This window comes from Cupressus sempervirens, chromosome 6 (genome assembly GCF_028749045.1).
Source record: "Cupressus sempervirens isolate cs-2001-9-10 chromosome 6, ASM2874904v1, whole genome shotgun sequence".
Taxonomy (NCBI): Eukaryota; Viridiplantae; Streptophyta; class Pinopsida; order Cupressales; family Cupressaceae; genus Cupressus; species Cupressus sempervirens.
Window position 1 is genome coordinate 272,608,546 of NC_143123.1, and position 144,179 is coordinate 272,752,724.

Consider the following 144,179-nt stretch of genomic DNA (forward strand, 5'->3'; position numbering starts at 1 on the left):
AAAACATCAAAAGAGATCAATGGTTCCATCATTGCCTGGTATGGAAGCAACCATTTTGAACTTGATGGAGTCTCTGAGATCCCACATCCTTGTTGCCACACCTATAGAGAAGAAGAAGAAATGATGTTAGTCACATGAAATGACTAAGCTTGGGAAATAAAACATAACAAAAAAATGTTATCTACTCTCCTTAAACAAATCAACATACATTAATTAGTGTATAGTGGTAATAGAAGTAGAATCATCCAATAAAAAAGCACCGAAAAACTCACGACATCCATTATAAAGAAGTTTTCATAGTCATGACTTGAACAAATATAGGTAACATCCAACATGAATAGTAGTAAAACTACATGAAAAGTTATAATAGAATAGAGTTTCATGTACAACATGGTCAACATCCATTTGAAACATACAAGTGCCAAGGAAGTATATGTGTAACAACAAATTGGTAACTAATGATTAGTTATTTTATATTCTTTCTTAATTGTTAATGCTATACATTTTATAGGACTACCAATACTACACAACCAATTAAATTGATTATGACAAAGACAATGAAGTGAGACAAATTTACAAAGTGAATATGAATCAAAATTTGAAGATTTCAATTGGAATAGAAGGGTCATGGAATGGAAAAAAATGTACAGAGGCCTTAATACAATATTGTATTAAAGGAAAAATGCCATCAAACGACACACCCCATTCATGGTTCTATTAAAATTTATAGTGCCAAGCATTAACAATTAACTGGGCAGAGGTTTCTCCCTACAAGATGTGACAAAACATTGAAAAAATCCATTTTCAAACTTTGTTCATAGAGTGCGAGTGATATTCATTCGCTATAGAGAAATAAAAGACAAATCGTGGCCACATCAAGGAAAGGGGCTAATCACAGCCAAGATAGAAAAGATAATTGATAGGGTAGAATTTGTTGGAAACTACAATTAAAATAATTTTTATATTATCATTGATGTAAAACCTATTATTGAGAAAATTTTCCATTTGATCTTAGTGTCATATCTATTTGATTGATGAAGAGGATTTGAAATTGTTCATTACAAAAGTATCTAGAGAAAAGGATAAGTTGTGAAGAGGAAACTATAAATGGAAACTTGATTAGTTGGAATTCGAAAAGATAATGTGATTGTTTAAATCATGTTGTAAGTGGAGAAGATAGTAATGCTCAAATCTTGAAGGTGTGATCACAGATAGATCAAATGCATAGGCTTGACCAAGCAACAGAACAAAAGATAAAATAATTTGAAATATATGTCTAGTGATGCTAGTGTTGACTGAGCACCAAATCAAGACGAGAAAAATTAGTGCTGATCGAGCATCAATATCGACCAAGTGATAGTTTATGTGTTGAGAAAAAAATTTAGTAATGACCAAGTAAACCAGTGATGACTGAATGCCGGAACACAGTATTAGCTGAGGAATAATATTTTAATAGTTTATGAGAAATTATAATTTCCACCTGACAAGTTGATTTCTTGGAATATGGAAAGCATGTTGAAGATAAGGATCAATGAGTTGGATCATTTAATCCCAAAAGAGGATTAGGTAAACAATCTAAGCAATGGACTCCAAGAGAAGTTTCAAGAAAGGAAGAAGATAAACAAGATGATGATCAGATTCATTGTATGTGATGAATCTAATCATAAACCATAATATCTATGGTGATGTTTAAGAAAAAAAAATTAGAATTACCTATTTAAGGAGGTATGAGGGTGAACTTTTAGTATGCTCAGAGAGTTTTCAAAAATTGGAGAAGTTATCAATGTTATTAACTGAAAAATCTAAGTAGAAGGCTAAGAAGAGTTGAAAAAAAGTGAAGGGTGATTTCTTGAAGGGTTCCCAAGTGAATCACACTCTAAGAAGACAATGAAGGCTGGATAGCGAATTAACTTACAAGTAGAATTGAGATCTCTATAGGCAAAGTGAGTTGTATTTAATAGATCAAAATCTATCATTTTTTATTAAGTAAAATAGGTTTTATAGGGATCCTGAAACCCAAAAGTTTTTACAACATATCTAAAATATAAATATAAAGAAAAGTCCAGCTACAATGCATCTGCTTATCAAAAGCCAAACCAAAATGACATGCCCACAGCCAGGAAACAAAAAACCAGCTATACTAGAAAAAGAAAAACCAGCAAAACTAGTAAAAGACAAGACAAAAAGGAAGCACTAACTATTAGTTCTCCCTATCTAGAACTTGTAGGGCCTCTATAGCTTCATTGGTTTTCTGGTTGTCTACGTCCTCCTGGTCCTGGTTTTGAGCATCTACTAGATCCTTGGTTTCTTCCAAAACATCCTCAGCCTACCAATGTCCAACCTGGCCTTCTCCATCTTTTCCCTGCCAAATCCAACACTAATCAGTGATTCACCTAGACTGTTAATATTCTCATTTAGGGCATTCACTGTGGCAATCACCTGACTAGCTAGGTTCTAATGGGAGAAATCCATCCTTTTGACTCTTTGTTCAACCTTGGCTATTTTATCCTCCTGCTCAACATTGTGTCCCTAGATGTTGTAGTTCCATTGGCTTCCATCCTAGCTTCTCTTCTCTTTATTGTGCTCCTAGTCACTATTGATACTTTGGCTTCCTTCCTAGCTTGTTTTTCCCTTAAGGTCTTCAATGTCATGGAACAACCATTTGATAGACAAAAATTGTCTATCATGTTTTTCTTAGCATTGTTCAAAAGATTAAGCCCAATTTCCCTCACATTATCAGATATAACAACTAGTGCAAGGTCAATAAGTTCATCAAAGTGGGCTTTTCCATCATTGTCTTCCATCACTTAGAGGCTTGTCGGCTCTCTGACTATCCCCAATTTCACAGTATTCGTGTTAAAATTCCTCTAAGACCTCCTCCTATTTTTTTTATCACCTCCCCACTCTCTTTCCTCAAAATTTCTACCTTCTCCTCAAACAGAAAAATAGAGGGGCCAGGGCATGGAGTCTCAAGAATCTGGTCATTAGTTTCCTATGATAAAGCCTCATTTGCTTTCCTTTTCTTAGGATTCCCTGATATGTCAGCTAAATCCTCCTCCTCCTTTTCACTTTCCCTCCCCTTCTCCTCCTCCTTCTCATCATCCTCCCCCTTCTTCTATTCCTTTGATTCTATATCCTCTTCTTCATCATTGTCCTCCTCCTCCTCCTGAGGCTCAGACTTAGGGGGAATGGAAGGTAAGGCTTTGGGACTCTTTTTGTAGGGAATGTGGGTAGAAGGAGTAACTTTCCTTTCTTCCTTAGGGGTTTTACCTTTAGAAGAAGCATTGTCCTCTTCTTTTGATTTTATGCTATGCACATCCTTAGAATCCAAACTCCCAGTTTCCTTAGAAGCACACCCAGTATCACCGAGGGATTTTCCCCTAGTTTGAGTCTTTAGATACTCATAGACTAGGAGGAGTAATCTCTCATGAAGGGTTGGTTTAGCAGTAGGTTTCCTCTTAAAACCCTTGATACCCTTTCTCATGGAGGTGAAACGATAAAAAGGAAAAGATATTTTGATTCCATGCCTAAAGTGGTTAAGCAAAACAAAATGATGCATTTTGATTCTATCAAATCTAGGATCTAGGGAAATATATTTAATGATAATCCTTAAGACATATCTCCAAAGATTTTTAATTGACTTCATCTTGTAATACATCTCTACCTTGATGAGTTTGTTCATCTTAACTTCATCCTTTGCAAAAACTTTGACTGAATTAGTCGATAATTTCTTGTCTCTGAAGAAGTTACTTTCTTCCAGAGGGATCTTCGTAACCTAGGCAATCAACTCCGCATTGACATAGTGGGTGACCCCATCTATTTTGACTCTCCCATTTTTCCAAGAATCCACCATAATCTTGGTGATCCCCACATCAAATCCATGGAGCTTCTCTAGGAATCTTGTGATACTACCCTTTTCCAACTTATGTTAAACCTTTGATTTCTTCTTCCAGTTCTCCACCTCCCCCGATGGCTCTCTCCTACTTCTCTCCCCAACCATGGTTTTCTCAAGTTTAGTATGCCTCCAATTGCTCACAGTTCTCTTATAGACTTCAGCCTCTTTCAAAATGCAAAACTTGAAAACATTTTTGGAATGATCAATTTTAATGGTTGTATACCAAACAACCTATAAAGCGTGCCAAATGTATATGCTATCATGGTTTGAAAAGAGCTTTGCATGATTTTCATTAACTCCCAATCTGATGTGCAATTTGGAAAATCTTCCCATAATTAATTTTGGATTGTTTTAGTACTTCCCTGGATGTGGTCCAACAGCATTAAATCATTCACTACCGCTAGAAATTTTTCATTGACATGCCACATCATCACTGAATTTTTGGTGACCGCTTCATTTGTGAACTAGTCAATAGCAGAATTGGCCTCCCTATACACATGGCTGATATGGGTCTTGTTGAATTTAACCAAGTTAGACTTTAACTCCTCAGTCACATTCACAATGGTTGAAGAAGGCACAGAGTGACCATTTAGACAATTTATGATATTTAAAGAATCCCCCTCTAGCCAAAGGTTCTCAATCCTAGAAGCCAGGGTTAGTTTAACAATGTGTCTAGCCACACTGGCTTCTGAAAAATGATTCATCTGATGTCCAAGTGTGTAGGAAAAAGCTACAAAACCTCCTCCATAATTTTTTTTGATGATGCCTCCACTGCCAACAAGGCCAAGGTTCCCTTTGGCAGCCCCATCAAAATTGGCTTTGTACCAATTTTTAGGGGGAAAAACCACCCGACCTCTTGTCTTTTCCTGTCCCTATCCTTTTTCCTTTCTTTGTTGTTCCCACCTTATTCAATATTTGCTTCCTTTATGATGGTGAAGTTCTCCTTCATTAATCCTTCAATTTTCTTAGCAATAAAAAACTTAGGGGATTCCCTGTCTCTGAATATTAGGTTATTTCGCTCTTTCTGAATTCTCCAACAGAAGTGTGGAAGGGTCCAAGAGAAATTTAACTAGGTTATCATACCAAAGTGTGAGCTCTTCCATTGGTTGAAGAATTCTTGGATGTTAGCTGGGGGACACCAACTGACCCCAAAGTCCTTGGTCAAAAGGCTCTAAACTTTGGAGGAATAGGGACAATGAATAAATAAGTGATTGACCTTCTCCAAGTTGTGCTTACATAAACTGCACCTATTGGGGATAATCTAACCTCTCTTAGCTAAGTTATCCAAAGTAAGGATTTTGTCTTGGAGCAGAAGCTAGAAGAAGATGTTAATTTTTGGGGTAATGCAAAGAGTTTAGGCCTTAGCCCAAATGGGTTTCTCCATTCTATCCCATAATGAAAAATACCTAGAGGTGATAGAGTATTGCCCATTCGAGTTATCTCACCAAATGACTTCATCCTGTAGACACCTAAATCTGATTACATCACTTAAATAATCCTATTTAGTCATATCCTAAGGCATCATTAATTAAGTATTTAATATTTAATTAATCTATTGTCATCTCCTAGTTAATTAGTTAATTTAATTAACTATAGTCCAATTGATAAAATTAAAAGATCACCCAAAATTAATTTATCAATTAAATCCCTCTTCCCCTATTAAATTGAATAAATCCTCAAATCTATTCAATTTAATTCTATATCCCCATTTTATTAAATAAATCATTTAATAAAATATCTAAAATCCTAAGAGCCTTCCTAAACCCTATCCTAACCCCTAGTCCAACCCATTCACACATACTAACCTCACTTAGCCACCTAACTAACCCATCCCATCAAATCTAAGCCACTTACCCCCTAATCCCCCTCTAATCCAAGCCTAATCCTCTTCTAATAATGTGCACAATCATAAACATGGGTTAAGACTTGCTAACCCAAGCCAAAGTCAACAATCTCATTCTCCCCCAACCATCTCTATTTATGACCCAACCATCCCCATTTATGGCTCAATCTCCCTCATTACTCCTTTGACCAACCCATATCCTACCCTCTCACATCCAATCACCCTGTGACATGTGTCACCTCCTAATTGGCTTCAAACAAGCACAATCCATGTGATCCCCTTTGAGTGCATCCTAGCCCTCCCTCACCATCTTGCCATCCTTGCATCTTGACCATCCATCACTCTACCCCTTGGCCTATAAATAGAAGCCTCTCCCTTCACAAGCATCATCAACTTTTCAAGAAAACTTATAATTCTATTTTGAGAGCCTAAAAACTACCAGAACTATTATAATGTTGAAATACTTTCATGCATCCATTGTTGAAACCTAGCTTCATCCACTCCACCCATCCATCTAAAACTTGAGCGTACATGTGAGCATACGTATCTTAATTAGGGACAAATCCTTCATATCATGTTTTATGCCATTAGGAGCTTACCATTCTTGGTTTGCTTCCTTTTGTGGTGATAACCCTCGGTCCTATATTGAGTGTTAGCTTACTTAGTATTGTTAATGCTTTCATTTAATAGTTAGTATTCATTTTACTCTACTAAATTATGTGATACACATCCCTCTTATTATTAATGAATATAGCATTCAAGCTAATCATCAAAGGCTTAAGGTTTGGGGATATCATAGACAAGTCTTGTCATCCATTACCAGTTCTATAATCACTGACTTTCAGACCATATCTTCTTATGCATGGCTCGGCCCATCTTCCATAATTAGGGTGGTTAATAAGAGGTCCCTGGCTCGTCCAGTTGTCCTACCAAAATAATATATTTTCACCTTTTCCAACTTTACATTTAGCCTTGGACTAAGCTAGGAATTTTTCCTTTAGGATCCCATTCCATATGTAAGATCCTTGAGGAATCTCAATCTCATGAAGCAAAAAACTGAGAGACTGCCTTCGCAGGTATTTCTCAATCATGACTTCCCTCCATTCTCTAGTGCTCTAATAAATGCACTAGATCTATTTGGCTAAAAGGGCATTATTGAGGTGTCTAATTTTTCTAATACCAAGGGCCCCATAACATTTGGGAAGACAAAGATGGTCTCAAGGAACAAGATGATATCTCTTGTGCTCTTCAACCCTTATCTAGAGAAAGTTCCTCTAAATCTTCTCTATTCTGTCAGCTTGCTCAACCAGGATCCTAAATAGACTTAAGGCATAAGTGGAGAGATTTTGGAATATAGATTTCACCAAAGTACATTTTCCTACCTGGTTAAGGGTAGCGCCTTTCCAGCCAGCTAATTTCTTGTTGAATCTATCAATGATGTCATTCCAAAAAGATTACGGGGGTTCGGACCCTAAAGGGAAACCAATATAACTTGCTGGAAGGGTACCAATACCACTTCCTAGGATACAAGAAATTTTCCTCTATCTCTCCAGTGGAGTATTGATGAAGTAGACCAAGCTCTTATCCTAATTGATAGCCTGGCTAGAACTCCTAGTGTAAGTATTTAGCAAGCCCTTAAACACTTTGGCCTCCTTGACTGAAGCATCTCCCCCCAAAAGAGTATCATCCAAAAATTATTGGTGGGTGAAGGAAGAATGAAAAAATGGAGGCTTGAGACCTTGCAGACTCTGGTCTTGTCTTTTTCTCATAATTAGCTTTCCCAAACATTCTGCCAAAATGATGAAGAGAATAGGGGATAGGGGGTCACCCTGTCTCAACCCTCTTGATGGGAAAAAGAAATTTGAGGGGGAACCATTAACCAAAAAAAACAAAGAAGGGGAAGAGACAAGTTGAAGGATAAGATTACAAACTTGGGTGTCAAAACCAAAATTCTGGAGGATAGCCTTCAAGAAATTCCAATCAACCCTATCATAAGCTTTAGACATATCTAGCTTGAGTAGAAAACCTTCCTTCTTACCAGCTTCAAGAGAGTGAATCACCTCATGAACCATGATAATAGAGTCTAGAATATGTCTCCCCAGGAAAAAACCAATTTTCTGTGGGGAGATAATAAGGTGAAGAACACTGAGTAGCCTTTTTGTTAGGACTTTGGATATGATTTTGTAGAAAGAGTTGCAAAGACTGATGGGCCTGAACTTATCCATCGAATTTTCCCTCGGGATTTTTGGTATGAGAACCAAAAAAGTGCCATTGAGTTCCTTTAAAAGGTTTTTGGCCTTGAAGAATTCTTGCATAGCCTTCACAATGTCCCCTTTGACCACCTCCCAATAGACTTGGAAAAAGAAGGTCAGGAAACCATCTTGGCTAGGGGCCTTATCACCTAAAAGGGAATTGATAGCTTGAAAATTTTCCTTCGGGTATGGGATAACTTTCAACATTGAGTTGTGGTGGGCTTGCAGTAGTGAACGAATAGCAGACAAAATTTCCTATTGATCAGGTGCTAAGAGAGAGGGGTCCTTGGTGAGAAGAGAAGAGAAAAATTGCACTCCTTCATCTGCTATCTCATCATCCTTAGATAACAAAGTCTTTCCTTTCTTGATGCTAGAAATCTTGTTATTGGCCCGGCATTTTAAAGTAGATAAGTGGAAGAACCTGGTGTTTTTGTCCCCTTCTTTAAGCCAATTAACCCTTGATCTCTATTTCCAAAAATGTTCTTCCCTGGAGATGATGTTGTGGAGGTCAGAAAGAATAGACCTTTCCTCCAACCAATTCTAATCATTATATCCAACTTGCTGAATCTCTTCCTGAACTATATGGAGTTGATCGGTCTTGTCATCCTTTCCCTGGAAAATGTGGCCAAAATTAAATTTTTTCTAGACTTTAATATTTCTTTTCACATTCTTCAAATTTTGGGCTACCCTGAACATTGCAGTACCTTCCACCTCAATGTTCCACCATGAAGAAATCTTGGTTTCCAAGGCCGAGTGGGAAATCCACATTTTCTGGAATTGAAAAGAGAAAGTCCTTTTGATCATTAAAGGGAAAATAGAGAGAAATATGGGGGAGTGGTCTAATCCCACTCTAGGGAGAAGGGAGAGTATGCAGAAGTGGGTTTACAACCAATGAGAGGAAATAAGGGCTTTGTCAAGACAGACTTGGATGCATTCCCCCCCAACTCTCCTATTAGACCAAGTGAATATGCCCCCCAGGAGATCAACATCCATAAAATCCAGGTTGTTAATGAAGTTTGAAAGTTCTAACTTACTTTCCTAATCTAGGGCAAGCCCTCCACATTTATCATCATCAAAGAGGGGGGGATTGAAATCCCCCATTATAATCCCTTTATTTATGTTATTAATGCTAATAACCTCTAAAATCTTAGCCCAAAAGACCTTACTCTCCCTTTTAGAATTGGGAGTATAAAGATTTAAGATGAACCAAGAATCATCACTATGAATATGGGACACCTTGCATAGGAGGGAATTACCTACAGTATAGATAATAGATATCTAATAAGCCTTGTTATTATAGAAAATCAACAACCCTCCAGTAGCTCCCTCCGAGTCTGTGGCCTCACTACTCATGCTTTTGTTGAAAGAGAGTTTGCCTACCACATCTTTTCTCATTTTGATTTCTTGAATCAATAAAAAATTTGGTCTTTGATCTCTGATCATATTCCTAACTATCTCTTATTTGTGAGCCCCATTTAGGCCCCTTATATTCCAAGATATGATCTTCATTTCTTACTTCTAGAATATTCCTTGATGGTTCTCTAGCTCCCATCTGCCAAGTTTTTTCTAGTCTCTTCTTGCAATAACTGATTCTTTTTTTTCCTTCCTAGAGTCTTAGGTTTAACCTCAACATTAGCCTTAACCCTGCTTCTAGTTGTTGCTGGTGACAAAGGATGATGGTTACAATTAAAAAAAAAAAAAACAAACTCTAGCCATTTATACTATCTTGAGAGTAGCTGTCAATCTAATCTTCCCATTGTGATATTTGATTTGGAGAAGAACTATTAATAAGCTCTAAGATCTTTGTCCCTAGACCTTTGGATGCTGGCAAAATCATCAAAGGAGCAACAAGGCTTCCCACCTGACCAGGCCCATCACTGATAAATCTATCATTTAGAGTGTGATCCTCCACCCTCGGGAGATCAACAACACCATTATTTGGGGGTTCTGGGTTAGAGACCCTTGTAATCTCCAATCAGGGGGGTCTCCTACCTTCCTACATTTATCTCTTTCTCAATCAACATATTGTCTCCTACCTTAGCTATTGCATCAATAGTTGGGCCCTCCATTGTAGGCTCCTTTGACCTAAATCACTACTATGGACTCCATCCTACTTGATGGCATTCTTCTTAACCTCCCTTCCATATTGGTTCTTGGGTTGCATAGCAGATTTGTGTTTCTAGATCAATTTCTTCTTTCCCTTGATAGAAGTGCCAATGGGCTTAGATTTCTTCTTTGCTTTATCAGAGCTAATAGGAGCCTTACTTTTCTACTTCACAGCCCTTGGGCACTAATTTTCCTTGTGATTGACCTTCAAACAAAGGAAATAGGCAAAAGCACTGCTTCATAGATTAGTTTTTTAACATGCACTCCAAGTTTGGAGTGAAACGTCATAGTTTCAGGCATGTCTATGCCTTCCCTAACCCCTGTGCAGATGTGAGCATAGTTGAGACATCTTTTAGAGGCTATTATCATATCAATTGACAAAATTTCTCCAAAAGATCTAGCTAGCCTCACAAAAACATCTTCATTCCAGAATTCTAATGGTAGTTCAAGTAGTCTAAACCAAACATGGGCTTGAACAAAAAAAGTGGCATTCAGGTTCAACTTGGAAGACCACTTCTGGAGGACCAGAGTGGAGCAACCAATAGCCCACCGACCTTCATAGAGAATGTTAGAGAGGTCTTCCATGGAAGTGAATTCAAAAGATAGAAAACCCTTTGCCATGGTTGTGACTAAAACTTGGCCTTTAAAAGCCCATTTCTTCTTAATAAAAGACCTCACATAATCTATATTAGGTCTGGGCCCTAGAAATTTACCAATCAAGGTAGAAGCCATTGATCAAATCCTATGATCCACGATTTCATCTACGATGGAAATAGCACAAGATCCTTTCTTTGACTTAGGAAGAATCTTAATAGGCAAGAAAGATGAATTACTTGAGGGTTTGATCCCAAAAAGAGATGACCATTTGGTTGACTGACCCACTTTGGGAACTGAAGGAATTTTGATCACTTCCTTGGGGAGAGCATCTGGGTCCCCATCCACCTTCTCTAACTGATCCCCTATACAAGACCCTTGACCATCCCCCTTCTGCTACCCATGCTCCAGACCATGGTTCTGATTCCAACAGTCTAGAGGAATCCCACCCTACTTTGAATTCAAAATTTTGAATCCCTCCCCTACCTCCACTCACGCTCACCATGTATCTTTATTTTTGTTGATCAAAATCTATTGTTACTTTCTAACCATTGTACACAATATTTGAAATCCTTTAATCAATGTTGACCTAATATTAGCAAAGTGAAATTTAGTGGAATTTTCTAAATTCCTCTAACAAGTCCAATCCTAACAGGGTGATAAAATCCATTAACAAGGTCACATTTAACAATGTGTTTTGTAACCATTAACAAGGTTGGCTCCTAACATAGCTCACTTTAGAAGAGTGAAAATTAGTGACATGTTGTTGGTCATTTTTTTCAAATTGGGTTTCCATGTTAAATCCTAGTGTCACACTTGTGTGCATGTTATTTATGGTGTTTTTAATGTTTGCATTATGCAATTCTGTTATATTTAGGACAGTGGACAACTAGTTGATGTTACTAAAAGTTGATTGTAGAGATTGAGCTATGGAATGATGGGGTCTGAAGTTGTTTAAGTAATTGTTTGTTCAATTGGTACATATGGACCTTGGATAACTAATTCACTCCCCCCCCCCCCCCTCTCAATTATTCTAAATCTTCTAACAATTGGTATCAGAGCATTGGTGCTTATAGAGAGAAGTTTGAAGTTATTCAAAACTAAAGATCATGATGTACAAAAAGGAGGATGATGAGGCTACATATAGTTAGTATTGGTGATGTTGCATTAGGTTTTCTAGACAATGCATATGTGAATATAAAAATAGTCCCTCTGAACACTCAACAACTGAACGAAAAGAAAGAACACAATCAGGCAATGTTGGAGATTACTTCAGTCCTAAGCTATGCTGACTTTGATGACATAAAATAATGCAAATGAAATGTGTGATAAAATGAAGACCATATATGGAGGAGATGATAATGTCATGAGAGTCAAATCATAAATCTTGAGAGGAAAATTTGATGAAATGAGAATGACAAAAGGTGAGAATATTGTTTACTACCACACAAGAATCAAAGAGGTTGTCAATTGATGCTATTAAAGGTGCAAATGGAAAGATTGAGGATGAAATAGTAATAAGAAAGGTATTGAGAACTCTACTTCCTATTTATGCTATTAGGGTTTATGTAATACAAGAACTGAAATGTACACTAGGTAATGACCTAACTCTAGAAGGTGTGATTGGTAGGCTTACTATTTTTGAGATGTCTAATTTTGATAATTACACTCCTGCTACTGTTGAATTTGCTTTTAAATCACAATCATTTCTTAGCAAGAAAGGAAAAGGTAAACATGTGAAAAGTGACAATGATATTTATCATGATGAACTTGAGGCACTAATGGCTAGAAGACTTGGACGAGGCAAAGGAAAATACAAAGGTAATATTCCTATAATCTATTTTTCATGTAACAAAGTTGGTCATATCACTACAAGATGTCCTAAAAAAGAAGACAAGGATGAGAGAAAGGAAACCAAGTACAAAGGAATAAGAGATGACTGAGATAATAAGAAGAAAAAAGACTACAAAGACAAAGGTAGAAATCTTGTTATATTTCTAAAGAAGAAATTGATACTGAATCTGAAAGTAATGATAAAGAAGTAGTCTATGTTGCTATGAAAGAAGATTCTAATGAAGATGACAAAATTGCATTATTCTCTTATGTGAATAAAAGTGATAGATAAATAATTGATAGTAGTCATTTTGATCACATGACTAGTGATATAAGTAAATTTGAGAATATTGGACCATACAAGGGTAGTTATGTTAAATTTGATAATGATGTTCCATGTCTTGTGAAAGGTAAATGATCAATACAACTGACTAATAAGATCAAGTGTGACAATGTTTATTGGGTTGAAGGACTTAACTATAATTTGTTGAGTGTTTCACAGTTAAAAAAATAAAGTTATAGTGTTGAATTCCATCACATAAAGGCCAAAATATTTGATGTTGATGGTAAACTGATTGGAAGTGGTGATCAAACAAGAGCTAGCTTGTTCTATCTAGATTTATCTGATGAGACATGTCTTTTTGCACAACATGAAGATATTTGGTTATGGCACAAGAGGTTATGTCATGTTAATTTTGACAATTTGATCAGTATTAGTAAAATGAAAAGAGTAAGAGGTTTTCCAAAATTAAAGAAACTCAATAATCCTATATGTAAACAATGTCAATTGGGAAAAATGATAAAGTCTAGTTTCAAGAGTAAGACATATTCATCTGATGATATTTTAGAATTGGTTTTACTAACTTATGTGGACCTATTGGTGTTCAAAGACATGTATTTCATCCTATTTGTTGATGACTACTCTAGAATGATGACTATGACATTTGTTAAAGAAAAAGCTGATGCTTTTCAATTATTTAAGTAGTATTTGGCTAGATTTGAAAAGGAGGGAGGGAAGAGTTTGAAGTGCTTGAGATCTAATAGAGGTGGTGAATTCATTTCCAATGAGTTCAACATATTCTACAATGACAGAGGAATCAAAAGACATATGTCAACACCCAAGACCCCTCCTCAAAATGGAATAGCTAAAAGAAGAAATATATCAATCATGGATTATGCTTGAACATTGATGATGGAGAAAAACATGTCACAAAAATACTAGAGAGAAGATGTAAGTACAATTATTTATACCCTGAATAGCGTACAATTCAAGAAAGGTACAAATACTACACCTTTTGAATTATGATATGGGCATGCACCAAATGTAAAGTATTTCAAAGTTTTTGGAAACAAATATTACATACTTAAAAATAATAGAAATAGAAAATTGATGCTACTAGTGATGAAGACGTATTCCTAACCTGTTATTCCACTAAGAGAAGAGCTTATAAGTGTTTGACCTCTAACACTAACAAAGTTTTGGAAAGTGCAAATGTAAAATTTGATGAGTATATAGAAAATAATTAAGTTAAATACAAGGAAGAGCCTAAAGACTACATTTCATTCATATATGTGAATGATAGTGCTCCTAGCACCCTAAACAAGAAAATAAAGCTGCAAATCCATAGCCAAACATCAAGAAGATAATACTGAGCATGTAGAACATGAACCATAACCTAAACTAGAAAGAGAGAATGAGCTTGAAATTATTTTTTAAGATGAACCTATTGAAGAAAAAAGAAGGAAATAACATGTGGTATCAAAATATGTGAGAAGACATCATGCACCTAAATAAATTATTAGAGATAAAGAATATGGTGTTATGAAAAGTAAAAAGACTCAGGAAGTGATACATCCTTACTTTATGAGTTTGAGCCCAAATCTGTGAAAGATGCTTTGGAAATTGAGGATTCGATACAAGAAATGAATGAATGATTGAGCAGATAGAAAAGAACAAAACATGGACACTCATACTTAGACCCAAAGATAAAAATGATATTGGAACAAAGTGCGTATCTAGGAACAAGCTAAATGAAAAAGGTGAGGTCACAAGGAACAAGGCTAGACTGGTATGCAAAGGATATGCACACAAAGAAGGTATTGATTATGAGGAAAATTTTTCCCCTAGAACAAGACTAGAAGGAGTTAGAAAAATACTTGCATATTATTCTTACAAAGGATTTAAGGTATATCAAATGGATGTCAAATCTGGATTTCTGAATGGGATACTTGAAGAAGAAGTATACATAGAGCAACTTGAAGGATTTTTGGATCCTAGCAAGAAAAATATGGTGTGCAAGTTGCATAATGCTTTATATGGTTTGAAATAAGCCCCTAGAGTATGTACAAAAGACTGCATAACTACTTGGTGAAGATTGGTTTTGCAAGAATAAATGATAACAACAAATAGTACTTGAAGACTGGAAACAACAATGCGGTATTGCTATACAAAATTTTTGTTGATGATATCAAATTTGGATGCAAGGAATCATTATGCAAATCATTTCCTGATGAAATGAAGAAGAAATTTGAAATGTCAATGTTTGGTCAGATCAAATTATTTGTTGTCTTACATGTATATCAAATGAAGCAAGGTATCTTCATTACTCAATCCAAATATATCAAGGAGATACTAATTTTTTTTGGAATGAAAGATTCAAGACTAGTTAGTAAACCTATGGTTACTCAACACAAATTATCCAAGAATGATGATTCTACTAATGTGAACTAGACATTATATAGTTCAATGATTATAAAATTGCAATATGTTGTTCATAGCAGACCTAATATTTCATTATAAGTTGGGATGGTTACAATATTTCTGCAAGTCCTAAGGAAAATCAATGATGGCAGTAAAAAGAATACTAAGATATCTAAAAGGAACAAAAGACTATGGATTTTATTACAAAAAGAATGAAAAATTTGAACTGAAGGTATTTACTAACTCTGATTGGGCAAGAAATGTTGACGATGGAAAGAGCACAAGTGGAGGTGCACTCTTTCTAGGAAAGAGACTAACTTCATGGACAAGCAAGAAACAAAATTGTATTTTCCAATCAACAGCTAAAGATGAGTATGTGGTAGTAGTAGAAAGTTGTTCAAATATCATATGGATCAAGAAATTATTGAAAGGTATGAAGGAAGAGATCACAAATCTAGTGGGTATCTATTGTGATAACACTAGTGTAATGCCTCACTAGGGAACCCAAAAGAAATTAACCTATAATACCACCAATTTTACCAAATTTTTTTTTTTTGAAAGATTAAAACAACAAGAGATATGGTGGAAGGAATAACACACATGCATACAAAGAAATACAATAATAGTTACCTCTCTTAAGGGTTCCATGACATTGAATCACATAAATAAGTTTTATTAAGTTTAAATTTGATACATAACCAAAATCCACATTATAGAATAATCATAAGTATGAATCAAAAGAAATAATATACAAATACATAAGATACCACATGGCATAACTAGAATGCATAATCATCCTCTATACAAGTCATAGGGTATGAAAAGCTAAAAGAATATACATCATGAAAAGATACAACATCTCATAAGATCTCCAATAATCACGTACAATACATCAGAGTATGACCAAAGATCATAATCACAAGATTAAAATAATGAAACAACTTCACAAGTACATCCAACAATGACATATAGCTATTGGATCTTAATGGTATAAGAAACAATACCACCCGACCTCATGGAACCTACATGGCCCACTCCCACTATGCCGAGGAGATAATCTAAAGTCCCATATAGATAACAATCTAATAGTCATAACCATCATCTAGGTCAAGGGTATTATGAAATCAATATATCTCAAAGGTACCAAGACACAAGTAACATTTAATCCCAGAGGCCACAAAGACATGTAGGAAACCTAATATGCATGTGGGCAAATGTCATCACATGAGCCAACTGTAAGGTTGCCTTGGCAACCTCTCTAGAATCTAGCCCCTTAGTGATTCTATGCACATCAATATCCTCTCTCATAGATAAGGCATACTAATGTGGCAAGGTCACAATCAAGCATCCTCTCTACTCCCATCCTATCTTGTACTAGCACTTGAGGCATGGGAAAGGTAAAACATTGACTTTTGTTAATTCATTTTAAACCCATTTAATGAAATGTTATCACTTATTAATATAACTTACAATGAGTTACCTAGGAAACCTCTTCAGGGCTTTGACCTCCATTAAAAGCCACTTCCCATTATATACATAGATAGCCTACCCTAAGCTGATAAAAGTATATCTTGATAATAGTACATTTTTTGGTGATATGTGACTAGGTGACCAAAAAATCTAGTCACACTACTAAAACTTTTAGTCAAGTGACTAAAATTGATCACATATCACTATTTGTTTGCAATAGATGATCAAACAAGTGACTAATTTGATCACATGTCACTATTTCTTTGCAATTTATAGCTATAGGTGATCAAATAAGTGACTAATTTGGTCACCTAATAAAACCACAAGGTTAAGTGCCTAAAGAATAAACTTTCAAATGGAACATGGTCAAATTTAACCTTCCATGATCAATGCTTATAATTGCATAGCTTTAATCAAATAGGTATTTATATAATATCTTTAGATGTAAAAGGTTTTAACATAGGTGTGTAATTAATGGGTACCTCCTATAAGAGATTATGCCTAATATAAACCTTTGTGTACAATGGGTATATTGTCTAGGAGGTGTGCAAGGTAGATTAAGAAAATTAATAGTTGACTCTATGTTGTAATGAATAAGATCATCTCATGATGTATTATGCACATGAAGAGTATGGAAGGTTATTTAGGCTAAAATTTTATTTAAAAAAAATAAATTTAATACATGAGATGAATAATTATTTGGTCAATTAACAAATGATATTATTTGTGAACAAAATTCTCAACGACAGTATATTGCTTAGTGGGTAGAGTAGTTAAAGTAGCAGGAGGAAGCATATTCTATTTATCTGCACTACATTTTGATTCAATCTTCAAGGTAATAAATATATTCTCTTTTCTTTCTCAAGACTAAATGATTCACAACATGCTTGTTAGGGATTTCATTCATCTTGATTCTTTTTGATTTAATCTTTAAGGTAATTTATGTGTTTCTATTTCTCTCTCAAAGAGTAGCTTTAGGTTCCTTTTCCTCTGTAAGATTAGATTAATATTGGTTTAAATGGTTTAAATTGATGCCCTATGTAGGGTATACTAGTAGAATTTTGGAAAATAAATGACTACGTGACTAAATTATTTAGTCATGAGACTAAACTATTTGATCCCATAACTAAAATTGATTCTAAATATGTTTTACAATTTATGAGTATAAGTGACTAAATAAATCATCAAATAGATGATTGAACAACTATTGCTAATAATTAGTCACCCAAATAAATGACTAAAAGAATGATTAATAATTTTTTTAAATCATTTTAATACATTTTTAAAATTTTGTTATAACTTGTATAACTTATTGATAAAGTTTTTGTTCTATCAATACAAACAATGTTCATATAATATTTACACATATGGCTCCTAGGGATTTGTTTGGAAAAAATTCAAAATTTATAAGGAAAAAATGCTCATGATCATTGAGTTATATGTAGGATTAGGTGTACTTGCACCTAATGATGAATCCCTACGCAAGATTACAATTAACAACTCAACTCACTAGTAAACTTGGTGCCTCATATTAGATAGTATACTACCACATGATTCCAAATTAGATGTAATAAGGTTTAGAAATATTAGTTATGCATGTTATAAATATTGATACCCTAAGGTTTCCTCAAAAGATATCTACTACAAAAGCATGTAAGTAGATTATTCTCGTTATAAAAATGTTACAAATTAATTCATCAAATTGATATTTTTAACCATGGTAAAAATTATAATGGAATATATATAAGGTGCATATTCTGTATGCACAATTTTCAAGGTCACGAAGTGTTTAAAAACTATGAATATATTACTATAAGGATTCAACTGTTTAAGTTTTTGAGTCAAACTCATTGACCAATCATATGTGTTTCATGAGTTGTGGTTCACATATTGAGTCTATCTAATCTCATCATAAGAACAAATTCCACTTAATTCACGCTAGTCATTTGATCTAAGTGTCAATACTCAGAGAACCTATGAAGTAGTGAGAATTTTTGGGAGGTAAATACCAATCCTGATAGAGCTAATCCAACTTAAAAAAAATAAATCAAAGTTTAAAATGTTTAAGACAAAATTAACACATTTTAATAAGAACCTAAATTATTATTAAATAATTTAATATCAAAAAACTATTTTAATTTTCTTTAAAAATAAAAAATAAAAAATTTGATATTTATAATTATCAATTGATCAAGAATAAAAATTTGATTAATTTAAAATTAAAGGAAAAAATATAAGATTTCTAATTACTAATAAAATGCTAATCATTCCACTTTATGTGTCCTATCATAATAACAGATAAATTAATTGATAAAAAAAATCATTGACCCATTTGAAGCCCACATATAACAAAGAGAAAATTTAGTTTTATTCTCTCCCATTGATGCAGAGGATAGAATATTGATGAAATTATTTGATCCATTGGCGGTAGGGAAAAATTGAGGTTAAAGAAATAAGAAGAATAGTGATTGCAAATATTTGCTCCATTAATGACATAGAAAAAATGAGATTGAAGAAACTCCTAGAACAATGATCATAGGTAAGGGTTTTCAATTGAGAATGATCAGGGATTCTTATACTTTTTTTAATGGAAAGAAATCATGAAATACTTTCCTTTCTTATCTATATATGCTCTCGATTAACAAATGACTTTTATAAGTGTTCTCTCTTTTGATGAAACATTATGGAGTTGTGTGGGCATAAGGAGTTATATGGTAGGCATGCTAGCACAAATACCACAATTATTCCCATTCATCACAATTTTTTTTGATAATATCTTAGCAAATTAAATTAAACAAAAAGAAAACAACTAAAAACTTTCTTCATTTCTTCAAAAAATTTACACAGAGGACAATATATGATTAATGATGGAGGTAATCCTAGACAAAAAGGATGCACATTGTTTATTATCAGTTTAGCATGATTGGTGATAAGAAAGGAAAATTGTATTGTGCTGATTTGAGCATGTCATTTCACAAAATGCTAATATCTTTGTTAACAATGGGGTCTTCTTCTAGCTGTGCTTGATATGTCCTAAGTGCCACTTCAAAGTCCTTTAATGATCACTTTGAATGTGCATTTGCAATAGCCTTCATGGCATCCAATTCCACTCCCATGTAGTTCAACCCTACTTTTGAAGAAATGAGGCCCACAACCAGAGAAATTTTCAATGGCAACCATTTTCCAATCAGTTGTTATAATACTACAAAAAAATCAAGAGGAAACCAAGAGTATTTTCCAAAAGTAAATGAAGGGTTGCCTCAATCTATCAAGCAATGCTCTTTTCATTGAGGGAGGTAATGAATTCATCAATATGTTATATAAATAAATATGGTCTTAAGAAAACTAAAAAATGCTCCTCTACCTGCAGCATCATCTGCCTAGTTAACCATGATCTTACACAGAAGCATATACTTCAAACTAGACACTGTAGGAGGATCCTCAAGTTCATTAAATGCCTCAAATGCCTCAAAAAAGTAACTAAAATTTGTTTGTTAATCCTTCTCCTCAGCATGAATAATTCCACTTTGGAGATCAATAGTCCCTTGTTGTGTAGGAGGAATGTAAATAGCATTGGCAGTTGTCTATGTTGTTGTTAAGGTAGCCTTGGCCTTCAAAAGATTTCTCAAAGAAAAATGAAGCTTTCTTTCCAATAAGTCAATATCTACAAGAAAAATCTTGTCATCCAACCTCTTGGCCTCCTTTACAAGACTAGAAAGGAGGGCCAAAGCATCCTAGTACTCTTTGATTTCCATCAACAAAGAAACCAATCTTGCTTCAACCTTCTGCCTCAAGACTGTACGCTTCTCTACACGAGTCCACTCAACCATTTCCTTGCAAAGGGAAATCCAAGTTGTGAATTCCATTGAATTTTTTCAATTGCTTTGACTATACCTCATAATTTTTTTAGTTTTGGCTTTTGGATTCTACAGAAAGAAAGGTCGTAGAACTATGAGGAGGCTCTCAAGTTCTTTACCCCTCTTCTCTTGGTAAGTTGTTGCAACAAAAGACAACTATCAAGGAGAAGAAATACAAACATTGAAAAAGTTGTACATCAAAGAGAGAAATTTTGATTAAAGATATCATATATCACATGTAATATTTCAAATTTGTTCCTACAGTATATCTCAAGTTACATCTAAAATATAAAAAAGACAAAAATAACATTGAAGTGATATTTTATTTTGAAAATTCCTAGAAGTGTAAAAAATAGTGACTAATGATTTTATTTATATTTCATTAGTAACCAATAGTTCAAAGCCTACTTTTCATGACAGTAAGAGGACTTTGTGCCTTGCAATTGCAACAAATTGTAATCTCTTAATGGGGAGAATAATCTCACCTAACATCTTAGATTAGTTAACAAATGCCATCTATAATACATTGGAATGAAAAGGAATTTGAGGCTATTAGGAGGATAAGTGGCTAAATTTTCTAGTTAGGATGGTTGAATCTAAAATTAAAAAGTCAATTCCTTCTTTTAGGTTGGTTAACATTATTCAACTTGTAAGGCATCAATCCTTGCAGTTTCTAGCCAGTTATCTACCTAAGAGAGAGGATCACACATAACTTTGCTGAGTTCTGTGACTATTTGGGGAATCACAACCTAGGATGGTAGATTGCATTTTTAAAAGAGTGTAATTAGCTCTAGGAGAAAATGAAAATAATACTTTAGAAGATTTAGAAAGACAAAACTCAAATTTTGATGTTATTCTAGCAGCTTTAACACTTGTGTCAAAAACCTATGGTGTGTCTAATTATTCTTGTGGAGATGAAAAAACATTAGAAAATCAAAGTAGTAGAGTGGTTGCATTATTTTTCAAAGGAAGGTGATAAAAGGGTTGTGTAGCATATCTAGAATCACCAAAACATGCAATTCTCATGTTGTAGATTGCTTAAGGACTTCAAAGAAACTCATTTTTGTGCTAAGTACACACACTGAGTTGTATTAGACCAGCAATGTCATTTTCTATTTATTTTATATGTAATAACAAATTTCCTATATTGATAAGTAGGAGATATTTTCCACATAGATGTAATTGTGATATTCCTATCAATATTCAATTGCATAGTTTTGAGTCAGACTCATTGACCCAGGTTTCATGAGTAGTGGTTGATTAGATTTCCCGTCTCATTAGAATACATGAATTACTTGTATTCATTGCATCCAGGTGACTCTCCCAAAGGTGACACATTAGCCCTTTTGAGTGATCACCCATCCCAACACTACTCCAACTTGAGAGCTTTTTCTCCATGGTTAAGTCTACTTAGCTTGTTACCCCATTTTCAAAACTTTCACCAAGTATTGTGTGGTGTTCTTGATGAACCATCCATTATAGAGTCCCTTTATTTCATCAATTATGATAGTACTATAGCTTACAAATATAACAATTTCTTAAAATCCATATATATTATAGATTTTGATGCAAATTCAATATAATATTAATAGAATTTTAAGTTATAATAACATACAACACAACTTTTATGTGTGGGGGAAAAAATTTTTAGGAGAAAAAATCCACACTCCAAAACATAACTCAATGTATTTATCAACGAATTGGAGTTTATGTTACAATTGCAAAGTTATGCTCTTGCAGGACTCTTCACACTACCATATGATTTTGGAGTAATTCCAACAGGATAAGAATACCTATGAATGCAACATGATACTATTCCAAAATCAAGTCTACAATATATAGGAGTTAACAATGTATACATCGGATGTTTCAAAAATTGTACAACCTAGAATATCACATGTTGTCATTCTTCTTCATTGCATCCATGCAAGATTTAAGATGAACATGCTTAGTGCCCATCTCAACTTTCACACACAAAATTATAGTTTTCTAATTGTAAATACTAACAACACATGTAATATGTCCACTTAACATGCTAGACATGTGCATGTATGAAAACTTAAATGTTGCATGGGAAATGCCTTCCATTCTTCCTTGTTGGTAAGATATGGCCAGATCATGATTCTTGTTAGTATTAACTTTTCATTCACACCTTTTGGTGTGATAAAAAATGGAAATGTGTAAACTATTCTTTGAACTAGTAGGGGAGGCTCCCTTTGACTCAAAATTTAAAAATATTTTCAACTATGCTAGATATTTAAAAATTTGAGAGTTAAACTTGTGAAAACTTTCCCAGTGAGAGTTATGATAGTGATTTGATATAATAATTCTTCTTTCAAGTCTATAATTGTAGGTCCTTTCAATTTTCAAATTCATTCTCTCTGCTCTCAATTTTGACCCATTCTTTCTATAAGCTTATCTGACCAATTAAATGTTCTTTAAGTTCCTTCACCTACTTTAATATGGTAAAACATATTCACCACCATGCATCTTTTCAAAAGCTAACTCCTTGAAGAGTGTGAATGCATTCATAAAGATTATTATAATTATTTTCTTTATTATTGCTTGGTAAGTTATGAAGAGATATTATTAATGGAATTAATGGAATCTATTTTATTAAACTACACAATCTCGTTTGATCATTACCTATTCTTATATTTTAACCAATAAGGATATTATTTGGATGAAGCTTAACCTTAATCATCACGTCATCACAAAAAATGGTCTAATAGAGAAGTTTCTCTTGCCTATGCACCCAAAATGCTAGCAAGTTGCTTACATGAATGGTTCTTGGAGCAACCCATCTATTATGTGACCTACCATGGAGCTGCTATGGTGGGATTTTTCTTATCCATGCAAACTATTGGAGAAGCATGCCACCAAGCACCTAGCTTCAGACCTGCTTCAGACATGCATATGCTTGCTATGAATTATTACCTACAAATTATTGCCTTGTATGGATATATGAGGGATGCGTAAGGTATATTTTTACCACACTCACATTTACAGGAGAAGAATTGAGGGAAGATCTCCTAACAAATAAATTTTGAACTTTTTTAGTGTCCTTGGTCTTTGAATTTATTCTTTCTAACTTTGGTTGCTTTAGTGCTTGTAGACAATAAAGTATAAACAATAGTAATACATGTGTGGTTTTGACCTAAAATATCGCATGGTTCTCTTCGTGTTTCTGCATTCATTATTCATCTTTGTGTTCAAGTGAATGATATCTCAAAATGGTAGATGGAATAAATGGATTACTCGACAAAAATAGAAAGGAAAAACACACAGATCTCTACTCTTCTTTGTAACAACAAATGCAAAATAGCAGACAATTGCAATGCCTTTCACAAGACTTCTAAACTCAACTAATTCCAATCTTTAGTGTAAGTTGTGGAGGTAGTTTCTTATATTTATATCCTTTCCAATATTCAACTAATATTTTTTTCCATAGATTTTTAGTCATCTCCCAACCATTAGGTCAAACAAGAATGACAACTTTAATTAAAATGTTATTATCATCAATAATCTTAAGTTCATAAAAAAAATTTCTTGTTAAGGAAAATTATAGTCCTGGATTGGGGATATTTCATATATGTGGGTCTTGTGATCCTTAAAGCACCTTTTCTCTATGTTTCCTTCTACCATAACTATTTGGAATTATTTTGTGCATTTTTGTGCAAAACGGGTCGGGGCTCAACCCATATCTTGGTGGGATGTTTTGTTTGGTTGCTTTGATAACTATCATTAAGAAAAGTAATTAGTTCAGGAATTATTGGTTCCCATCTACAAAAATGTTATCATTTTTATGGCCTAATAGGAAAATGTAGGTTTTCTAGGTAAAGGATTGGGAAGTTGTTGATTTCTACGATGGATATGAATTGACAGACATCAATGTCCCTAAAGATTGGGTAAAAATTAACCTAAAGGATAATATTAAAATAAAATATATATCCTTCTTTCTTGAGAAATTGGTTTGAATCCAAACTCCAATCTATAGACATTCCATAAGCTACTTGTAGGTGGATTTATGTTGTGTGACACCAAGTGTGCCATTATTTATCATTTGGTCCACAAAGGTGAATTTAAAGGGACTGGTGTAGTTGTGGCAGGTTCTGATGGTGTGGTAGACATATATGATCTTGATAATTTGGATAAGTTCATTGTGTTCAATTCCAAAATGTTGGGTCAGTAATTGCCCCAAGTACATTGCAGTCATCACTTAGAAAATTCATACAATCATTAAAGTCAAGGAATTGGAAAAGAAACATAAGAAGGAAAATCCATCCAATATGTTTTCTTTCTTCCAAGTGTAAACTTATGTATTGCAATATTTTTTCTTTAATTGGTTTGCTATCTATGTTGATAATTTATAAAAACATGCATATTTTTCACTCTTGAATTTTTCATGTTATAGGTTTCAATATTGTTGGCTATTGTCCACATGTTGTTAGCATTGGGTGGGCTATGCTATGTACTTGAGGATTAACAATATTTCTAGAAGTTACTGGTTTGAATATTTTCATTAGGCTTCTCTTGGAACAACATTAAATGATGAGCACCTTACTATTTTGGACATAAATCTTGCATCACAAGATTATGATAGATCAGTTAATGGAAGTTGGAAACAACTAAGGTGTCTTTCTAATTGATCATAAATTATTTTTAGTCATTAAAATAAATAAATGATAACAACTATCTTCCAAAAACATGAAGTCTTCCAAAGAATCCTAAAAGCCCATTAGGACCTATCACTTGCCAAACACATGATGGTCTCTTTCAACTATAGGTCCCTCACTCTAGGCCATTGGGAGGATATGTTATAGTTAGGTGAATGAAGTACATATATATCAACAGGTCCACAAAATAAGCCTTTCTACATTTTTCTCACCTTCCAAACCCCAACCTACCTCTTAGTAACAACATAAATATAATCCTTGGAAAGAACAATGCCAATCTTGTTATAGCATTTCGTTCAAAATCTAAGATAAATCATGCTAAAGAACTAGTATAACAACAAAATAGGGCATTTGTTGCTATATCCAACACACAGTTTTCATGTAAGAACATCTCAACCTTTTTCACATTCCTCTTCATATAGTTTTCATAATCTCTTGACAATCTGTATCTTTTTCATTTTTTATGCTACATAATCAACAATTTTAGATAGCCATAAATGGATTAGAGAACAACTTACCTATGTTTTGGGCACCTAGGGAAGCTCTAGTAATGGAGGAAACTCAAGTGGCTCCACCAAAATCTTTGGAAGTTTGCATCAAAATTATATGCATTTCTTTGTGTCACACTGATGTCTATTTTTGGAGTAATAAACAAGTTGCTACTTTTTCATTTCTCAATTCTCATTTACTTTCAACACACCTCGGTAATTGCTAAGTATGAATTTGTGATGGAATTGCCAGGATCACACAAGGCATCCTCAAATTTTTGGCCATGAGGTAGTTGGGTATGTTGTTCTCTTTAAACTTTATGTAGCATTAGGTGGGCTATGTTACATTTCTAAGGATTATAAGAGAAATTATTCTAGAAGTCACTAGTCTAAATATTTTCATCAGGCTTCTCTTGGAACAACATTACATGATGAGAACCTTACTATTTTGGACATAAAAGATTGCATCACAAGATTCTGATAGATCAGTTGATTGAAGTTGGAAACAAATGAGGTGTCTTTCTAATTTATCACAAAATATTTTTAATCATTAAAATAAAAAAATGATAACAACTATCTTCCAAAAACATGAAGTCTTACAAAGAATCCTAAAGTCCCAATAGGACCTATCACTTACCAAACACATGATGGTCTCTTTAAACTATAGGTCCCTCACTCTAGGCCATTGGGAGGATATGTTATGATTGGGTGAATGAAGTACATATATACCAACATGTCCTTGATCAAAGACAACCAAAAAATAAGCCTTTCTATATTTTGCTCACCTTCCAAACCCCAACCTACCTCTTAATAATAACATAAATATAATCCCTAGAAAGAACAAAGTTAATCTTGTTATATCATTTCATTCAAAATCTAAGATAAATCATGTTGAAGAACTAGTCTAACAACAAAAATAGGGCATTTGTTACTATATCCAACACACAATTTTCATATAAGAACACCTTGACCTTTTTAGCATTCCTTTTCATATAGTTTTCACATTTTCTTGACAATATATATCTTTTACATTGTTTATGCTACACAATTAGCAATATTAGACAACCATGAATGGATCAGTTGGCAGCTCCAAGGCACTTGTAGAGGGAAGTTGTTCTCTAATGTGATTTTTTCAGGGTTGAATTATAATCTTACATCCAAAAATTGAGATTTTGAAAGAGAATTATGTTGAATGGTGGATTTGTTGAAGCTATTGTGTGTTGGGCACCTGGAGAAGCTTTGGTAATGAAGGAAACTTAAGTGGCTCCACCGTAGGTTCTGGAAGTTCGCATTAGAATCATATGCACTGCTTTGTGTTACAATGATGTCTATTTTTGGAGTAATAAATAGGTTGTTACTTTTTCATTTCTTATTTCTCATTTTCTTTCAACACACCTCAATAATTGCTAAGTATCATGAATTTGTGATGTGGAATTATCAGGATCACACAAGGTATCCTCAAAGTTTTGGCCACGGGGAAGTTGGGTATGTTACATTCTCTTTAAATTTCATGATTTTGTGTCAAATAACACTATTTTTTGTCAAATAATCACATTTTGAGTTTGTATGGTGCAGAAGAGTGGAAAGTATGGGGGGAAATGTGAAAGATGTTGAGGGAGATCTTATAATACCTGTGTTCATGCTACATTGCACTGAGTGTGTGGGTTGCAAGTCAACCAAAAGCAATATATGTTTTAGACTAGAGAGTAAAATTGTAGGAACCATGTAAATGATAATGGTACAAGATTCAACATCAATAGAAAGCCTATGTACCATTTTTTGGGTGTTTCCAGCTTCATCGAATACACTATTTTAGAAGTTGATGTTGTTGTCAAGATAGATCCAATGACTACCCCTGATAAAGTTTGTCTTTTTAGCTATGGGGTCACAATGGGTAAAGATACTACATTTTTTATTTAGTGGATAGCTTGTTTCAATTGGATGATAGCTACAATGTTTAAGACAATTGTAATTGTCAAATGTCATAGAATAACTACAATGTTTAAGACAATTGTAATTGTCAAATGTCATAGAATAAGTCCTTACCAGTAGTATTTGACTCAAGAATGAGAACACCCCCATTGCTATACAAGTATAGTGTGTTATGAAAATTGAAATTTTGCAATTGTTTTGAAGAACTAATTACCTTTTTGTTGGTGTTTTTCAAGGTTAGGTGGGATTTGGAAGGTAGGTAATGTAGAAAAAGGCTCCACCACTTGTACAAAAACAACAATATATTACTCAATAAACTACTAAAAATTGTAGATATGTGACTAATTTTGATCACATGACCAATGGTAGTTTATTGCCAAACATTTATCTCCCAACCAAATCTATCACTAAACTTTTTTAATCATTGATTAGGTCATTGATTTAGTCATTTATTGTTGTTACTTGGTAGTTTATTTGGTAATTTTGGTAGTTTATCTGGTAGTATATTTGGTAGTTTTTTGGATTGTATATATGGTCTTATATTTGGCAATATATTTGGTAGTTGATTTGGTAGTATATATGGTAGTTTTATGGGTAGTATATATGGTAGTTTATTTGGCAGTATATTTGGTAGTATATAGTAGTATATTTGGTAATATATTTGGTAGTTTATTTAATCATTAATTTAGTCATATTACGGAATGATGGAATTGAACCACCATCCTCCTACTTATAAAGCAGGCACTCTCCTATTGAGCTAGTACCCTTTAAAGAATAATGCAAACAATTGAAAAAATTGTCTTCCCAACATTAGATCTACCATGATCATGGTCACTGTAACATGATATACTCTTCTCAAAGAATACAAATTTTAGTTATTATAAAAAACAATAATCTAAATATTTATCAATAACAATTTTAAATTTTCCTATTCAAGCATTTTAAAATCATATTTGTTGTCAATTACACTTCTCTAAATTATTGTAGTGATAGACTCTTATAAAATATAAATTGGAGCACTTTAGCCACACACAAGTATTGTTTCTTGCACTAACTTCTTAGAAAAAGGATACAAATGATTATGAAATTTATGTCAAGAAAATAAACCTTTGCATTAAATAAAAAACATCAAACCCCATTAAAAAATCACATCTATTAAAAACTATGAAACACAATCAATTGAAATACTCACTTTTTAACATATGGAGGTGCCATAGGATCAAATATTGCTTCTTCCTTATGCTTGGGTGGGTGCTAAAAGTGCATTACACTTAATGTCAACATTTATTGAACCTTAGTCTACAAACAACATAAAAATAAGAATTTGATAAAAATAAGGCACATGAAAAGAAATTTTTTATCAATGATTTATAATTAAGTTATTCCTAGTAATAGGGAAAGTGGTGTCAATTCATAAATGTAACAAAGAACTAAATAATATGTTCATAATAAATTTCTTAAAAAAACCTATAACAAAAGGATATAATAGACTAGTAAGTTTGGTAGGCAATGACTATGCTTCACCTATTGATAACCCCAATTATAGGATAAGCCCCAAAACCACACATTGATGGACCCTAAGATAGTTGATCATGATCATAAACATCAGATCCTTGACCATAATGTAATGTCCCCTTTTCAGAGCTAGATTTGAATGATAATAGAGCCTAAATACAAAGTTAAACAAAAAAATAAATTAAATATAATCATAATCATAATAATAATCATGTTAATCAAATAAATAATAATACACTATGAAATATTATTATTCCAATTTTTATAATAAAGAAAGAAAATATTGTTAATAATCTTACATAATATAATTTATTATTACAAATATGATTAAGAAGTAACATGTAACATAATATTATAAATCATCTATTTTAAGATGATGAATAGAATATAACTAAAATAAAATATTAAATTATGATTAAAATATTATCCCAAGTCAATATTTTAATATTACAGATATAATAAAAAATATAAAAAATATAACATATCATTATAAATAAACTAATACCAAACATCAAATATGATAATGCTACATGTACTTAGTCACGATGCTTCAGAGGGATATGTGTGTGTGTGTGTGTGTGTGTGTGTGTGTGTGTGTGTGTGTGTGTGTGTGTGTGTGATAAGTAGCTTACATTGCTATAACAATTGGGCACTTCCCAACTGTCATCTGCATCCACAAAAAATAACAACTATTGGATTCAAAATCTGACAATTTTGGGGAAAAAACCAAGGTTTTTAGAGAATGCTCAACTATATTTCCATATCTATATCACATTCAAGATAGCACACTTAACATAAAATGTTCAACTACATAAACAAAAAGGAAAAATGAAGTACAAAATATTCAAAGTGCAAATCAAATTACCCCTTCCATCTAGAATGTATTATCGATGTGGCAGAGTAATATTAATATTACTAGTGCATCCTAGAACATCCTATTCTTTAGAAAATTGTAAAGTCAACTTGTGTATGCATTATAAGAGAAATGGAAATTGTTCAAATGGTTTGAAATGTAAGTTTTATCATGGATAGAAAGAGGTCATACCTATATCAAGTCGTATGAAGAAATTGCCTGATAAGATATTGACTTTCAGAGACAGACATGGATTCCAGCTCTTAGGTTAGATTAAAATGGATTATGATGGGCATAGATAATTTTATTCAAAGCCCTTGCAAATCTTGTGGGAATTAAAAGTAAAATTATTGTGGGTCTGTAGCCATTATGATAAGGCAATTCCAAATGGTTTCTCATAATGTAGCTAAAGAAAAGCCATTGCCAAACATTGCACTTCTAGTTTGAGGCCAAAGCATCCTTTATTGAGGACTCATCTATGTTGAGTGGGTGCAGATAGTCATTTGGAGAAGATGGGGATTCTATGAGTGCATCAAGTCATGACTAGTCTTTGAACATCAATTGAACAAACACTTTGCATCACTATGTGGAGAATTCTATAAGACCATACCTTAAAAATAATAGTTCAATTCTTATTGATTTCCATTTCCAAGATTGTTCCTTTCTTGAGAAATCGTTGGATGCTGATCAAATCCCTTTTCTTACTAATGAGCCCATTAAGCACACTACACCTATGTGCAATACTCCACCAAAGAGAGGAAACGGGAAGTATCACACATATTATGAACATACTTTGTTATCATGGAAATATCAACATCCATATACAAGCATGTTTGCAGTTCTTTTTTTAAAAAATGTACACATATGTGTGCATTTGTGATATGCATGATGAATATGAAGACTAGCAACTCGAAATTTTGACAAATATCTACTTGAATCCTATCTTGGGTTATCCTAGTAAAGTCCAAGAGAGGAATTGGGACAATGATAATGATGAATTTTGTGATAGAGATTATGATGTATTAGGCTATCAAAAATGGAGAATAAATTACTTAAAGTTTTTGTAATGACATGATTGAGAGTGAAGGTGTTAGAGAGGTCAATCGAGCTAATGGAAGAGGTGATGAGGATGTCTTTTTGAGGATGAGTCCCCAAAGGTACTATCTTTTCTCTACATGGCCAAATACTCGATAGAAAGAAATAATGTTTACAAATTTTCACTAGTTTTCATGTGAAGATAAGGATTCCAAGAAAATGTCAACACAACTAAACATCATGATGAGCCCAACTACCAGTGGAAATAGTAGTGGAAGTGACAATAAGGTTGTGGTAGGGGAAGTTGAGGAGTTAATTCCATTCATTTTATGTGGTTTTTAGTTGTCCACCAAAATAGCCACCAAAAGCATGTGAAAAACTAAGTTGCTTAAAAAAGAGAGTATTATCTCTATACTAACCTTGAAGCTTGGGGTAGGAGAAATATACATAGTTATAACATTTCTCAGAAGTTGAACAATGTCTTTCACAATCTTCTATGAGACTCAAATATAACTTCATCTTGAGTTGATATATAATGTGTTGATCCAAGCATGGAATTAGCTCATAAATCCTATCATCATATAGCTGAAAGAAACATATCATATAGAATATTAATCCCAGAAAAGAGAGATATCTCTAAGAATGCAAAGAAATATAATGAATTTCATCTACATGCAATTGAATGCTCAACATGGTGAGATATTAGTTAAATAGAGAATATCCTTTTGGATATAATCTGTTAAGCTCCATCCAAATTCAAAATTTGCATGGGAAGCTCTAACCCAAAGCTATATGGATTACACATATCAGAGCATATGGGCCATACTTTGCCTCTGATAAATATTTTGGTGATAAAACCATGGTAGATTTTGAAGTTCCCAAAAAAGATGGGGAACATCTAAACATGCACATTGCTTGCCAAGCAGATAAACAATCTACTATGTCCATAGTGAACATGTTGAAATCTTTTCGAATGGAAATTGATCATGTTGTCTTCAAATATTTTGGATATTTTCAAATGTGGACCCACTATTCAGAGATGAACAAAAGACATCAAGTATGCCTTACTTTAGAAAGTAGGCTATTTAGGCAACAATGAATAGAAAGTATAAGCATGAACAACCATGAATTCATCTTCCCAGGGAAAGAATTTTGAAACTAATCTTTTGGTGAATCTCAATCCTATTCTACTCATTAGAATAACTTTTTCTCAAACATGTCATTGAGACCCAATAGAGATTAAATAGAGCTATAGTATTTTAGGAATATGAAAGAGCTTTGCATTGTGTTTCATCTCATACACTTATGTGGTTTCATTATCATTGCAAATTAGTCTTTTTCAAAAAATATGTTATAATAAAAAATATTGATCCTAAAAAAACACATCCAGACAACAAATCTAGCTACCATAAACATACAAAATAATTTTTCTCTTAAAGTATCTTTTAGAAAATAATTTACTTACTTGATATGATAATATTAGATTTTATATGCAAAAAATGCCAAGCCATGAATTCTGGGAATATTTATAGTGTGTAGCTTTGGTTCTATCTTTGGAGCATATCATTTATAGATTTGGTGCCATCTTTGGTGATCAAGGGGTGATAGAGAAAGGAAACAGTATTCAATATGGCTTCTGAAATGATTAGAAAGGTCTTCTATACTTATTTTTTTAATACTCTAATTTCTAAAAGAAATATCAAAGCACTCATATTTAGAAAGTTAATGAACAACAATATAACATAACATCACAGAGGGATGAGCTTGCATAAAAATGTGTATAGAGTCCTGTAGTTGTATCTTAGACAACTCCAAAATGCTGCTCTATCCAAAGGAGCATTACTTAGGATATGTTGGCAAACCAAGAATATTAAATAATGTAAATCAATTACTTGGAAGAAAACTCTTCAGAGTGTTTCGATGATATGGACAGCTGGGGACGTGTATTCAAAATGACAGTCCTGGAGCACCTTTTGGTGTGTTTATGTATGTATTATGTATACGTGGGTGTGCATATACTCACATACACACACTAAAATTTATAAAGTTAATAAGCCAAAATATAACATAACAATGTCAGAATGATGTTGAATGATGTCTACAACACCCTTGTCAATAAATATGCCACATGGTTGTTAAATCACCAAAATTTACAACAATATAATAGAACACTCCTAATATAGTGTTGGATGATGTCTGCAAAATATAGATGTTAAATTACCAACATTTACTACGTTTGATAAAAGAAACAGGTCTTGTTTTGCATAGAAGTTTGATGCTTGGGTACATTACATTTTAGGAAGCTTCATGCTAGTCTTTGGTTGATCCTACCAATGCCAAGCAAGAACATGGAGGATGAGGTTCAAATCAGTATAAGGTTTCATATTCTCAACACCAAGGATGTATAAAGTTTTCCACATTATTCATTAATGGCGGGGTAAATGTTGCCTCTATTCTTTCAACCAACTTCTACTAGTTGTGCAAACCCCCATTTTGAATTGGAAAGGGTTAGTTAAACAAATGATGAATGTATTTTTGGAAGTGTATTTCTCAATGCCTTCCTATAATGCTTGTTCTAAATTTTCTCTATGAAACTCAGTGAGGCAAGATACTGACAAAGGTCATGAAATTTGGCTTTATACGTGCCAATTGAATTTCCTTGAGAGTTTCTAAAGTCTTTAACAGAAAATAAAAAATTCATCTGGTGTATCTCCTACAACCATTGCAGCCGATGAAATGACATCTCTTTGAGGCATTCTATCAAATAATGCACACCTTTTCTATATTTCCATGTTTTGTGCATATGTCTGCAAGAGCATTTCCAACTGTAATATATGATAAAAATCCCTCTTCCACTCTGTTTTTTTCCCAAAATCCCATTTTGACACGGGCAGGGAGGATAACAAAAAATATTGTTCAAAGTGGCTTTACACCTACCAAATGCATTTTCTTGAAAGTTTTAGCAGCCTTTTTAATAAATCCATTTTGTGCATACCCCACTATCATAGAATTCAATGAGATAGCATCTCTTTCAGGCATTCTATCAAATAGTTCATGAGCCTTGTCTATTATTCCAAATGAAATCTCTGTTTCAATTATGTTTCCATGGATTTACATGCCTTGTTCCAAAGTTCTCACTTTGGCACAAGTAGGGAGGACGCTAAAAAAGGTTATGGCATTTGGCTTTAGACCTAGCGATTGTGAAACCCTTTTCAGCAAATCCATTTGGGTATATCCTGCTATAATTGCAGTCCATGTGATCACATTTTTTTGAAACATATTGTCAAACAGTTCAAATGCATTATCTATTTTTTCCATTTTGTATAAATGCCTATCAGTGTAGTTGTAACTATGTTTTCATGAATATCCATCTGAAAAGTTAGATTAGTTGATGGCAGAAACTTCTTGGCAGAATTTACTTTTCACAATAATGATTACGTTAACACGCATGTTGTTCAACACTACATCAATGAACCAGAGCTACAAAAATTGCTCTCACATTATTTCACCAATACCTAGATTAAAGCTTTTGAGCTCTGTCCCCTTCTCCTAAAATGTACCCACCACGCTAAGATGAGTTACTAATCCATTCAAGATGTTATAGGCCTCATGTCAAAATCTCCAGATTTAGTTTTTTAGACTCAAGAATGCCATCACATTAACTCAGATTGCTAGTTTCTCAACTGTATGATGAAGTAGAGCACAATAAAAATTTAATGAGGATTTTTCATTTTAGAGATAATGTTTACCTATTTACCCTCTTCAACAAGTGGGAATGCATTTGGAGAAAAATTATAGTAAGATTGAACAAAGATTGAATAAGATTATAGAGTAGGGCTATCTTTGTTTGCACAACATTAACAGAGCAAGGGAATTGTGTCTTCATCAAATATGCCATTAACCTTCCAAATCTATGTACACACTTTTCTCATTTGATTAATTTTCAGATTTTTTTTATACTTGGAGTTTAATTTTTGCGCTTGATTCCTATACTCCTTAGGAAACAAATCTGTATCTTACATGTTCATGAATATCCATACCCTATTACATAGCTCCCATTTTGGGACAAGTAGAAGCAACCAATTTCACAATTTTAAATCCCCCAAAAAAATTAGAAACAGAGCCTTGATATTTTTGCCATCTTCAAAGTTGAAGTCAAAATTATTGACATGACTAACCTGAAGAGACGAGCTCTACTAATATGGTGACAAGGTGTGGTTTTTCCAAACCTGGCAAAAGTGAAAAGCTAGATGCCTTAAAGATTTTCCATCGCAATTTTCTTCCACATTTTCCCTATTCATCACGCCTTAAATGTCTTTTGTGTATAGGGGAGGGTTCAGTTATTTTAATTTGAGTATAATTTCTTCTATATTTTGAACTTTAATGCAAAAGAATCTGTTTGTGGAAATGGAGCGCTTTAAAAAAAATAAAATTGTTTCAAAATTTGTTTTAATTAATTTAAATTATTTTCTATTTAATTTTCAAAATGTAACAAGTGGCTAGTACTTGCCATTGTTTAATATAAATATTTATTATCAATAACATATAATTATACATAAGATTTATGAGTTGAAAAGAATTTAAACAAATGTTAGTTAATTTTTTTTTTAAATTATTGAATAATGATTCAAATGAATAATTATCTTAAATAAAATATTTTGAACTATATAATTAAGTATATAAATATTTATAAGTTATAGCATTTAAATTTTATTTGAATTTATTGATGTGAGTTTTGAGAGTAATTTAAACTAATCTTAGAAAAATTTAAAAGAAAAAATATTCAATAGTGATCTAAATTAATAATTATCTCAGATAAAATGATTTGAACTATTTAATTAGCCATATAGAAATATAAACAATCATAACTATAGCAATATAATTTTAACTAATTATTGACTATGGTATAATGTCGTAAAGAATAGAAAATAGAGACTTCTAGATGAAATGGAGAAAATAAAAAAGAAAATATAGTACAAATAAAATCTAATTAAAATATTAATAAAAATGTGACGAATCATTTGTAAAAAAAACATTAAATTTATTTTTTCAATTGTTAGTTTTCTTATAATTTTAGAGTATGAAATAACAAGTATGAAAAACCTAAAATAAATAGAAATATTATTTTATATATTTATAAATAAATTAGAAAGATTTTATGTATCCAAAAAGTAAAAAATATTCTAAATATATCTAGATAGTTGGAGAAGACAAGGTTGAAACACTAGGTAATGATGGGACTCACAGCCAAATAGGTTGGGTAGATACACCTACACCTCTAGCACAAGGTTAAGGTGCAACTAAAATCATAGAGGCAGAAAAGTACAAGTCTAAAGAGACAAGTTTGACACCCAAGCTGAAGGAGTTAGTAGCAATAAAAGCACTGGTGACATTAGCAGAATCTGGTACTCCTTCTAGTCAAACTCTTCAGAAGTCGAGCATAGATGCTATACCATTACAATTCTTGGTGTTGAGTCCTAGCTCGCCTAGGGCACAAGAGGAAATTACTTATAGAGATATTAGCCTAGACGAAGAGATTGCACTGTCAAAATTTGATTTTGCAGCAATAACAATTGAGCAGATGGGTATACTACAGGAAGCCCTAGAAAAGAAGAAACATCAAGAACTACTTAAAAGGGAGCATAGGAAGAAGTAAGCTTTGATTGAGATCAAAAGAACTTTCTTAGATGCAGTCAGTCTGCCTAGTCCAAATGAAACAAAGCCTATCATTGAACAATTGACAAATATAGTGGAAAGAGTAAGTGACACAAACCTAGATACTAATGTCAAACTATTAGAATGGTCTGAAAAGAAGTTTCAAAACAAGGTGAATAAGAAGATATTTAGTGATATTGCACTAATAAAGGTTATGTTGACAACTAAGATAGATGGTGTGAAGAAGGTACTAAAGAACATTTTCTCTTTGTACACCAAATAAAAAATAGAGACTTCTAGATGAAATGGAGAAAATAAAAAAGAAAATATAGTACAAATAAAATCTAATTAAAATATTAATAAAAATGTGACGAATCATTTGTAAAAAAAACATTAAATTTATTTTTTCAATTGTTAGTTTTCTTATAATTTTAGAGTATGAAATAACAAGTATGAAAAACCTAAAATAAATAGAAATATTATTTTATATATTTATAAATAAATTAGAAAGATTTTATGTATCCAAAAAGTAAAAAATATTCTAAATATATCTAGATAGTTGGAGAAGACAAGGTTGAAACACTAGGTAATGATGGGACTCACAGCCAAATAGGTTGGGTAGATACACCTACACCTCTAGCACAAGGTTAAGGTGCAACTAAAATCATAGAGGCAGAAAAGGACAAGTCTAAAGAGACAAGTTTGACACCCAAGCTGAAGGAGTTAGTAGCAATAAAAGCACTGGTGACATTAGCAGAATCTGGTACTCCTTCTAGTCAAACTCTTCAGAAGTCGAGCATAGATGCTATACCATTACAATTCTTGGTGTTGAGTCCTAGCTCGCCTAGGGCACAAGAGGAAATTAGTTATAGAGATATTAGCCTAGACGAAGAGATTGTACTGTCAAAATTTGATTTTGCAGCAATAACAATTGAGTAGATGGGTATACTACAGGAAGCCCTAGAAAAGAAGAAACATCAAGAACTGCTTAAAAGGGAGCATAGGAAGAAGTAAGCTTTGATTGAGATCAAAAGAACTTTCTTAGATGCAGTCAATCTGCCTAGTCCAAATGAAACAAAGCCTCTCATTGAACAATTGACAAATATAGTGGAAAGAGTAAGTGACACAAACCTAGATACTAATGTCAAACTATTAGAATGGTCTTAAAAGAAGTTTCAAAACAAGGTGAATAAGAAGATATCTAGTGATATTGCACTAATAAAGGTTATGTTGACAACTAAGATAGATGGTGTGAAGAAGGTACTAAAGAACATTTTCTCTTTGTACACCAAACTGTGTAATCTTACTATAATGTCCCCTTTTAGGACATTAATTGAATTTTCTTCAACATTTAAAGAATTCATTCGATTTTCCTCTGGTTTGCTTCTTTATTCCCAAAAGCTTTCATGATAATTCATATATGTTGTCCTTTTACGATTGATGTTCTCATATATATATATATATATATATATATATATATCCAACACTTCATAGGGTTGTGTCTTTTCATTAATATTAATATATTTAATAAGGTAGTTATTATATTATTATAATAGTTATATATAATTATATATTAATAATATATATTAATATTAATAATATATATTAATATTAATAATATATATTAATATTAATAATATATGATTATATATTACAATAATAATATATGACTATATATTATATATTATTATACTATATATGATTATATGTTATATATGAATCATAATTAAATATTACTTTAATATATAGCAAAGATATAATATCATATAACAAGGTGGACTTATACTTGTACTTATAAATCACAAAACCTTACTAGAATTTGATCACCTTTAGTCATGTGACTACAAATTTTAGTCTCGTGACTAAATTTTTTAGTCACATAGTCATTTATTTGCCAAAATTCTACTAGTGCACTATGGTTGTTTTTGGTCTAGGGACTATTGGAATGGTTGCAATTCACTTACTCTTCTTACACTTGATCTCAATATCTTCATCCAACGAGAAATAAAAAGGATTCCATTTACATATTTTGTAGCTATTTCATATGTTTTTTTTTTGACTTGTACAATTGTAGGTTGCAGAAGGTGTAAGTATCAGAGGTGCATCTAGAATCATTGATGTCGATTTGAAGCCTGAAAAGTTTGACATTGGTACAGTGATGGATTTGAACACCTTTCATGTGAATTTTGATAAAAATAGATTATTTTTATTACATCATTGGAGAACCAATCTATGGACTAACTTATAGTCAAATTCATGACAAATTCTATAGCTTACGTGTTGTTAACTCCCAAGCTATACCCTCTACCTTATAGTTGAGATTGTAGTTTTAGTAACTTATATTTATAATTATTAATTATCTAGAGGAGAACTAGTAGTAACCAAATTCGTTACCTGATGAGATCTATTGATGGTAATGAGTTCTGATGGATACCGCAATTTCTCTTAGAGCCTTGGAGAGGCAATTAGCTTTCCATAGGAGGATCCTAGGGCAGCGGTTGAAGGAATTATTCAACATGCCAAATTTTGGGGGGATGGAAGTCATCAAGGGTATCCCTGTTGAAGCCTTCCTTTTCTCTTGATATTGCTGGGATGACCAACTAAGAGCACAAGACTTATGTGGAAATCCTTTTGGGGAAAAAATCACAGAGAATGATTGTGTGGATCTTCTGTTTGAATCCAACCACAACAAAAATAGAATGTTCTTACAATATTTGTATGCCCCAACCAATTGGAGACACCAATTCCCACTTATAGAATTCACAGGCACCAACCTAGCTCCTACACCAATACCCACTTCTAAAATTCATAGGTACCAACCTACTGGAGACAATGATATTTAAAAGTGAGCTCCAACTTAGGAAGAGACACCAACTTTTTCTTTTAGGAGACACCAACATTTTATGCAAAAGTTTACCTTGTAGAAGTTGCCTCTTCAATGCATTATGGACATATTTTTCTACACTCCATTCTTAACAAAATCTCAGCTCCAACTTAGGAAGAGACACCAACTTGTTCTTTTAGGAGACACCAACATTATCTGCAAAAGTTTACCTTCTAGAGGTTGCCTCTTTCTACAATCCATGCTTAACAAAATCTCCTCTACTTTGATTCAAATGATAAATAATTTCTCACTCTATACTTCCAAAGTAACTTCACTATTCTATACCCTAGTTGGTGACAAAATTAATTGCATAAAACACATGAGTCAATGCTTCAATAGTAAATCATAATAACAAAATTCCTTGGATGGGCCTCTCGTTACACCTCTTTCAAAATAATAAAATTCCATGAATTGGCATTCAACCACCTCTTTCAAAATGATAGGATTTCACAAATTGGCTTGCAATTAAAGCCAATATAATAAATAATATCTTAAACTTTGACATCCACAACCATTTAGAGATGCTAAATTTCCATAGTTCATGTTAATATGCTTGAAGTATCTTGCACTAAACTATGTTTATCCTCTCTTTTGCACTATCATGATGATGGATCACAGAGTATGATCCAAGACAAAGATTCAAAAATATAAATATAGTTAAAGTCAAGAAGCCTTCCAACATATCAATAACCTTTGTCATTAATAACAATATTTCCAACAACCTCGCTATGATATCAATGACCATATTTACAACAATCTTCCTACTTGAACAAAGTACACTTTGAAACCAAGAACACATCTCCAATAGTTACATCTGAGATGTGTAGTTAGACTTGAGGAATCTCATAATTTTATTGAAACAAATTGAATAAACGGTGAGTGATATAAATATGATTAAACCAATCCACAATTAAGAGTGATTCCAAGAAAGTGTAGTCATGGTTGACAATTGCATTGTGGTAATAATTGTAAAATGGTATAAGGCATGCACGAAGTATTGTAGCTTTGGTTCTATCTTTGAATCCTTATAAACACTAATGTCGTGGAGTTTCTCACAAAATTTAATTAGATCATTTTACAATGTCATGTTCAACAGTAGTACCTTTTAAAATTAGTCTTTAATTTTTAGAGCAATTTATTCTAATGTTTTTGGTTTAACAATTAGTTTTCATTAATATTTTTTTGAATCTCTAGATAATATGTATTATATCACCTCATTTGTGACATTTTTGCAGTCTTCAAGGTAGAGCACAGGTGCAACAGATGCTACACTATGTTGTAGTTGTAGAAGGGCCATCAAAAGAAGCAAACAATAGACAAAAATTTAAGTAAATTGTAATATCCTCTATTGTTTTGTGTTTTTCTTCTACCATGAAGTATGCTTAGTGCCCTATACTTACTTGATAGAAAATATATTAATTTTAATATATATTATCTTTATTTAAGTAATTTTTTGTTATTCATTTGCATGTTCCCATTCATTGCTTGTGAAATATTTAGTTGTGAGATTGATGTTATACTGAAGACTCTTGTAGAGGATGAGGAGGTTGGTTTATCTTTGTGTTTTTGGATACATTCTCTTACGATCTTGTTGCTACACAATATGAGAAAGATGACATGGTTTAGATCAAATATTTCATTATTATATTATAATACTATTTGAACTTTGAAGAAGTGACAAAGGATCTATGAAATCAAATGTCAAAGTTATTTAAAAATATTTAACATAAAATTTTATATTTTAGCTCTTCCCTTATATTTTTTTTTTGCAAAATAATATAGGTAGTTTTAACTATGAAAAAATGTTGATGCCATGCTTAAGTGATTTCTCCTATGAGAAGATTTTTCCTATAGTTTGTTGTTATTTCCTGATTATAGAATGTCATTGTGAGATACTAAATAACTTATTAGTTAGGTTTAAAATTTGATCTTGGCTATCTTATGAATATGATTATTCATGTTATAGGAATTAGCCTATGCTTCTTTCCCAAATAATCCAAAGAAGAAAAGTATTTCAATAATATTTTAAACAATGTGCAGAGCACATGTTTGCCCAAGCTAGTCTTTACTTGCAAACCTTAATGCAACACAAAATATGCACTCAATGTTAGCACTTGATATTACCCTCACAAAAATGGTTAATAGAGATAAGATATACATGCTTTATGGCTTACCATTTTCTCAGTTGATAAGAAATCATAATTAACTCATAACTAACTCTTCACCTTACAATTTTCATCATACCACAAGTTTGCCAAAAAAGTTTTTGCAACCCTCTTTCTTCTGCAACATCTTTTGCATGTGCCTAATGCATTGTGTCTTATAGGAATTAGAAAAGTAATATAAGCATGACCATCCTCCTTATTGATATTTTCATCTATCGAGGCATCATTTATCTCATGAAATTGTGGCTTAAGAGTGGCATTGAAAATGTCCTTGTTTTCCTAATCTTGGAAGCTATTTTATTTTGCATTTGGGGGTCATGTCTATTATGTGGCTTCCTAGAGCCAAGTCCAACTAATTGCAAAATTTTGAGTAAGATTAACATAGGAAAAGCCTAGGACCACAAATAGAGAACAACTAAACCTAAAAGTTGGAACACAACAACCTAAATGACAAAAAAAATAGGTCTCACAAGCAGAGAGACAAGTAACAATGAAAAAAAACTAAAAATGCTTTTGGCTAGAGCATGGAACCCAAAGAAGCCCACAAGTTTTGAGGAACAAAAAAGGCTAACAATAGACTCTCGAGTGGTTCTGAAACTCATCAACATCCAAGGCATCTAGATACAGGGAGGGTAGGGATTCAAAGTTGTTACAAACTCAGTCAAAGCACTCTCAAGGACATCTACAAGTTTTATCTTTGACCTTACAAGGGGATTCTTTTCTCACATCAACCTTAACAAAGTAGACTCCACAATTAGATTGCCAGGGGAAGTTTTACTACTTGTTTGAACTTTTCCATCATTTAGAAATGAAAATTGCCTGAAACTCCAACAAAGGGTTTTGTTGGTATTGTATAGTAGTAAATTTAGTAGTGTTATAAATGAGTGGATATTAACTACTATTAGTCATGTGACTGATTTTAGGCACATATATACAAATTTTAGAGGTTTGTTTAGTCACATATTGTCATTTTTTAACTAATGCTCATAATACCACAATATTCACCTCAGTCCTATATAAGAAATTGGAAAGCACCAAAAGATAATTGATCAAAACCTATAGGTTACACCAAGAAAATCACAATATTCACCTCAGTCCTATACAATCAATTGGAAAGCTCTAGCAAATAACTGATCAAACCTCATCATAGAATTATGTGAATGCATCAAAATGGTTGGGAATAAAAATTGTGACCAAATAATAAACATAACATCATCGTAGATCAAACACCTCCCAAGCCTTTGGTATACATACCTAAACTGGTCAATGTACCAAGTTAAACGCAACAACAAAACATAAATAAATCATTAATCTCATCAAGTATTTAACATGTGTAGTTTAATAGTTCATTTGGTTTGAAATCATAAAAGTTCAACTTATAAACGGGTTCAAGTTTTCATTTTCAAAGTGTCATATTTGATACAGTTTTCGAGTTCACAAATATTTCAAATGACTCAAGAGTCCACTAAAATCACCTTAGTATAAAACCCATTTTCATATAAAATGAACTACCATTTAAACAAAATCTGAATTTCATTAAAATTCTCTTAATTAAAAAAAATTGAAATTACAATTATCAATTATATTTATATATAGTAATAATAAACCAATTTAAAAAAATCTTTAATTAAACATTATTAAGATCTAGTAAAAATTATTAAATCATTAATAAACAATAATTATTAAATTATTAATATAGAATAATACTAATTAAATATTAATAATATTAATAAAAAAATAATTTTTTAAAAGCTCGATGGGCTATCATGCATAGCATGAGGTTGTAAGGCAGCGCTCACTGCTACTTACAACATTCGTAGTTGCCACAGTAATGTGAGTTGCTGCTTGCAACACTCATGGCTACCACAATAGCATGAGCTGCTACTTGCAACACTCATGACTACCACAATAGTATGAGGTGTTGCTTGCAACACTCATGTCTATTGTGTGCAGCATAAGGCACGCTGCGGTGGCCAGGAGGTAGGAAAAAAGGGGGGTTAGGGTACATGGCTCGATTCCCAAACACCCCAAACAAATATTTTTTAAAATATATTTTAAAAAACAATAAATAATAAAAAAATTATACTCTTCTCTGTGAAATGGCGAAAACAACAAAATTCCAATTAAAAAGTAGATGCCCCAAATCGAACTTCAATGCATACCTATGAAAGACAAGCTTGCAGCCTCCTCTAATGACCCATAATAAATTTGATGCCCTTTCATAGTGAGCTTATGAACAAGGCCATGCTCGAGATGAGTATAAGAGTAAATTTGAGACTTTTGTTCAGCAACACACCAGATGAAACAAGGAGATTCATGATAATCTGTTCCACAAAAAAGAAGATGGATGGCAGACGGTGCATAAAAGGAAAAAAAGATCACAATTCAGGCATGATCAAAATGGAATGGAAGGAAATATTCAAAAATAGAAAAACTTTTACAATAAGACATGATATGTGACGGGTCCTGAGGCTAAATCAAACCCTAAACTGGAAATGTCCAAAAAGCCTCAAACAATTTTAGAGCCCAATGCAATCCCCTTGGGAAGAACCTAGGAAATCGGATCTAAAATCAAAAACCCCTTGGCACTGTCGAAGGAAAATTATGAGCGCAATTCATGGTTTAGAACCCCTTCTAAGAAGAAAGCAGTATACATCCTACCACATCGAAAAGGATATCAAATTGCTTTTAAATAGAATAAGGAAAGGCAATCAAAGCCTAATTTCATGCAGAGGAATAAAAAAAGTGAAGAAATCAACATCAACAATTCCTACAGTGAAGGGCGATGGAAGGGTTGTGAAAACAAGGGTATCTATATGTATTGGAATGGTCCGTCTAGGAAAAGAACCAAGTTGGTGTGTATTATCACAAAGATTTGGGGCAACAAGGTAAGTAGCTTCAATTTGTTCGCTAAAAATGTCTGGTTTATTTTATGCTGAAATTCACAGAATAAAGAGGAAATATTGAAATCCAATCATGTTTTCTACAAGGGCCATGTTGTGGTGTCCACAACACACGCCCCATTCCTCACTAGGAATGGGGACCCCGTATTTTTTTCAACTCCTAGACTCATAGTTTGGGAGTCAGCAGAAGAAGAGTTTTATTAGACCTTAGAATTTTAGAGTCAAATAGTTGAAGAAATCACAAAAAAAATTGAGAAATTGAAAAACACAAAAAATTAAAAAATTTTGAAAGACACAAAAAATTAAAATTTTTGAAAAAAATAACAAAAAAACAAAAAATTTAAAAATTTTAAAAAATAAAATAAAAAATTAAAGATTTTGTGCCACGCGCGCCTCTCATGGAGGTGCGTGCGCGCATGCCTCTCATGGAGGCGCCACGCGTGCCTCCCATGGGGGGCATCGCGTGCACATCCTCCATGGGGGCGCTACGCATGCACCCTCCATGAAGGTGTGTTGTGCGTGCCCTCCATGAAGGCGTGTTGTGCGTGCCCTCCATGAAGGCACACTGCACGTGCATCTTGGTGTGCGCTCCGAAAGCACCATGTGCCCTTGCCAAGCTGCCCTTTCACCTCCAATTTTGTTTGAATAGCCATAAGAGGGGTTTAAAATATATCGTTTAAGTATAAGTTGACGTATATTCCTTATACTTAAGATATATTTTAATATATGCAATGAATCTTTTGAGATAGGTTTCAGACCTCCCCGAGATAAGGTAAAGATTTTAGGAAATTTTAGGGCTTCAGAAATCCAAACTTAGCCAAATTTCAAGGCTTCAGGATTTCAGACTTAGCTAGCCTTATACTTAAGATATATTTTAATATATGTGACGAATCTTTTGAGATAGGTTTCAGACCTCCCCGAGATAAAGTAAAGATTTTAGGAAATTTTAGGGCTTCAGAATTCCAAACTTAGCCAAATTTTAGGGCTTCAGGATTTCAAACTTAGCCAGATTTTAGGATTCACCTCTAGTTTTGTTTGAGTAGCTAGTGCATCTTTACTATGCATTGTTAACTCTATGGACTAATGTTTGCTTCTTTTGTAGGTAAAAATGGCATCCTCAACTTGTTAAGGTCATAACTTTTGACTTGGGCCTCAGAATTCAGAACCACTTACACCGTTGGAAAGAAGAATTGAAGATCTAATTTCACTCCCTAAAATAGTGAGCCTTCGGTTGTCCAATTTTAGGGACTGACAAAGGTTCCAACATGAAATTTTGAGCAAAAGACCTCCAAAAAGGTCATTTAAAAATGCCTAAGAAAATTTGCGAAAAAATATGAAAAAGTTTCAAATATTTGATCGTATTGGATAATCTAGATCACTTCGTTTCTTTCTAGGAAGGATTGTACAAGTGGAAAGAAGACAAAGGTTAAAGATACAGAGGTTGGACACATAAAGAAAATTAGGTTTCTCATCTTATGCAGCTATTGGGGACAAGATTCAATGCAGGTGCCTTGAGATTTTCGATTGAAGAAGCAGAGGGAGTGCAAGTTTATGAAAGTAATTGGCTATAAAGAGGGTGTAAATCATCATAAAGGGTCATGGAGTGTATACAAAAAGTGATCTAAAACCTCAATTGAGCTCTGCAGCTCCGCAGGTATGCAGGTTCGCAGGTTTGCATTCTCATGTAGCTCTGCAATTCAGAGGTGCACCAATAGTTAACTGCCAGTTCCAAAAATAACACTTTCCATGCAATGGGAGCGTATTTTGACAGCAAGTTAACTCCAACACACATCTAGTGAAGGGCCAGCTTCTATTTTTGGTGTCTCCATGCACTTCCACTTTAACTGATGGCTTCCTCCTACTTTCTCTCTCATGCTTTCATTATTTTTGACATGTGAAGGGCTCATGCATCCAATTAATGAATAAAATATGGATGGAGTCCCTCTAAGCACCAGTTAGATTACCAGTTTGTATATATTTAGTTTGTTTTAATATTTTAAAAGCATTTTATTGCATCAAGATATCTCTCACTCTCAACACAAATTGAGGAGACGATTTCTTATAAATACCCCATTGTAAAATGTAAAAAAGGCCACTGTTGTTATGCAATAAAGTTATGCTTTTGGTGCTAGCATTCAGAGTGTAGTTATTCTTTCCTGAATGTTCATTGTTTTGTGGATTTTATTCATGAGATTGTGATTGAGGCAAAGGCTTATTGCGTTGTTTCTGGTTGTGCAATCTTTTAGTTCTAGTATTTGCTACAGATATATGAATTTCGTTGACGTAACGAGCTTGAGAAGAGAACACCCAATTGTGTCTACATAGCTTTTTGTCTCACATGAGTGCACTTTTTGTGGCCTTGTGATTTGATGAAGAGTGAAACATCATTTGATTTGTTAAAGATTCTCACCGACGATTGCATCAGTGGATTCTAGGAAGCACTGCTCCTATTTTCATTAGTTTCCTACCTATTTCTTTGAAGGTTTAACTTGCATCATGTTGTGTTCTATAGCTTATGTCCATTTAGGAATTTCAATTTCAAGTTATTTGATTTCATGTTATTTGCTTTCAGTTTCATTATTTGCTTTGCTAAACCCTTGTTAGAATAGGACCTCATAGTAGCTACATTGTTAGAATTGCATTAATTGAAAAAATAGAAAATACAAAAATATTGTTCTTTTGGTGTGATATTTTGAGACAACGAATAGATTTTACTTTGATTCCAAGACAAAAGAGTTTTTTTTTTAGAACCAGAAAAGGCCTTCTCGTGAACACTAACATTTATCTTCTACTAAGCGAATTTTGGTACATTGCAAGACAAATACTAAACCTTGGAGTGGATCCTTAAAAAGATTTGCTTTTCAAGAGAGGAATTACACTTTGGATTCCTACCATTGACCTTGTGCAAAATGAACGCCCAATAGAAGTGGCGCTAGAAGGAGGGCCTGATACAAAGAACCTACTATTGGAAACAAGAAAGATTTGATAAATTTTCGAAAGTTTTGCACCCTTACAATAATTTGCACTCCATAAAAGTTCAGAAATCAATTCTAAAATTTTCAAAAATTTAGGTCCGCAGGTACGCAGGTCTGCAGCTCCATGGATCCGTAGGTCCACAGCTCTGCAAGTCTGCAGATCCGCAGATCCGCAAAATTTTTGTGGTGCACTATTTTGAGAAAGTGTGTTTCTCCAGAGGTACACTTTTCCAAAATAAACACAAGTTCCTACAACTCAGTCACTTTCATAAGCATCATGATGATAAAGGGATACTAAGAACTCAACCCATTCACATTACACATTTCATCATCATCATTTGCTTTACATTCCACTTCACACATTTCCATCATTATACACCATGTCTTTCTTTAATGCCCAAAGTTCACCTTTGAACCTAATTGGACCATTACATGACTTGCCCAAAAATCCTAAAACTTTTTGTCCACGGTTCATCTATGGAGAATCATGAACAGTAGAAGATCATGTCAAAATCTTTAAAGAGATTTGTAATCGAAACCAGATTCAACATATGGATGTGGTATGCCACCTTTTTCCTTACACTTTGGGAGAAATGGCGTTCAATTGGTACCTCAATCTGCCACTAGCATCAATAATGGATTGGAACTCCTTTGAGAGCAAGTTTTTGGAACAATTCAAGATATATGTTGATCCAGCTCTTCTATATCATCAATTCATTTCAATTAAGAGGGATCCCCATGAGACTATTTCACAGTTTAATCATCGCTTCTACAAGATGTATCAAAGGATGGAGTTTCCATACACTGTACTGCAAGAGGCTATTATCCAAGTCTATTTTGGGACAATGGATTCATTAACTTCTATTTTTCTAAGAAGGCTCCCACCCAGAGACATTTATACCATTGAAAAGGTTTTCAAAGAGGCTATTACATTCACAAGTCAAGTTACTACTGCTCCAATGCCAACAATTACATATTCAATATATGGGTCTCAAAAGACCACTTTCTTTGAGCAGAAGGCAGTTGGATCCACTGAAGTAGAAAGCAATATGGCTAGAGAGCTTAAGGCCATGAAGGAGATGATGTCTCTTTTATCCAATGAACTCATCAAAATAAAGTTGAATTCCTCAAGAAACCAAGACAATCATCCAAGACAACTTTCTACCCAAAATAATTATTCTCAAAATTAGAGTGGAAATTTTGGCCTTTACAACAATGTCAACAATGAGAATAATCATATTACAGGAATGAGTCCAAGTAAAAATTAGTATGAACACAATGATGTGTCGGATCAGCCTCCCCAAATCATGGAGAAACAACCTTTGCAGTTTAGTGCAATGATGTGTCGGATCAGCCTCCCCAAATCATGGAGAAACAACCTTTGCAGTTTAGTGCAATGATGTTTGAATCATATGATGAATCTACAAGAGGACTAAATGATGAAGATGGTCAAGAGGAGTTTGCGTTCCCATTCAATAAAGAAATTCTTCCAAGTATTGATGTTGCAATAAGTGTAGATATGCCAAGAAATCTTAAGGGTGCAGGAAAGTTTGAAGTTCCAAAACTCCATAAAGTTGCAAAAAGTGATGGAAATGCAGAAGATCCCGAGGTTGGTGAGATTTTTGAATCACAAAGTCATCAAGAAGAAGATACCGGTTCTTCCTACTATGATATTGATTCCCCATTGGATAAAGATAAGATATCTCCCTCAAAACAAGATTTGTCATTAGAAGAGATGGATAGAGTGTTCAATTTGGTCTCAAGCTTGACTGAGGAAATTTCTATTTGCGGGTATTCCACACACATATCAAACCAAGCAATAACTAACTCATGTAGGATCCATCCATTTGGGTTCCATTCAGAAGAAAGTTGTTCGAATTTCTTGTTAGCTTGGGAGATTGTAATGGAGGGAAAATATGATTTTGAACAAGCTTCTTTGGGATATGAGGCAGAAAACATCTTGGTCGATGATAGTAATGAATCTTGTAATTCGGAAGGGAGGCTGGTAATTGAGTTTTCTAGTCCAAGGGAGCCTAGAGCAGAACCTAAAGTGTTTCCATGTGCACGTGAAGTGGTGTACCATGAGATGAGACCACCAAAAGGAGAAATTACAATGTGTGAGTGTACCCCTATGGTGGGGGACTTGCTAGATCAGGTGATATCTTTCCATCATCCCTCTCAATTTGATATTTTCAATTTGAATATGATGCTAAAGGTAAGAGAACTTGTTTGTGGATTAATCATGGCCATAAAGAGTTATCACAACTTCTAATTTTGTGTGATTTGTGCTCCGAATTTGAACCAAGATTGTCTAGCCTTTATTTTTCTAAGTACAAAGACAAGTCAACATTTTTGAGAACTATATGGGGTGGTTCATTACTATTGCACATAATGAGAAATCTACTAATAACTACCCCACATTCTTATTATTCAATTTTTTCTGTAAATAGGTTTTTGTTTTTGTTTTTCTTAGTCTTTTTAGTCTTTCTAGTTAGGTGTTGCATGTTTTCTTTCAGCCGTGTGTTCATTTTTTAAAAGTTATGTTAGTCCTAGGGGGTAAGGTGTACTTGAGATTTTTCTCAAGATTTTACTGACCACTCTTTGGTCCTGATTTTAGGAGGAGGTCTTTCTTTGTCAAAACATTTGGACAATTGTGTGTTTTATACCAACCAAGCAACAAACATTCCTTGTGGAATTAGGGGACTTTCAGTTTGGAAATCAGAAGCCTAGACCAACAAGCTCTCAACACTTTGAAAATTTTAAGATTTGACCATTTTGGGTGCTGTTGAATTCAAGTCGAAGATGATGAGAAATGATCCAAACTCTGACTAGTTCAAACAGGAGGGGTCTCCTCGAAAGGTTGCTAAGATCATTGTTTGGCATGAGAGTTTCCTAAAAAGTTTTAAAAGAGGAATGCAAGGGATGTTCATAAGAGATCGAATCCAAAAAATGACACTGATGTTTTGACTACATAGTCTAAGCATGGTCAGGATACAGAATTTAAAAAAAAAAAAAAAAAAAAGACAGTGTCAAATCTGAAGGATTCTAAAAGATCTGAAATGGCTAAAGATACATTGCAAAACAAAGTGTCTTGTATTCAAAAGCATTGTTTCATCAAAAGTAACGTGTTGAATGACATGGAGCAATTATGCAAAAGGCCAAAAATTAAAAGAACGTGACATCCCACCAAGAGCCCTCGAACTAATTCTCTCATCTCGTCAAGCAATTGATTGATAAAGAGCCTTCATGGAGATTTCGAATGAATAAGCTCGGAGTGGAAGATTGTTTTGAGTTGTCAAAAAACTCTGATTGATTGCAGTTTGACACATAAAAAATAATTAATACACAATGCACACACTGAGTTGGAAGGTTTTGAGTTTTGAGATTTTGACTGAGAAGTCATCCAAAAGATGCTTGGGATGTTTGAAGCTTGGTTGGTGTTTAACACATGTCAAAGGAATGTTTGCTGATGAAGAAATGCCTTGGTCATTTCTTCCTTTTTTCGGGGCTATTTGTTGTGGTGTCCACAACACACGCCCCATTCCTCACTAGGAATGGGGACCCCCTATTTTTTTCGACTCCCGGACTCATAGTTTGAGAGTCAGGAGAAGAAGAGTTTTATTAGACTTAGAATTTTAGAGTCAAATATTTGAAAAAATCACAAAAAAAATAAAAAATTTGAAAAACACAAAAAATTAAAAAATTTTGAAAAACACAAAAAATTAAAAAATTTGAAAAAAATAACAAAAAAGCAAAAAAATTAATTTTTTTTAAAAAAATAAAAAATAAAATTATAGATTTTGCATCACGCGCACCTCTCATGGAGGTGCGCATGCACACCTCTCGTGGAGATGCGCACGCACGCCTCTCATGGAGGCACCGCAGGCGTGCATCCTCCATGGGGGCGCCGCGCGCACCTCCCATGAGGTGCACGCGCGTGCATCCTCCATGGGGGCACCATGCGCGTGTCCTCCATGGGGGTGCGCTGCGTGTGCATCTGGGTGCGCACTCCCAAAGCACCATGTGCCCTTGCCAAGCTATCCTTTCACTTCCAATTTTGTCTGAATAGCCATAAGAGGGGTTTAAAATATATCGTTTAAGTATAAGTTGACGTAATTTCTTATACTTAAGATATATTTTAATATATGCGACGAATCTTTTGAGATAAGTTTTAGACCTCCCCGAGATAAGATAACGATTCTAGGAAATTTTAGGGCTTCAGAAATCTAGACTTAGCCAAATTTTAGGGCTTTAAGATTTCAGACTTAGCCAAATTTCAGGATTCACCTCCAGTTTTGTTTGAGTAGCTAGTGCATCTTTACTATGCATTGTTAACTCTATGGACTAATGTTTGCTTCTTTTGTAGGTAAAAATGGCATCCTCAACTTGTCAAGGTCATAACTTTTGACTTGGGCCTTAGAATTGAGAACCGCTTACACTGTTGGAAAGAAGAACTGAAGATCTAATTTCACTCCCTAAAACAGTGAGCCTTCGACTGTCCAATTTTAGGGACCGACGAAGGTTCCAACTTGAAATTTTGAGCAAAATACCTCCAAAAAGGTCATTTAAAAATGCCTAAGAAAATTTGCAAAAAAATATGAAAAAGTTTCAAACATTTGATCGTCTTGGATAATCTGGATCACTTCGTTTCTCACTGGGAAGGATTGTACAGGTGGAGAGAAGACAAAGGTTAAAGATACAGAGGTTGGACACATAAAGCAAATGAGGTTCCTCATCTTATGCAGCTATTAGGGACAAGATTCAATGCAGGTGCCTTGAGATTTTCGATTGAAGAAGTAGAGGGAGTGCAAGTTTATGGAAGTAATTGGCTATAAAGAGGGTGTAAATAATCAGAAAGGGGCATGGAGCATATACAAAAAGTGATCTAAAACCTCATTTGAGCAAAACCCAGAAACCGTTTTCAAAATTGAGAACTTTGATTTTTTAGCGAATTGAGCTCCGCAAGTCCGCAGGTACGCAGGTCCGTAGCTCCACAGGTATGTAGGTTCGTAGGTTCACATTTTCATGTAGCTTCACAATTTAGAGGTGCGCCGACAGTTAACTGCCAGTTCCAAAAATAACACTTTCCATGCAATGGGAGCGCATTTTGACGACAAGTTAACTTCGACACACATCAAGTGAAGGGCCAACTTCTATTTTTAGTGTCTCCATGCACTTCCACTTTGACTAATGGCTTCCTCCTACTTTCTCTCTCATGCTTTCATTTTTTTTGACATGTAAAGGGCTCATGCATCTAATTAATGAATAAAATATGGATGGAGTCCCTCTAAGCACCGGTTAGATTACCAGTTTGTATATATTTAGTTTGTTTTAATATTTTAAAAGCATTTTATTGCATCAAGATATCTCTCACTCTCAACACAAATTAAGGAGAAGATTTCTTATAAATACCCCATTGGAAAATGTAAAAAAGGCTACTATTATTATGCAATAAAGTTATGCTTTTGGTGTTAGCATTTGAAGTGTAGTTATTCTTGCCTGAATGTTTCATTGTTTTGTGAATTTTATTCATGAGATTGTGATTGAGCCAAAGGTTTATTGCATTTTTTTTGGTTGTACGATCTTTTAGTTCTAGTGTTTGCTACAGATATATGAATTCTGTTGACATAACAAGCTTGAGAAGAGATCACCCGATTGTGTCTACATAACTTTTTGTCTTGCATGAGCGCACTTTCTGTGGCCTTGTGATTTGATGAAGAGTGAAACATCATTCGATTTGTTAAAGATTCTCATTGATGATTGCATTTGTGGATTCTAGGAAGCGTTGCTCTTGTTTTCATTGGTTTCCTACCGATTTCTTCGAAGGTTTAACTCGCAACATGTTGTGTTCTGTAGCTTATGTCTATTTAGGAATTTCAATTTCAAGTTATTTGATTTCATGTTATTTTCTTTCAGTTTCATTATTTTCTTTGCTAACCCCCTGTTAGAATAGGACCTCATAGTAGATGCATTGTTAGAATTGCATTCATTGAAAAAATAGAAAATACAAAAATATTGTTCTTTTGGTGTGATATTTTGAGACTGCAAACAGATTTTACTTTGATTCCAAGACAAAAGAGTTTTTTTTTTTAAACTAGCAAAGGCCTCCTCGTAAACACTCACATTTATCTTCTACTGAGCGGATTTTGGTACGTCGCAAGACAAAAACTAAACCTTGGAGTGGATCCTTAAAAAGATTTTCTTTTTAAGAGAGTAATTACACTATGGATTCATGTTGTTGACCTCATGCAAAATGAACGCCCAACAGGCCATCACATTAAATTCATAGCTTGGCAACCAAATTTTCATAAAAAACTACATTGAAAATACTGAATCTATAAAATGGATGGAGAGCATAGAGATTCCAGTAGAATTAATGGAAGAATCGACCATTAAAAAAATTGGTAATTCATTAGGAACAGTAATAAGCTTCGAAGATAATATCAACAAAGTTAATAAAATTAGGGTTTTGGTCAAAACAAACCAAAATTCAGTGAATAGAAAAATCATTACTAATAGATCTATTTATAATTTAACCTTCAAAGAATTCTCCTTAGACATTAATAAAATTGTAGATTCAAACTTACCAAAAATATATATAAAATCACTTTAAAAAGAGGACTGGCAAAACATCCATAAGGATGGAAGATATAATCAGCGAAACTATAAGTTCTAGAGAATGTTTGGTTGAGGGACAAGTAGCAAATATTAACAAGGAAGGTATACCAGAAAGCAAGGAAGACGTGATAGACATTGGAGAGGTATCAAAGGAAATGTTGGAAGCTGACAAGAAGGAAAACATCAATTATCTGCACTCATTAAACAAATTCAAAAATTGTTTGGATTGTTAACTGGAAAAGGAAGTCATAGATGAAATGGACTTGAACATATTGAATTTAAATAAATTGTTGCATGAAGCTCTCTTAATCCAAATCGACCTAATAGATCAAAGTCTATTAGCGAAAGAACTTCATAGGGAGCATAAACGAAAGAAAATAAAAACTACTGAAATAGGAGAGACATCAGGAAGTGGTGATATTCAAATAGAAGATCAGAAGAATGAGAAAGAAATAAATCACGTCTGGCATTAAGAACTGTTAGTGTAATTTTTTATTTTTCCTATTTTGCTAGGTTTTTCCTACACTTTTAATAATCTCGCTTAGGTTAATAAAGCATGTCTTATTAGGTGAATGGTTGTGAGGTGTCACCTTCCTACATGTGAGCATCCATTAGCTATCTTGGGAAGATACTTTTCTATCTTTAGTCTGATAGATGGTTGCTCCTCATTGGTTGGTGTTGCCACCTCCTCCCTCTTCCTAGCCTATATAAGCATGCTACCTGGCTTGTATTTGCATCTCTTGTTTTGCATCCCCTTAATGCTATTTTGCTTCCAGCATTTGCATTACTCTCTTGGAGACTAACTCTATGATGCTATTTTGATTTTGTATCATTTGCATTCATAGTTTAGATATTTACTCTTTGCACTAGTTTTCTGGGTTATTAATCTTTTCAGATTCTAACAAGAACAAAGAGAACAAAAGAGAGTTGAGCAAAACACAGAAGTCCTCCAAGAAATTGTCTCTCATAGGGATAACATAAAGCAAGAAATTATCATACCATCAATAGATTCTGCTCAATGGAGTAATATAACAATTAGAAAAAAAGGGAAAAAGAAAAGGTATAAATTTTGGCAAACCTCTAGTAATGGGCAGGACATGTTTGCATTAGATTCAAGAGAAACTGACAAAGCTCTGAGAGAGACACTTCCCTCTATTGATATAGACAAAATCTGGTGGAATTTGACAGTAAGTAGTCCTATTAAAGAAAATAGAAATGCAGAGGTCAAAGAGTCAAGGAAAAACCAGAACATTAATGAAGAGGAACAACAAATTAGTAATCTATTGATCAAAGAAATCATCTCAGAATAAAACTAGGAAGGTAAGGAATCAACAACTGTAGAAAAGGTGGAAAAAGAGCAAAATCTTGAAAGAATAGGCATAACAGAGAATCGAGAAGGTTTGAAGACTCCCATGTGTGCTAAATCAAAGCAGAAAAGGGGAAGGAAATTGATAAAATAACTAAGACAGGCAACAACATAGGTAAAGGAGCAAACCGAGATTTTTTATCTATAACACAATGGGAAGGGGAAGTTCCTTCCCAAGGAGTAATGAAGATAACTAACTGGAATGCTAGGGGGTCTTAACACCCCTAGCAAAAAGCACTTGCTTAAGCGTAACCTCACCCTATTTGATTTTGATATTACATTATTACAAGAAACTAAACTTAATAAAGAAGAAGGATTGAAATTAATTCAAAAATTGCACAAATGGAAAGCTGAGTTACAACATTCTCAGGGAGCATCAGGAGGATTGAGAATCATATGGAATTCTTGGCAAATCAGTATAGAATTACTCTCCTCCCAGACAAATTGGATGGGAGCAATAATTGTCAGCACTGAAACGAATCTTCAAACTATCATAATTAATGTATATGGGCCTTCACTACCTACATGGAAGCTAGTAGTCTAGGAAGAAATCAATGCATTCCTAGAAACTATTATTATAGGAGGAGATTTTAATGCAGTTTTAATTAAGGAAGAAAAATAAGGAGGAAATAATCAAGTATGCAAATCTATGGAAGACTTCAAAAACTAGATTAAAAAAGATTCACTTATGGATATCAAAACAAAAAATGGTATCTATACTTGCACTAACAGAAGAAAAGGATTTTGTTATATAGCATAATGATTGGATAGATTTCTCCTCAAAGGAGAGCTCAGGTTGGAAAAGATGGTTAATGCAGAAATCCTTCCTATGGCTGGATCAGACCATTTCCCAATAAAATTGGAGATCAAAGAATAGAGCAAATTGGCAGGAATCCCTTCAAATGTGAGAAAATGTGGTTTCAGGACAAAGCTTTCATGGATCATGTCACAGAATGGTGGTAGGAGGAACAATTTGAAGGTTCTAAAATGTTTTGCCTGATCTCAAAACTAAAATATGTTAAAGAAAATATATTAAAATGGAATAATCATCATTTTAAAAATATATTTAAAGAAAAAGTAGAAATTGAAGAAAAAATTAGTAAGCTAAATAAAGAAATTATAAAAAAGGAATGAACAATGAATCCTTTCTTCTAGAAAAAGAATATTTAATAAAACATGAAGAAATTCTAGCTAAAGAAAAAAAATTCTGGAGATAGAAATCCAGAGAAAAATAGCTCCTAGGAGGGGACCGCAACACCAATTTTTATCACAATAGCACTATTTCTAACAGAAACTATATTAATATTTTAAAAATCAAGAATTTAGAGGGGGAGCAAATAAAAAACCCTATAGAAATTGCAGACATTTTCATCAAGTACTTCAGTAACACGCTTAATAATTACAATTCCTCAAACATAACAGCTTAAGAAGAAATGTTAAAACACATACCCAGGCTGATTATGAAAGAGGATAATAAATTCCTTTCTGAAGCTTTCTCTCTACAAGAGGTTAAAACTACACTCTTTAGTGTGAACCTAGACAAATCACCGGGTCCAGATGGCTTTCAAGCTTTCTTCTTTCAACAATGTTGGGACATTCTAGGAGAAGAGTTATGGAAAGCCTTGGAAGCCACACATAATGGAGGTTCTATCCTAACTGAAATAAACCACACATTTTTGACACTCATCCCCCAAAAAAATGAAGGCATGATGCCAGGGAACTTTAGGCCTATTGCATTATGTAACACTATTTACTGGATTTGTTCCTAGTAGATCTATCTTAGATGGAATTTTTATTATACAGGAAACTATTCACTCGGCTATTAAAAATAAGGAAGCCTATATGTTACTCAAATTGGACATTCAAAAAGCTTATGATAAGGTAGATTGGAGATTTCTTTGTAAAATGTTAGAGGCCTTTGGCTTCTCAAAACAATGGGTCAACATTATTTTTCAATGTATTTCAACTCTCAAAATTTCAATCCTCATTAATGGTACCCCGAAAGGTTTCTTTAACATATCTCGGAGTATTAGACAAGGAGATCCTATTTCCCCATTTCTATTCATCATTATGGTAGAAGCTTTCAGAAGGACAATTAAAGAAGCGCAATTGGAAAGGAAAATTAAAGGGGTAAAAGTCACAAATGAAGTAGAAAATACCACCCATCAACAATTTGTTGATGACACCATTCTTGCTGGAATCAACAGTATACAAGAGGTAGATCATATTCAACATATTCTAGACTCATACACTAAAGCATCAGGGCAAATGATTAATGCTAGAAAATCAAAAATCTTTTTTCTCAATACTTATGAGGAAGTTGAAGATCAAATCTATAAAAAAACTAGGATTCAAAAAAGGCAATTTTCCATTTAAATATCTAGGGATTTATCTCGATAAAAGCAATTATATCAACCCAGGATGGGAAGATATTCTCAAGAAAATTGACAACCAAACAAAATCATGGAAAGGAAGGTGGTTAAAAAAGGTCAGAACAATGACTAATATCAAAGCAGTGTTATCGACCATTCCTATCTATCAACTTTCTTGCTCTCATCTCCCCCAAAAGTATCAACTCAAATTTGGAAAGTAACCTATGAAACTTCTTTTAGAATGGATTAGAGGATAAGAAAAAAGCAACATTAATCAGTTGGAGTAAAATCTGTAAACCAAAAGAATTTGGTGGTCTAGGGATCAAAATTTAGAATGGCAAAATGAAGCCCTTGGGGTTAAACAAGTATGGAGATTATATCAAGAGAGAGATAGGAAATGGATGAAAATTCTATTTCAAAAATACCTAAACCCTTTAGACAAAACTTCATGTTTCAGAATCAAACCCACCCCCCCCAAAGGTTCTGTAGGATGGAATTTCATAGTTAACTATAGAAAATTGATCTCCAAGTACCTCACTTGGGACATAGGGAATGGAGATGATGCTTTATTTTGGGAAGACTCGTAGAATAGAAACCCCCCTCTTAATAGTTTAGACATTTCACTTGAAGTAATATCGCTCCTCAAAATCCTTCATGGAACTAAAGTGAAAGATTATATAGAAGAATCTGATACAAAAATGGATTAAAAATAGAAATGGAAACCGTTACTTGAAGATGGTATTAACCAGTCAGAGAGGGAGAAGTTGGAACTCATTCTAAAAAATTGACCTATTACAATCAAAGATAGGGAGGATAAACTTATTTGGGCAGCTTCAAAACATGGATGTTATAAATTTAAGGACAGATATAGAATGATTACCAATTCATAAAAATGGGAAGTTAACACCCTCCTTATGGATTTATGTTGGGATCCGGCCAGCCTTCCTAAAGTAGGAATGTTCCTCTGGGTAGCTATGCAGAAAAGAATATTAACACCAGATTTGAAGGACTTTCAAGACGTATTCTTTGTAAAGAGGCAGAAGAAAATTTTGACCATATCTTATATGCATGCAAAGTAACATAGGACTGTTGGAGATGGCTCCAAAGTAAATTGAATTGGATCTCCCTGTTAGCTAGCAATTGGATAGATCACTTATTAGGCTGGCCTAAAGATGTCTCCAAGAGAATCTATGGTAAAATTTGGAATATTTCTCCAGCAATAGCTTTATGGGAGATTTGGAAAGAACAAAATTGACAATTTTTTCTAGACCATAGCCTATCTGAGCAAGCTTTTTATGCTAAAATAGAAGTGGCTATTTTGGAAGTGATGAATAGTGATCTCAGGAAGAAATTGAGAGAAGAAGGATCCTTCTCTGATTGGGATGCTAAAATTAAAAAAATGGACATTGCTAATTAACCCCCCCTATATTATAAAAAGAAGAATAATCTTGCCAGATTAACCTATAAATGGGAACCCCCACCGCCAGGGTGGAAAAATTTGAATTTTGATGGAGCAAGAATTAGATGTTTAATTAGAGATGAGTTTGGTAATTTTTTAGTAGAAAGATCCAAACCACTAGAAAAGGTGTCGAATAATATTATAGAACTGGAAGCAGTCGAGGAAGGTATTAATCTTAGTGTAAAACTCAAAATTAAAAAGTTAATGATTGAAGGGGACTCCAAAAGTATTATTAATGCTCTCAGAAAAGGAGTAACCCCAAATTGGGTTTTAAATTCAAAATTAGAAAATATCATGAAATCGCTCTCTGCATTCAAAGAAGTAAGATTCTTGCATATCTTCAGAGAAGGAAATAAGGAGGCTAATAAATTAGCTAATTTGGGAACCGATAGTTTTAATATCCTATCTTTTAATCATATTTTTGATCTTTAATTATGGTTGAATCCTTCAAACTTATCATATTCCTGCATGTGAATTGATTTCGTATGACTTGGGCAGAGTACCTAATATTATGAAATCTTACTTTTGAGTGATTATTATCCCCATGATGAATTTGAGTGGCACTTTTTTTATCATTGGGATGTCATTACCATTATTTCGCATCTAGAATTTTCTCTCGCCCCTATATATCAGTGATTTTGAGATTCATTTTCACTTATCATGGAAAGCGACTGATTTCGATAAAGTCATAGGTTGAGGTCTAGTTTAGGTCTCATGGATTCAAACATTAGTCTCTTTCATGCCTTTGAAAATTGCACAATGGTATTTTGTGGGCCGATAAAATTGGAGAGATGGAATCGACTTCTCCGACCATTAGATGATATGAGTTGGGTTGTTGTTAGTCGGGCCTTAGGTGAAGGGATTTTTAGCTATGAATACTCTTGGAGGACTAATAGTGACATAGTAGGGCTTTGGGTAGGATGTTCAGCCAGGGCTGGGGTGGAAAAATGGGACATCATTATACTTACCCATAATATTTTTGATCCTTGTTGGTTAGTAGGGTTGGAAATTGCAGCAGCCAACATTGATGCTAGGCTTCACATCCCCCTTCCTGACTACGACATGGAATTTGAAATAGATAGTCCAGAAATAGGTAGGAGTCCAAGGTGACCATGCTTGGTAATTAGGGATAATGTTAAGTTCTTCTATGAATGGCCGAGAATGAAACTGAGCATCAACTTCCTATTAAGGTGGAGGGGAATTGTTGATGGTAGGGACTAGTTAATCAATTATTTGAGGGCATATGATGCCTACATTCATCCAGATGTAGATTTTTCTAACTTGGAAGAAGTGGAATTTTGTTTGCCCAATTATGACAAAACTAGTAGGGGAAGAACAACATACGAATTCTCTCCAAGCTCAAAAGCCTCCTCTTTGCATGAAGCTACAAAAATTATAATGGTTTTTAAGAAAATATGATATACTCATGTAATATGGGCAATTTTGTATGTTTTCAATGCCCAAAATTTTGGTTATTGCATTATATTAGTAGTAAGATGCCTTATGTAGAAAGCCTTATCGGCTTTAACAGTTAAAACTATTTTTGTAGGAAAAATTACAATAGTGCCCTCTTCTACTTTATCAGTGGTGAATCAATACTGTGTATTTCAAAACTTATAATATAAGATAATATTAAGTACTAACATTCTTGCCTTGTTTCATGGTTTCAGTTGCAACCTATGGTTTGGTATCATTTGTTATCATGGAAAACTATAATTAGGATGAAACAATTTTATTTGTGTGCCTCCTGGATATGTGGTAATCAGTTTTTAAATTCAGTGCATTCACATCAAACAGTGAATATGATACGCGTGTTTCAGTTTACCCTTCTCTTCACTTTAAAAGTTTTATTAGAACGTCTCTTTCGCATAAATTTGGTATCGATTTGCTCCCCCTTTAAGTTTTTTATTCATATAATAATTCTTAACTGACACGCATTATTATTATTAATACATATTACATTAATCACGATAAAATGTCATGATATACATATTTTACCTTTTTAATTATTCATTTTTATCTTAAAAGATCAACTTAGTAAAAAGAAAAAAGAAATAAGCAAGAATAAAATAATTATTAATATTATGATTCAAATTAAAATTATAATTAAACCCATTATTTATAAATAAATAATTTTTAACTTGGACTGGTCCTCTAGATTTTGTTTTAAGATAGTGATGGATTATTTATTCCTCTAACCCCTAATGCTTTGTTGATTGCAGTGATTTGCAAACAGTTATTTGGTTACCACTCCCTTCTCAATTCTGAGACCTTATGAAAGATTCAATTTAAATTTGTATTACTCTAATGTTGTAATTCACTAGGGTATGCCTCTTTTATTTATGCATAATATAGGACTTTAGTCACGGGCAAGACTAGAGGTTTTCTTTCCCCATTTTTTCCTACCAGTGCTCGTCAGAATGGTGGACAGCTTGTATTTTTTTATTTAATTAATAAAATTAACCATGGCCTTGGCTGTTTACCGATTTAAAAAAAACAAAAACAAAAACCAAACAAATTATTGTAGTAATTTTTTTTATTAATGTGGTAATTAATTATAATTTTTTTTAAAAAAATTTGCTTGTAGATCTGATAGGAAATAATTGTAACAATCAAATTTATCCAATTAAAATCTGGCTTTCATTTTCAAACCCTATCCCGATCTTAATTTTCTAAAAAATCATCTTTTCCAATAAGAGTTTTTCAATTAATTTCTCTCACAGACAATACAATAATGAATAACGATCATTTTTCAAACAAGGGTTTCAACCAAAATCAATCTCTGAAACAAGATCCATAAACAAGCATGAAAAAAAGAGAGTGAAAATCTGAAATAATCTATTGTGATAATTTCAACAAATTTTTTACCTTGATTTGATCCCAACCAGACAAACTCTCGAAAGTTGCAAGAATTCCCCTCTCTCGAATCCCTTTTTGAAATTTGTTCCTCCAAACCTATGTGTGGAGAATTGAGCTCTAATTTCTTAATAAAGAGTTTTCTCCTTTAGGGTTTCAATTTTATGAACATGTAAAACATTTTCTTTACTATTTTAATTTATTTTAATTTCATGTGCAAACTTTTCACATTTTAATTAAAATAAACTTTATTTAATTTATTCTCTCTTGCTTTTATTAAATAACAAGATGTATTTAGAATAGAAATGGAACGGGAGTGGATGCACCAGACATTTGAACGATGGGGGCAATGATCAACAGCCTTAGGAAGGAGGTTTGATGGACAAGATACAGAGAGATACTCGATTTTCAGGCACCATGAAGGCTGGTCTTATGGGAACCAACTTGGTCAAAAATGGCCAATGAACTACTTCAGGAGGAATGGAGGGCATCCAACATTTCCCTCTTACCAGGAACAAGGATGGTTCTATCCTCCACAAATAAGGATGAATGGAAGGAATGAATGGAAATGGGGAAATGGGAGGAATGGGAGTGATCTTTTCTACAAATGGTTTGATAAGTTTGATTACTCAAAGATTGCCCATAAGTTTTACAGACCGAAGTAAACAGAGGAAGTAGCAATAGGGGAGAAACTAGAAGAGAAAGAGCCAACCCACATCTTAGAAGACAATGTCACTTATGAGGTAATTCTATTATCTGTATTAATAGTGATAGCTTGAATGAATCTGTTAAAGATTCGAGAGAGAAAGCCTTCTTCTTTAAATGGCTGGGTTCATGGCCATCGGTTAGAACTGTTAGGATGGGTTGCAAATCTTTATGGGGGGTGGAATGCAGATTAAAAACCCTTATGAATGGTTTCTATATCAGATTAACACCATGTAGAGAAAACAAAGAAGCCATAATAAGCAATGGTCCTTACTTATTGGAGGGAAAGGGTATCATTAACAAGGAATGGAGGCCAAATTTTGACTCGAGAAAAGAAAAAATATAGTCTCTCCCTATTTGGGTCAATCTTCAAAACCTACCAACAGAATATTGGGGAGAGAAGGTGCTAGAATAAATCGGTAACACAATAGGAGATTATGTAAGTTCAGAGATGGTCCTAAATAAAATAGACTCATCTTCCCATCCGAGGCTCTTAATTCTTTTAAAGGAAGGAAACCCATGCCTAGATTTCATCAATCTAAGCACAAAAAATGGAGTTTGGAAGCAACAGATTGAAATATGGGAAGGAGAGGAAAATAGCTCTAAATTAGAGATAGACATGAATGTTAGGAACTGGAAAGGGAAAGGTTTGGAGGTAGACAAGCTCCTAGATGATTTGAAAAGTTGGAAGGTAGATGTTGCAAGATCTACAAGCAAACCACTAAACCCCCACTAGTTATTTTAAGGATAATCAGGAACTTCCTAAAGAGAGGGGAATTGAGGAAAGGGGTATGGAGAGTAGAGAAGATATAATTGATATTTTGGGGGAAAAAGAAAACTCCACTCAAGTGATAAGGGAAACTCCATGGGAAGAAGTGTTAGTTCCGAGGGCAAACAATGAGCTAGGAGACATCCAGTTAGCAGGTAGGGATCCACAAGGGAAGGTAAACTCTCTTGACAAATGGGGTAGGTTAGATTTTTAGAATGAAGTGATAGAAATGCATGATCAACAAAATATATTAGGAGAAAAGGTAGGTTTGAATAATTCTCCAAGTGGTAAGATTATCTTAGAAGATGAGGGGTTAGTGTTTAAAGACATTGAAGTTTCCCCAAGTAGGAATTTAAGTGAATCCTTTGAGGAAACTTTGGATAGCTATAGTGGTAAGGATGAGGAGGTGTCACCCATAGAAGAGGATCTTTTAAATGACCTTGGCTTAACAGAGGAGCCAGGCATAATGGAGGAGAGATCATTAGAACAAACCAACACCAAAAAGAAGAAGCCTCATGTTGGTAGGCAAGGTAAAAGAGGACCAAAACCTATCAGTGTCAAGCTGGAAATGGTAGGCAAAGAAGCAAGAAAAACCAAAATATTGAGATCAGGAAAAGGTTTAGCCTTTTCTTGGGATCCATGAAAACACTATCGTGGAATGTTAGGGGCTACAATGCCCCTGACAAGATATGATTGATCAAGAGGTGCCTTGATCAATCGAAGTCGGATCTTGTTTTTCTTTAGGAAACTAAGATCAAAGAAGAAGATTTTGGTAGTTTTAAAAACAAATTCAGGAGATGGGAATGTATGCTGACAGGAGTAGAGGGTGCTTCTGGAGGTCTAGCAGTTCTTTGGAAATCAGAAATAATATCTATTTTGGAGAGTTTCTCAAATGCAAACTGGCAATGGAAAAAGGTTTATGTCAAACATCTTCATTGCTTCTTTAGGATGATAAATGTTTATGGTCCAAATAATAATGCTCAGAAGAGAATATTATGGCAATCTTTGGCTGAGAAAGTGCAGGAGATGGGCAATGAGGTGACTATTTTAGGAGGGGATTTTAATGCCATTTTTAATCCAAAAGACAAAAAAGGGGGGAAAGGATGGATCTGAAAGTCAAAAGATTTCAGTGCTTTTGTCAATAACAATGGATTAATAAATATAAAATTCAAAAAAGGTGATTTCACATGGACCAATCGAAGAGAAGGATTCGTGCATATAGCTGAAAAGCTGGATAGGTTTTTAGTGGCAGGAAATTGGGCAGAGGCAATTTGGTCTTGTGATGCATAAATCCTCCCTTACCAAGGCTCAGATCATTTTCCTATATTTCTTCAGATTCAAGATGAAAAAACGTTGGATAGATGCCCCTTTAAATTTGAAGTAATGTGGATGAAAACTGAAGGTTTCTCAAAGATGATTGAGGATTGGTGGAAAAAGGCCCCTCCGAGAAAAGGTAATAAAGCTTTTATTTTCTTTAAAAAGTTGCAATATCTAAAGGAACAACTTAAAATTTGGAACCGTGAGCATTTTGGTAACATTTTTGATAAAGAAAAGGATGTTGAAGAGAAGTTAAAAATTCTAAGCCTCAAAGTTATAGAAAATGGAATGTTTGAAGAAGATTTCAAGTTGGATAAATTATTGAGGAAGGAATTGGAAGTTTGTTTAAATAAAGAAGAGACTTTTTGGAGGCAGAAATCTAGGGAAGTGTGGCTAAAAGAAGGGGACAGAAATACCACTTTCTTTCATAACTCGGTGAAAGTTAGAAGAGCAACGAATAGAATCTATGAAATCCAAGATATGAATGGAATTTGAAGAAAGACATTGAGGAAATAAATAAGGAAGCTATTTTTTTTTTCACATAAAGAACAACAAGAAGAAAGGGATAACTCAGAGATTGAGGAGGTTCTGAATAACATTCCAGCAATGATTACTGAAGCCCGAAACAAAGCTCTTATAGGGCTAATTAATGAAAGTGAAGTAGTTCAAGCCTTGAAAGGGCTAGGAGGGGACAAAGCCCCAGGTCTCGATGGTTTTCCAGCTATGTTCTTTCAAAAATTGAGTAATATTTTTCTTAAAGATTTATGGGAAGTAGTAGAGGAATCAAGGCAAGGTGGTTTCATCTTGAAAGATTTCAATAATACCTTTATAGCCCATATTCCAAAGAAGGAAACTCAACAAACTTATTATGACTTTAGACCCATTTCATTATGTAACATAGTTTATAAGATCATTTTAAAGGTGATGGCAAATAGACTTAAGCAGGTGCTTAACTCGATTATTTCTATAGAGCAGAGTGGTTCTATGCCAGGGCGATCGATTTTCAAAGGGGTAGTTGTGGCACATGAAGTAGTGCACACCATTCAAACTTCAAAATCACAAAAATGATGGTCAAGCTAGATATTCAAAGAACATATGATGAGGTAGATAGGGGCTTCATGTTGGAAGTGCTAAGCAGATTTGGTTTTAGCAAGGAATGGATCCAATGGGTAAGAAGTTGTATTCAAACTCCTCGTTTCTTAGTCTTGATTAATGGGAGCCCACAAGGCTTTTTTGAATAGGATAAGGATATTAGACAAGGGGATCCATTATCACCTTTCCTTTTTATCATCATGGCAAAAGTGTTGGGGAGGTTGATTAAAAAAAAAAGAGAACATGGTCAATGGAAGGGGTTAAAAATCACAAAAACAGTCGAACCTCTCACACACTTATAATTTGTGGATGATACTTTCTTAGTAGGTGTAGCAAGTTAAGAGGAAGCAAAGGTGATGAAAGACACTTTAGAGTTATATGGTAAAATTTCAGGACAATTTATAAATTGGAAAAAGTCAAAAAAAAATTTCTTCAATACTCCTCAGAATGTTAAATGCAGAATCTGTCGTATTCTGAATATAAAAATGGGGCTAATGCCAAATAAGTATTTAGGAATCCCATTTTTTGTAGGAAGAAACAAGTCAGAGTTATGGGACAAGCTTATTGAAAAGTGTCAAAAGAAAATGGAAGGTTGGAAAGGCAGATGGCTATCTCTAGTAGGCAGAATACTGATGCTCCAAACAGTCCTTTCAGCAATGCTAGTCTTTGCTATGATGTGCCTGGATATCCCAAAAAAAGTGGTATGCATAATGGAACGAAAAATGAGGAATTTTTTATAGAATGGATCCAATGAAGACAATAAGATTCCATTATTAGCATGGGAAAAAATATGTCGACCCAAGGATGAAGAGGGAGCATGCTTGAGAGATTGGAATTTAATGAACAAAGCACTTGGAGCAAAACTAATATGGGAAATATATGAGAATCCACAACTTTACTCGGTTACAGTTTTGAAAGGAAAATACTTAGATTCTATGGAAGACCAAAGGATTTTCACAATTAGGAATCCTCCAAGAGGATCAGCGATTTGGAAGTTTATGTTATCTTATAGAGAAGTGATAACAAAGCATATATCATGGCAGATAGGGGATGGAAAAACTACAAAATTTTGGGAAGACTCATGGAATGGGTTGGTTGTTCTAGGAAAAACAAATGAGGTTAATGAAGTGAAGTCTTACTTTAAAGAAACGTGAGGGAATTTAGTTAAAGATTACATGTATGAAAAGGATAGCTTGAATGGTAAAGAATGGAGCTGGCAGGATGTGACAAGGGAGGACTTGATAGAAGAACAAAAGATGTAGATGAAACTTATCTTCAAGGAAAGGAATGTGCTGCTAACTATCAGAAAAGACAAAATTGTATGGTGTGGATCTTTAGCAGGTAAGTATTCAGTCAAACTTGGGTATAATCTTTTAGCAAAAATGGGAAAGGAAGGCTTCCTTTCTAAGGAGCTCTGCTAGAATAAGGATGCACTGCCTAAAGCAGGGGCTTTTGCATGGCTCGCTTATAGAGGAAGGATTCTAATAGCAGAAAAACTAAGGAAAATATGGATTTTAGGCCCATCTAGATATCCTTTATGTGAGAGACAAGAAGAATCCATAGATCACTTATTAATCCAATGTCAATATGCTAGTAAGTGCTGGGATATAGTTCAATTTAAATTACAATGGCAAGGCCCAAGAGCATAGTTGCTAAGGGAGGCCTTTGATGGCTGGCCAAGGGGACATGGGAAGTCAACCTTGTCAAGTATTTGGCTAGTAGCTCCTTCCCTGATAATATGAGAGTTATGGAAGGAAAGAAATAAGAGGATCTTTAGGGGTGAAAAGGAAAGCTTAAGAAGATGCTTAAACAGAATAATCAATGCAATAAAAGAAACATTAAGTGTGTCGGTGACAAGAAGACAAGGAATGAGGATCCCATCTACAAAAGAAGACAGGCTTACGCAAAGATTTTGACCAGGAATTAGATTTAAATCACCCTCAAAAGCATTGGTTACAAGCAATAAAAAAGAAAGATAGGAGAAGATTGAATGGGAAAAACCATAGGAAGGTTGGATCAAAGTTAATTTTGATGGAGCTGCAAAAGCCAACCCGAGGGTTTTAGGGATTGGGTTAGTTTTCAGAGACAGTAATGGGCACTTTTTACTAGTAGGAGCAAAAAAACTTCCTAATGGCACAAATAACATTGTAGAATGCCATGCAGCTTTGATAGCAATTCAAATAGCCATCAAAGAGGGGTTAAAAGAATACATTTAGAAGGAGACTCTTTACTTACAGTGCAGGAAATTTCCAAACTTAGTGTTAATGCATGGCATCTGCAACCTATTATCAATCTCATAGAGCAAGAATTACAAAAATTTGAAGACTATAAAATTACCCATATTAAAATAGCAGGTAATAAAGAAGTGGACATCTTATCCAAAAAGGCTCTAATGATGAATGATGAGAAATTAAGGGTAGAAAAAGCATTTTTGCAAGGAGAGCTTTTTAAATTATTAAGTATATAAATTGTAAGGAAGGTTATAATTCCAAATAAATGCGACAGATGGAATGGCATGATGTCTAAAAGAATCCTAATCTGGACAAGAGTGTGAAATCTTTTAAAATGGAAAGAACGCAGGCTTTAATTTATAGAGAAATATAAGGAGGTCATCATCACAAATGAATTTTTAATGATCAGCATGCATTGGAGTTAAATAAGAAAGGGGGATGATAGACTGGTGTGGTAATAGTAGCTGAATAGTTTGGTGAATAGAGCAATGGAACCCTCATTCACGTTCAAAACATAGCATCAACTAAAAGCTCTATTTGAACATGTTGCAGACTAGCGTTTGAAAAAGATGTTAAAATTTCCTTCTCAAGTAGTGGTGGAGGCACTATAGAATACACTAGGCCCTCTTTTTCAAGATGCGGAGCATAGGTGGAAATTTTAGGTTGACATTGCAGCAATGACTATGGTGTGGGGTCTAGAGGTAGGCGAGCATGAACAGGTTGTGGGCTAGGTTATGAAACAACTCTTTGAAGACACCCTCATTCCAAACATGGAATCCATGTTGGAGTGGGCTCACCCGGGCTGGGCCTTCAACTATAGTGAGGGTTATGAAGATATAAAGGAAGGGCAGGAGAAAGGCATTGTTCCATTTGTATATTGGCCTACGGGGTTTTCAGATAAAGAGGCTTATGTGAATGAGCGTCGAGCACCATGGACCTCCCTTAAGGACGCTATCCTGGATTTTAATGCATAAAGACAACGGGGGACATTGAACTGGGTTTATCCAAGAAAGAAGAGTTCAGCTAGAGGAGGGCACAGAGCTTAAAGGAATGAAGGCTGAAACATTTTTTTGGTTTTTTTCTTGCAGGGTGAACATTCTCCCTTACAAAGATTTTAGTGTCAAACACGGTAGTAATGAAAAGGAAGTTTTTTGAAGCTACTCGTTCAACATGCGAGTAAGGTGCAGTGGATCAACAGATTACAAATAATGTAGTTTTGTGGATCAGCAAAGCAGAAGAAGCTACGAATTTTGTGAAAGCTGATGCACTGTAGAAGTTTAGTCTCTTTGATATAGTTTTTGTCGGATTATGTAATTCAGGTCAGGGGAATGTTTTTGAAAGGTCAAAATTGTATAGATGTTAACCCTTGGAAAATGTATTTTGTAAGCATGGCTGAAGCACAGATAGCAGATGTAAAGAGATAACAAGACATGTCGAATATTTTGTAAAGATGTAAAGAAGTTATGTATTTTTTTGGCTATTAATAAAATATATCTTATTACCGATAAAAAGAAGAAGAAGATGTATTTAGAAGTATATTTATTAATTTAACTAATAATAATATTTAAAGTTCATTATTAAAATGAAACTCCTAAATTAATTATTATTAAATAAAATAAATATAATTACGCCAAATTTGGAACTTTAATTAAATTTTTAAAATTTTATTAATTAATTTACCAATTAATTAAATATAATAAAAATTAAATTTTCATTATAAATTTTTTTCGTTAAATTAAATCATTTAATATTCTCTTTATTGATTTAATTATAACTCAAAATCACAATAGACCCAACACTTATTTGAAAGACAGTACATATTCAAACTTAAGGGTCAAAATCTCAAATTCATGTCACTTTGATGAATTCAGAAGGGTGAATAACTTAGATACTTGTCCTATTTTCTAGGAAAATTGGCTTAGGTTTAGGATTTGGACTCGAGATCTATCTCCCCTCTTTACCATTAAGATACTATGATAGGGCATGCTCATCTTGGCAATTCAGGGAAGTTGATGCCTGGTACCTATAATCTGCATAAAAGTTGAACATGTACATATGTATATATATCTAAACTAAACAAGCAATGGTGGGGAGTGGTGCATCGTGTAGATTTCAACTAGCAAGTGACACTACTACATTTGGACCTGAATTTTGATGGCCTCCAATCGCCCAAATGACAATACCAAGAATTGGCTCCCCTCGAATAGGCGTTAGACTTTTGGCATCACAAATTGTGATGACAAGCTCATCTATCATAATTGGGATGCCAAAATCCATCACAATTTAGCAAAAGGAAAGGCCAAGAGCTTGTCATCACATTGTCGTAATTGCAATAGGCCACCATCAAAATTACATCATCTGACAATTTTACTATGCCATCACAATAGTGACGCCCATGCTCAAGGGTCAACGACCATCTATCAGAGTTGGCATCACAATTGCAATAGTTTGCAACAATAGTGCCATGGGTGCAATAGTTATCTATCAGATTTATCCATCACAATGGCGACGACCATGTGACAAAAATGTTGTTCATCCAACATCATTCCGTCAGTTTGGACCATCACAATTGCAATGACATGCTGAAATATTAAAAAACAAATTGTTGCTATAAGAGGAAGTGGAGGAGGACCTTTTAAACAATGGTTTAGTAGAGGAGTATTTCACAATCTTGTTGATTAACTAACTAGGTATAAACAACAAGAAATTAACCCTTGATCTTTTCTAGTTCTAAACTTACAACACACTTCTACCATCAACATGACTGGAGCACAGACCTACAATGCAAATGCCCACATTTAAGGTAAGCCTCGTAGGTTTTAGACTCTTTTTCAATGTGGATCCATCAAAAATTAAGTATATCTTCAAGACAAAAATTGATAACTATTTGAAGGTCAGTGTTATGAATTTTCTAAAATTTTGTGACTTTCAATGAAATTGGACATATGATTTAAACTTTTCTTTTTAAAAATTGTTTCAATTTTGTTGGCATAATGTTGCTCATGAGAATTAGTGTCAATTTTAGGCTAATCATATTTTTAAAACATATAGCCAAGTGTAGAGACTTCAACACAAATCTACAATCTTCACTTGGCTTGTTTTATCAACATTAAAAAAATAATTACATAGATGTATTTCATTTTTATCTTCAGTGTACATAAAGGTTGAAAAAAAGAACATTGGCCCTTTCCTTTAGATCACCTATTGTTGGTCTATTCTCCAAAGACCAACTCTTACTCCATACAGGAACCAAACTCATCATTCCTAAAGACCCTTTTCATCATGATTCATCAAGAGAATCAATTATTTTTGTCGAAAAATAAAAAACAAATTGGTTTGGTTCAAAAATTTTGGTCCACAATCATGACTGTGCACAGAATGTTTGAACATGTAAGCTAAGAATATCACCCAAGCCGTGAGAATGGTCTAGCACATCAAGGAATTCAATGATCATGTTTTCCATTGGAAGATTGCATGTTAGTGAAAAAAATCTGAAGATGTCATAGATGAATGATTAAAGTGGAATTTCAGGTTAGAGTGACTTTACATGAAAGGAAAGCCTTCTTTTATATGTTCTTGTATTCATTCTTGCATGAAAGGAAACACTTTACAACCAAAAAAATAAATCTAATTTGAAAATCAACAAAACAACAAATCTCGCCCTTCTTGTAATTACATGTAAATAAATTAGAACTAGAAGAAAAATAAGTGCATCAAAGTAATGATTGAATAAACTAAATTTTCCTATTGCTTTCAGGCCAAAAAAATGAATGCTTTTATATTAAAATTTGTTTGCTACTTGTTAATCTTGATTTTAGTGCTTGAATGAAGGAATTGTTCTCAGTTCAAAAGAAAACTTATTGATTTACTAATTTCTATTTTGTTGTTGTTTGTTGGTTGGTTTGGCTTGCTCTATGACTGATTTTCTTTTAACAATGATTTGGCATAGATAAATTTTCTCTACCGACAATAATTTAGATCTACATCTATCTAATCCAATTGTAAACAAAACTCATTAAAAATTTTAAACAAGAAAATTTGATGCTACACCATATCTAACAATTAATCTACTCTAGGATAACAAGATATTTTATAAAAAGAAAAAACTTAAATTCCACACAGAACAAAAAGTGATCCAAGATGTAAAATAAATTGTTGGTGCAAGCTAATCCTTAAGGACCCAATTGTTCTTCTTGTCCTCTATACTCAACCAAAGACTCCCCTCTATAGTTGAAAAGAAGATGGAAAAAATAGGACCAACTTGACACTAAAGTGGATGAAGCAATGTTGTAACTATTAGCAATGTTGGGAAAGAGGCTTTCAAGATATTTGAAATTATCACAGTTGAAAATTAAGCTATATTGAAGGGAGTTGAGGTCATATGTGTTTCCAAAAATATTGCAAAAGTTATATTAAATGTATTATAACTTAAAATCATAGAAGCTACAATACAATTCTTCCCAAGAGTTTGTATGAGCTCAAATCTGCTAAACATACCAAATTTCTAGAAGAACAAAAACCCAAGAAAAGGCTTGTAAAATACATAAATAGCATGAGATCCCAATTCAAAGGAGCTTAAGTGAGATAGAATAAACATAAAAAAATCTTGCTTGAACTGGAGCGTGAGAGGCATAAAAGGTGATGATTTGAGCACATGCTAAGATTAATAGTCACCATAATAAACCTTGCATTTGCCCCCTTGACAATAATTCATTTAGAAAGGCTATTATTTTCTTTTCATGGAATACATGATAATAATTGGGCCAAACTACATGTAAAGGGGCAAACATGTAACAAAATGGGTTTTTGAAAGAAAATAAGGGCCAACCATCTAGCAAATAACTTAACAAGAAAAAGACAACAACAAGACCATTGCAAAGGACTAACAAGATGCTTCCACCAAATCATCAATGGTGTCTTCAATTTATTTCCATGCCATGTAAGGTCGTGTGTTTTTCCATCAAGTTATTTTTATTAAAAACAATTACAATCTGCAGGAGTTACTAAGAACCATTTTTGGTGATTAGCTTACTAGTAACATTTTATAGTTCAACAAAAGTTACTATCCTCAATCTGTTGGGAAAATTATTTGAGCTCATCAGTACCATCTTTTCCTTCAACAACAACATAGCTGATGTTGTTACCTAGAATTCAGGTCACAATGTTGTTTCCTTGGGCATTTTTTCATTGTAATTGTTATATGAGATTTATGTGTATTGACAGTGGAAGCATTTTTTGTTGATTTGATTGTCAATTCTCATGTGAAATCTCAATTCAAGTCTAATGTTATGACTTAAGCTTTCATTATGTTTAATGATGAGTGATTTAACAATGTTATGATGTGAATAATTGAAATTTTTCTATACTTCTATCAATTTCCTTATTTTAATTGTTCTCCTTTACAATCCTCCTCATCCCAAAAACTTGTGGGATAAAATGAAATATTGGATGAAGTTTTGTGTGAGATCAAAGATGCATTTTTTTTTCACAATGGCAACAACACAAGGAGTTATTTATTGTTCTTGTAAACATATTACTCCACAAAATACAAATCCTTTGTCTAACAAATGATTTCACCCTATACCAAAAGGATGCATTCGAGATGAGAACAAATAGACAATTGGGTAGAAACAAAGAAAGAATGATGTGAAAACATTGGAAGCAAATTGGAAAATATAGTGGTGAACAATCAATAGAAAACTAAAAATATGTCACAGTAAGAATGTAAATACAAGATGAAGAATACCATGATCTATTTATATTAGAAGTTAATGGAAGTTGGACCAGATTATAATTATATCAATAACACTTCTCCTTATGTCATACAACATAATTTAAAGGTTTTGACCAACAATGAAAACATATAAAAATCATACCATCAAGGACCGTATATGATTTTTTCCTTAGTAATAGAGATGTCTAGTGAATATTTTCAATAGTAGCTTACGAAGTGAGTTTTTTCTAAATCTGCAAATTGGGCCTAATCTTGCTCAATCTAGGTGAAGGGAGTTGGGAGAAAAACCAAACTCCCATTCTTTGATACTATTTCATAGACTAAAAATATTTTTTAGATATGCAATTTAATTTGGGGGTCATTTAGGATTTGTAGGAGAAAAAACTCAAATACCTCATTAGGAGGGCTAATTTTATCATTTCTCTTTTAGCCCTTACTACACAGCAAATTGGATTATGAATTTTTTCATGGACAAGAACCAAAGTATCTATGGTTACATGTTGGGTATAAGTAACATATAAACACATTCATTCTCTATGATAAATTCCAATTTGATTATATCCTAGTTAGTAAAGTGCTTGTGGAAAGGTAGTCCTTTGGAAGAAATAAAATTCAAGGTTTGTTTGGTTGGAGAGTTTGTAACTCTACCAAGAATTGTTGGATTGTCTTGTTAGATACCTTAGGAAGGTAGAGGACAAGTCCTAAGTGATTCTTTAGGAAGGCCACTAATGAGTAGACTATTGGATGGTCATTAAGACCTTGTTAAGAAAAAATGTGTTTGGTTAGTTAAACCACAATTCCTTCTGCATCATATTGGTATCAAATCCATTATTGTTGTGATTGGTTTGGTATATGTTAGTCACCAAAGAATCATTATTTTTGAAATATCAGAGGCCAACACAATGACTAAATATTAGAATGCAGTACTCTTATTTTAGTACTTAGCCAATGGACAAAGTGGTATTCCAAGGACTAAAAATGTTTAAATTATCATATGGAAAGGGCACAAGTACAATGTTGGTCATCTCTTCTTCAAGATTATATATATGTTGTATGACAAAGAAACAGAAAAAGAACCACTCTTTGTTTAGTTTTCTCCAATATGTGCCTAGAAAATTATGTTGGTTGAGCATGAAATAAAAGATATTCTTTTATGTTGTAATGATTTGATATTCATGCATAGAATTGGTCAAGAAAGGATCAAATACAATAATGTTGATACATGAAAGGGATTGAGTATATTATCTATTCTTCTTCTATGCATATCAATGACCTGAGCTTATAATAATATTGGTTAAAGTTAACTAATCTAATTTGGGCCATTGTTATGATCTAATTAGTTAATAGTAAAGTCATGCCATGAACAGACATGGCTCCACATCGTGGAGACATGTTCTTTCATGAAATGTATCCTTCATAACATACTTATACCAATTTTTGAAAGCTAAGAGAGATGTCAAAATCTATTAATATTCTCTCACTTTGGTGTTTGACGATTTCAAACTTGATGAATAACTAGAACTCTGATCTTAAATGGACATGGTATCAAAGCCTAGTTAAGAGAAAGATAAGATTTATTCAAAGAGATAGCTCTTCTATGATGGAAAGTTTTGTGGAGTTTGAAATAATTTTTATTAATTTTTTTGATACAAGCTCGACTATCTCAAGAGTTTCTACTCTTTCTTGAGACAATGACTATACTCCAAAATCAGATAATAGTCAGCAAGATCATAGAGTAACCTAAGCACATGACAAATAACCATGAGGCTAGGAAATATATGAATAGACCCTCCTATGAAGCATGTGTGAATTAATTAATATAAGGAACATTAAAAATTTTAGTTCTTGCTTGACAAAGAAGGTAATCAATGAGTCTATTCTATGATGAAGGAAAAATCAAGCTCAACCTTATTCACAAAGTCACAGTCACACCATTGAGTAACTGTCACCATATAAGATGTCATTCTTGCGTGAAAGCATGTCAATTGTCGAGTTCTAAATAAATATGATAATATTTGTCTTCCAATGCACTAAATAATAACAGGTCATTGACATCAACGTTGCCAAGTAAATGTTTATGATATTATGTGAAGTGTGATAGTCCTATAGCATTCTAATAATATTCTTGGCTAAGCATCAATTCAATGAGGACTTCACCACAATCCCTACAAATATCTAAGAATTTGAAGTTTCAACATTGGCCAAAGTTTCTAAAAACATTCATTAGTGGTACAACATTCTTGTGATGAAGATGTTTAATGAGCATGGACAATGCAAAATGACTAGAATTGCCTACAAATTAACTAGCAAAAAAAAATGAAATATTAAAATGAAAAGGTGAACTTGGCATTTGGATATAGTAATTGAAATATTCATGTATAAATTATAATTTAACCAAAGTAGTTTGAAAGTAAAGTTCAAAATTCAAATCAGTAGATATCATATATAAACCTAGCTAGAGATGTAGCCAATGAAGTTTGACTTTTGCATATCGTAATTTGCAACAAGGATTATAAATTGTGAAATTATAAATGTTACCTACTTTCTCCATTAAGTGTTACATGTCATATAGAACACATAGTGCAAGTCCATTCTAAAGGTACTAGTGTTTCCCACTATCAAAAAAATGAAACATAGGTTCAAGTACATGATGTATTGTGTTGGCCTCATTTGCTAATTTGGCCATATTTTGAAGATAAATCTTCAACCAAACTTTAGGATCCTCTGCTTCCTCCCTATAATATTATTCAATATATCACCACACTCAAACGAAATAATGAGAATATTTCATGAATCAATGTATACTTTAGAATGATCTAATATCATTTGTTTCCACTCTTCAAATTATTATTCATGTCTCCCAATTTACAACAAAAGTTATCAAATGTAATTAAACATGATTGCAGATAAATAGAAACAATATAATACCTTAGAGAGGAATAATTTGAGGCAATCCCATAGTAAGCAATTCTTTTGAATACTTCATACACTGCAACTAAATTTTATAAATAAATGAGTTTGACTATGGCATCCTTCTACATTGCCTAAAATTGAGAGATTCACACAGTTAGTTGTTAGACAATCATAGGTTAATGTTGAGCTTCACTTGGTTTCGAGAATAGTTTAATATTATCTACTAATCAGAGCCAACCATGTGAAGGTAAAAGCTTATTTGCCACACCCCACCCCCCCACATCGAAATTCCTCATGAACATCTAAAATTCATTCATTATATTAATAAAATGTAACATTCATGAATTATCACATGATAACATTCATTAACACATTGGTTTCATTAGAACATTCACATTAACATTGAAACATAAGATTCATTAGAACATTCAATAGAACATAAATAAAACATCTATACATAAACATCAATCATTATCAAATAAGTTACATGAATCATTTCTTTTTTCTTTTTTTCTTTTTTTGTCCTTCCCTATATTGTTGCAAAGGCATATCCTTGTCATCATCAATATTTCTTCTCACCCATGAACATGCACTTGATATCCTTTGCAAAGGAAATTCCTCTGCAATAACAAATAAAAGGGTTAATTTTTTTCAAAAAATTGAGACTTTAATGTTTTAAAGAACATTGTACCACTCTTTACCTTGTCCAACCACATCATCTTGCCCATTGGCTTCAACCTCAACACGCTCATCAGGAACAACCTCTGCATCCCCTGTAACTGCAATACAAGATTTTTTTTAATCCCAACAAATATTATAGTTAAATTTCTATAACTACACCAAATTCAATTTAAATTTTTTTACTTGTATTAATAATTCAAAAATAAAAAATTGAATAGAAAATATATACCTTAAGTACTAGGATCCACATTCAAATCACCGCCTCCATGATGCTCAACTCATGTATGAGGATTGGTAGGATATTATCCAATGTAAATAATTAGTGCATTTATCAGCAATATATACATATAAATACAAGACAAATACTGAGAAATCTTAATCATTCATTTTAATACGCATAAATATATTCACTTTAAAGTTTTAAACAAATATATAATCATTGTTTCCTTACTTTAAACAAATATAATGACTTATATTTTTGGAACTTAATATCAAATACAGTAATCTCTAAAGTATTCAATTTGAAATAAAAATCAATTGACTTATTTGCACACTCATTGGTCAGAGTTGTTCAACCACGGCTATATAGCCTTTTATGTAACATAATTTCTTGTCCCCTTCAGAGATTATTTTTTTAAACGCCATGGCCTACATTTTTGCTTGGTATCATGAATTTTTTTTGTAATCAATTTCATTAAGACCAAATTGTTTATAATTTATAAATGTTTTTATATAATTTTTCATTTACTTATACTTACAACTCATGCAACAAGTTTTGAATATCCACTTGAGCCAAGCTTGTGTTGCTCGTGCTTTTGTTTTCTTGCTTTGATTGCCTTTCATGTATTAGATGACCTATGCGAAGTTTGAAATATGTTAGATAACATAAGTATTAAGAGTAATTATTACATAATTTCATTCTTAACATTATGACATACCTTCTTTCCTTGGGTGGTACCATTTCTCCATCATCTATTTTTTTTTCTCAGCGACATCCTTTATAAGATTCTCCCACTTAATAATGGGATTATGGGGGGCATTGATAACAAGTTTTTTTTTTTTTCATTTGGGTCTTGTAGTTGAACCTAATATACTTCAAAGCTTGGCCTAATTTCTCAAGGAGCCTAAGTCTTTAAACGTTGGGTCCAAAAAGTGTTATCATGGCATCAATGAGTTGGTCCTTTAACTCTTTTGCTTGCAAATTCCACCTTTTAAGAAAGAAAAAAACTGTTAGATTCATAAATGAACTAAAGCTACCTTTTAATTTACTTGAAGAAATTTATCAAATTAAGGAAACATGATCTAGCAATGAAATCAAAACATGATACGTTGTGTGCATGGTCGGACCAAATATATACAAATATTCATCATTAAGTTTTCATAAAATATATTATTCCTTGCAAAATAATAATGTGATTAGCAGTTATTGCAAGGGACTGCACGAGAGGTTAGTGCATTTAATTATGAGTATAAGATTGTATAGTAAAAGAAAGGATCAATCTTTAAAGTACCTAGAAGTTGGGGTACTTTCAGGGAAGACCATCTTCATTGCTAACGAACAATTGATCACAATTCTTTAATGTTCTTGTACATCTAACATAGGAACACCTAGGAAGGTCCTCATCGCCTCCTACATAAAATGAATCCACAATTACAAAATGCCCCCTAAGAAATAATTGTTCAAGTGAAATAAACACATTAAAAATGAGAGAGAAAAAGAGGAATTGACTTACCAATAGGCAGTGCCACCACATCTATTGCCGAGCTACGTGTTCTTGAATTTGCAATCAACAGTGCCTCTTTGGTTCTGTTCCTTGGAGAAGGTGGTTTAGTGAATAGAGGATCAATGGTAGGAACTGAAAAATGAGATTTTTAGAACACAATAAAGCAAGATTGTTAGAGCTATTAAAAAAATATTGTTTGAGAAAAAAATAAGTGTAGGATAGAACATTTGATGTACTTGAACCATCTGAAGTATCATCCTCTAAGGGATCGCCCCTAAACGTCCTTAGAATCCTCTAAAAAAATAACACATGCATTTTATTTAATTACATAAATAAAAGAGTATACTATAAAAATCATTATCAAACTTTTGTTATAATTAAAAACTACATTAATACTTATTATATATGTACAAACTAGGTTCACCAACCTATCAATCATATCTTGTGATGCAGGAGTCTGAGGTTGAGTTAATGCCAATTGTGATAATTTTCTTCCTATATCATTAATCAAAATTTTCAATGCAACCATAGGATTAGGGGTTGAACCAAAATCAATAATAAATTCAGCCAACTCATCGTGTGGCTCCTCGTCCTCATGGACTACTTTTTCCTTTCCCTTGTCCTGATCAACACTCATTTGCGAGAGCAATAATATTAGTTCTATATTTAAAATCAATCCAAAATAGTAGTGAAGAATAAAAAATAATAAAAAATATGCATTGACATATTTCTTGTATCTAATTTGTACAAAAACAATGAGTTTTATCTATTGGGAAAAAGATCCATCATCGTCGTGTGTATCCTGTGGTTGTTGATCCATATTGAGCCCTGCATTTCATAAAAAAATCATTGAGACAAATGTAATGGTGTGCTTATCTTCATTGCTTGGAGTTGATTTTAAATGTGTATAGTACATACCACCTCACCCATGATAGTGGCTTTGTTTGTATCTATTTGATTTAAATTGTAATCAATAAGAAGCCCTTCGCTTCCATGCATTGATTTTATTGCACATACAAATACACGATTTCCCTCACGTGCCTCAAACATGCAATTGGGTTGCTTCTTAATTGATGCAAGTCGTGTACTATTTATAAAACCTACAATATTCCCTAATACTTTTGGCCTTCTGTCAATGTATATATCCATTGTTTTACTTTTTTTACTAACTTTTTGTTGTATATAATTTTTTGCAAGTGCATACCTACACATAATTTTTTTATATCTAACAATCTGCATCCAACTAATGTAATCATAGCTAGGTCTGACATACTCCATCAATTCAATAACCTTGTTGTAAGAGACCTTTATGCCATCCATGGAAAATAGGCCCAAACCATGTAATGAGGATGGTGTTATGTGATATATCCTCTCTCCAACACAAAACATCAATATTTATTGTAGGAAGTTCATTGGGGACCCATTGTTTATGTAGATGTTTGTACCTAAAGGGCACATTAGAGTCTCCTTTACTCTCATCATCATAAGAAAATGACCCCCCTTGAGCAAGGAAAAATTTCATGTGCTTATTGAATTTCTTTTTGATATTTTAACCTCGAGTCAATCTCCTTGATTTAGATATTCTAAATGTCTCACTTTATTCTTCCATTCCAACATTTTCCTCGCTTGTAGAAGACAAATCTGACAAATACCTATTCGCTGGTACCTGCACTCCATGAAATAAGAGAGAGAGGTAGAAATGAGAGATATTTTAGAAATGGTAAAATACATTAATCTCTATGGGGTGTACTGACTTATACCTGATGATCCATGAGATTATGTGGATGCTCATAAAAGGGCTTCACGTTTCTGCAATAGTAAATCAATTATCTTATGTTAGGTAAAACAATCATGATACATTTACTCAAAATTACATCGAATATTAGCATCACATATGAATTATAAATAGTAAAAGGTTATAATCATCATCATCATCCTCACCATCCTCCTCCTCCCCATCGTGATCAGTAGAAGCATCGTCATCGTGATCAGTAGCAATGTCATTTCCATCAAGAGCATCATATGCTTAATGTATATATCTGCACATATGGTTTTGAAAGAAAAATTTGGTGTAATTAATGTGTCTATCTGCACAAATATTAAACATGTTGTACTTAATGTTTATATTTGCACATATGGTTTTGAAAGAAATATTTGGTGTAATCAATGTGTATATCTGCATAGATATTGGACATGTTGTAATTAATGTTTATATTTGCACATATGGTTTTGAAAGAAAAATTTGGTGTAATTATTATGTATATCTACAAAAATATTGGACATGTTGTACTTAATGTTTATATCTACACATATGGTTTTGAAAAAAAAATTTGGTGTATTTATGCCTCTTCATTTTGATTTTGTTCAAGGGAAGCTCGTTAATGGTAATAAAAAAACAAGAATTCATTTTCTAAGAGTTTACAATTGTTTAACAAAATATGTTTTATAAGAAAATTCACCTGAAGAACTGTTAGCTCATAAGCAAGAACATGGTGTTAATATTAGATCTACCTTGTTAAGTCCTAATGGGTTGGGCTATTATTATTTTTCCCCATAACATTCACTCTGCTAGCCATGTTAGGGAGGTGATTTCACCTAGTTCATCCTCATGACTTTGAAGTCCTTAATCATGATCTTGGGTGCTCAAATTAATGTCCAACACATTTGTGCCTTAGGGGCCTATTTGATCATCATTTGAAAGGGCCTTAATGTCAACCACAAAATGTCTCTCAATATGTTTAGAGGTTTAAAGGTAATGTCATTGTGACAGAGGATACTACAAGAGAATGAGCCTCGTGATTATGGCATTTACACAGAAGCTAAACTTGCTTCTTCAACTCCTTTCACTCAACTCTTCACTGAAGTTATTCTTCAACATCCTTGGCTTCCATTTTTGGGCTAGCATATGGAGCCTTTATATCCAACCATTCGTTATAAGTTGGGGAATGCACTTCATGCCTAGCATGCAAGTGATGCATCTACATATGCAATTTTATCTCCTTGAAAAATTGTATTTGATCTTGCTAGCTGTGAACAATTGATTGTTCAAATTATTTTCAATTGAAAAGTTATTTCTCCATCCTCAACTAACCTAAATCCTTGCTTCTCTCAGATATATTATTTCTTTGTTGTTATATATTGTAGAATAGATTATCAATTTCTTTCTCCATGTTGTTATGATGCATAGAAAAACCCATATCGTCTTAGGATAACACTAAGGAAAGTGGTTGCAAATATATGAATAAAAAACTCAAAAAGGAATTCAATTAAATAAATAATTTGTGTGTCTGATGCTATTTAATAAAATATTAAACTAGCTAATCATCGTATACTTATAACAATCAAAGTATGCACAAAGTAAGATCTTGGTACATAAAATTTCAAAAAAAAATAAAGGGAACAAAATTCAAATAGGAAGTCATATAGTATCTAACTATAATTATGAATTAAACATAATATCAAGGACAACCCTATTTACAATGTAATATCATTCTGTGTATTTTGTTAGTGCACACCAAAATCAATAATAGGACAATGAGAAAGAGAATATCATACTATTAATTTTAAAGATTACATTAGTTTTATATGTATCTCATCCACTCGGAAGACTTACTTGGAAAACCAATGTCCTGCATAAAGTTTTGAAAAAGGAAGGGTCCCAATAGGTCATATCCAAATACATAATGATATCCAACAACTCTCAAGATATAGCCATGTATAAAAACTAGCTAAAGATAGTTGAACAAAGAGAGCACCCATGCTTACAAACCATTACCTTCAAACCACATTTCAATATGAAACTACCCATAATCAAAATTGGAACTAAATACTTGGGATCCTTGCAGGGAGACTCCAATACATACATGGTTACATCCTTGGCTTCCATTGTTGGGTTAGTGTATGGAGCCTTCATATCAAACCATTTGTTATAAGTTGGGAATGCACTTCATGCTTGGCATGCAAGTGATGCATATGCATATGCAATTTTATCACCTTCAAAAATTGTATTTGATAGGAACAACTGATTGTTTATTTTATTGTACCTAATTTGATGACAGTTCTATAGCAATTTGTAATCAACCTAGCTAGTCATCAACTAGACTAATTTAACTGGGTTATGGCTTGTTTCTTTCTAAAAATATCTGCTATGATATGTTTTTGTAAAATTTCTTGCAAAATCTACCCATTTTTCATGGTTTGCATTATTTTTGTGTAGGATCTTGAGGTAAGTCACTTAGCATAGGTTGAGTGAGTTTTATTGTTTTATTATTTGGATTCCAAAATATGTATGCAGCTGGATCATTTTTGGTAAAGTTGATTGTTCATTTTATTGTACCTAATTTGATGACAGCTCTATAGGAATTTGTAATCAACCCAACTAATTAGCAACTAGACTAATTTAACTGGGTTATGGCTTGTTACTTTCTAAAAATATCTACTACGATATGTTTTTGTAAAATTTCTTGTGAACTCTACCCATTTTTTGTGGCCAACATTATTTTTGTGTAGGATCTTGAGGTAAGTCACTTACCATGGGTTGAGAATTATTTTATTATTTGTATTCTAGAATATGTGTGTAGTTGGATCATTTTTTTAAAGTTGATTGTTCATTTTATTGTACCTAATATGATGATAGTTCTACATGAATTTGTAATCAACCCAACTTGTTTTTTTCTAGACCAATTTAACTAGGTTATGGCTTGTTTCTTTCTAAAAATACCTGCTATGATATGTTTTTGTAAAATTTCTTGCGAACTCTACCCATTTTCAGGTCTGGTTTATTTTTATTTTTGTGTTGGATCTTGAGGTAAATCACTTAGCACGGGTTGAGTAACTTTTGTTGTTTTATTATTTGGATTCTGGAATATGCATGCAACTCGATCATTTTTGGTAAAGTTGATTGTTCATTTTATTGTACCTAATCTAATGACAATTCTATATGAATTTGTAATCAACCCAACTAAATAGCAACTAGACCAATTTAATTGGGTTATGGCTTGTTTCTTTCTAAAAATATCTGCTATGATATGTTTTTTGTAAAATTTCTTGCAAACTTTGCCCATTTTTCGTGGTTTGCATTATTTTTGTGCAAGATCTTGAGGTAAGTCACTTAGCACAGGTTGAGTGAGTTTTATTGTTTTATTATTTGGATTTTGGAATATGTATGTAGATGGATCATTTTTGTTAAAGTTGATTATTCATTTTATTGTACCTAATCTGATGACAGTTCTACAAGAACTTGTAATGAACCCAACTAATCAACAACTAGACCAATTTAATTGGGTTATGGCTTGTTTCTTTCTAAAAATATCTGCTATGATATGTTTTTGTAAAATTTCTTACAAACTTTGCCCATTTTTTGTGGTCTACATTATTTTTATGCAGGATCTTGAGGTAAGTTACTTAGCATGGGTTGAGTGAGTTGTATTGTTTTATTATTTGGATTCTATAATGTGTATGCAATTGGATCATTCTTGGTAAAGTTGATTGTTCATTTTATTGTACCTAATCTGATGACAATTCTACAGGAATTTGTAATCAACACAACTAATCACCAACTAGACCAATTTAACTGGGCTATGGCTTGTTTCTTTCTAAAAATATCTATTATGATATGTTTTTGTAAAATTTCTTGCAAACTTTGTCCATTTTTCATGGTTTGCATTATTTTTGTGCAGGATCTTGAGGTAAGTCACTTAGCACGGATCGAGTGAGTTTTATTGTTTTATTATTTGGATTCTGGAATATGTATGTAGCTGGATCATTTTTGGTAAAGTTGATTGTTCATTTTATTGTACCTGATCTGATGATAGTTCTACAAGAATTTGTAATCAACTGAGCTAATCAGAAACTAGACCAATTTAACTGGGTTATGGCTTTTTTCTTTCTAAAAAATATGCTATGATATGTTTTTGTAAAATTTCTTGTGAAATCTGCTTATTTTTCATGGTCTACATTATTTTTGTGTAGGATCTTGAGGTAAGTCACTTAGCACGAGTTGAGTGAGTTTTATTGTTTTATTATTTGGATTTTGGAATATGTATGCAACTAGATCATTTTTCTCTTGTGAGATAATATGTAATAAGCACCTTAAAAGAGATCTCTCTGACTATATAAATAGATACATGTTTAGAAGGAAATATAAATACATACATGTTTAAAAGGAAAAGAAAAAGATTTACATACATACCTCTTCTCGCCCCTTGAAGAAAATCACAGAGCAAGGGCATGTAGATCACAAGGGCACAACACGACAATGAAATCACAGAGCAAGGCCGTGAAATGAGAATGAAATTGCAGAGCAAGGGCACGTCAATGAATTTAGAGATCACAAGGACACAACAACCAAATGTACTGATCACATGGGAAAAACAACATTCATAGCTCCCCACCCTTGTTCAAAGCTCTCCACCTATTTTGCATGCAACTCTTCACAATCAAAAGAAATGGAAAATGATTTATAGTGTGCTTTTTTATTTGTTTATGCTTGCGGGGGCATTGCAATTGCGATACCAATGTCAAAATTGTGACAACGTCGGGGAGAATTGCAAAAAAAAATGAAAATCACTATGAACTATACCGCCATCGCAAAAACCATTGCAATTTGACCCCAAATGTTGTAGTGTGACTACGACTCCCTCCCTCAACCGCATCAAAAACTCCAAATATAAAGTAAAAAATACATGTACACCATACACATGCAAGTATGGGGTAAGTAACCATAGAAAACTATACATAAATCATCCATCTAACTATTATCATGAAATAATTGATATTACTATATGAACATACGAAGCATCATCATCGAAAGAATAAACATGACTAGATGAAATAACTAAGTATAAAGTAGCTCATCAAATATATAAAATAAGTATGAAATAACATCCAATCAAATCAGGTAACCGAGTACCACTAAATCATAACATATAACCACAAAGCTGACTTAACAAAATTCGATAATATAACATGAAGAGTAAACTAGGGGTAGGCACTACATCCACCCCTAGACTCAGGCTTACTCTTGGAAGCTACAAATAAGATAAAAATGAAGCACTCAATGTGCAATTCCTATTGGACCCTTTCCCCCTATAGGAGGATAAGATTCCACTGAAAACACCCTTTGCAATCTACCCATATCTCCAACTGTGGGTTCTAAAACTGTAGGTCTCTGATTCTAGAATTGTGGTTTCTGTTGAGGACAATGGGATGACTTATAATTGCATTGTCCCTATGAAAAACATTCTCCATCAAAAGTCCCCTACACTTTAGGTACGGTGGGCTACTGAAAGCTACCCACACTAGCAAACGAATGAGTACTTTGTGCTGGATGGTCATACTGATTGTGCCTATTGCACCTATTGCACTGAGAGTATTGAGAATCCCTAGAGTGTGAACCACCACCACCACTCCATGTTGGGGGATAATATCCTCTATGATGTTGATGTTGATTGCCTCTAAAAGAAGGAGGCTTCCTATTACTACTTGTTCCTTGGTTTTGTGTGTCCTTCGACTCAGATGGTGCATGTCCACTAGCAGGTGCACACATAAAACCACCATGTCCTGAAATGGCATTCTGCTCTACAAGAATGGCTTGATGAACCACATCCTTAAGGGTTTTAGGCTAGAAAACCTTCACAACCCCAATGAAATGGTTGTTTAGACCCCGAATGAAGTTTTGTACCATTAGTGGTGAATTGTCACTAATTCCTACATAAGGCATGAGCTCATAGAAATTTTTCTCATACTCCACCATAGTTATGGTAAATTGTCTCAGATTATGAAATTCTTCTACCCTCTGCTAGTGCTACTCCTTCAGTAGGAAGTAATCACAATTTTTTTCAAGAAACAACTCCTAGGTAACAATGTTCATATCCACACCTAGCTTCTTTTCTTCACTATTCCACCATGTGGCCACAAAAATTTCCAAATGTGTGATGAAATATTTTTCTTTCACATTAGAGTCAAATTCTTGCATCGTAAAACATCTATCCAAGGTGATCAACCATTGCTCTACATCATAACCAATGCCTTTCCTAGTGAAGGGTTTGATATTGTCTCGTTGTAGGTCTCTCATCTATGCGACCTTGGCCAACCTCTACCTATCAACATGGGGATCTCCCTGAGGACTCTTGGATCTACACCTCTCTTTGTTTCCAACATTATGTGATTCCTCAAGATCATCACCCTTTGGAGGAGGTAGGCAATCTAGAATAATCCTCATCATCTGCCCCATATTAGCCTCCTCTAAGTCAACATGCTCTTCTCCATGGCTCTCTTCCCTATTCTCTTCATGAATGGGACTCTCTCTATGGGTCAGAGGAGGGAAATCATGTCCACCTCTCCCATGATCTCTACCTCATTCTACACTAAAAACTCTAATAGCTAATCTAGTCTCAAACACCATCCTCCTACAATACCCAAGCAAGAAAAACAAAAACAATGCCCACAAAGTCAACAAAGACATACTACCTTAAAGCACAATCATATGAAACATGTTTTGATAATAAAATCAAGATTTAATCCAATTTTTCATTTTCATAGGTTTAAGTATTTGAGTTTGAAATTCAAAGTGTTAAAGTTGAAAAAGATACATATAGTTGTTTAAATTTCATTTAAGTTAACTAGTTGTCATCTAGTGGTGTTCCAATATACCCAGAGCTCCCAATCTAGAAACTCAAGCTCTGATACCAGATGTAACATGCCACCAGGGAACCCAAAAGAAATTAACCTATTATGCCACTAAGTTTATTGAACTTTTTTTTTTTGAAAGATTAAAACAACAAGAGATAACATAGTGGAAGCAATAATATAGATACATACAAAACAATACATTAACAATTACATTTTTTAAGGGTTCCATGACGTTGAATCATATACATAAGTTTTATTAAGTTTAAATATGATACATAACCAAAATTCACATCATAGAATAATCATAAGTACGAATCAAAAGAAATAATATACAAATACATAAGATGCCACATGGCATAACCAGAATGCATAATCATTTTATATACAAGTCACGGGGTATGAAAACCTAAAAGAATATACATCATGAAAAGATACAAGTATAGTACATCAGATTATGACCAATGAACATAATTGCAAGATCAGAAGGATTGAACAACTGCACAAGTACATCTAACAACAACATCCAACTGTCAGATCTCAATGGTATAAGAAACACTACCACCCGACCTCGTGGAACCTAAATGGCCAACTCCCATCGTGATGAGGAGATAATCTCAAGTCCCATACATATAACAATCCAATAGTCATAACATCCATCTAGGTCAAGGAAATCCGGAAAGTAATCTATCTCAAAGTTACCAAGACACAAGCAACATCTAATCCTAGATACAACAAAGACACGTAGGAAACGTAATATGCATGCGGGCAAGTGTAATCACATGAGCCAACTCTAAGGTTATCTTGGCAACTCTCTAGACTCCAGCCTCCTAGTGACTCTATGTGACATCAATATCTTCTCTTACAGACAAGGAATACTTATGAGGCAAGGTCACAACCAAGCTTCCTCTCTACTCCCATCCTAGCCTATACTAGCTCTTGAGGCATGGGCGAAGTAAAACACTGACTCTTGTTAATTCATTTTAAACACATTTAATGAAATGTTATCACTTATTAATACAACTTACAATGGGTTACCCAGGCAACCTCTTTAGGGATCTGACCTCCATTGTAAGTCACTGCCTAGAATAGACAAAGATAACCTACCCTAATATCATAAAAGTATATCTCATAATACCACAATATTCACCTTAGTCCTATACAAGCAATTGGAAAGCACCAAAAGATAACTGATAAAAAATCATAGGTTACACCAAGAAAATCACAATATTCACCTCAGTCCTATAGAAGCAATTGGAAAGCTCTAGCAAATAACTGATCAAAACTCATCATAGAATTATGTGAATGCATCACAATGGTTGGGAATAAAAGACCATGACCAAATAATAAACATAACATCATCATAGATCAAACACCTCCCAAGCCTCTAGTATACATACCTAAACTTGCCAATGTACTAAGTTAAACCTAACCCCAACACATAATTAAATCATAAATCTCATCAAGTATTTAACAAGTGTAGTTTCATAGTTCATTTTGTTTGAAATCATAAAAGTTCAATTTACAAATGGGTTCAAGTTTTCATTTTCAAAGTGTCATATTTGATACAATTTTTGAGTTCACAAGTATTTCAAATGACCCAAGAATCCATTAAAATCACCTTAATATAAAACCTATTTTCATATAAAATGAACTACCATTTAAACAACATCTGTATTTCATTAAAATTCTCTTAATTTAAAAAAATCAAAATTACAATTATATATATATATATATATATATATATATATATATATATATATATATATATATAAACCAATTAACAAAATCTTTAATTAAACATTATTAAGATCTAATAAAAATTAATAAATTAATAATAATAATTATTATTCAATTATTTAACAATCACTATTAAATTATTAATATAAAATAATACTTATTATATATTAATAATATTAATTAAAACATTTATATACATTAAAAAATAATTTAAAAAAAATAAAATAAAACAAACTAATTATTTTTAAAATGGGTTGTAATGCATAGCATGAGGTTGCAAGGTAGTGCTCACTATTGTCAAGGCAGTGTGAGCTATTGGTTGCATCATTCATAGTTGCCAAGGCAGTGTGAGCTACCGCTTGCAGCACTCACGACTATCATAGTAGCATGAGCTGCTACTTGCAACACTCACGACTGCCACAGTAGCATGAGCTGCTACTTGTAGCACTCACATTTGTTGTGTTCAGTGTGAGGCATGTTGCGGTGACCGAGAGGGAGGAAAGGGGGGTCGGGGGTCATGGCCCGATTCCCAAAAACCCCAATTTTTTTAAAAAAATCTTTTTTTAATAAAAAAACCCAATCAAATTACCATAGTAATTTTTAATTACTGAGGTAATTAATTATAAATTTTAAAAAAGGTTCTAGCTCATAGATTTGATAGGAAATAATTGCAACAATCAAATTTATCCAATTAAAATCTAGTTTTCATTTTCAAACCCTATCCTGATCTTAATTTTCTAGAAAAATGAATTTTCCAATAAGAGTTTTTCGATTGATTTCTCTCACGTACGATTCAATAACGAATAACAATAAATTCTCAAAAAAGGGTTTCAACCAAGATCGATCTTTGAAACAAGATCCACAAATAAACACGAAGAAAATAGAGGGAAAATTTGAAAGAATCTACTATGATAATTTCAACAAAGTTCCTACATCGATATGATGCTAACCAAACAAATGCTCAGAAGTTGCAAGAATTCCCTTCTCTCAAAACCCTTTTCAAAATTTGCCCCTCCAAACCTGTGTGTGGAGAAATGAGCTCTAATTTTTTTAATAAAGAGCTTTCTCCTTTAGGGTTTCAATTTTACAAACATGCAAACTTTTTCTTTATTATTTTAATTTCATGTGCAAACTTTTTTTGTTTTAATTAAATAAACTTTATTTAATTTATTCTCTCTTGCTTTTATTAAATAACAAGACATATTTAAAAGTATGTTTATTAATTTAACTAATAATAATATTTAGAGTTCATTATTAAAATGATACTCCTAAATTAATTATTATTAAATTAAATAAATATAATTACGCTAAATTTGGAACTTTACTTAATTTTTAAAAAATTAAATTCTTTCATTTAATTAATTTCAATTAATTAAATAATATTAAAAATTTATTTTTCTTTATAATTTTTTGGTTAAATTAAATCATTTAATATTCTCTTTATTGATTTAACTATACCTAAAAATCACAATATACCCACAATTCTAAATAAGAAAATCTATCTGAAATACAAAGTACATATTCAAATTTAAGGGTCAAAATCTCGAATTCATGTCACTTTGACGAATTCAAAAGGGTGAATAACTCAAATACTTGTCTTATTTTCTAGGACAAGTAGCTTAGGTTTAGGATTTGGACTCGAGAACTATCTCCCCTCTTCACCATTGAGATACTTCGAATAGGGCACGCTCATCCTAGCAATTCAGGGAAGTCGATACCCGGTACTTACAATTTGCATAAAAGTTGAACATGTACATATGCATATATCTCTAAACTAAATAGGCAATGGCGAGGAGTGGTACATTCTGTAGATCTTAACTAGCAAGTGACTAAAAATCCATCCCTCAACCACATCAGAAATGTCAAACATAAAGTATAACATACATCTACACCATACACATGCAAGTATGGAGTAAGTAACCATAGAAAACCGTATATAAATCATCCATCTAACTATCATCATGAAATAACTGAAATCGCTATATGAACATACAAAGTATCATCATTGAAAGAATAAACATGAACACATAAATAACTAAGTATCAAGTAGCTCATCAAATATATAAACTATCGCTAGTCTATGCTTGTTTGGGATCCTATTCCACTGTGCTTTGTGCCTCTCTTCGTTGGCTATTGGTAGTTGTCGTTGGTTACAAGGTTAGGGCGTTGGAGTGCTTTGCCTCCTACCGCTATTGCTGGTTTTGGGTCAGCTTCAACTATGCCTTTTAGGGGTAGATCTGCCTCTTATGCCGATGTGGCTGCATTTGAGGCGATTCTTCATGGTGCTCATGCTGTTCAATCCCAGCCTTCTCGTCCCTATGAAGTTTCCCTTGTATGTGTTTCAAACCCTTTAAGGGTACTCTTAGACTTTGAAACAATCGATAATATTTTAGGTATGACAGTTGAGCTCTCTTCTTTTGTTGCTATCTTTAGATTTTGAGGTTTTTGGCCCTCTCTTTCTAATCTTCATGCTTGGATTTCTAAGCACTGGGAGCCCATTTTAGATAGTGAGGTCCATATCTTTCCGGTGGCTAAAGGCTTTTTCAATTCTGTTAAAGATAGGAAGACTATTTTATGCAATCATAGTTTTTCATGGGAGGACAAATTTCCTCTATGGCCAAACTGTGGCATATGGATTTTGATCCACTTACTGAATCCTTTAACAGGGTTCCTATTTGGGTCCGATTACCAAATCTCCTGATGCATCTCTGGCTAGATTCGATTTGTGAAGCTATTGGGGATGCCATTGGTATTTTTTGTATGTGGACCCAGACACTTCATATATCCTTCATTTGACATATGCTAGATTTCTTGTAGAGATGGATATTTCTAAGGGCCTTCCTGAGATGGTTTGTTTGGATTCTTTGAGGGGCTCTTGGACCCAAACATTGGATTGTGAAGGTATCCCTTTTCGTTGTAGAAAATGTCATAAGATTGGTCACATTGCTGCTCGTTGTGCTGCTGTAATGACTAAATCTAGGCAACCACCTTCCTGGTGGTTAGGGGCCTCTTTTGAACACTATACGGTGGTTAAATCTAGTGATGCACCTCTGAAGTCAGCGGTTGTATCTACGGATGTATCTTCACCTGATGATCTTTCGGTGTTTGTGTCAGAGGAGGTTCATGTTCCTTCTCTTGCCCCAATACTGGACGTTCCTCCTAGTCTTGTTGAGGGCCAGGACCCTTTACCCTCTCCTTCCCCTGCCCCTATCCTTCCTCCTGGTTCTGTGGGGGGCCAGTTGGCAATGGGCTCTTCTAGGAATATTGTTGGTTTTTTGGATTCCCCTGGGCTACATTGTTCAGTTTCTTTTGGGGATTGGATTGCTAAGGTAGCTAAGGTGGAGGATGGTTAGATTGTGGTAAAAAGAAAGAGCACTAGACCATCAGCTCCTCCTTTAGAAATGAACCTCCAATCATGCAAGGGTGGCTCTAAATCAAAGGGAAAATTGTGATATATCTGGCTCTGCACCCTTGTTGGATCTTTACTTTTGGTTAATGATAGCCTTTTTGTAACCTTGGTTACCTTTTGTTTGGGGGGTGACCAGTTCTGCTTTTGCTTGCAATATCTTTGTATCTAAACTTATTGAAAATCTTAAGACTTGTATAGGGTTTTAGGATCCCTTCAAAACTTGTTTATCTTATCAAAAATATCCAATCAAATCAGGTAACCGAGTACCACTAAATCATAACATATAACCATAAAGCTGGCCTAACAGAATTCAACAATATAACATGAAAAGTAAAGTAGGGGTAGGCACTACAACTAGTGCTACTGACATATCAAAAACTCATGTAATGCACACAAAAACCAAGCATATTGGTATCAAGTATCATTACTTGAGAGAGCTAGTTCAAGACAAAGAAGTGAAATTGGAGTATGTGAATGCTAAGGAGAAAATAGCTAAAATATTCACTAAAGCTTTACCTAAAGATGCTCATGAATATCTTAGAGGTAAACTAGGAGTGATTCCCCTAAACAAAGCTACTTAAGCAAAGATGGCGCTCTACATCAAATGTGCTGATTAGATTATCTTACGAATTGATGCAGACAATTCTACTTTAGGAGTTGGCTAAGGTAGTAGTGAGGAAGAAGAGTAAAATAATGGATCAGTCATACAAAGATGAACTTAGAACTGACATAAAAATATGCATGAGTTGAAGGCATTTTTGGCATTATTGTCAAAGAGGGAGAGATTATTCAGTTACCATAAGAAAGAGAGAAAGATTATTTAGAAGGAGAAGATCAAAATGAAAGAGGGAAATAGTGAAAATTGTTAAAGACAAAAGAGGGATAGATTACTTAGAGGGAGCTCATAAGATTTAGTTGAGGTGTTGCCAGATCTGAGATGAGAATCAAAATGAAACTAAGGATATTAATGAAGATTTGATACATTGAGGGTGTTGCTTGAGACAATGCATGTTTTGGATTGCATGGTAACTAGAGGTGTGGCCATCAATGCTAAAGAGGGAGATTGTTGGGAACTACAATTGAAACAATTGTTATGTTGTCATTGATGTCAAACCTATTAGTGAGATAGTTTTCTATCTGATCTAAGTGTCATATCTATTTGATTGATGAAGAGCATTTGAAGTTGTTCATAACAAAAATATCTAGAGGAAAGGTTGAGTTATGAAGAGGAAACTATAAATGGACACTTGATTAGTTGGACTTTGACAAGATAAAGTGATTGTTTAAATCATGTGGCAAGTGGAGAAGAAAATAATGCTCAAGTCTTGAAGGTGTGATCATAGATAGATCAAATGCATAGGCTTGACTAAGCAACATAACATAAGATAAAAGAATTCAAAGTATATGTCGAGTGATGCTAGTATCGATTGAGCACTAGAACAAGCTGAGAAAAATTAGTGTTGACCAAGCATTAGTATCGATCAAGTGACAGTTTATGTACCAAGCAAGAAATTTAGTAGCGACCAAGTAACCCAGTGATGACTGAGTGTCAGAACACAATGTTGGCCGAGGAACAATATTTTAACAGTTTATGATAAATGTAACTTCTACCTGACTAAGTTGATTTCTTGAATTATGGAAAGTGTGTTGAAGATATAGATTGATGAGCTGGATCACTTAATACCATAAGAGGATTAGGTAAATGATCTAAGGAATGGATTCCAAGAGAAGTATCTAGAAAGGAAGAGGATAAACAAGATGATGATCATATTCATTGTATGTGACAAATCTAATCGTAAGCCCTAACATCTATGGTGATTCTTAAGTGGAAAAAGCTCAGAATTACCTATTTAAGGAGTTATGAGGGTGAACTTTTAGTATGCTCAGTGTTGTTGAAAATTGGAGAGGTTGCTGATGTTATTGATTGACAAGGCTGAGAAGAGTTGAAAAGGAGTGAAGGGTGATTGCTTGAAGGGTTGCTAAAAGAATCACAGACTAAGATGACAATGAAGGCCACACAATGAATCAACTTATGAGTAGAACTAAGATCTATACATGCAAAGTGAGTTATACTTAACATATCAAAACCTATTGTTACTTTTTGACAATTGTAAATAGTATTTGAGATCCTTTAATCAAGGTTGACCTAATAGTCATATGTAAATCCTTTAGCAGGATGAAATTCTTATGAAATGTTCTAAAGTCCTCTTACAAGGCCACTCCTAATAGGATGATTAAATCCTTTAACAGGGTCACATATAACCATTTGTTTTGTAACCTTTAATAGGGTTGGCTCCTAACAAACCTCACTTCAAAAGAGTGAAAATTAGTAACATGTTGCTAGTATTTTTTTTTTTGAATTGGGTTTCCACGTTAAATCTTAGTGTCAAACTTATGTGGATGTTATTTATGGTGTTTTATTGATTAATGTTTACATCTTGCAAGTCTGTTATATTTAGGATAGTGGACAACTAGTTGATGTTACTAAAAGTTGACTATAGAGACCGAGCTAATGCTTCATGATTGTATGAGCAATATTGTGGATGTATTCATGCCATAAATGTAATTAATCATGCATTATTAAACAAAAAAACTATTGGGATGATATTGTCTTTTTTCTCGAAGTTTCTTTGGTGTGGCATGACAACCAACACAATGTTTACAATAGAAGTCATGAGCACACCAATTTTGTTTGGTTTTGTTTAATATTTGGGATAGTTTAGGATCATTCACCATTGACATCTTTTCTCCCCTAGGAGGAAGATCGAGGTAAATATTTTTCAATGTTTTACATGTATTTACTCTTGTCAAATGAATATGCTAAATGCCAATATCCATGAAACCACAAAATTTATACATTTTAAAGCTTAGGACATGTCCTTATTTATCTACTTAGCTTAATTTTTTCTAGTAATCAATGTTTTAAATTTTTAGTAGTAATTTGTGGAGCTGGTGGCCCCATGATTATTAAAATTTGCTACTTAGTTTTTAGTATCCATCATAAATAGTATGTTTGAATAAAATAATTAATTATAAATTTTGTAGATAAAATTTAGATAAACAATAGGAAGAAAGTAAATTATTTTTTGAGCCATGTTTCATTTTCTAGTTCCCCCTTTTTTAAGGCTTATGGTAGGGTCTCATTTGGGGGGGGGGGGGGGGGGGGGTGGGGAGGGAGTTGGGGGTGCTAGAAAAATAATTTGTTAAGCCATGTGCCATTTTTTAGCTCCCATTTATTTCAAGGCTTAGGGTAGGGTCTCATTGGGACACAATGGGGGTGGGGTGGGGGTGGAGTGGGGTGAAGCATGGTCTCCTAAAGAAATACAATGGATAATGCTAAGATTTTTTAAGGATCATTTTAAAGTGGGATGTCCCATGAATTTTGTAGTGGATTTCATGACTAAAAGTTTAAGATTTACAATCTATGGAACATGACAATCTCATATTTTTTTATATATCATATTCATGAGTAAATAAATAAAACACAAAAATATTTAATTGAAGAGAATTATGTGAATAACAAGAGGCAAGGAAAAAATTTAATTTAGCGGGGTAATTTTCAGCCCCCACTTTTTCCACCTCCTGAAATCTCCAATCCTAATAAGTAGGGGTTGCTACTCCTGGGGAAAAGATTCTAATTAATCCTAAACAAGTTTTCTTTTTGACTTCATGAGTCTTCGGGTCCATAAAATTAGTTCCAAAAGACTCCCCTAATGGGGTCTCACCATTATTTTCAAAATTTAAGCTTGTAATAAATTAGAGAAAGATTTTAATTTATCCATTATTTGTTATTTAAAAAATTGCTTGGGAACTCTCTAGTTGGCTAAATTTAAGTTTACGCTTATGCAACAACATGAAGTTAAACTTAAAAAAATGCGCTACACATTTCCTAATCCCGAAAAACCTCAACAACACCCATTTAAACTTTTTAAAAAGCCCCACTCCATGGGACCATTGACTTAGTTCACCATTCTTCATTTGAAACATTTTCTTCATCCATAAATCAACCCGAACTTATAAAAACTTGTTTATTTACAAGTATCCATTACTTAAATAACTTAATATCATTCTTTCACCTCTTCAAAATGACAAATTTTTGTTTTTTCCTAGGGTTGACTCCACAACCACTGAGTTGACTTATATATAGGATCCCATCTTTATCTTTTAGAAGATTTTTACTTGAAGGGTCTATAAATTCGATCAATCCTTCATCGTTTTCATACAATCACACCCATGCATGTTTACTTTGTTAAAATCTAAGATCCATCGAATAAAAAAGTTATGTTTGTCACATCCACATGCAAACAAATAAAACTACACTCATCTCGAAATTTGTTGAGATTGATGAAATATATATATATATATATATATATATATATATATATAAAATTTCATTGGTACAATAAAATAAAATATTCATTAGCTATTTTGATTCCCATAAAATTTTCCCACTTCACCAATTTACAATAGGGTATATGTTATGGAGCCATAATAGGAAAATAAAATCCTTTGATGTAATAGTTGATGATAAAATGGCGCGCACTAGGATAAAAAGAAATGCAAAGTAGACTGAGGGGCCAGATATGCTTTGGACCTCGCTCACTCTCAATTCCAATAATTGCTCGTTTCACCAATAATTTTTCTCTCTCTTCTTCATTTTCGATAACGACATATTAGGCATGTGAAAATATTTTAAAACAAAATACACTCAACCACTCAGAAAAGTTTTTGTTAACAAAAATCCAACTAAAGCTTTTATGACGGAATAAGATGTGGGAGGTGTAAAATGGAGGAGGGATTCTGATTTGGAGGCCGACCTTTTTATTTCATTTCCTCCCATAATAATATTTATTTTGAACCCGAGATAATTGGGAGCAAACTGCACTGGAAATCCTTGACAAGCGCTCCGCAAGGGTTTTTTTCTTCTATATCTTGAGTAAGAAATTCTAGCTATTTAACGGAATTGTTTGATTCTTTTTTTCCCTGTAATTTTCTAGGGCAGATTTGGATTTGTGGAATTGCTTTTTCTCAGGTTTTCCTCCGTCATTAATCTTTCTTCCAGTTTTTCTTGTGTTAAATTCTTCCATCAACGCCGCTGCTTGAAGGCTGTAGGTAGATTTTTCGCTTCCCTGTAAATTTCCTTTTGATGTTTTGAGTGAAGCCGCTGTGTCCCTCCCCTTGGCAGATTCGTTTGCCCTAATTTGTTACGCCCTTTGCATTTTTCTTGTGGAATATTGTAATTTGGATAGGGGCGTGGTTGCGTTTTTGAGATTCATTGTAGATTGTATTAAAAAAGCGATTTATCTGTTTGGTTGCTTCCAAACCACTCAATTTCGAGTTAAACTCTATTTAGAATTTTGCTTTTTAGAATCTGTCTTTGGATTTCGTTGACTTCATTGGCTAGGTTTGGTGTGGTATGAAGAAAGGATTGGCTGTAAGCGTTGAGGCTTGGTGAGCTTAATATTTGGGGTTATTAAACCTAAAGCTAAAGACGATGTGTTTGATGTTTCAGGATTCAAGCTAAAATTGATATGCATCGGAACAATTAATTTTGCTCGCCTGTAATTTGACCATGCCCGGCATTTATACCTTGATTTTAAGTACTAGAGTGTTTGTCGGCTACCGGAGGGGCTGGCCGTAGAAATTGCAACTCGTCCAGATTTGTTCGTTGCTTGCTTAATTGAGCTATCGTGGCGATTAACGGGTTTTGTGTTCAACAGTTCAAAATCCGAGAAAATCGTATTGCGCGGGGTGCTCCGTTCCATTTGTATTTATTTCTGCCAGGAACCGTGAAGGAGCGTGAAATTCTGAGGAGCAGCAGAAGGAATTGAGAGAGTGAGAATAGGTGAAGCATCATGTCACGGAGCTGCTCGCAATGTGGGAACAATGGGCACAATTCGAGAACCTGTGTGGAAAACGGGTTCATGCTGTTTGGTGTCCGCGTGACGGACGGATCTATGCGGAAAAGTGTCAGTATGACGAATCTGTCGAATTTATCGCAGTACGAGCAGTCGGAGGGGGCCGGCAGAAGTGCCGATGGTGGTTATGTCTCAGACGATCTTGTTCATTCCTCTAGCAACGCGCGTGAGAGGAAAAGAGGTAAGGGAAAGCTCTCTAGTAAAAAACCTGATTTTTGTATCATGTTTAGGATATTTGGTCTTCAATTTAGGGTCTCCGCCTGGCATTTTTACATCCATTCGGTTGCAGGGGTGCCATGGACTGAGGAAGAGCATAGGCTGTTTCTTGTTGGCCTTCAGAAGGTGGGAAAAGGTGACTGGCGAGGGATTTCTAGGAATTTTGTAAAGACGAGAACACCCACTCAGGTTGCAAGTCATGCACAAAAGTACTTTCTCAGACAGAGTAATCTCAACAGAAGGCGCCGCAGATCGAGCTTGTTTGATATGACAACCGATACTGTAAATTGTTTTTTCATTTTTCATTTTTCATTTTTTGGTCGTTAAAGAAAAAACTTAATGGCAGTCATCCCAGTAAACAAGAAATTATAAAGACTAAATGGATTAGGGCATTCTGTAATGATTTTCGAAATTAAGTATTTTCTTTGTCTTAAATCATATGTTGCGCTGATTTTATCATTTTGCTTTGGTAGTTTTTGAGCATTCCAGTTGAAGAAGATATAGAAACAGGATCCGGAAGCCACCCTCCACTTCCAAGCCAGTTGAATCCAGGACCTCAATCTAGCAATCAGGTTCCAGATTCTGGTGTACAGTCAAATTGCAATTTTGGCATCCCCGTAAGAATTTTTCCTGTTCCTCTATCACCTCTTGTGCTGCCTGGAAGGCCCGTTGGGAAATCGCATGAAACGGAGAATCGAGGGTTTACTTCAATGGAATGGGCTGCAAATCCAGAAGAGCCTGGGTTCGCTAATAAATCTGAAGTTGGTGATACTGATAGTTCTACTAGCTCTCCCAGGTTCATGGATATTCCTCCTCCATTTCCATATGGAAGTCTGAATCAAGCGCTGCTTCGTCATTCTGTTGAAACCCCAACATCATTGGGATCTAAGCTTGTAAAGCCTATCCCCATTATTCCAATCCCCAACTTGAGGGGCACTGAGTCTAGCGTGGAAAAAGTAGTATCCCATCACAACCCTGTGATGGAGCCCTCTTCGCTCTCATTGAAGCTTTCTGAACAGCCAAAGCGACAGTCCGCCTTCCAGTCGAAGACAACCCTTAATAACCACGAGTTGGAATCACAAGGAAAGGTAGGCAATGTGATCAGTGTGGCATAAGCTTCATTTGGAAGAATAGAATGATCATAGAAGCATCCTGTTTATGTGCAAGTCTTAGTTTCTTTGGCGGAAAATCCAGATGTTTTCCACCTGTTGGATGTCCTGTTTCTGCTGCAAGACTTACTTTGTTCGGTTAGTTCTGCAGATGTTCTCCCTTGTTGGATGTCATATTTTATGCAAGACATTTTCTTTGGCACAATATACAAATCATTGGCCCTCTCGGGTCCTTATTTTCATGCCAGAGTTCCTTTTCACCTGATTATGCAGACCTTGATATCCTGTTTTACTGCAGGACTCCATTTCTGCCACTCAGTGTGCAGATGTTTGTTATCATTGATTGTCATGTTTAAGTCATGGACTTGTTCGTTTAACCGAAGGTGCAGATGTTTGCTCCTGTTGGGCTTCATGTTTTAATTCAAGCCTCAGCTTCTTTGGCTGTGAATTTGCATAGTTAACGAGTATTGATGATCTGAAGACTTGCTTTTATTTTTTCAAATTTAGTTCCAATTATTCATTTTCTGTAATTAGTTTATATAAGTGGGTTTGAGTTAATCCAAAGATTTGATGGCTGAGTTTTAGTTGTTTGCACAGCGAGAGTTGTATCTGCAAGTGACAGTATTCTGACGTTCTTTTATATTTGGAAATTGGACTACGTTCCTATGCTTTCTTGGATCGAAAATGGAACTAATGGTGTCAAATTTTTTCTTTTATCCTGGTATAAATTTGTTATTTTATTTTCCGTGAGTTATTCTAGACAGGAATATAGTTTTTTTTCACCTTGCTCATATGCAAATAGTTGGCTCACTATTACAATTGAGATTAATGTTGAGTGTACACGATTCTCTCAAATCAAAGTCAATTTTGACACCGGTCTGGCTCCGACTATTATAATCTCTTCAGAGTAGAAAAGTTTCTGGTTTTTGTTCACGTGGTTGTAGAGATTCGTGACCTGAGCATCGTAGATTGCAATAAAGCATTTGAATATGAAAGAAAGCTGTTCAGCCTAAGACAAAGTAGAAAACCTTTTGTTTTTTGTCATATGGTCATGCATTCAGACATATGTCAGTTTCTATTAGCTATTCAGTTTGTAATAATTATGAGTTATTTTTTCTTTTCATGTTTGACATGATTCAAAATGCTAGTGTTTCTTTCAAGGGGGATTTTAGTTAGATGGCGACTATAGTTTTGACTATTTTCCAACATTCTGGACAATTTCATCATCTTTATTAGCATTTACTTATTATGTGTTGTGGGTTGAATTGCATTTTTTCATTTTAAACAACGTTAATGACTGTATAGTCTGTGCTTTATGGCCATGTCGTATACTGTAAAACAAAGTTCTTACAGCTGATGATAGGACACATGGACTAAGCAGAACTTTCACAGGCGACGGTTCTTTTCACATATCTGACAAGTCATCATGCTGCATATGTTGATATCCACAGCCCCCCAACCAACCAGATACAGTAGTTGCACATGGCAAGTGGTTCTGTTTTATTACATCAGCCATTGCCATTTTGGATGCAGTTGCAGTAGAAGTCTAGGTTAACTTCACGCACCTAGATCTCTTAATCTGTAAGTTGAATTATGTCAATTTTTTTGGGGTACTTCTATAGGTGACTCGAGCTTAAAGCTAAGGTTTTGGTATTTGGGCATTTACAGATATTTCTGTAGAGGCCATGGATTGTGAAGTGGTTGAAAAGTGCCCTTTTAAAACACCCGCTCGATACCTGTTATGTTCACTCCCCAATAGTCACTCATCAAAAACACCAAAAAAACATCACTACTTGTGGTAAATAGTGGTGCACAAACGGGGCAATCATGAACCAAAAAACTAAAAAGCTAAAAAATAATTGACTATTAGTACATGTGTGATTGTCTATTGAGAGTATTTATAACATCTACTCTATCGTGATCATTAGACCCCCAAAAGACTGCTGGGTCTCTTCCCCTAGCTGCCATTGTGAAGACATAATAGCCTGGGCCAAAGGAAGTTTTAACAGTATTATGTTAGCAGTGACATTGCACTGGGAAAATGTAACTTTCTAAAAGATTTTGAGGATCTAGTAGGTTGTGGATTAAAATTGTTGTATAGCTTATCATAAAGCGGCTGACAATTGCCTTGTTTTTTTGTGGCTTACAACTAGTCTCGTCAGAAGGTGTCACTGTCCTCTTTGGACGCCAGTGCAGATAATGATTTAATTGTTGTTTTGTGTGGCACATGTCCAGGGACCAGCTCCTGTGTCGTTTGCTACAAATTAGCTCTAGAAACATACAAATGGGATACGTCCAATTAATTGCCTGGCTGGCTGTTAATTAGATTGCGTGCATATTCTGTGTGCCCTGTAGATTCCTGCTCTCAACTGATGGCCACTTTCGACTCGTTCCTAATAAAATGATAATAGTTTATTTTTCCAAAAAAATTGTCGAAGAGATTCAGCACCATCTAGACATGGATTTGGCCATTAAGCCAAGCCCGTTTGGCTTAAATTGATCATTGTTGATGTGCATTCTTGGAGTAAACCCCCCTGAGAAGCTTGGGATATGGAAATAGCTGAGCGATGTTAGGAAGTTGAAGCTGGATGTTATGAACACAATTTTTGATAAATATATATTGTATAAAGAATAAAAGATAAATCCACACGAAAGACAATGTTACTATGGTTTTATCCATTTGGATGTTATCTGCAATTAATGCGTTGAGTTGGAAATACTTTCCCATGAAAAATTTGGAACGAGTACCATATTTTCTAATGTTATTGTTCTTATCAGTGGCGACAAGATTCCACAACATACAAACCAAACTCGTTCAAAATGCCCATTGGTCTTGATAATTTCGTAAGAAAGGGTTGAAATTAGACTGCCATGATTTAACCATCAACATGTAGAGTTTCAATTTTTACCTCTCATTGTGATTGTTGTGTGCATTTTGCTTGTCTACGACATTGGCTTTGAATGAGTAGGGAAAGAGACCCAGTAGCTGTAGCTGTAACTATTGGGGGATCTAATGATTGATACACTATCGTTATAGATCCTTCTAATTATCATGTTTTAAAAAGTTCCAAGAAAAGATGATACATTTACTATTAGCCGATCACATATGTACTAATAGTTGATTATTTTTTAGTGGCGTTGGGGCGAATGTTTTGAAATGACATTTTTTGACCACTTCACATTGACTTATACAAGGATTTCTTTATTGTAGAAATTCCTAAACTTTAGCTTTAAGCTCTTCAATTACCTATAGAGATTCAATGAAAAAATTGGTGAATTTCAATGTATAGATTAGGAGTTCTAGGGTCACAAAGTTAGCCATTCAGAGGCATAGCGGCAGAGGCATCGAGAGTCATTCAATGACGAGAACAATGATAAGAATAGAGACAATGATGAGAAGAACGACGAGAATAACAACGATGATGGCAAGGTGAGGCATTTTCAAGGTTTTTTGGCATGACGAACAAGGTTTTTTAGGTATTGTAGACAAGGAAAATGGGCACATAGGATTTATTTGGAGGGATTCAAGGCATGTGGGGTTCTTTTGGAAGTTCTATGACCTTTTTGCAAGTTGAAAATAAATCTAGATAATTAAGATCCTTTTGCAACATTAAAGAAAGATATTTTTGATTTCAACTCTACAGGGAAAATAGGAGATTTCAATTCTAGGACATGTAATGAGGCTATACAATTGAGCAATGATTTAGTAAAGGACAATAATCCCTTGTGGCTACAAAAATGCGAAGATAATTTTAGTAGGACATCTTAGGATGATAAGGGTTGTGTGTCACACTTTAGAGCAGAGTTTTTGGGACTTTGTAACCTTCATGGGTTGGTCATTTGCAATGGCATGAAGTATTGGCCAAGATCAAATCGAATTACTTGTAAAATGTACAATTGGCAAAGCGTGGCAGATTATGTGATATGCTCCCACTTAGTTATTTCCAAATTACTAGACTTCAGGATTGAAAGTTGCTCTTGGGAATTAAACTCTGATCACATGCCTTTACTTATTAAATACGACATTAGAGCAAAAGGGCTTGAAAGTGAACATACCCAAAATGGTAGCACAGAAGGTCATAATTCAGGTAAAATCCTTAAAGAATGGTGAGAATAAAGAGGCTTTTTGCTATGCCCTTGAGCAACAGATCCAATTAATTAATCACAACAGGAATACATGGGACAACAATGGAGAGATAGGGCACGCTAACAACATGTTGATTCCCTTAATTTAGAATGCCTTAAAGGGATGTAAGAGATCAAGATCAAAGGTGAGCATTTCAAACACTTTTTCAGCTAATCTGTGGTATGACGAAGAATGCAAGGTTGCAAAGAGAGCCCTCAAAGGGAGTAAAGAAAGCAAAGAAAACATAAAGGAGTACAAGCAATTGATAAAATCTAAAAAAGAAGAGTATGTGTAAAGTTTATTACTAGATTTAAATTGATTGCAGAATTTTTGTTGTAGGTACAAACAATAACACCAATATTTTGAATTGCTTCTAGAATTTGCAAATGTTAGTGTAGTAATAATAGAAATGAAGTATATCAAACTCATAATTATCTTCGATCCTTTTGAACTGCTTGCATTAATAGATTTCAATGCCAAGAATACATCGGGTAGAGTGGATAAATACCAATGGAAGGGGCGTGGGGATGAATGGCCATGTCTCCGATTGGAATCAATATTTCATTATAAAAGATAATCACCTTAAATAATGAACATAGGGTAGGCCCATGAGTCATAGAGTCACACATATGACAAAAGAGTTCACACTTTAAACATCTTTATTTAATTAATACAAATTTACAAAGTTGAGACTCAATCTCATAAACTTGCATTTCGATCAAGCCAAGTTTCTTTTTGAAATGTTAAGTTTTTGTGGATCTCTGATAGATAAAACAATTACAAATAGATATTTGCAAAGAGTATCTTACTTGCACAATGCAGAATGACTTTGCTTTACTTTGGCAGTGATCTCAGTAATATGAATTTGATTATCTTCTTCTTTTAGCAACAACAACATTACTGAAATGCTATGTAATAGATAAGATGCTAATGATAACAAAGAGCGATATATATTATGTTTGTCGCTGACTCAAGGACTTGATTGCCGTGGCATTGATCCTTTCCCTGCGGTAGCAAATTCTCATATAAACATTGTGGACAGACATGACTCCAAAGAGTCATGTCTCTACGTGGCCCAAAGGCCACATAGAGACATGCCTCTTCGAAGGCATTAATCCAAACAAACAAATAACATATGTATTATAAGTGTCGATTACAACACGAGGCACGATAGGGAATATTTGACCAATAACAAGGCATGATAATATAAGTGCCTAAACACAATGAAGTCTGTCAATAACATGATCTCAGTGATGCTGATAACAGATATTATAATTCATGGATGTATGCACACGTAGATCCCTGTAATATATAGCATCAACAATGTTATCAATATATCAAGTAATTCATGTTTTGCTTCTTCTGATGCTAAACATTAACATGAAATGATCAACTTTCACTTTAGGGAGAGCCTTGGTGAGAATGTCAGTTGTTTGATCCCCTATATTAATATATTCTAATTGAATAACTCTTTGTTCCACCATGTCTCTTACGTAGTGGTAAGAAATTTCTATATGCTTAGATCTATCATGATATACCAGATTCACAAATAACTTGATGCAACTTTGGTTATCACACCGAATAGTGGTAGGTTCCATAGGTTCACTAAACAAGTTAGAAAGCAACTTCCAAAGCCACATTGCTTCTCTAGTGCCCATAGCTGCTGCAATATACTCTACCTCAGTAGAACTTTGAGCAACAAAAGCTTGCTTTCTGCAAATGCAAGAAATCATGGCTGATCCTAAACTGAAGCAACATCCTAATGTGCTTTTCCGATCTTTTACACTTCCGGCCCAATCGGAATTAGTATATTCATGTAACTCCAAGCTAGTATTCTCATATTTAAGTTCATACCTAATAGTACCTTGAAGATACCCCAATATATGCTTCAAAGCAACAAGATGAATCTCACGAGGTTCACGCATGAACTGACCTAATGCATTCACTGCATAGCAGATATTAGGTCGAGTATTTACAAGATACATCAAGGACCCAATTATCTGTCTGTATAAGGTGAGATCAACTAGTTTGGATTCAACACTTGCTTCCTTTAGCTTGTGAAGGTTGGTTTCCATAGGTGTAGACATAAGTTGATAGTCCCACATTCCAAATCTTTTCAAAATATTAGTAGTATACTTCTTTTGATGTAGAAAGATATTACCAAACTTTTGATGTACTTCCAAACCAAGAAAGTAACGAAGAATTCCTAAATCCTTCATTTCAAATTTAGAAGTCAAATCTTTCTTACACTGATTAATGAGATGTTCTTCCCCTGTAATTAGAAGATCATCAACATAAAGAATTAGAATTAGCATGTCACCTTTAGTTACCTTGAAGTAGAGATTTGGATCAACCACGTTCTTGGTGAATCCAAGACTTAAAAGGTATTTGTCAATCATTTCCTACAAGGCTCGGGGAGCCTGTTTAAGTCCATATAGAGCCCTCTTCAATTTACAAACATGACAAACAACATCAAGAGTTACAAATCCTTCTGGATGTTCTAGGTATAATTCTTCCTCTATTTTTCCATTAAGAAAAACAATTTTTACATCCATTTGATAGATTTTTCAACCTTTGGCTACTGTGATTGCTATTATAACTCTAATAGAAGTGTACCTGGTAATTGGTGCAAAAGTTTCTTCAAAGTCAATTCCTTCCTTTTGAGAAAAACCTCTAGCCACAAAATGGGCTTTATGTTTTTCAATGCTGCCATCTGCATCATACTTAACTTTGAAGAGCCATTTTGAAGACAACATATTTTTCCTTAGGTCTTGGAACAATGTCCCAAACATCATTTTTAAGTATAGACTAGTAATCTTCCACCATGGCGTCTTTCCAAGCTTGATGTTTTCTTCCACCATGGCATCTTTCGAAGCTTGATGTTTAAGTGCTTTAGAAGTACTAGAATGTTCAAGATTCAAGCTCTCATATATGAAAGCATTATAAGTCAATTTTCTAGGTCTCTTGCTTTCTTGGAAGGTTCCTGAAGGGGTTGCAAATCCATCTCCTTCCTGTATTATTTTCCTTGCCCAAAGTGGCCTTTTAGAGTGATCAAGACTCTCTTCTTGAGTCTCTGGAAGGATTTCAGTTTCAGTTGAAGTCTCTTCAGGAAACTCCCTTTGAATCTCAGGAGCAGGAGTCTCTTCTGGAGATACATCAAATGTATCTAGTTCATCAGAGGTTTTGGCTCTTCTAAAAGCAATGTCTTCCTCAAAGATGACATCTCTCCTTAGTTCTATTTGTTTATGTCCAGGTATGTAGGCTCTATATCCTTTTACTGTTTCACTAAAACTGATCAGAATACCCTTTCTTCCAGAAGGTTCTAACTTAGTCCTCTTCTCCTTAGGTACATGAACATATACAGGACATCCAAATGTCCTTAGGTGACTGATGTCAGGTTTCTTTCCAGAAAATGCTTCTTCAAGTGTCTTATTTTTCAAATGTGAGTGAGGACATCTATTTTGAATATAGATTGTAGTGTTGGATGCTTTAGCCTAGAAGGACATACTCAAATTTTGATAAAAAATCATAGCTTGAGCAGCTTCTACAATAGTTATGTTCTTCCTTTCAGCAACCTCATTTTGTTGAGGATTATAAGGGATTGTGAACTTCCTCTTAGTCCCAGTGAGTTTGTAGAACTCTTTAAATATTTAAGAAGTATACTCCTTCCCATTATATGTTCTCAGAACTTTAATGTTCTTACCGGAGTTCTTAGTGATAGTTTTGAATTCTTTAAACTCTGAGAGAATCTCTCCAGATTCTTTGCATTTAAGGAAGTATATCCATGTCTTCTTTGAAAAATCATCAAAAAATATCAACAAATATCAAATAGTACAAGAATCCTCCTATAGAAGGTATAGACATGGGCCCACATAGATCATACTATATTAGTTCCAACGCTTCTTTAGTTTTTCTCAAAACTATGAGGAAATGACTTTTTAGTGCTTTTCCCTAATGCACAACCTTTACATGATTCATTGTGAATATGGTTTAACTTGGGCATTCCGGTTACTACCTTCTATGTTAGAGCACAACAATTGATATGACCTAGTCTTCTATACCATATTTCATTTGAATATGAGGTCTCATGTACAAGTGCAAGATTTGTCTTAGCACATAGTTCATATAAAAGTCCTTGTCTTACTCCTATTGTTAGAGCCCTTTTAATGGTTGAATTTTTAGGCCATGCTAGTACTTTCCCTCCCATGAATGCGATTCTAAAACCATCATCTTCGAGTGTAAATATAGATATTAAATTCCTCTTAATATCTAGTGCATAATGAACTCTAGAAAGTTGAATAAAATATCCAGATTTCAATTTTATGGTGCAGGTCCCAATTCCTTTTACAGAGTGTGCAAAATCATCACCAATTGTAACTTCTTGATCTGTTTCTATTTACATGCTTTCTAGGTTATCCTGATATCCAGTGATGTGTCTAGAAGACCCACTATCAACTATCCATTTATTCCTTTTGGTTGATATTTGGCTGGATAATGCTGAATAGAAGGCATATTTCTCATATTCGTTGCCTTCATTTGACTTCTTAGATTTTGCAAAAGATGTTGAGGTTTAGATCTATTGGGACAATTTGTTGCATAATGTCCATATAGATCACATTTGAAGCATTGGATTTTGGACAAGTCTTTCTTCTGTTTGAATTGTCCTTTTGCATGAAAATTTCTTTTTCTTTTGTTGTTTTTCTTCTTTCCTTTCTTATGAGCATTTGTATTAAGAACTTGAACATCTTCATCTAGGGTTTTGTGTTTTCCCTCAATCATTAATCTCTATTCTTCTTGAAAACAATCTAATCTTAAATGATCTAGTTTAGGGATTTTAGACCTAATACTTGTACAAAGGATTCCCAAGAGTTTGGAAGTCCTCCTAATGCTATTAAGGATAATTCTTGATTTTCAATTTCATAACCAAGTGCAAATAATTGATCTCTTAAATCTATGATTCTCATAAAGGAAGTATTTATAGTTTCTCCTTTATTCATGCTTACACTAATCATCTGCCTTTTAAGAGCAAGTTTTCTCCCTATATTATTGATTATAAATGTACTTTGAAGAGCACGAAACATACGATATATTGTGGTATGTTTTTCCACAATAGGTACTACGTGGTCTTGAACAACATCCACAATTATCTTCATAGCATTTTCATTTTTCTCGATCCATTCTAATTTCTCAGGATCATCTTTAGGTTCCTCTTTGTCCTCTCTTACAAAAGATTCCAATTTTTTTTTCTTTTAATATCATCATTAATCGAAGTTTCTAGGATTCAAAGTTATCAACACTTCCAAGGTGATGTTGAATCTCATTGTGTTTGTCATCTTTGTCGAGAGAGGGAGGACTGTTATTTGAAGTAAAAATCTGATCCTAATAAACTTAATGTGATCTTTCCTTAGCCAAGCTTTGATACCATGTGAAGTTTATTATCAGATTTAAATTGAATGCATTTTTTTTTTGCAAGTACAAACAATAACACCAATGTTTTGAATCACTTCCAAAATCTACAAATGTTAGTGTAGTAATAACATAAATAAAGTATATCAAACTTAGAATTATCTTTGATCCTTTTGGAGTGCTTGCATTAATAGATTTCAATTCTAAGAATACATTAGAAAGATTGGATAAATACCAATGGAAGGGGTGTGAGGATGAATGGCCATGTCTCCAATCGAAGATATGAACATTATTCTCACACCCATTCATTTAACTAATACTCATGATTAGTTACTGTCATAATCACAATGATTAAATGTATAACCAATCATTACATATGTGGCCCAATATAAAGGATAGATTGATCATGATCTAAACATCCAAGGAACCAAAAATAATCTCGATCATGCCTTAATGATCTCGGAACACACACACACACACACACACACACACACACACACACACACACACACACACACACACACACACACACACACACATATATATATACACACACCTCATTGGCTGCAGGCTATGGAAGGTACAACAACATATACATATGCATATATGCATAACAATGTGTGCATCATGCTGTTGTGCGTATATACATATGTATGGTCAACCAAAGCTACATGCATTAACAATATGTGATTGCTAGAAGGAAATAGATAATGTTGTTAGGGAAACACAATCCTAAGGGTTTTTGTTGAGAGAAGTAGTAGGTTAGAAAACAAATTGAAAACAATATTACAGAGACTTAATGGCTAGATTATGCAAAATTCTTATATGAGAGGCCAAATGGAGAGACCCCACCTTCTATAACTAACACCATTGCAAAATAATTTTCCATTGAGGACATCAAAGGGGGTATAAAGAGGCTGGCAAGTGGCAAAGTGCAAGATATTGATGGGTTGCAGGTATAATTTTTAAAGTGGGGGGAAGATCTCTTGGCTCAATATATCAATAACATTTTTAACGAGGATACTTAGGACTACTTCCCAATTGAATGGACTACTAGCATGATTATTCCCCTACACGAGCGAAGACATCAACAACCTCTCAAACTACTGTACTATAATGGTGAACCCTCTTTTAAGAAAACTCTTTGGGAGTATGTTAGAGTGCAGAATCAGTGATTGGGTAGAAAAAGAGGAGAAAAGAGCAAAGGGCCAGGCTGGTTTAAGACCAAAGTTCTCCACTATCAACCATTGCATCACTCTAAGGTACCTCATTGAGAGTGAGAAAAATAGGGAGAGGAGGCATTTTGCTACTTTGTGAATTTTAAGAAAGATCTTGACACTATACCTAGGGATAAGCTTTGGCATAGAACGGAAGAACTGGAAGGACCAAAAGGTTACAGGGCTGCAATTTATAAGTTGCATGAGAAGGTTCAAGAAAAAATTAGAACTAAAGAGGGTATGTCTGAATGTTTTGGGAGCGACATCGAAGTCAAGCGAGGATTCCCTTCATCCCCTACTCTATTCGATCTATACATTGATAAGTTGGAAGAGTGGCTAAACAAGAATAAGGGAGAAGGAGTGCAATTGGTAGACTATGTGATAAAATTGCTCCTTTATGCTAACAACTTTATCCTTATTGAAAAATCTCCACAGGGTTTGAGAGAGCATCTAAAAAATTTAGAGACTTTTTGCTTGGAAGTTGGAATGGAAGTCAATAGTGCTAAGACTAAAGTCACGATCTTTTCTTTGAAATAGAAAAATCAATAACATATGTTCATGTAGATCTAAAAGAATATAGGGGGGATGGAAGGCTTCTTACCTTGTTCAGAATAGATGCAGGAAAGTAGAACTTTGGGATTGGAAAACTAGGAAGACCCTCTTTGGTCTTTTGGTGGTTCTGGTTATTCTTTATGGGTGTGAAGTTTGGGGGAGCAACACATTAGACCACAAATGGAGGCAATATTAAGAATTCAAAAGTATCTCATTACTTCTAATCTCAAGGTCAAGTCAACGGTGCCTTATGAGATCCTTTTAGCGGAGGCAAGCATGTTTTCAATTGAGGCCTCAACTATTATCCAATTGCTTAGCTATATAAACAAAGTGGGAAAGATGTATAATCATCGCTGGCCTAAATTGGTGGTTGGGGATGAGTTAGAATGTAGGAAAATAAACAAGTGGTTGAACAAATGGAACATTAATCCTCAGGAATGTCCAAACACCAATATAGAGATAAAGAAATGGGTGTTACAGAAATTCAGATCTGTCATGTGGACGAATATGTTAGGTAGAAAAAAAACATAATACATCAAAGAATTCAATCACACAATGAAACATGGAGATAAAGACCATCTAGGATCCATAATTAAAGGTAAGGAAATTTTTTTAATTGCTCATATGGACCAACTCTCATCATTTATGATGTGAAACTGGTAGATGGAAGGTGGCTAAGGAGGGGTGGGAAGAAAGAATTTGTACCTTCTACAACAAGGGAGTGGTGGAAATGAAATGACACTTTGTGAAGGAGTGTATGGCTTAGGAAGAGATTCACAATAAGTACAAGGACAACTTACATGTGAGCAATATGAAGGAACTCTTTGAGGAGGCAAGGTTACACAAGACAACTAATCTTCTAATACAACTCCACAACAAAAGGAACAACTTGGAGAAATGTCTTCAAGCTTCTCAGTTGTCCTTTTGGTCACTTAGACCAATGGTCTTGTGGACATCATTAAAACCTTTCATTTCATTTCCCTAAGCTAATGTTCATTTTAGACTACTAATATATATTTAGATGTTTTACATTTCAATGTCAATATTTTCTACTTGCAAATATTATCAAGAGAATACATGGAGATTTTAAATTTGCAAGTATATTGGCATATTGGATGTTTTAGACTATTGTCATTAGTTTTTTATCTAATAATTTAAATCAATGTTTATAGATGTTTTGGCACAATAAAAGCAATTACCTTTATTATGTGTGAATTGTCAAGCACCATAATTGATTTTTATATGCACATATTGAGAACATCAATGTGAGCTAAAATTGACATCTTGAAAAATACACACTTGTTTAGATTAGATCTAGGCAACAACTCAAAATACACACTTGTAATTTAATATGAAACCATAGAATTGACTTAGGACAACAAAGAAAATATTCATCGGTAAAAGCATTTGTTTGATTCAAAATCTCTCTATTTTTTTAATACTCAGGGGTATCCCCATCACCAATGCTCAGTAGCTGAGGCGAACTGGGGTGAGACTAATCCCCAGGGGATGCAGAAATTTCTATGCTTTTGCTAAATCACGTTATGTTGTTATGAAATTATTAGAATCGTACAATTATTGCTTTGTTCAATTTATGTAGCATTCCGTTTGAAATTTTGATGAGCTCCTACACTATTATATACCTTAATTTTTTTTTAAGGCTTATTTTTTAATTTTATTTGTTATTCTTGTAAATTATGAAAACATTAGTATGCAAATATAAAAACATCAATTATGAAAAATCAATAAAAACTATATTCAGATTGTCTTCAATTATTCAATGAAGAATTTAAATAAAATTTGAATTAAAAGTAATTTGAAAATGTAAAAATCAAAGCATAGAGTTCTATGGTTCTTCTTTCTCTTGGACAATTGCACTAAAAATGTTTAAAACTGAATTATGAAAAATTTGAGAATAATGAGATAGCCCCAAAAAGAAATAAGGAAACTCATTAAATAGAAAATTGACTTGAAAATTGAATGGACAAAATGAAGAGACTATACTCAATAATAAAAGTTAAATAAAACAAGTTTGCAAATCTCCCTCCAAAAGCCAAACAAAATCACATTTAAATGTAAACTAAAATGAGAAAATATAAAACAATTTGATATTCAAATATAAATAAAGGCATAGAAGCATAAATAAAATTTATTTTAGTAAGGGGATACTATGATATAACAGAATTAATTAATTGATTGATTCTCTTGAAAAAAAATGGATAAGAATTATTTAATTATAAATAATTATGCTAACTATTTAATTAATCACACGTCTAAAGACAGTGTAATTGAATGACGAAAATAAATGACAAAATGAAAGATAAATAACAAGAATTCAAAATGATAAAAAAATAGATAAATTAATTTGAAATCACTATATCATAAAAGATGATAGATGATGACCATTTTTAGGTGTCTACAATTTGTCACTTTATGAAATAATGTGATTTTGAGTGTTTTTGATATTAAAGAAACCAAAACTAGGGGGCTGACCCATAGAACAAACAATGGTAGTCACAAAAAATAGACTACCAACAACAATATTAACAATACATCACACCCATGAACTTTAATATTAGAAATAAAAAAACCCCCAACTTGTCCAAAACAAACAAGCTCAACATACCCATCTGATCTACACTACCATTAACAATTGTATTATTGTTCATAAAACCAAAGATAATAAAGTATCCATACCAACTTATCCTAACGAAAACATAAAGTCTGAAACACGAAATAACTAGGGTTATATACAACTAGTTCAAAGTATAACTAGTTGGTAGATACTGTTGTGGCCTCATAACATACGCCCCATTTTGAGTCACAAAATGGGGACCCCCTAGTTTCAAAATTGCCTATGAGGCATCTAGTCCGAAGTCTCAGTCATTTTGGACCCTCCTTGAGGTCTAGGCCAAACCTCAATTTTTGACCAGGAAGAATCAAGTAGTCATAGAGAAGCAAAAATCAAGGATAGATGTTATAGTGCATGAATTGCGCACATGCATATAGGTGCCAAGTGTGCACAAGCACACTTCACCCCGCTTCGAGGATGCACATATGCACATGTGCACACCCTCAGAGGTGCGCACCTTCGGAGGTGCACATCTATGGAGATTCATACAAGGCTCCACCCTTCTTTACACAAATGCGTTGATGTGCATGTGCAATTGTGCACATACACACCATGCACACCTATTCAAGGTGCACATGTGTGCTAGTGTGCGACTACGCACTTAGCCACCTAAGAGGCAAACAAGGTGTGCACTATCGCACCCTATGCACATGCGTAGGTTGTGCTATGTGCACTAGTGCGCAAAACTAGCTATTAGGGATGAAATTTCACTTTTTGGGTAGTCTAACTAGTTTTGACACAATTTTTCATTAGTTCGAGTCCTGTGGAGTCCTCTTTGGGGTCTTTCAACATAAGATGACTAATGTTTTCTTCGTTGTGCATATAAAATGACATCCTCATTATCCATAGCACAAAAACAATCCATGGTATTACATGTGTATTTTCAAAACAAGTGCCTTGGGATTTAAGATAGAAGTACAAGTTCAAGTTTATGACAATGTTGGGCTATAAAGAAGATATAAATAATCAAAAAGGGCAAAATAAGTACACTAGAGTTTGACTAGACCTTGTTTGAGAAATACCCAGAAACCATTTTCAAAACTGAGAACTTTGATTTTTGGTGAATTGAGCACCTTGCACGATTTCCTGAAGGTGCACATGTGCTCAATTTGAAGATTTGATGAATGAATTGTCTCTAGAAGGTTCCTAGGTACACAAGGTGCATGAGTGCACATCGTAATTTTGAGATATACATAAGTTGAAGTACTCTAGAAGGTGCGCATCTACAAAGGTGCACACTTTTGCATAGGTATGCAAGGTGCGCAAATATGCCTAAATCATCAAAAAGATCAAAATAAGTACACAAGAGTGATCTAGAACCCCATTTGAGAAAAACCTAGAAACCATTTTCTAAAATTTGAAGATTTGGTGAATGAATTATCTCTAAAGGTGCACAGGTGCACACAACTAAAACATCTAGAGGCTCCCCAAGGTCCTGAACATTACCATGGCTTCCTTGTCTTCTATAGTAGCTAAGATCGCACTCAAACCTATGACTTTCAAGTTCTAGGGAATGCCCAAGAAGTCACACTTCATGATTTCCACAAGGAAGTGAGGGTAAAGTATGAAGCTTTAGACTTATTAGCTCCTCAAGAAATCAATTTTTCCATCCAAAAATTCAAAGGGAAACATCCACACATCATTTTGGTATAAAGGGGAAGAAAATCTAGATGTTAGAAATCAAGTATTGACACTTAGAAGATTTTTTGGATTTTTGGGTTTGTCACTAGGTGTGCAAGTGTGAAGGTGTGCTTTTCTCAAAGGTGCACCGATAGCTTTCAAGAAGAAGTAGTGCACTGACAGTTAACTGCTAGTTGCTATTTTTGAGCATTCTATGCATTGAAAACACATTTTGACAACAGTTCAACTCCCAGAGACACTTAAAGAAGGCTAAGTTTTTATTTTTAGAGCCCCCAAAGACTCCTAAATCATCTCATGGATTCTATCTTCTTATCTTCTCATTATTTTATTGTTTTAAGTCCTGCAAAGGCTCATGCACCCATTAATTGATATAAAAAAAGGTGGATACCTACTTAGCACCATTTAGAGAGTTAGTCTGTATATAATTAGATTTGTTTTATTAGTTTTTAGCATGAGTTTGCATTCTAAGAGTGCTCACTGCTAACACAAAAGGAGGAGAGAATTTATTATAAATACATGGATATAATATGTACTCAAGATCATTATTTTGATGCAATAATATATGCTATTGGTGCTCTCATTCTAAGTATAGTTATTCTTGTCGGAGTGTGTTATTTTTTTGAATGCATGTTCACGATTTTTTTTTGAGCCAATGGTTTTATTGCATTGTTATGATTGTGTGACCTTTTAGTTGTGGTGTTTTCCTCATGTTAACAGATTAGGGAAAAGATCACCTATTGTTCTTGCATAGTGTTTTGTCTCACATGAGTGCACTTTCTGTGGCCTTGTGATTTGATGAAACATGAAACACTTTCAATTATTATTGAGTTCCCATTAATGATTGCATCATTGGAATTGAGGAAATGCTATTCCTATTTTCATTGCTTCCCTACCTGATCTTTTTGACAATTTAATTCACAGACGTATTGTTACCGTGATTTATGTTTGTCAAGAATTTCCCTTTCAAGTTATTTGCTTTAATCTCTCGTTACCTTGTCTTTTTTATTTGCTTTGCTAACACTTGGTTAAAACATGAATTCATATAGTTGCATCGATAACTTACATTCATCATAAAAACATAAAATACCAAAAGTCTATTTCTTTTGTGGTTACTTTTTTCAAACAACAACCAATCAAATAGATTATCAAAAATTGTTCAGAACCAAAAGAGGCCTCCTTGTGAACATACACATTTATCTTCAATTGAGTGGATTCCAGTAGGTTGCAAGATCGCTCAAAACCTTGGAGTTGATTCTCAATTAGCTTTTCAAGAGAGGGATTCACAAAGATCCTTGCTGTTCAACGTCATGCAAAATGACAACTCAACAGAAGTGGTGCCATAAGGAGAGCCTAAAAACCATTTGACTAAAAAACCCAAGTTGCTGTTTGAAAATTCTGTAATTTTTAGACATTTAGAAAATTTTCCAAGTCTGCACAAGTCAGAAGGTGCGTAGGTGCACTTTCTGGAGGTGCGCTTTTTAGAGCAAATGCAAACTAGAAAATTTTGACTCACCATCTACATTTCAGCAAGCTTTAAGATCTTCAACTGGTGGACACAATTTCTTGGGACTTAGTCATTTTTGTAAGCTTCACAACGATAAAACGATAGTTAGGCTCCACCCATGCACATTACAAATTTCATCATCACCATCATCCTCTCTACATTCTACTTCACACATTCCCATCATTATGCAACATGGCTTTCTTCAATGCCCAAATTTCACCTTTTAGCGTAACTGGTCCATTACATGACTTGCCCAAAAGTCTTGAAAAGTTTTTCCATAGTTCATCTATGGAGAATCACAAACAATAGTAGAACAAATTAACATTTTCAAAGAAATTTGTAATCGAAACCATATTCAGCATATGGACATGGTCTATCACCTTTTCCCTTACATTTTGGGGGAAATGACATACAATTGGTACCTCAATTTGTGAACAACATCAATAAGGGATTGCAACTCTTTTGAGAGCAAGTTTATAGCACAATTCAGGGTTTATATTGATCCAACTATCCTACGAGATTAGTTTATCTCAATCAAGTGGGATCCCCATGAAACTATTTCATAGTTTAATCATCACTTCTATAGGATGTATTAAAGAATGAAGTTTCCTTACACTGGACCACAAGAGGCTGTCATCCAGATCTATTTGAGAACAATAGATTCATTAAATTCTATTTTTCTAAGAAGGCTCCCACCCAGAGATATTGATACCATTGAAAAGGTCTTGAAAGAGGCTATTACATTCATGAAGCAGGTAGATACCCATGGTGGAGGGAACTTTGTGTCTTCCTTCACTTTGAATAATATAGTATTCATACCACCATTTCTTGTAGGAGTATCTACTATGCCCAATCAAATGCCCCTATTTAATCTAGTACCTTTACTACAATAGGTTACTACTGTTTCAATGCCGACAATTACATATTTAGGATATGAGCCCCAAAAGACTTCTCCACCTGCTAAAATTGAGAACAATATGGATAGTGAGGTTAAGGCCATGAAAAAGATGATGTCTCTTTTATCCAATGAACTTATGAGAATAAAGTTGGATTCCTCAAGAAACCAAGGAAATCATCCAAGAAAACTTGTTGCCCAAAACAATTATTCTCAAAATTAGAGCATAATTTATGGCTCCTATGATTACATCAACAATGAGAATAATGGCATTACAAGTATGGGTCCAAGTGAAAATGGATATGGGTACAATGATGTTTCAAATCAACCTCCCCAAATCATAGATGAACAACCTTTTCATTTTAGTGCAATGGTGTTTGAATCATATGATAAATCTGTAGGAGGACAAAATGATGAAGATGATCAAGAGGAGTTTGTGTTCTGATTCAATGAAGAGAAAGAGCATGGACAATCTGGGATACATGTTTATTGCAGAAATAATAAGAACAAAAAGTTTGAAAAGTACAAAGGAATCTCTAATGGGTGATTTCTCCCTATGGTTACATCCTACTCCTCCATACATGCAAGTCTATAATACTCCAATTCATTATGAGGCTCCAACCAACATTACCCCAATAGTCCAAAAGGAATTACATGTAAAGGACAAGGTTTTTAAAGGTTTTATGGATAATAAGAAATTTGAAGTATCTTGGAGAAGATCAGAATCCAAACATCCTTTTGCTTCCTAACTATTGTCGCCTCCATCAAAGGATTCATTCAGAGTTGGAATGTTCTAGTTGCCAAGATGTAGTATCTAATATGTTAGCACAGACATATGAGCCTGTTGAAATTGTCGAATGAAATTGTCTCAAGTTTTGATGTTGCAATAAGTGTGGATATCCCAATAAATTTTGAGGGTGCAAAATTTTTTGAAGTGTCAAAACTCCCTAGAGTTACAAAAAATCTCAAAGTTGCAAAAGATGATAGAAATGCAAAAGATTCTAAGGTGGTTGAGAGTTTTGAATTGGGAAGTCATTAAGACAAAGATACCAATACTTTCTACTGTGATATTGATTCTCCATTGGATAATGATAAGATAACTCCCTCAAAACAAGATATGTCATTAGACAAGATGAATATAGTGCTTAATTTGGTCTCGAGCTTGATTGAGGAAATGTTTATTTGTGGGTATTCTACACAAATATTAGACCATGCAATAATCAAGTCATGTAGAATCCATTTGGGCTCCATTCAGAAGTAAGTTGTCCTGATTTTTTGTTAGCTTGAGAAATCACAATGGAGGGTAAGTATGATTTTGAACATGCTTCTTTGGGATATGAGGGAGAAAACACCTTGATTAGTGATATTAATGAACCCTGTAATTTGAAAGGAAGGTTGCATATTGAGTTTTCTAGTCCCAAGGATCCCAAAGGTGACAATTCATGGTTTAAGGCTAATTATGGTGATAATAAGGACCATAAACACAATGCTCTATCTTTTGGGTCTTGTTATGATAGCTATATTACATCAGTAATGCTAATGTTTCTTTGTCTGTGTGGAGTTGTGTACCATGAGATAAGACCACCAGAAGGGGAAATTATAATGTGTGAGTGTACCCCTATGGTGGGGACTCACTCGATTAGGTGATATCTTCCCATTATGACTCTTATTTTGATGATTTTCAAATTGAATATGATGTTAAAGGTAAGATAACTTGTTTGTGGATTAATCATGATCATGGAGAGTTACCAAAATTTTTGATTTTGTGTGATTTGTGCACAGAATTTGAGCCAAGAGTACCCAAATTCTATTTTTCTGAGTACAAAGACAAGTTAACATTTTTTAGAACTATATGGGGAGGTTCATTACTTCTGAGCATAATGAGAAATCTACTCACAACCACCCCACATTCTTATTATTCAAATTTTTTTGTATATATGTTTTTTTTATTAAAAAAATCTTTTTAGTTAGATGTTAGTTATCTTTGTGCCAAGTTTATTTTGATTGGGTTTTTTCATATTTTTCTTCTTTTTTCTTTTTTAGTCTTTGAGTTGGGAAGTCAGTGTGTTTTGTTGGGGCTGTTCCCAACATGTGGTCCATCCCAACTAGTCTCAACTTTAGGGAAGAGGTATTTCTTTGTCAAATCATTCAAAATTTTTTTTTTCTTGTACCAATTGAAAATAGGTGTTTCTTGTAGGTGTAGAGGACTTCTAGTCTTAAAATCAAAATCGTGGATTGATAGCTCTCAATACTCTACAAATTAAAAACTTGATTATCTAGGTGTTTTTTGAATCTAGATTGATAGTAGTAAGGGATAATTAAAAACTTGTTAGTTCAAACAAAGGGTATCTTGAAAGAATTTCTAAGATCACTATTTGGCATGAGAGTTTCCTAAAAGTTCATCAAAAAAGGAATGCACAAGTTATCAACTGAAGTACATATCTAAAAAACAACACCAATGCCTTGGCCACACAGTCTAAGTGTGGTCAAGTTAGAAAATAAAATAAATAAGAATCATAGAGGTGTTAAATGTAAAGATTCCATACCATTGTAAAAGGTAATCAAATATATAGAGATATGCACTCCAACATGGCTATCCTATTCTATGAAAATGCTCCAAGGAAGAATCAAGTGGAAACATGCGAGTTTTGTGAAGCAAGTTAAAGAAGATTACCAAAGACTCAAAAGGAAAGAATTGATAACTCGCTAAGAGCCCTCAAAATAGATTCTCTCACCTGATTAGATAGTGATGCATAAAAAGGTTTATGAGGATTCTTGATGAATGGAGCGATTGAGCTAAATATTTTCTCCAAGTTGCTAGATACTCATGATAGACTACACCTCCAGACATCAAAGGAAATTGATACACTAAACACACATTGAGCCAAAAAATTTGAGATTATAAGGTTTTGACTTCCAAAGGACTTGGAAATTGCTTGAAATATTTGAAATCCAGCTATCACTTAACAATGTTAGAATATTGCTTGTTGATAAAGAAATGCCTTTGTCATTTCTTCCCTTTTGTTGGTGCTATTTGTTGTGGCCTCATAACACATGCCCCATTTTGAGTAACAAAATGGGGACCCCGTAGTTTCAAAATTCACCATGAGGCATCTAGTTTGAAGACTTAGTCATTTTGGACCCTCCCTAGGGTTTAGGTCAAGCCTTAGTCTCTGACCAAGAAGGGTTAGGCAGTTAAAGAGAAGTAAAAATCAAGGATAGACTTCACAGTTCATGAAGTGTTCATATGTGCACTTGCGCATGTGCACCAAGTGTGCACAAGCACACTTCACACTACTTTGAGGATGTGCACATGCACATGTGCACACCCTCAAAGGTGCGTAGCTTTGGAGGTGCACAGAAGGCTTCCTCCCCCTTGTTGCACAAACAAGCTGATGCACATGTGTATAGTTGTATACATGCACACCATGCACACCTATTCAAGGTGGATATGTGTGCTAGTGCATGACTATGCACTTAGCCACTTAAGAAGCAAACAAGGTGCACACTAGTGCACCCTATGCACCTGCGTAGGTGCGCTATGTGCACTAGTGCACAAAATTGGCTATTAGGGAGGAAATTTCACTTTTGGGCAGTCTGACTAGTTTTGACACAATTTTTCATCAGTCTGAGTCTTGTGGTGTCCTCTTCGGGGTCTTTCAATATAAGCAATCAATAAGAGGAGCTTGATTAAAAAATATAGATGCCATAGATAAAGGAGGTATGAAATGTGTAGGCAAAAGATCATGATTAAGATCCATAGGAGGTAAGCTTAACTTGAGAACATTATGATTCTTATAGGCTTGACGTGAGCAGAAAAGGATGATTGGGTCGAGAAGGACATAAATTAGGTAATGAAGGCCAAAATAAGTAAAGGGTAGTGCAATCTTTAGGCCTAGAAGGGTGATATAAACTATGACTTACTACATTCACTTCTTCATCATGGAGAAACTAAAGACATCTATGGATGGGTGAAGCAACAACATGCATGGAATTTAACCACATCAAACCAAGCTTAACTTGAAACTAATCAGAAGTATGAACAACAACAAAGGTAGTGTTCACAATTTTTCCACAAAGTTCAATCAGTAAATTAATAAAACCAAATGATGGATAAAGAAAACCATTATAAGTTTAAATCCACACATCAGATGTATCAGAAGAATTGCATTGCAAGTTTTTTCATAAAAAGATTTTCTTCAGTAATAACATTGACTAAGGATGTAGGATCAACAAGAAAACCATGAGTAGGTATGTGATAAATCCTATCATAAATATAAAGGAGACCATTAGGAGATTTAATAGTCTCATAATCATTGAAGGTAATCAAAATTTCCCAAGGTCTTTTATTCTTAGATTGTTGTCAACGTTTAGGTCAAGTCTTCAATTTAGGCTTAGGTTTTAGTTGAAGTTGAGATAGAAATTGAGATTGAAGCTGAGGTTGAGGTGGAGATAAAAATTGAACAACATACTCCACTTGATTAACAATGTGATTAAGATCATACATCTTTGAATCATAAATAATTTCCATGGAAGATGGCTGAGTAATGGTATTAGTATCATGTTGAGGTAAAGGATTCGTATATATTTGAAGATTTTGATTAGGAGGAGAAACATATTTGTTCCCGCTACCATCAAAATGATCAACAAATAAGGCATTAGAGTCAATTAAATATTGAACCTTATGTTTTAAAGAATAAAATTTATTAGTACCATGACCATTCTAATGATGATATTGACAAAAAGCTTTAGAATCAAAGGATTTAGATGCAATCATAGTAGGTAAAAGAGGTCAAATAGGATGTAAAGTAATCATATTAGAAGTTAACATCCTATTCATAATAGAATGTAAATATTCAAAAATAGAAGTAAATGTATGATTTAATTGAAAAGTAGTGGATGCAGAAGTGGCATTGTGAGATGAAATAACAACTTGATCAACAACTACACTTGCTTGTTTGTTTATCTTAACATAGTTGTTGAACTTTTGAAATTTATGTGGATTAGAATAAGTAAAAGGAACATTATGATAAGAAGGTTTTAATGTAGGAAGAGACACAAAAAATAAAACTCATAGGAATAAAGGGAATCATCATAGTCACCAAAGAAGGAGTATAGGTAGGCATACTAGGTAAAGGAACAGAATAAGGTTCTACACTAGTGACATGAGGAATCAACCCTAAATATTGAGCTTCTAGAGCTAAAGGTTTAATATTTGAATGTACAAGGTGAGTAATACCATGCAAGAGGTTAGGACCTTGATCACTATCATGAAGAACTTTCTTAAGAGCCTTTATAGCTTGAATAGAATCTTGATTATGGTTTTCTTGAATAAGCCAATTACCCATTCTATCAAGTTTAGTTAAAAGTTTTTGGACTTGTTTAGGAGGAACTCTTAAAGCATCATCCTCATCATGAGATGAGTGAGAGATTTTTTCCCCATAATAGGATTGAAATCACAATTAATCAAATTATCATCCAGAATCCTAAGGAAAGGAGAAGAAGACTCAGGATCAAAGGAACCCATAAGTCTATGACTTCATCTAACCAAAACACCATAAGTAGGACTAGTAGTAGTAAATCTCATAAATTAATGCAATGCAAATGAGATAAAATAAGAAAACATAAAGCATAAATATTTTTGTATTTTGAAAGAGATTTTGTAATTTTTTTGTTATTTTGAAATAATGATGCAAGAAATCTAATTAACATGCAAGATTTAACATAAAAGAAAAATATATTACCAACAAGATAAAATAAAAGGAAATCTAACACCAAAAAAGATAATAGGGCATCTAATTCCACTAAATAAAAGAGGGTAAGTGTGTCGGGTTCACCCAAAATGAATATGAAGGTGAAGACAAAAAATGATATAAAGAGAAATCTAACACAAAAAACACAATAGGGCATCTAATTCCACAAAAGAGAGGGTGTAAGCATGTTGGGTTCACCAAAATGAATAAGATAAAAATGGGAGGGTGGTGTTTACCAAAATTAATAGGAAGGAAAGATCCAAATAGATTAATCACAAAGAAGTGATCAATGCACCAATGAATCAAATGATGGAGAATATGAAGAAAAGAAAAAATCCTATAATCTATTATAAAAAGTATGTACTTGAAATCTTGAATGAATAGAAGATAAATACTAACCTCAAAGTAGAGAAAATATGGAAAATGATGATTTCTAATGTCTGCATATAGTTTTGAGAGATTCTGCAACTTGCTCTGGACTAGAAATGTTGAGACAAAGAAAACCCAAATTTTTTTTGTCCTTTTGATGGTATGTTAAGCTTGACCTAGATAATGGGGCACAATATTACCCCCAAAATTTGACCTTGACCTACACTAGTTCGACAAAAATTTTGTTTGTGGATCTCAAAAGTTTGCTGAAAAGGGTATCCAAATCTATACTTCAATTCATAGTCCTATACCTGTACTTGCAAGAAAAATGATTTTTTATTTTGAATGGGGGGTTTTCCTTGGTCAAACCCCAATTTGGAATCAACCTTGAAATGTAATTGAAATTACAATATAAATAAACAAAGTCAATGGAACCATTCACCTTACTTATGTTGAGATGCTTATGGAGGATTTGAATCCTTGAATCCACAAGCATAGATGCTCTAAATGAATGTAGAATTGTGTGTAGGATGTCTCAAATCAATGACATTAGATCTTCAATACTAATATTGAGTGGATGTTATCATAGGAAGAGGCTTGAATGAATGTGGATGAAGAAATATTCAACAAGAGGGCTCTATAGATATTGAATCCTTCAATGACTAATAGTGGATCTCCTTGATGAAATGGATCTTGAATATTTGAATGCTTGAATGCTTGATAATGGATCATCTAATATAATTTCTCTTCATGGAAAAGTAGATAATAGATAGATGTCAAAACTTCATAGTCAGTGGATGTAAAATTAATAAGTAGGCTTCCTTATATAGTGATCTAGGACACGAATTTCTAGAGAGGCCGACATTGGAGAAATAAATCTTGATTAACCTTAACCCTATATATGGACCTAGATCTACAATTTAAGAGTTTACCATTCTAAAAAAGCTGACTTGAAAGAAAAAAAATGAAACTTTCTGAAGCCCAATATCTCGAACCTCCAAAACTTGAAATTTGGACCTGGGGTCAGAGTCAAGGTCAACTCTTCCCTGGGTTAGGGTAAAGGTCATCCATGGCCTAGGTTAGGTTTGAGATTGACCTTGACCCTTCAAGTCATCATTGACCTAGAAAGTTAAAGTTTTTAGTTTCTTAAAGAAAGTTGTTAGAAAGAGGTTGGAAATAGGGGGGAATAGCTAGATCCATGCAAAGACCTATTGAAGGCACTTGACATGACCCCAAACCACTTACTTGGAGGGCTAAATTCTCTTATCATGGAAGTTCTTCCATTTTAAGATGATCCAATTGCTATGGATTTGTCTCATCATTGTCAATAAATTGAGCTATCATATGCATTTTTTGGTCAATTTCTTGAGGGGGCACCCATATATACCACCCCTACTAGGGCACGCTTTTATAATTTTTTTGTTAATTATTCTTTGACACAATGTTCTAAATCACATTGTATCAAAGATGGAAAAAATGTAGATGCTCAAAAATGGTTCACGTCTATGGTTTAATAACATTTTCATACTAACACTTCCCATTTTCTCATTTCACTAATTCTAATATTTTGGTCAATCTAATTATCATTCAAGCATATTTTGACAATATCTCCTATTGTTCATACCCTCCCTTTAAAAATCAACTATAGATCATTTCAGGATTTGTTCCCATTTTATCTAAACTTTTTGGAATTGACTCTAAATAATTTCAACATCATCAACATCTCATCCGATCAAACCTAAACCATTTCAATATCATCAAAATGCTACCTAATCAACCCAAAATCATCCCAAATAAACCCTAATCAATCTCAAACATATCAAATATCTCAAATCAATCATCACTTATCCAGTCCTAGGCATTCTCGTGTCCCTCAATGTCTTCACAATATATCAAACCTATCAAATATGACCTTAGAACTACATGCCCATAGTGCTAGGTCAAACCTATCATTTTTATCATCTAATCATTGACATTGTTGAGTCCGTCAGTTTCAAATGGTAGAATTTTCCAATCCATTTAATAATATTGACAATATTCATCAATGCTATTATGATCAATCTTATCAATCAATTTCAATCATATGGAATTTAAAATATCTATTAAATGTCACATGTCCTCAATCCATGTCATATGTCCTTGGCATGCTATCGGTCCTAATCACTCAATAAATTTGATCATGGCTTTGATCTACCCACCATCATCCTAGTCGATCTACATAATCATCATAGTTCATCAAAAGAATAATCTTGCATTTATCTAATCAAATTGGCCAACCATTTACTAATTTATCCTATAGGATTAGATAACCCATAATCCATTTTGATCTCATTTCAATCACTTTCATCCCACTTTACTAATTATTCTTATTAGCAAAAATTCTCAATTAATTAATATCTATTAATTAATTAGTTCATCTTTGCAAACTATGGGAATTCTCAATTTCCTAAGTCCTATTTTACCACTTCTATTTTTTAATTTACTAATTTCCATTTGTGTGGAATTATGAATTTTTAAATTAAAATATTCCACCTAGTCTTTACACATGGGCATAATGCAACATAGATCCTCTCTCTACACTTGTCTAATAAATGCCATATTTAATATATATTATTCCTTACAAATGACTATAATGAACCACATTCATCATAGATTTTTGTCTACAAGAAACTTTGATGTGTCATATACATGTCATATATTCTCTTCCACATTTAGCCATGTTGAGTTTTATATGTCATATAATCATATATGTGGCATATTGCATCATATTTGTCATAGATATTCTAAGGAGTATTCTGCCAAGTTTCACACTCAAATTGACAAATGCCCATCTCCTTGTTCATGTCTAACCTCTTTCATTTTGGCTATAAATTTAGTTATCTTGCACTCATTTTTTATCCTTAACAACCCAATCCTTTAACATTTATTAGAACCTCTTAACATCACACCCAAAATGCACTTCTATTATTCTCAATAGAATTCATCATATCATTGTGTTATTTGATTTTAATTGTGTGTGCACTATAGGAAATTGAAGCTACATCAACAATGGAGAAGAAAGAAGGACATGGGAACTACAATTGAAGAGGGGGTTTTACTTGTTTTGATCTCTTTATTTTTAATTGGTTTTCATGGTATATTAGAAGGGTTTAGTATATTTTGATTGAGTTTTATGTTTTCTCATAGTATGGTAGGTTTTAACCCATTTTCTAGTCCTACAGATGTATCTAATGACTTAGGAGTTGGCATCATGTAGGTGACAACTTAAGGGGATAGTCATGTCAAATATTAATTAGCTATACAAATAACATAATATAGTATGAGGCAATGATAACTAGATTAAAGCTAGACATCCAATGGAACATACAACATTTGCAAGTATATCGTGATTCCTAGTTACTCATCCAACAAATCAATGATGACTATGAAACCAAATATGATAAGTTGATGCCTTACAAAGAAATGACATATTTTCTCAAACTCAAATCTAAATTTGTCACTATCTCTTTTTGTTAGCTCCCTTGAATACACAAAAATAAAGCTAACGCTATAGCCACCATTTCTTCTATCATTGATATGCCACAAAATTTGGAATGTTGTAAGTTCCTTGTAGAACAACTCTTGATTCTTGCATTTGAGCTCTCTTAATCTAAGTTCATGTGTCAACTTTTTGGTCCTAATTCACCCCATTATCAAGACATTTATGATTATCTACATTCCCAAATCCTATCTCCTAACTTATCCAAGAAAAAATGTCAAGCCTTTATGTGTCAAGACACTAGATATGTCATCATCGACAACACCCTTTATAAGAGATCCTTCGACCAAACACTTCTCAGATGTCTTGATTTGCAAGAAGTCAAGACTTCTTGACATGAGGTACATGAAGGTATTTGTGGAGGCCATTTCAGTGGCCTGAGTCTAGCAAAGTAACTGGTAAGAGTTGGATATTATTGGCCCATCATGGAATACGATTCTTATAATTTTACCAAAACATGCCATAAGTGCTAGATACATTGTAATTTGATCCATACACTGGCACAAGAACTACATCTAGTTTTCTCTCCATGGCCCTTTTCATAACCAGTTACTTTACCAAGTGGGTTGAAGCTGTCCCTCTGACTTTCACTATTGGAAAGAAGATTTCAAGGTTCATCCTTAACTATATCATATGCTACTATGGAGTCACCTTGGCTATTATTTTTTATCATGGTAGTTCATTTCAAAAAAGGATGTTGATAAGTTATGTGAGAAGTACAATATCTACCATGGATTCTCTAGTATTTACCCTCCATAGGGAAATAACCAAAAAGAGGCATCTAATAAGACCATTACCAAGATCCTCCAATAGATTGTTAATAACTCTATTTAAGATTGACACTTGTAACTAAATCAATCTCTTTGGGCCTATCAAAAAAGTGTGCATGCTCCCATTGGCATGACAGTCTACTTTATAGTCTATGGAACTAAGGTCATCTTTCCTATTGAAATTGAAATACATCAATGAGAGTATCCCTATAGGACATTGTTGATGATGAAAACTACAAAGTGTCTAAACTACATGAACTTGAAATAATAGATGAGCATAGGTGAGCCACCTTGAAACATTTGCAAGCTTACCAAAACTGACTCAAAAGGATCTATAACAAGAAATTCTGAGGTCATCATTTTGAGGTTGGTGATCTAGTCTTGAAAATGAACTACAAGAGTTAGCAATACAGAGAGAAACTAGGAAAATTTGAACCAAATTGGGAAGGACCCTATGTTGTCACTACAACATTTGGGTTTGGATTATACTAGCTTACAACTCTAGAGAGCGAACCATTGCCTGTATCCATCAACAATATGCATCTCAAAAAGTATTATACTTTATTCTATCTAAAAGTACTATTCCTATGCTAAAAATTATGAACTCTCATAATTGTGGGTGGAACGAGTGCAATTTGCTATTGGTTTTAGTCATGATACATCTATATAGTATCTTCTTTTTTCCTTGATGCCTAATCTCTAAATTATGCCATTTTATATGCCACCCAAATGTATATGGATTATTTCATATTTTTATTTTATACTAATAGGTATGTATTTATAACAAGCTTATTGCTGGATAAAAGAAGACTACTCTAATTATTGTGTACCCCTGTACCCTAACTACTACTAATATATTTCAATACTTGATGTAGCTCCCTTTACTTGATTCTAGGAGCACTCTTACATATGTCTCCCTTTGTCAATTAAATTTCTCCAAACATAAGATTCCTTCTTGCCAAAATGAGATTTAATCTTATTGAATCCCATAAATCTATCCATGGACTTCGTCTTGATATAAAAAGAAATTACATTTACAAAAATATTGAGAAGCTCCATTGGAAATGTTGTGCATGATATATTACCCATGTAGAAGATTTTTAAATGTCCTTTTCTCATTTTTGATACCCTCCTTTTAACATAAAACATTGTAATACAAAAAAATATCATCCAATCGGTCAATAGTTCACGGTTAATCTCCATCATAGCTAAACAAGCCATCTTGGTGGTAACATCTATTCCATATAAAAAAATTCTAGACTTTATTAAAATATCATAGCTTCATCTTCTATGATTTTCTCTTTTCTCATAAGCATTATTGCTTCTCTTTTTTTGGATTAATACAAAAAAAAGTCTTGAGGGGACCCATAACCCCATACTATAACTAACCAAGATAGAACATTATTTCCAAAGTATCAACATTAAAAAAGGTTTTACAAGGACTTGAAACCTTATAGATAAAACATTATAATATAGATTGAAATCCCTTAAGGGAAACACCTTATTGCTACTGGAAAGAATAGAGAGTAGTAAACACAACCATAATTAAAGACTAGAGCCAATGATTAGAACTAGAGACTTGAACCCTAGGATCATGATGAGCAACCAAAAAAAAAAAAAGAGAAAAAAAAGTAGCACCACACTTAGACAAATTCCTTTACAACTTTATCCAAGTTCTTCTCAAGACTAGCCACCTCCTCAATAGAATCTTTAGCATTCGAGCCTGAGCTTGCCTCAATAGCCTTCTCTTTGTATGCTTAACGGGACCCCTACTTATAGAGGTTGACATTGGGGAAAATATTACTTCAACACTTCTCCTTCCTAGGCTGGCAACAACCACACATAAGTTGTAATTAACCATATTCATGTTCTCTCACTATTCTTATAAGCTACCATAATTTAACCTCATAGTCAAGGAATTTACCAAGAATGTCCCTAACTTTTTCATCTAGCTTCATCCTTTTAGTTTTTTCTACCTCAATATTGCTTTAAAAATCACTGAAAAACTTCCAAAATAAATTTATCTCATTATATATCCATGTGTCATCCATTAGGGAAATATCCACCCACATCTTAGCCTTATAGAGAAATTTGAGGTTTCCACCATGATCCTCCCCAACCATCTCATCAGGTTCATCAATAACATAATTACTATCCTCATTTCCTTGACACCTTTTAAGATATTTAGGCCTTGTGTCACCAAGCCTCTCAAATACAGTCTTCTCATTTTCATCACCAAAATTATCACCGACTCTTCCACATTCTGGTTAGAAATTTACACATTTTCCAATGAATTTTTTAGTGGGCTAATCTAGGCTTCCTTCAACTTATCATTCTTATTGCTAGGGGGTTCCCTTTCCTCCTTACTACATGACCCAAAATAGTCTCTTTCATAGGAGTATATCTAGTCTCTGATAGGTTAACATCTTGAGATCCATTTCAAATTCTCTTCTCAAAATTTGGGGTTTCATCAATATTGACTTTATTTTCACATATTTTCTTTGAACCACTACCATTTTTCATGGTTTTTATAGAAGCCTCCTCCTAGCTACTAGAGTAGTCTTCATTTTTTGAATTATAACCACCACTATTAGTAACAGCCTCCTCACCCATATTCTCCTTTTTTTCTTCTACCTTAGCCACCATGTCATCCTCCAACTCAATCTTTCTCTTCCAAGTTTTGACTTTCTATTTTCCCTTTCCAAGAACCCTTTTCCTCTTTCTCTCCAAAGTTTTTGATTAGATAAATAGGTTTTACAAGGAGCCTGAAACCCAAGAGTTAAAACAATAACAAGGTTGATAATAAGCGTGAAAAGTTCAGCCAAAAGAATTCAAGTTCAAAAGCTGATAATAAGCCCAAGGCCCGGCCTAGAAACAAAGAAAAGACCAGGAACAAAAACTACATAGAAATGACAAAGGCAAAAGCCCTGAAAAAAAGCCAAAAAATAGATTGAAACAAAAGAATAGGTAGTGGGTTAGTCCTCATTCTTTCTCTCCAGGTCTTGCATGGCCTAAGCAACCTCATAGGCCATCTAGTTCTCCTTAGCCTCTTGCTGGAGCTCCCTTTGATCCTCCTGGTCCTAACCATTGTTGATGTTGTCCTTTGCAGTGTCAACCACCAGTCTAGCTTTTTCCCTGTCTTTTCCATCCAGTTCTTCCTTCATAACTCTATCTTTGATCCAACTATTTAAAGAAATAATGTTGTTGTTAATGGAGCTTAGCAGCGATATCATTTGGTTTGAGAGATTATGATTGTAGATTTCGAGGTTGTTAATCCTTCTCTCCACCAGACTAAGCCTCTCACCATTTCCATCTCTGTTATCAAAATCCACTCCATTCCTGTTATCCTCCATATGACCCACCTACTCTTTGACCTCCTCCAGCTCATGGAAAAGCCACTTGATTAATCTGAAGTTATCAATCATACTGTTGTGGGCATTGTTCAAAAGGTTCAACCCAGATTCCCTAGTATTATCTGAAATAGCCACAATAATTGGGTCTATGAGTTCTTCAAGTTGCTCCTCTTCTTGGCTATCCACAAGGACCTGTGGGTTCATGGCCTCTCTAAAAATGCCCATTTTTGAGATCCTAACATTAAAGTTTTTTCGAGCTTTCCTCCCGTCTTTAACCTGCACCTCCCCAACCTCAATCTCAAAATCCATTTTTTGATCCTTAGGTTGGGCTTGAGTATGGATAGGAGAAAGAGGCAGTGAAGACATATCTCGTTCTTGCTGCATATTCTCATTCTCCAGACCCTCCCTCTTGCATTTTTTCCCTCCCTGGTCTTCCTTATTTACCTCATGCATCTCCTTTTCCTCTTCTTTCATCTCCACATCCTCCTCATCATCACTGTCAACCCTCACATCCTTTACATGATGCTTCTAGAGGTCACGTTCTCAGCCTAAGGGGGGGCATTGCTTATGGTTTGAGCCTTAAAGTGCTCATAAATGAGCAACAAAAGCCCCTCATGTAGAGCAAGGTTATTAGTGGGCTTCTTTTTGAAGCTAACCACAACCTTGCTCATGGAAGTTAACAAGTAAAAAGGAAAAGAAATTTTACTACTATGCCAAAAATGATTCAAAAGAATAAAGTGGTGGGTACAAGCTTGATCAAACCTAGGGTCCAGAGTAATGTAGTTGATAACAGCTCTCAGAACATACCTCCATAGTTTCTTCATGGTATTAGGAACATAATACATGTTAATCTTCTTTAGGGCTTTTAGTTCCTCTGTATCCTTCACAAAATCCCACATAGTGTTAGCTAAGAGCTTCTTGTCCCTGAAAAACTTAAAACCCTCAATTAGGATTTTAGAGACGGTCGATATCACCTCCTTTGTGATCACGAATGATACCCCATTTACCTTGAATCTACCATCCTTCCATGAAGTAACCATACTATTAGTAACCTCTTGATCAAAACCATGCAATTTTGCAATGTATCTGGTAATCCTGCCCTGATCCAGTTGCTCCCAAACTTTTTCCCTACTCCTCCTTAGCTTTAGAAGTGCTCTTCAAATCTATCTACATGCCTCTAGCCTCAACTTTATTTTTTCCTTCACAACCCACCTTCCCTTTTTAACATTAGTCTTCTCCAAGGAACACTTAAGAGACTTTTATTTCTTTTTAATTGATAAAATCAACACCCCCAGATCCCTATCCTTATAGTATTTTGTAATCAACAAAATTAAGCCCTCATGAAGAACATGTTGAATCCTTTTTTATGATGAGCCCTAAGCCCTTATAGGAGAGAGTATTCCAATTAATAAGGAAATTAAATCATGTCCTTGTGCCTAAAGTGATTGAAGAAAACAAAATGGTAATTGTGAACACATTTATACCAAGCATATAAAATGAAGTACTCCCTAACATAGGAAAGAACATCCTAAAAAATTTCCTTAATCTGGTCTAAACATAGAAAATCTACCACCTTAACCAATTTCTTTTCCTCTTCCAAAGTTTTAGGAAACTTCTTTAGGGCCACATTTGAAATCTTTGTTTCCTTTTTAAATTTAATTTGTGAGTTAGGGAGACCCATTATCTCAACAAGAAACTCCTTAGTAATGGAAATATAAACCCCATACATATTCACATTCCCTCTAGACCAAATATTTTAAAAACTCCTTAGTTACATGTGGATTAAAACCATGTAGTTTCTCAAGGTAACATGTTACCTTACCTTTTTTGAGTTATTCCCACACTAAATTATTCTCCTTCCAATACTTGTAATTTGAAGGCTCCCAATTTTTTGGATCACCCCACATATTCCTGAGTAGAATCATAGAGATCTTTCACAAAGACAAAATGACACTAATAAAGGTGATGAAAGTTAAAATTCTTTTAAATCTCAAAAAAGTCTTCGCTAGCACCTAGAATACATGCCACATTAAAATGGTAATAATGAAAAGGTATTTCCTTGAACTTTGATAAATCACTCCATTATTACCAACACTCCCACAAAAAAATGATAATAATTAATTAATCCTCCCCACAATATAATTAGCCACATCAAAATTTATTAACTCCTTAAGCTCTGTATGGGAACTTAAATCCTTCATCCACATCATCATTCTCCCTAATCTGACAACAATATTACCAATCTAGTCAACCGCCTTATTTTTTTCTTGGTAACTAAGGAAATGTAGAATTTATCAAAATTATTTAGGAGATCCTTTATTCCTAAAGTGGTATCTTCAATACTCCACAAAATAGAGTTTTTATTATTTAGAGTACTGATGATATTGAGGGAGTCTCATTCTAGCTAGAGATTTTGATATCTAGTTTCCATTTCCATTCTTACTACATACAAAGTTGCAGTTGTCTCTGCAATGTGACTAGAAGATATGCCAATGGGAACAACCATAGAATTTATAACTCTCCCATAGTAATTACTTTACACCCCATCCTAGTTATCCCTTCCCAGATTACCTTTCATAGAGCCATCAAAATTTTCTTTTAACTACCCATTAGGAGGGGATAACCATACTGGACCCTCCCTTTTAAACTTTGGCTTCACAAAGATATTCATAATAGGGTCCAGAATATTGAAATTCCTTTTTCCACCATTGTGGGAGATGAAATTATCCTTGATTTATCAAATAATTTTTTGACCGAAAACCCAAGAAGAAGTTTCTTTATCCCTAAAGATTTGTCTATTCCTTTCTTTCCAAATACCCCAACATAAGTGAGGAAGAGAGAAATTCAAAATAAAACTAACTTTAGGACCTTTCATTGGGCACTTCTAGCTAATAACAAACCTAGTCAACTTGTTAGCATGGACCCAAAACACTTTTTTAGTAATTTAGAAGGATCTCCTATACCTCTTGGCTAAAGCTATAATGGATGAAAATATGATCAATTTTTTCTAAATCTCTCTTGCAAAGAATGCATCTATTAACAAAACTAAAGCCTCTTTTATTCAGGTTATCAATAGTCAAGATTTTATTTTGAAGATTAATCCAGAAGAAAATTTCAAGCTTAGGAATGTGACCTCTCATTGAATCTTTCACCCAAGGGGTGGGGGGTACTATCATCACTTTTAGCTTTTAAGACTGTCACCACTTCATATTTCCCACTAGGATGGATAACCTAGACAAGAGAATCTTCATATTTTAAATTAATACAAACTGAATTAAGATAATTCTAAATAAGTCCAAGGTCTTTATTAATCTCCATAATATTCACCCAATTCCCATCTTTCCAATAATTAGACACACATTCACCATATCTCTATTTACTATTGGAATTATATTATATTTGTCATTAGTGACAACACTTACTCAATTCTAAATGCTTATCGAGCATCTAGTGGTTACCTTGTAAGCTTAGCAATTATACAGTTTACATCGAGCATTCTTGAAGCTATCAAGTAAATACAGACAATGTGAAGACCAACAATGTCTACCAAGTTTCACAATATCTACCATGCTTCACAGTATCTACCGAGTAGTAAGTTTGTGTTATGAAAATTCAGAGGAAACTGAGCATTGGAAGAAATAGTGTTTGCTGAGTAAAGAAAGGTAAACTCAGTGTGCAGTATCTATCGAGTAACACTACATCTATTGAGTCACAAATGGTTACCAAGTTCAGAACTACATTGAGTGATTAGTATGGATCAAGCCTTCACTTCTATCGAGTGCATGATGATGCCAAGTAATGCAGTGAATGTCGTGTATCAAAAGGTCACTGAGTTAGTTCAGCGAACCCAAGTTATTTACTATTGGGCTAACTTTGTAATATATTTGTTCACTTGTATTTTTGCTGACCTTGCAATTTTGTAAATTTGAAAGGTATATATGTAAAATGTGTTGTAAGATATAATACATCAAGGAATAGAAAAGTAATGTGAAGTAATTTTGAAGAGTATCTATGAATCATTTTCAACAATAGTTCAAGGAATACAACAAGGTCAATACAGAGGCAGAAATGTTATATTCATCACATAAGGTGATCAGTGCATAAAGGATCTTATCAGCAATCTATTGTAAGTAGATCCACTATTTCATCTTAACTAGTGAATTAGTCCTCTAAATCCTCTAACAAGGTAGACTTAATAGCCTTTGTATAAATCTCCTAACCGAGTGCATACTTCAATGTATGTTTGTAAATTCTCTAACAAGGTGGACCTAGCAATCCTTTATGCTCCTAATAGGACAGATCACCAGAAGTGGTCAATGTAAGCCTTAATAGCCCAAATTTATGTTGTAGTTGTAATGCCCCACTCGGAGATCCTTGGAAACAAGGATGAAAAGCAAGTTAGAACAATTTTTTTCTTTAAACAAGTGTAAGTGCACATTATACAACCTACACAAACCAAAAGATCACAACGGAAGACTGAAAGACAACCAAGCACCAACGGATCTCCAAACGCCACTACCAACTAGAACACAATCATGAAAACCACAAAGACCTACCAAGCTGAAAGACATAAGCTGACTCTTGGAAATTGGCTAAGTCTGAAATCCTGAAGCCTTGAAATTTGGCTAAGTCTGAACTTCTGAAGCCCTAATTTCTCCTAGAATCTACACCTTAGCTCGCAGAGGTCTAAAACCCATCTCAAATGAATCGTCGCATATATTAAAATATATCTTAAGTATAATACATCAACTTATACTTAAATGATATATTTTAAGCCCCTAACAACATCTGAGAAGCACTAGGAAGGTAAGAAAACCAAAAGGGTATCTAAAACCAACTTTCAAACTTTATATTGACAAGCCTAACTAGCCCCTATTTTTCGCGCGAAGACAGAGCACCAGTATTTCTTCTCACACGAAGAATTTCACCGGCTCGCGTGAAGATTCTCAACGGCTCGTGCGAAGAAATCCGCGGCTCGCGTGAAGATTCTCATCCTCGCGCGAAAGAGAATCCTCCTCCCACGAAGATTTGAATCAGAACGCACCCAAAAACAAAAAAACAAGGCTAGAAAAAGAACGAAACAAAGTTCCTCCACATCGAGGAGTACCGGATCCACTATTCGAGGTAAGGACACTCGAATCCAAGCTAAAAGATGGACAACTGGAAGCAAAGTCTAACCATCTAAAACAATAGCAAGGGAAGAACAGAAGGAAACATTGCAATAAACTAAAGTAACATCGCAATGAACATGAAAATAACCTCTTAAGTTTAAGCATAAATATCAAAGCAATAAACCAATTAACCAAACTAGGTACGCGGTTCCTCCCAACTATCAATGGCATCATAGGACCATCGTGGGCCCTAGCCATCCCCTGCGCATAACATCCCAAGCAACCGATCAAATCATTGGTGCTGTCGTAATAGGGACATCACTACCAAACATGCTACAATATAAGTAAATGAAATCTAACATGCTAGTAGTAACATAAAATAACCCTGTAATCAGATAACATCATCTACTACATGCTAATCATCATAATGAGGAAAGTGTTAAAACTAACATCATCTAAACATGATAACCTCATAATGAGAGCATAAATCACAAGAAGCATACTCCGTATATCGAAGTACCGAGTGACACATCCAACTACAGTCGTACCAAGACAATAGACCGTCTCTGTACACCGGTCCCTAGCAGTGGTGAAGGTAGCTACGCCTTCCAACCACGTGGCACCCGTAGGTCCACACCCGCCGTGCTGATGGAGATGATGATCCAACCACACACACACAAAACAACAACCATGGCTAACACACACGCCAAGCAGTATGATGACTGAATCCAAGACATAGACAATGCATAAACTACAGGTCCTGGTCAGACACCTCAATGGGCTACTACATAGGGACTGACATCATGGAGAGTCGCTTGGCATCGACAAGCCCAAGCTCGAATCATGTGTTTCAACTCCTCAACGGAGGGCCCCGCATATACTTTTTATTATCTTAAATTTTATTACCAGCCAATGTTTTACTTAATTATCACTTACTTAAAACTTCCTCTGCCAACCCTGTGGGACTAAGGTCACCAGGCTGTGAGATAGAAGCCCCCTCCATATGCTACCCTACCCTACCCATGCTCATCCAGCGATGAGTGCCCATAGGCATGCAAACTCCCAACCCAACCCCAATGATCACAACTTTTGGAAGTACCACGAAAGATCGAGCCCCACAGGTCACCCAAAAATATACGTGTGTGTGGTGCACCACCATCACAGAGATCATACACAAGGACAAGATGAGAATGCAAACAAAAGTCAATCGATCGAAAACATAATCGGGATGATGGATGCTACACGCATCCCAATGCAACAAAAGATGCAAAAGTGTTCTGACTGGTATCCAAATGGATCATCTAGGTCCACAAACCACAATGTGCCAAGAAAACTCAAAAAAATAGGGTGGCACGCAAAACGAGGTAAAAACCTTAAATTTTGGAAAAATTCCAAGATTAAAACCCATTTGGCCTTTGGGTTCAAAAACCCCAAAAATCCAAAAATAATCAAAAATGGACATCGTATGCAAAAATGGCCAGCATAACGGCCCAAAAACCCAAACCCCCATTTAAAAAACAGGTAAAACGTTCATACCCGACCAACCGGGCAGAACTAGCAAACAAAAACAGAGGGGAACACTAGTTCACAGCCTCCTAATATATTGCTACAAGAAACAGAAGCAGAAACAGAGAAAAAACATTAAAACAGGAAGGCCCTACCTGACAGCAAAAAGGGCTGAAATTGAAACCCGTAGAATAAAATAAATACTCCGTCGAAACTACTGAAACTGTCGGCAAAGCGAGAACTCCTCGAGCTGAATCCAACGAGACAAACCTCACAAAGATCCCACGCTCACAGCTCCCGCAACGAGCAAAACAATAATCCTTCAGAAGAGGATTTCCAAATTTGCTCACCAAACTCAATTTTCCAAAATGTGAGAAGTGAATAATGAATTCACTTTTCAAATATTTATTCATTTTGAGTGAATAGCTGATAATGGAGAATAGCTAGCTGGAGTAGTTAAACTCTAAAACAACCCAAACAAAAATAGGTTATTATCCGTAATGGAAATTCACCTAAGGAAAAGCTGCTAGAAATTAAATCCAAAAGATTAAAAACTCGAAAACCCAAAATTATAGAAAAACACTTAACTCTTTCGCGACGAATGCGAACTTCTAAATGCACAGACATGTTCACTGGTCTAATAACATAATGCAATTGAGTGCGGATTTGCTAATCACTGAAAGGTTTTAATATAAAACAACTAAATAAGGATACGTCGACCATATAGGAGCGACATTGGCAAAATATGAACAACTGGATCACTACTCCATAGGCAACTACACACGATCAAGTGCAATGGAAAATAATATCATAGCCGAAGAAACATGTATTAAAATACCTATTTAATCCATTTACATCACTCACATTCACAGAAAGTGTGAAGGTACTAGAATGAATTAAATAACCATAGCGTAGAATCCATCTCATAACATAGTCAACAAATAGGTCCAATATATCATATAACCAGATAATCAGTTATCATAGATCTACTGTCATCTCAAAATAACATCAACATGCAAATATGATAAACTGAACAACATAGCAACAAAGCATCTATGGTACGGAAATCAAAATATAACATTCGACCCTCAGGTCGTCTCAAGGTACAAATATCAAAAGAGTATCTCTCGAATCAAAAATAGACAAGGTACATACTGCAAACACGAGAGGCACTACATCCTCCCCCACTAGTATAGGCTTACTCCTGGAAGCCAACAAAAAGGTAGGGGTACAATCCCCTCAATCGTGTAGCATCTTCCCAAGTCGCAGAGGTCTCATCGCTTGGGTCCCATTGGACCCTTAGCTACTCTATGTCCCAACCTTGCAAGGTTAGCCTCCGCTGCTGTAGGATACGAATGGGCTCCAAAGTAAGCTGCCCGTCCGCTACCTGCAAAGCATCCCAATCAAGAACATGGGTCACATTAGGGATATACTACCGCAATATAGAAACATGGAAAACATCATGGATGCGCGATAGGCTAGGTGGCAGTGCTAGTCGATAAGCAACAGGACCAATCCTCTCAAGGATCTCAAAAGGTCCGACAAAACATGGCGCCAACTTAAAGCCTTTCCCATAACGGATACGACTCTTCCTCGGCCGCATTCTCAAAAACACCCTGTCACCAACAGAAAAGTGACAATCCAACCTATGGGCATCTACATACTTCTTCTACCTGTCCTGAGTAGTAACCAAATGCTCCCTAATGCGAACAACCTGCTGCTCCATATCCTAAAGCATCTCTGGACCCAAAAGAACACGGTCCTCCAAACGATCCCAACTCAAAGGGGTACGGCATGGTCTACCGTACAAGGCCTGAAAAGGTGACATGCCTAGAGAACTATGATACCCATTATTGTATGCAAACTCAACAAGGTATAAATAGTCCTCCCACTTCACCTGCCTATCCATAACATACATGCGAAGCATATCCTCCAGAACCTGATTTACTCTCTCTGTCTGACCATTAGTCTCTGGGTGATAGGCTGAACTAAAATTGAGCTGAGTGCCCAACGCATGCTATAGAGACGTCCATAGTGTAGAAGTAAACACTAGATCTCTATCAAAAATGATACGATGAGGGATCCCATGCAAATGAACAATATCCACCATGAAAACATGCGCTACGAAAGAAGCAGTGTAGGATGCTCTAATGGGTAAAAATGTGCTACCTTGGACAACTTGTCCATTGTCACCATGATACAATCATGTCTCTATGATGACATAGGCAACCCTATGATAAAATCAATAGATATCGTATCCCACTTCCACTCTGGAATGGTATGTGGCTGCAAAAGACCCACCGGATGTTGATGCTCTGCCTTCACTCTCTGGCACTCAAGATATCTAGCAACAAAATCAGCAACATTGCGTCTCATCCCTACCCAGAAGTACAGCTGTTTGAGATCAGCGTGCATCTTTCTGACTCTAGGATGTGCGGAATATGGTGCTCGATGCGCTTCCAACAAAACTAAGGTACGAAGATCACTCAACAAGGGTACATAAATACATCCTGAGTGTCACAATAGTCCATCGGACTCAAGCATATAACCTAAAAATCTCCCCTCAAGGGTACGTCTAGACTCAATCTCCGCCCTCACCTCCTGATACCAAGAGTCACTAGGCAAAGCCTCCAAAATACGGCTTCACAAATCCACTCCCAATGACATCACTGATACCTCATGTTGCCTCCTGCTCAAGGCATCTGTGACAACATTCTCCTTCCCTTTGATGTAATGAACATCAAAGTCATACTCGCATAGGAACTCCATCCAACGACGCTGTCGTGCATTCAATTTTGGTTGAGTAAAGATATACTGCAAGCTCCTATGATCGCTATGCAACTCAAACCTATGTCCCAAAAGAAAATGCCTCCAATGGATAAGGGCATGCACTATGGCTGCAAGTTCCAAATCATGAGTGGGGTAGTTTAGCTCATGGTCCTTGATTTTTCTAGACTCAAAAGCAATCACTCGACCATCCTGCATTAACACCACACCCACACTTTCCAACGAAGCATCTGTGCAAACCAAGAAATCACCTACAGGATTAGGCACTGCAAGGATTGGTGCACTGGTTAAACTCTCCTTAAGAGCAACAAATGCTACCTCACACTGGTCTGACCAAACAAACTTCTTCCCTTTCCTCTGAAGAGAAGTGATGGGATGGGCTACTCATGAGAAATCCTTCACAAAACAATGGCAGTAACCTGCTAGTCCCATGAAACTACGAACTTCTGAGACATTAGTGGGTGCCGACCAATCCATGATAGCACGAATCTTCTTCGAATCCACTGCAATTCCATCACCAGTGATGATATGTCCCAAATACTTTACCTCTGACTGGAAGAACCCACATTTACTCAGGTTTCCATACAACTGATGGTCTCTCAAGCACTGCAATACCTGACGTAAATGGACTTCATGCTCCTCCACAGTCTTCGAGTAGATCAATATGTCATCCAGAAACACAATGACACACTGATCGAGGTACATGCAAAATACCCCATTCATCAAACTCATGAACACTGATGGCGCATTGGTCAACCCAAAAGGTACAACTGTGAACTCATAATGCCCATATCGTGTACAAAATGCTGTTCGATGAATATCAGCCTCTTGGATACGAAGCTGATGGTATCCTGACTTTAGATCAATCTTTGAGAACACTCGTGCTCCCTTCATCTGATCAAACAAGTCATCTATCCTTGGTAAAGGATAACGGTTCTTCACCGTCACCTTATTCAATTGCCGGTAGTCAATGCACAAACGCAAAGAACCATCCTTCTTCTTCACGAAGATGACTGGTGCACCCCACGGGGTAACACTAGGATGAATATGGCCCTTGGCCAATAATTCCTCCAACTGCAATTTGAGCTCACTCAACTCCTGAGTAGTCATGTGATAAGGAGCTCGTGAAATCGGTTCTGCTCTTGGTACAAGATCGATCCGAAAGCCAATGTCACGCTGTGGTGGCATACCTGGAATTTCATCAGGAAACACATCTACATACTCATGAAGGAGTGGATGATCATCGAGTGTTACTGTATGGCTCTTGGCTTCCTCAAGATCACTGAGAGATACAAGAAACAACTGACAACCCTTTCGCACACTTCGCTTCAGCTGATTAGCTGAGATCATACAAAGCGAGACTGGTCGCTGAACTCCCAAAAGTTCCACCTGCCCACCTGTGTCATCCACACATTGTACCACCTTACGATGGCAATCGATATTGGCCTGATGGGCAGCTAACCAATCCATGCCCAATACAATGTCATACGATCGTAGAGGTAAAATGCGTAGATCCACTGTGGTGGTGAAGGTTCCCAAATCCAAACAACTCCTAACCAATGAGTCAACAGCCACCTTAGAACCCGTGGCTAACTCAACCTGCCATCTATCAACCTGACGCATTGCCACTAGCCCACATTGCTGAACAAGAGATGGTGAAATGAAAGAATCGGTGGCACTAGAGTCAAACAAAATTGAAGTTGAAATACCATGCAACATACCTGTAGCCTCAACTACCGTACCTTGATGCTCAGCTTGATGGTTATCAACCACTGCAAAGACTCTATGATTCTAACCTGCATCTCCTATAGTAGGCTCAGATCTCGCTGCGCCCTTACCAGGTCCTGTAGTTGGTTTGATGGGACAATCATAAGATTTATGGCCAGGTTGGCCACAAGAATAACAATTCCCAGAAAAGTTGGGTCCTATCCCACGACCACTCTGAGTAGCACTAGGATATGGTGCACTACCTCTGCTGACTGCTCTGAGGAGGACAATCCTGTTGAGATTTTTGTCCTCTATTCTAATTATCTCCTTTCTTCCCTAAATAACTAGAAGACTGACCACCTTTGGTCCAAAAACCCTTTTGTTGGTTGCGATGAGAACCACCCTGAGAGGGTGTTGGCTGGGTCTGTCCCTTTCCTGAGGACTGAGAATACTGCGCATCCTGCCTTGCATTCCTAGCACCCTGGTTTTGAGAACCAGATTTGCTACCAAAACCTCTAGCCAGATTTTCCTCTGCAATACGTGCCTTTTCCACCGCGAGCACAAGAGTCCTAGGCTGATGCATGCAGACTTCTCCAATGAGGGAATCCTTAAGGCCTCGGATAAAATGATGCGCTAAGAGAAAATCATCATTGTTGTAGCATGAATACTGCCTAAGTTCAAAGAACCGAATCTCGTACTGATCCATAGTCATGTTCCCTTGACAGATTGCATGGAACTCATCAGCACGGGCCTCCCTGTACTGAGGAGATAAGAATCTCTCTCAGAATCTCTCTTCAAAAATCTCCCAGGTGAGATCTACAAC

At 34.3% G+C, this 144,179-nt stretch overlaps 1 protein-coding gene and 2 pseudogenes across 1 annotated transcript; 2 read left to right on the forward strand and 1 right to left on the reverse strand.

Annotated features, from left to right (window-relative positions):
* Window positions 1-19,603: 19,603 nt before the first annotated feature.
* On the reverse strand, window positions 19,604-25,645 carry LOC149552283 (26S proteasome non-ATPase regulatory subunit 11 homolog pseudogene; annotated as a pseudogene).
* A 102-nt stretch (window positions 25,646-25,747) lies between these two features.
* Window positions 25,748-92,566, forward strand: LOC149552284 (alcohol dehydrogenase-like 7; annotated as a pseudogene).
* A 5,410-nt stretch (window positions 92,567-97,976) lies between these two features.
* LOC149552285 (uncharacterized) lies at window positions 97,977-100,945 on the forward strand. Its single transcript, XM_089787804.1, has 4 exons — window positions 97,977-98,182; window positions 98,759-99,345; window positions 99,454-99,662; window positions 99,854-100,945. Exons 2-4 carry the CDS (start codon window positions 99,102-99,104, stop codon window positions 100,493-100,495), a joined length of 1,095 nt encoding a protein of 364 aa, XP_089643930.1. The 5' UTR covers window positions 97,977-98,182; window positions 98,759-99,101; the 3' UTR covers window positions 100,496-100,945.
* The last annotated feature ends 43,234 nt before the right edge of the window (window positions 100,946-144,179 follow it).

Coding starts and splice junctions, on each gene's coding strand:
- LOC149552285 (XM_089787804.1), top strand. CDS start 99,102: ATGTCACGGAGCTGCTCGCAATGTGGGAACAATGGGCACAATTCGAGA. Junction 99,346..99,453: donor CGCGCGTGAGAGGAAAAGAG/GTAAGGGAAAGC, acceptor ATTCGGTTGCAG/GGGTGCCATGGACTGAGGAA. Junction 99,663..99,853: donor TTGATATGACAACCGATACT/GTAAATTGTTTT, acceptor TTGCTTTGGTAG/TTTTTGAGCATTCCAGTTGA.